The sequence below is a fragment of the Prunus persica genome, chromosome G4 (assembly GCF_000346465.2).
Source record: "Prunus persica cultivar Lovell chromosome G4, Prunus_persica_NCBIv2, whole genome shotgun sequence".
In the NCBI taxonomy this organism is placed as follows: domain Eukaryota; kingdom Viridiplantae; phylum Streptophyta; class Magnoliopsida; order Rosales; family Rosaceae; genus Prunus; species Prunus persica.
Genome location: NC_034012.1, coordinates 19000139 through 19142468, shown reverse-complemented (window position 1 = coordinate 19142468; position 142330 = coordinate 19000139). Strand labels below are relative to the sequence as shown.

Below are 142330 nucleotides of genomic sequence, written 5' to 3'. Positions count from 1 at the left end.
CCTTTTTTCACTTCAATGCCCTTGCCACAACCTCTCTTTGGCACAAATGGCAAGGTCATCCTTCAACTCACGTCCTCCATCAAATCTTATCTACCAATAATCTTTATGTTCCTCTTGAAACCCTAGACCTTCATCTTGCTTCTACAACCCTTTTCTCCCAACCGTCCCATCTTCACCCCCTCCCCTCAGCTCCCACTTGACCCTCTGCCTTATACACTTCCACCACACCCTCATCTTCATCCACAACAACTTGGAATGCTTATTCTTGAGGTACTAATAACCTTACAAATGGCTTGCGCAAATTTTCTCTGCGTCCTGAATACACTGGATCTAACAAAGTTAATGTTGCCAACACTGTACTCTTATCACTCATATTTTCATTTAAATCAAATTCTTCGCACACTCCACAAGCCACACACAACCTACTCTCAGTTCACAAATTTTCCAGTGACAACAATTGTTATCTAACTTGCACTCCTTTCTCAGGTATCATCAGGGATAATACTGCAGGGAAAATCCTATTTCAAGGCGCTACTGAAGGCAGTCTCTAACCCATTCATCTGTCCAAAAGCAATCCACTACTGTTTTGCTCCAACGACATTGCCACAGCCTCTCTCTGGCACAAACAACTAGGTCCATCAAATCCTATCTATCAATCAACTTTCTGTTCAATGTACCTTTTTGCCATTTTATCAATCTTCATGTAATTTCCATTTCCCTTTTCAATTAATACATTCGTATCTATGGGGTCCCCCTCATGTTTCTCATTGTGGTCACAAGTACTATGTGATTTTTGTTGATGACTGGCCCAGATTCTATCGGCTATATCCATTACATTGTAAATCTAACACTTTTAAAGATTTCAAAATTTCACAAATCAAGTTGCGAACCTTGTATTCTTTTGTTCTAATTCTAGACACTTCTTGTATATGACAATATATACCTTTTTCCTTTGTGTAAAGGAATGATAAGGAGAGAGATATTATATAAACCCTCACAGCAAACATCCGAATGCAGAAAACACGTTAAAAAAAGGAAATTAAAGGAAAGATTTCGTGGCTTCATTTGTAAATAAATCAAACGCGTAGATAGCTTTTAATTAGAAGTTATAATGTAAGTGAGTTATTAAATAGAGCTTTCAAAGTTGCAAGGATCTATTTTTATTTGACTAATAATTTCTATATAGAGATTCATGAACATGCTTCCGACAAAACACAGAGAGAGAGAGAGAGAGAGAGAGAGTAAAAGGAACCTACTTTTTTTAGCGTCTCCATGCAGAAATGGCGCCGCATAATGCTTCTCCCACATTCATCAAGAACAGAGAAGATATAATTCACATCCACTTCAGCATCTATGTTTTCTTTCAATTTTTTTTGACTAAAACCATGCATAATATCTATCGCCACATCATCAGAAATGCCATTTATTGCCATCCACAAAAATATCGCCTCTAGTTTCTCACGTATCTTCAGGTCAGCAGCAATTTTGAGAATGCCAACTTTCAAATTAGTGCCAACTACATGATCAGACAAAGAAAAAAAGAAGTGCCAAATATTTCAAGTTTCAAATGGTAAGGATTGTCTAAACTTCACTTTTTGACTTCATCGGGAAGATGTCTCCGGAGAGCACTAAAGTTTTCATGTCATCAACTGTGAGAGCAAAGGCTTCTACTTTTGTGGTATATCGGATGGTTTTGAACGAAACAGGTTGGTCATCAAAAGCTTTGGTTTTCATTGCCCAATCCAGAAGTTGTTCTCCAACAAACATACCTTTCTCAAGAGTTTCAAATGAATGAAATGCAGACTACCGTTTGGCAAAAAATAAAAATAAAAATAAAAACATACCTTTCTTAAGAGTATCGAATGAGGTTGATGAAGCTGCTTCTCCAGCATCCGTAATTGGCGCCTGCATAGAGCCTGCTATAATATAGAGCATCGCGTTAAGTGGCTTTCCCACTTCAACAACCTTGGCATTCTCCTCGAACACCTTTGGCTTGAGATAGTCGCAGATCCTTCCCAATTCACCATCGTTCATATGTTGAAGCTCCTTTACCTATATAGGTATATCAGAAAATCAGACTCTAATCATCGTCTAAGTTTCAAGTTTGATTAATTCGTTCTAAGATATTGAAGATTGATCTTTATCGTTGGTCTATATATCCATTATCCATCCACTACTACGTTTTTCAATTTGCGCGACGAATAAATCTTCGTCGCGCAAAATGCAATAAAGCGGTCGCGACGAATAAATCTTCGTTGCGCAAAATGCAATAAAGCTAAGGAAAAAAAGTTTCATCGCGCAAAAAATTGAAAACTTGCGCAACCAAAGTTTTCGAAGCGCAAAATCTCTTAGCGCGACAGATAGATGCCTTCGTCGCGCAAAGTGAGCGAAAAAAAACCCGGGTTTTTTGTTGGCGCCAAACACTTGCGCGGCGAGAGCAATCGTCGCGTAAGAAAACCTAGCGCGACGATGGGACACTTCGTCGCGTAAAGGTTAGGTTAATTGGCTGCGAAAACTCGTGCGACGACAGGTATCGTCGCAAAAGACAACTTAGCTCGACGAAACTTTTATCGTCGCGTAAGAAAATGAAGGATATTATTATTTTGGCGCCAAAATAATTGAGGGGGGATATTTTTTTTTGCGCGACGAATTAGATTTCGTCGCGTAAAGCAGATGTCGGTACATTCTTGCGCGACGAAACTTAAATGTTACGCGACGGAATTTTGTTTTTGCGCGACGATATCTAGAATTTGCGTGACGAAAGTTTTTGCGATGAAAATGTCTTGCGTCGCGCAAAAGTTTTTTTGTCGATAAGTTTTTGCGCGACGGAAAAACACGTTTTGTGCGACCGTAAAATGGTTTTTCGCGACGGCATTTTGTGCGACGAAATATATGTTTCGTCGTGCAAAGTCCTTCTTCTTCATATCAGAATTCTGCCATTGCAGAGGCAGAAAGCAAACAAATTTCCTTTCTGCCTCTGCCTCTCTCTCAACCTCTCTGCCGCTGCCTCTGCTGGAAATTCAGTACGTTGATTGGGTAAGTATTTTTTGTCGTTAGTTTATAAGTATTAATGTAAATTCGTACTAACGCTATTAATTTTGTTCTCGTTAGGGATATTTGTAATTAGCGATTTGTGGAGAACGATTGATAAGGTATTTTATTCGTTTTATATATTAAAAATGTTAAAGTTAGTTTGTTATGCGTATATTTTTTTTGTGAAGTTATATTTATATTATGTTGTTAAATTGTGCGTGACGTAGCACAATGTGTTGTGATGTACGAAGTTAATTGAAATTAACTTCGTACTTTTATTTGTATGTTTTGTAACATTTAGTTTCCCGTTCGAGATTAGTTGGATTTCATACATGGATGCGTAAAGCATGACTGCGGTCCAATTAGTTTTTGAATTGTCCCACTATTTGGACAGTTTGGTAATGCATAGTGTTGTCACGTAATCCACGGCTACAGGATTAGGTTTCGATTGTGGAGATTTTGGTGTCATCTCGGTACGTTCTTCGGGTGGTACGTAGGTATTTATACCTATGCCCACCTCAAGAACTGTATCGAGATGCTGCCGAAATTCATCCATGTCGAAATCTAATCTCATGTAGCCATAGGTTACGTGACAGGACTATGCATTCCCGAATGGGATAGGGCCCTTACCGGAGGCATAAGGTGACATTATAACTTCGTATGAAGTTGTTGTGATTGTTATGTTGTGATTGTGGTTTCAGGAATTATGAGCAGAAGGTGGATACAGAACCCGAATAGATGTGCAGACGAATACTTGGATGGGATCGAGGATTTTATTGAGTTTGCACGTAGACACAACCCGGGTGCAACTAGAATCCGATGTCCTTGTAGGAGGTGTAATAACACGTTGTGGGAGACAATTGAAAATGTTGGATTTCATTTAGTAAGGAATGGAATGATTGAGACATATAGCATTTGGAACCTTCATGGGGAACAATTAGACCATGCTTCGTTTTCAAATGCCACAAGAATGGACAGTGTTGAACCTATTGTGGATCCTAATGATCAAGTCATGGATATTATACAGGATGCTTTTCCATTTGCATCAACCAACATCAATCACGAAAGGGAAGTTGACGTGCCTACACCAATAGACAGCGCGGAGTTTGAACAATATGAAAAACTGTTAAAAAATGCCAACCAAGAGCAATACCCGGGGTGCGAGAGCTTTTCCGTTCTCACGGCCATTGTAGAGTTAATGCACGGAAAAATAAAGTATCGTATGTCGAACCTGTGTTTCGATTACTTTTTGGGGGTTTTCAATGAGTCGAGGTTCAAAATGACATCTCAGAATAGAATGACTAAGATCCCACAAAAAGTCATGCGTTATCTGCCCCTGAAACGTAGGTTGCAGCGATTGTATATGTCGACGCATACTGCCATAGACATGAAATGGCATAAGGAAAAACGGGTAGACGATGATGTGATGCGGCATCCTGCAGATGGGGAGGCATGGAAAGAGTTCGATCGAACGTTCCCCGAGTTTGCTGCTGATCCCCGAAATGTGAGATTGGGACTTGCCACTGACGGATTCAATCCATATGGGGTTCTAAACCAACACCACAGCACTTGGCCGATTTTCGTATTCCCATATAATTTGCCGCCTTGGAAATGCATGAAAAAAGAATACATGATGATGACTGTTTTGATAACTGAGGATCCTGGGAAGTCAATCCATGTTTACTTAAGGCCGCTGGTTGATGAGCTGAAGGATTTATGGACAAACGATGTTCGCACGTACGATAAATCAACTGGGAAGATGTTCACTTTGCAGGCAGCAGTTATGTGGACTGTGAATGATTTTTTAGCATATGCAATGGTTTCTGGGTGGAGCACAAAGGGTTATATGGCATGTTCTATATGCAAGGAAGATGTAACTTCTGGTTGGCATGCGGGAAAATTTTGTTACCTTGGTCATCGGAGATGGTTGCCATGGGACCACGAGTGGCGGGAAAAAGATAAAGAGTTCGACGGGAACACAGAGCATCGCCTCAGACCTAGAGAATGGTCCGGTGATGAGATCTTGGAACAGCTTAACCGTTTGGATTTTGCTCCGTTCGGAAAAACAGTTAGTCGGACCAGACCTTCTACACATATGAACTGGACTCATAAGCCTATGTTTTTCGAAACTCAAATTGAGGCACAATCTAGATGTGATGCATGTTGAGAAAAATGTATTTGACACATTGGTGGGCACGATTCTAGATATCGAGGGCAAGACAAAGGACACAATCAAAGCCCGTCTTGATTTGGAAAGAATGGGCATACGAAGGGGTTTATGGATGAACAGGGACAGTGATAAAGCTAGAAGGGATCTTGCATTCTTTTCTATGAAACCGAATGACAAAAAAGAGTTTCTAAAGTTTGTATCGTTTGTAAAGTTTCCTGATGGGTATGCTTCTAATATCGCACGTCGCGTGAATGTTGACGGGGGTAAATTTACTGGACTGAAGAGCCATGACTGCCATGTGTTTATGCAACGCCTACTTCCTGTGGGTATTCGACATCTATTGCCGGAAAATGTTGTGAAGCCAATCATATTGTTGTCCTGATTTTTTTCCCAACTGACGGCAAAAACATTGCGAAAGACAGACATGTTTCAGTTGCGCCATGACATTGTCCAAGTCCTATGCAAGTTTGAGATGATATTTCCTCCAGCTTTCTTCACAAGTATGATACACGTGATGGTTCACATGCCAGAAGTGGCATTGCTTGCTGGTCCTGTCAACTATCGCTGGATGTATCCAATAGAAAGGTATATAATCCTTATCGTTTGTGTATGCATCATTATCACAGACTTGCTAATTTGTATCATATCATTTTATTTTGACAGGCTTCTAGGAGAGCTGAAAAAAAGTGTACGCAACAGGGCGAAGCCCGAAGGATCAATTATAGAGGCCTGGGTTCAATATGAGTCGCTTACTTTCTGTGGAATGTATTTAAAAGATGTGGAGACGGCTTTCAATCATCCTCAGCGCAATAACGACGGAGGTATGAGAAAGGAAAAACTTTCTGTTTTTGCCCAAAGCGCACGACCCTTTGTTGATCCTGGACAAGGAGAGTCGTTTTCTAGAAATGATATGGAGGTAGCGCATTGGTTCGTACTGAACAATTGTGATGAGATAATGGCATACTTAGATGAGCATGAAGAGATGATGAAGCGAGAACATCCATCACATTTAGTTGCCCAGAAACACCGTGAATTGTTTCCACAATGGTTTTTGGATTCTGTAAGTTATAAGTGTTTTGTATTTGACAAATATAAATTGTAGTATTTAATTTTGTCAGACTAACATGTGAATGGTTTTGTATTATATTAGGTGAATAAGTTGAAATCATCGAATTTCCCTACTTACAGTGATGAGTTATATAACTTGGCGTTCGGCCCGATTCGCGCTGAATTGTTTTCGGGTTGTTATATTAACGGCGTCAAATTTTTGGGGGCTGCACAAGATGACAAGTTGTGTACGCAAAACAGCGGTGTCCTTGTCCCAAGTGGAGGCCACTACTACAAAAAGTGAAAAAGACGACCAGAAAACAACGACGGTCTAAGTGAAAACTGTCGTGGTTTTTAAAAAGACGACGGTTCTAAAAACACCGTCGTGTAATACCACCTTAGACAACTAAAAAATGGAGATTCAAATGGCTGTTCAAAAACAACGACGTACCTAATTAAACAACCGACGTCTATTTGAAACAGATTTCCGCAGTGTAAAATCAAAGCCAACAAAGAACGGCAGAAGTTATGAATCGACCGACGTAGAAAGTAAAGACGACGATTTCAATAAAAGCCGCCGTTGTTACTCATAAAATAACACGACGAGGTTTTCGTATAAGACGCCGTATAATTACAAACAAATCCACGGCTTTAAAATACAAAATATCGCCGTATTAAATTAATGTACAACGACGGAAAATATAAATATATCGACGTCATTCTCGTATAGTTCTACGACGTTATCTTTAAATCGTACTATAAAATTTAACGTCGTATTTATTCATTTTATACGTCGTACCTTTAATTTAAACCGTCGTCTTAATAAGAATTTTTGTTAACAATTTTTTCCTTTATTTTCTTATCCTACGTCGGTAGATCTACTTAATGACAAGAATTGAAATCTGTCATCCAAAAAAGAAACTTTACATATTCCAGAACATTAATTTCCTTCATTTTAAATTTCCTCCGGAAAAAAAACTCTATTTATAACGCACTGTAATTGAAAAATAAACTGAAAGGTCACGGGAAAAAAATTTCTATTCATAATTTAAAAATTCAAATCCACGTTGGTTATATTAAACCTAACGACGTTAAATGAAAAGATTCCACGTCGCAAAACAAATATTGCGTCGTGTTAGTTTAGGAGTTTCTTTAACAGTTTGGTCCTTTATCTTTCTGCAGGACTTGTATAGTTCAAAGCATTGACTTGTATAGTTCAAAGTATAGTTCAAAGCACTGATTCGATTGCTCATGCTTTATCGCATTCTGAAGCCATTTCTATTCTTTATCGCATTCTTGAAACCCATCTTCTTCTTCTGAAGCTCTACGGATAAAGGAAGAGGCTATCACAAATCTGACGGATCTTCTTAGCCAAGAAAATCAAGCAGAGGATCAGGCACATCTGATCTTCAGATTTCCCTGAGAAGCGAACTTTCCTTCGACAGCGAGTGGAGGCCAGGCTTGCATCTCTTTTGATGGAAAGCAAGGAGTATTCAGAAGCACTAAGTGTCCTATCAGGCTTGATCAAGGAAGTGAGAAGGCTAGTTGACAAGCTTCTTCTTGTGGACATAGATTTGATGCGAGTAAGCTCAATTTCTCTTTGAGAAAGACATCCAAATTATTGTCTTTGAGATGTGAGAGACAGTGTCTCTGAGAGAGGAAGAACTTGGAACCCTAAATGTAAACCGAAAATGAATGAAAGCGACAAATTTATAGAATAAAATTTTAAAACCAACGGCGGTCCTTACAAAAAAACCGCCGTTTAAATTGTAAAATCAACGTCGGTTTGACCGACGTATATTACAGAAATCCACGTCGGTACATTAATAAAACCGACGTGTTAAATGATCTACCATGACGCGACTTATTACTTATGTACTTTAATTTTTGAGTTTACTACGACGGTACCTACAACACTACTGTCGTACTTATTTACCACGTCCGAAGTTAAATGTACCGTCGTATTTTGTAATTTATACGTCGTAGTTATATGTAACCGCCGTATTATTTTTTTGAAATGGTTTTATATGTAAGCAACTTTTCGTCTACCTGACTTACACATGCACTGTTTCCAAACCCGATTAAAAATTTCAATCTCCCAGAGAAAACTTTTAGACTTTTTTCCTTGTCAGAGCACTGTCAGAGTATCTCATCGTCTTCCTCTCGTCTTCTTCATCGTCTCTGAACTTAAACATCGATAGTCTTCCTCTTGCTTTCATTGCACGCAAAAGGTAAGCTTTCATTTTCACTATTTTGGTTGCTGTTTTGCATGCTCATACGTTTTTTGTTTGAAAAATCTTTTTACCTTTTTTCTGGCCAAAATGATTTTACTTCTTTCCAAGTTCGATAAAATATACAGACAAAGAGGGAAAGTTTCCAACTTTGAAGACAACTACCTCAACTAAATAAGACGACGGTAGCTTCTTATTTACGTGGTTAAATATGTAGACCACGACGGTTCGTCAGTCGTTCTAGCGTCGTCTGAAAATTGACAAAGTTGTTTTTAAAATTATAGTCTTTTTTTTATTTGCTTGTTTAATTGCAGGTTTGATTTCTCTGAACAATGGTTTTTGTTTTTCCCTAATTTGATAAAATATAAAGAAAAAGAAAGTAGGGTTGGTATCTAATATAGACGACAGTATCTTATTGTTTTACGTCGTGTGAATGTTAATACCACGACGTCATATTAAAATACCGTCGTCTATATAAGATTCCAAAACTTTCTTTCTTGGCCTTGTATTTTATCAAATTAGAAAACAAAAACCATGGTTCAGAAAAATCAAATCTGCAATCAAACATTCACAGAGAAAGAAAGAAGGGTTTTGGATCCTTATATAGACGACGGTATATTACTACTGACGTCGTGTGAACATCAATACCACGACGTTATATAAATATTTCGTCGTTTATAGTTAATTATCACGTCGTTTATAGTTAATTATTTCGTCATTGTTTAATTACCTTGGTTTTAAACATTTATTACGTCTGAGATTATTTCATTGCGTCGTTTAAAATCATATCATACGTCGTATTTTATTAATAACCGTCGTTTGTGTTCTTAATCTTTTCCTGAAATATTTTCACTTGCAGTTTTGTCTGTAAAAATGGTTTCTCACCAAGACCAAAGTAAGGATTCTGGCTCCAAGAAAAATGGAGGTAAGGAGCTTGGAATGGTACCTCCTCAAGTGAAGTCTTCGAAGAAGATGAAGTCTTCGAAGAAGATGAAGTTTGCTTCATCATCTGCTGATACAGAACCAACCAGCACGACAACAATCTCTGATGATTCAAAGTCTGGTCGAGGTATGAGCACAATGCCTCGTGTTGTGAAGAGAAAACTTCAGAAACTGAGGCCAATTGTTGAGTACAATAAAAGGGGGAAAGGAATTGGCCAAGCACATAGTGAGATGCAGTCCTACATTGGTGTGTTGGCACGCTCCAGAGTTCCACTTGTGGACATGAAATGGGCTCAAATCCCCAAGGATATAAAGGAGCAGATTTGGGAAGCAGTTGACATTGCTTTTGTGGTAGGTCAAGGGGGCAAGAACTCTGTCTTAGCTTCTGCTGCCAAGAAATGGAAGGATTTCAAGTCTACACTAACGAGGCATTATATCCTTCCATACACCAATGACAGGGAGAGATTAAGCCAACCCCCTGAAACATATAAATTCATAGAGAAAGCACAATGGGATGCCTTTGTATCTTCAAGGTTATCCAAAGATTTTGAGTCTGTGCATTCTCAACATGCACAGATTAGGGAGAAACTCGAGTACAATCATCGATTGTCTCGAAAAGGATATGCTGGTTTGGAGGATCAATTGGAGGAAACCATGCCTGGGGTAGAAATTGATCGATCTACCTTATGGAAGAGAGCTAGACAGGACAAACATGGTAACATCCCTGATCCAAAGGTGGCAGAGAAAGTAAAATTAATTGTAAGAGCCTACTCACTCTGTTTTAAATTTTTATTAAACTGTCAATAATTCTTATTACGTCTTATGTTATATTTTGCGTCGTGTGAATGATATTACCACGTCGACATTTTTTAAAAAACGTCGTTAAAGGTCTAAATCAGGAATCACAACTCTGTTTTCTGTAATTATAGCATAAGATGTCGGTGGTTCATTTTTGCGTCGTTTGTATTAAATTACTACGTCGAAATGTTTTAAACAACGTCGTTAAAGGTGTGAATATTGAATCATCCCTCTGTTATCTGTAAATAAAGCATAAGACGTCGGTGGTTTATTCATTTCGTCGTTTTAAAAAACTAACCACGTCGGTATAACTACCGTCGTGATAAATTATAATAACGTCGATTTATATGTTATTGCGTCGTGTGAAATTATATAATACGTCGTTTGTATATAAATAACCGTCGTGTGTTTTTTGTTCTTACTTTTTTATATATCTTTGTTTTAGGATGAATTGCAAAAACAAGTCTCGGAAGGCAAAGTCACTGTTTCTGGCAGCAATGATGTGCTGACCATGGCTTTGGGCCCCGAGCATCCAGGCAGAGTGAGAGGAGTAGGTGCTGGGATCTCACCAAGGCAATATTTCAATTTACCCAAACCACAGAGAGTGAGCTTTGACGACCGTTTGAAGGACAGTTTAAGAGTTCTCCTTCAAGAAGAGACTAAAAAGATGGAAGCTAAGGCAAGGGAAGAGGCTTTAAGGATGGAGGCTAGAACGAAACAATTGGTAGAGGCTGAGAGAGAGCATTTCCTGAGTCAGCTTTCCCAATTAATTCTCAATTTTGATCCAAGCATGCTTAAACCCAGAATTAGCCAAAGTCCCAAAAATCCAATGTCTGACAAAGCAAGCTGCTCTGGAGGTGATGTGAGATCCCTACATTTTGAGGATGATACTGCCAAAAATGGGAAACATCAGGAAGAAAAGGTAACATATTTGAACTTTGAATTCTCTGTTTTTTTAAAAACCATTAGACGTCGTTATTATTAATAAAACCGTCGTTTGAAATACATACCACGACGATTTTAAAAATAAACCCTCGTTTGTATTTCAATACCACGTCGTATTTAGTTTACTTGTTTTACACGCCATTAAACGTCGTTATTTTTAAAACTTTGTGGTTTTTAGACGACGGTGTTAGTCATTCCCGACGTCATAGATGAAGAGAAGAAAGAAAAAAAACAAGATGAAAAGGAGAAAGAAGATGACGACCAGGTATGTTCACATAACTTTGCCTTTTTTATTTGTTTTTCAAAATTTCAGACGTCGATATTTTTCTTTAAACCGTCGTTTGTTTACAACTTAGACGGCGGAATTTTTTTCTAAGACGTAATAAATTATTCACCACGACGGTTTTTTCACCGTCGTTTAAATTCTTTTCAGACGACGTTTTATTCCTTAAACCGTCGTTTTTATTGAATTACCACGTCATTTTTTTTATTTCTTTAAACAGGTTATTAAAGTTGTTGATTATTCAAATATGGAGGCGCCATCTTCTTTAAAATCCCTTTGTCGTTATGTGGAAACGACACTCGTGCCTGAGGATAAGACCCTGCACTTTACAATTGATAAGGAGGTGTTTGGTCTAGAGCGCGATACCTTCCTCCTGCCTGAAGATATTACACAATTTGCAGGCATGGAGGAAATAGGAGCTACTGTCATTGCTGTATATATGAGGTTTGTCATTCTAAAATAATACGTCGTTGGTTTATTTATTGCGTCGTCTTAACTAACTAACCACGTCGTTAGTATGTACCGTCGTGATAAATATATTATAACGTCGTTGTCTATTTCAGTACGTCGTGTGAAATTTTATAATACGTCGTTTTGTTATACATAACCGTCGTGTGTTTTTTTGTGCTGACTTGTTTATATTATTTTATATATTTAGGTACTTACACGATGTTTTGAAACAAGCAAATATGTGCAGCATGGTTGGCTTTATCGACCCTGCTACAGTTAGTGCCAGCTCTGGGACAATAGCTGACAGATCACGACTGGTAGCAGCTCGACTTCAGAGGACTGACGGTGAACAGATTTTCATGATGCCTTACAATCCAGGGTTAGTCTCCTTAACAGGATTTTGTTTTTATGATTTTCAATAAATGACAGCGTATAAACTAACCACGTCGGTGTTTTATTTTATTGAGTCGTTTGAAACTACTAACCACGTCGGTAGTTATTTATCGTCGTGATAAATATATAATGTCGTCGATTGCTACTTTATTTCGTCGTGTGAAATATTATAATACGTCGTTTTTGTAAATAACCGTCGTTTTTATATTAATTTTGTGCAGCCGTCATTGGATCTTGCTGATTGTAAGAGCAAAGAGGAAAACCGTCTATTTTCTGGATCCTCTGCCAGGAAATCGTGTGGTCGATGAAGAGGCCAAAAACATCGTGAACAGTGCTATAAAAATTTATAATTCTCACATAGCCAGATCAGGCCGTAAGGCAGTAATTTGGAAAACTCTGTCAGGCACACCAAAGCAACCCAGCAGTGTCGAATGCGGGTATTATGTGATGCGCTTCATGAGGGACATCATCATGGATCCTTCCTTGGGGTTTGAGAAGAAGGTAAGAAGAAATTACCTTCATACATTTTACGTCGTTTTTTGTATTATCAACGACGGTCATGTAAAATTACCGTCGTTGAATAGATATACTACGTCGGTTATGGTCGTCTGTGATTGAATTTCCTTTTATTTATAAACCCTAATAGTCATTGTTTATGCAGTATGCCAAGGGAAAACAGGAAGAGCCATACCCCCAAGAAGCAATTGATGAAGTCCGGAATGAATGGGCATAGTTTGTTTGCCTTCACCTGGAATAGGGGAATTATTGAACACTTGATATTTATGTATAATGTACAAATTTTGTCTATAATATATAATGTAAAAATTTGTTGAGGTTTTCTTAAATTAAAAAAAAAACAAACATACAAATTGCGTAACCGACGTGTAATACTTTTCCAACGACGTAATAAAGTCAAAAGCCGTCCTTTTTTGTTGTTTCGTTTTAAACAAATTCGACGTAAAAGGATATTTAGACGACGTTCTTTGAACAATTGAGTCGTTTATGGTTTACAACGTCTTCAATTTCTTAAGGGTTCAGGGTAGTACTTTGTAACGACAGCGGTTAGGTCGTGGAATATATATTTTACGTCGGATAGTTAAATATCAGCCATGGTTTCTCATTTAAACGACGTCATTTTAACAACTTAGTCGTCTATTACAATTTTCAACGTCTACAATTTATTAACACCGACGTGGTTTGTTGTTGTGATAAGAATATTTTATTATTTTTATATCAAAATATTCAAAATAAATTTAAAATAAATCAGAAAAATGCAAAGTCAACTCCAATGAAGTCATTGATATATTTTCTTCCCCCTAAACCTTGAAAAAATTCATTTTGAATAACAAAAATTTAAAATGACCATCCAAAACAAAATTGTTTTGATGAGTCATAAAATCACTTCTAGTTTTATGGTTTAGGGTTTAGAGTCTAGGGTTTAGAGATTAGGGTTGTTATTTATTGGGGTTTATTTTTAAAGTATAATTTTTGGGTAGTTTAGGGTATATATTAGGCTGTAAAACCATAAACCCTTTTATAAACTTAATTTTTAAAATTATATAATTTAGTTTTAAGGGTTTGGGGTATTAATTGTTAACGACGGTGGTTGAGTCGTGGAATACATATGTTACGTCGTGCAGTAAAATATCCGACATGGTTTCTACTTTAAACGACGTCATTTTAATATGTAAGTCGTCTATTATAATTTACAACGTTTTCAATTTCTTAACCCCGACGTGGTTTTTCAGTCGTCTTTATATCAAAATATTCAAAATAAATTTAAAATTAATCCGAAAAATGAAGCGTCAAAATAAACGGCGTTACGTTCAGTGTTTCCGTCGTGGAATATTACATTTACGTCGGTTCTTGTAGAACTTTCGCCATGGTTTTTCTTTCGACGTTTTAAAGAGCGCGCGCTCTAAAAATTTTCGCGCGCCCTAAATTTTTTTATATTTGGCTCTTATTCTTATACTTCTAACCCTGAACCCTAAAATTTTCAGATTTCGCGCAACATAACATTTCGCTCTCTCACTTCTGCTCTAATTAAAAGTTGCACTCTCCAGGCTCCGTCGAATCTGTGAGCTCGTCCAACCTGTAAGTACAAACCTTATCTTCCCCTTGTAAATTCATTGAATGATATTAGGTTGTTTTGTTAAAGGGTTTTAGGTATATGCTTTGCGATCTGTTAATAATGTGCTTATAGGTATGGGTTCATGGATTTTCTGTTTAATAGGTTCATGGATTACATTATCTCTTATGTTGAATTGGGAATGGATTTAATTTTGTCGGATCTTTTAATTAATTTTGTCGGATCTTTTAATCACCCTATGTTATGTTGAATTGGGAATGGATTTATTGTTTTCATGCTTGGTTTCATGTATATGTTGGTTTCTTGCTTGGTTTCATATATATGTTGTGTTCTTAATGGGTTTTGGGTTCTTGAAAATAAACTGAGACACGACGCCTTTTTAGGCATACGACGACGATTACACGACGGTTTATGAAAAAACCGTCGTTGTATTACTTATACACGACGGTTTTTTCATAAACCGTCGTTTGTATTACTTATATTAGACGACGTCTGTTGAAAATCCGTCGTCTATATATGCCAAATACGTCTGTTTTTGTTTAAAACCCGTCGTCTCTGTTGTGTATTACTTGCTATTAGATCTTTGTATAATCTGCTATAGTGATGGTCATTGCCTGTATTTTCACTTTATTATAGATAATAGGTTATAGTGTCGGAGATGGATAAGTCATGGATGCACTCGGATAGAAGATCGAAGGCATATGAGTTTGGGGTGGAAGCATTTTTGAACTTTGCTGTAGAAAATCTTCTAACTACAACACATATCCGTTGTCCATGTGTTAAATGTGTTAATTTGAAGTTGTTTGGGGTTGGAATTATAAGGGATCACTTATACTTTAATGGAATTGACCAAAGCTATAAGAATTGGACATTTCACGGAGAACCTTGGGAAGCAACTACTAATGCTAGTAGAAATGTTGAAGAAGATGATGGCCATAGTAGGTACAGTTTTGTGTCTGAAGAAATTGATATGGATGATAATGATTTTGGTGATTTTGGTTCCGATCCGTATGAGTTTGTCAATGTGATTGGGGATGGAGATCAACCAGTGTACCCTGGTTGTAGAAAGTACACGAAGTTATCGGCATTAGTGAAGTTGTATAATTTGAAGGCAAAACATGGGATGAGTGATGTCTGTTTTACAGAATTATTGATACTTCAAGGCGATTTGCTTCCAGAAGGAAATACAATACCAACCTCTATGTATGAGGCTAAAAAGACTTTGTGTGCATTGGGGCTGAGTTATGAGAAAATGCACGCATGCCCCAATGATTGCATCTTGTATAGGAAGGAGTATGAGGATTCAACTAATTGTCCTACTTGTGGTATCTCAAGGTGGAAGGAAGGCAAAGATTCAATCTTGAAAGAGGGTGTGCCAACGAAGGTGCTGTGGTATTTTCCTCCAATTCCAAGGTTTAAAAGGATGTTTCAATCACATGAGACAGCTAAGAGTTTGACTTGGCATGCTGCTAGAAAATCAATTGACGGTCAGATGTCTCATCCGGCGGATTCCCCGTCTTGGAAACTTCTTGATGATAAATGGCCTGAGTTTGGTAATGAGCCGAGAAACTTGAGATTGGCTCTTTCATCTGATGGATTCAATCCCCACAGTTCTCTAAGTAGCAGATATAGTTGTTGGCCGGTTATCTTAGTTACATATAATCTCCCTCCATGGCTGTGCATGAAACGAAAGTTCATGATGTTAACCTTATTGATTTCCGGTCCTAAACAACCCGGAAATGATATAGACGTCTACTTGGAGCCTTTGATTGATGATTTAAAATCTTTGTGGGATGGGATTAGAGGAGTGTATGATGCACATAATGGAGAATACTTTACACTCAGAGCTGCATTAATGTGGACAATTAATGATTTCCCCGCCTATGGAAACTTATCTGGTTGTGTTGTTAAAGGATATAAAGCTTGTCCAATATGCGGCGATGATACACCTAGTCACAGGTTGAAAAATGGCCACAAAATTTGTTACATTGGGCATAGAAAATGGTTACCAATCAATCATCCATATAGGAGGCAACGTGCAGCTTTTAATGGGAAACCTGAATATGGCATACCTCCCGAGCCATTAACCGGAGAAGAAGTGCTGCATATGGTTGAAAATGGTGACAGAGTTTGTTGGAAGAAGAAATCAATATTCTTTGATCTCGAGTATTGGAAATACCTTCCTGTGAGGCATGCCCTAGATGTTATGCACATTGAGAAGAATGTTTGTGATAGTATCATTGGTACATTGCTGGAGATCCCTGGAAAAAATAAAGATGGGATTGCTGCTCGATTAGATTTATTGAACATGGGGGTCAAAACTGATTTGCAACCCGAGTATGGAGAAAGACGTACTCGTTTGCCTCCTGGGCCTTGGAATTTGTCAAGAGCAGAGAAGAGAGAGGTTTGCAATTCTTTCTATGGTATGAAGGTCCCTGAAGGTTATTCTTCAAATATTAAAAATCTTGTATCTTTACAAGATTCAAGACTTCTTGGCCTTAAATCACATGATTGTCATACCTTAATGCAACAATTGCTCCCTGTGGCAATTCGTTCTGTTTTGGAGAAGCCTGCAAGGTATGCAATAACTCGTTTGTGCTTCTTCTTCAATGCTATATGTGCAAAGACTGTTGATGTTTCCAAGCTAGATAAGTTGGAAGAAGATGTAGTAGTTACTCTGTGTTTGCTTGAGAAGTACTTTCCCCCTTCATTCTTTGATATCATGGTTCATCTAGTAGTACATCTTGTCAGAGAACTTCGTCTATGTGGGCCAGTATATTTTAGGTGGATGTATCCGTTTGAAAGATATATGAAAGTTCTGAAGGGGTATGTTCAGAATCGTACTCGTCCCGAAGGTTGCATTGCTGAGCGGTATATAGCTGAAGAAGCGGTAGAGTTTTGTACTCAGCATTTATCTGATGTTAGTACAGTTGGAGTGCCTTCAAGTCAAAAGATGGGAGTTTCAAAGCCATTATCAGGTTGCACAGTGAGCGTAGTTGATCAGGACCTGTTGAATCAAGCACATCTATATGTCTTGGAGAATACGCAGGAAGTCCTACCTTATATCGAGTACGTATGAGTTTTATTCTTTAAGTTTCCATTTTAAATTATTTCTTATGTTTATCTTCTATATTTGGGACCGTAATGCTTGAATTTTTCGTGTCATGTAGGCAACATATGATCCACATCAAGACTGCTTATCCAAAATTTAGAAAGAGAACAAAGTGGCTGCAGGATAAGCACAATAGCACTTTCATTCAATGGCTATGCTTCAAGGTATATGTTGTTGAATAACATATTTCTCTTTTAATTTTCTTCTTATTTATATGTTAGATTGAATTAAGATATGATTAATTTGCAGGTTCAAAGTGAACTTGAGGAAGACAATCATGGCGTATCAGAAAATTTAAGGTGGCTAGCAGCTGGTCCAAACATGTCAGTGCCATTATATAGGAGCTATCTTATTAAAGGTATTAAATTCAATATCAAGGCACAAGATGATGTGCGGACAACTCAAAATAGTGGAGTTTATTTACTTGCACATACCATGCAAGTTGCTAGTGCCAAGGATAAAAACCCAATTCTCTCAAATATGGGTTTCTATGGTGTCATTCAAGAAATTTGGGACCTTGACTACCAAAAGTTTACAATCCCAGTCTTTAGGTGTGATTGGATAGATAGTTCTGGTCTTGTAGTCGACGAACTTGGATTTACCCTTGTAGATTTGAGTAAAATTGGACATAGGAATGACCAATTTGTTTTGGCTTCTCAAGTCAAACAAATATTTTTTGTTGACGACCCGATGCATCGTGGTTGGTCGGTAGTGTTATCAATGCCTAATAGAGAATATAATGATGTTATTGGTGATGAAGTCTTAGGTGATGTGATAATTGAGTGTGAGCCATTTACTAGAGGGATGCCAAATGTTGACACATTTGATGAACTGGTGGGTGAGTTAGGTGGTCAAAATATTCGAGATGGGTGTGAAGATATATGGATTGAATGATGCTTATGTAATTGGCAGTGTATGACATTAATTTTGTAATATATTGTAATGTGATTTCTTCACTTTCTACGTTCAAATAAAACACGACGTTATTGTGAACCAGTTATTCAGCATATTTACCGACGTCTTAAAGCAACGTAACAATGAAGAACCACGACGCTATTGTGAAGCAATTATTCAGGATATCACGTCGGGGAAGGATTAAGAACCGCCATGTAATTCAAAATAACACGACTCCAATCCCATAATACCGACGTCTAAAAAACGAGATATATAATCTGAACGTTAAAAAATACGACGTCATCATAAATTTTCCACGTCGCAAGTTCTTTTATAAACGAAGAGGAACGAAATGAATTCCGACGGTAATTCATTATAACCGCCGTCTAATAACAATTAAACGACGTTATTTGTAATACGGCTCTCATCATAATCAACGCCGTCTATATGTTCTGTAATACGGCTCTCATTTATTTGGAACCGACGTTGTTTAGAAGTTCAACGTCGTCTATATTATTAAGTGCGTCGTGAGTAATGAATACATATAAATACAACGTCGACTATATAAATGCCACCGACGTCGTTTCGCATTTCAACGTCAACTATATAAATACATACGTCGTAAATAATGACACTGACAACTATTTCCACGTCATCTTTTTTAGAAAAATCGAAGTGGAAAATTTATTTCACGACGGTTGTTTGTAAATAAGAGACGTAGTAGATTTCAATAACGTCGTCTTCTCATGTATTTAAAGACGTTATATTTTTTCTTGTCGTAAAAATTATATTTAACGGCGTAGTGTTTTAGTTGTCGTGTCATATTTTTCCCTTTTAACGACGGTGATTTGTTTGAGTTGGTCGTCTATTCTCATCCTCGACTATTTTTTAGAACTTTAGCAGACTTAACATGTCTGTTTTTATTTGTTTTCGACGTTGTTTTATTTAACAACGTCTAATATTTATCGTCGTTGTTTGTTTCTGAAAATAGGACGTATAAATTTTGTAATACGACTCTCATATATTTGTAACCGACGTTGTTTCGTTGTTCAACGTCTACTCTATAAATACATACGTCGTAAATAATGACACTGACAACTATTTCCACGTCATCTTTTATAGAAAAATCGAAGTGGAAAATTTATTTTACGACGGCTGTTTTTATATAGGCGACGTAGTAGGTATCAATAACGTCGTCTTCTAATGTATTTAAAGACGTCATATTTTTTATTGTCGTGAAAATGATATTTAACGTCGTCTTATTTTAATTTTCGTCGTTGTATGTCTATCTTGCGGCCTTGTTCTGTTAATATGTGTCATATTTTTCCTTTTTAACGACGGTTTGTTTAGAGAGTTGGTCGTCTATTCTCATCCTCGACTGCTTTTTTAGATCTTTTTGCAGTACAAAGACGTCGTTTTGTATTTGTTGATGACGTTGTATATTTTAATAACGACGGTGATTTAGCGTCGTGGTTTATGAGGGAAAAGATGACGGTGGATTCCACGACCATTGAAAAACCGAATACACGACGGTGATTTACCGTCGTCTTTTTGCTTTTTTGTAGTTGTGGGCGAAAGTACGAACATTGATTTCTATGGCAAACTCACAACTGTCGTTCAATTGCTTTACAAAGATCGATACCAAGTGTTCATGTTTAAGTGTCGATAGTTTGATAGCAACCCAAACAGGCCGGGAAGTGTTAAAATCAACCATGGCTTACTATCTGTGAACATTAACAGAACTTGGTATGATGACGACCCTTACATTTTGGCAAACATGGCAACACAAATTATGTATCTAGATGACCCTAAAGCCGGGAGCAGTTGAAAAGTTGTTCAGAAGATGGATCATAGGAACGTGTATGCTATACCAGAACTAGACCCAACTGACAGCGACGTCGACAATGTGGCTGACCAACGTTTAGAATCTTCAATGGAAAATGATGCGGAAACACTTCGAGATACACATGTTATACAAGAACCGTTTCAAATACAAGGAGTGTCTTTAATCGAAATACCGATTCAGTCAATTACAATTGACCTCGGGGATCTTCCAAGGTTCAATGTTGCAGTGGGCCCGAGCAACGAAGATGATGGAGTTATAGAGGAGGAGGAGGAGGATTGGGGGACCGAAAGTGATGATAGCGACGATAACGAAAGTTATTATAGTTCAGATGATGAATAATTAAATTTTTTGTAATTTTATTATGCTAGTGTACAGACTTTGTGTAATACAAAAGTTTGAATATATGTAGTTGTTATATCCAAACCTTATATATGTGGACAACTGAAACATTATTAAAATAAATTTAGTTATAAAACATTGGTAAATCAATATATCCAAACCTTTTTAATATTAATTTTTAAATTTTTTTTTTTGACAAAACACGTTTACAAAATGAAAATGATAAAACATTTGTTATAAAACATTGATAAATAAATATATCCAAACCATTTTCATACAAAGTTTGAAAATTATTGACACCAAACATTTTTCAAAAATGAAAATCCTTGCGCGACGAAGTACACCTCGTCACGCAAAGTTTGCACGACCCAGAATACAGTCGTCGCGTAAAGTTAAAACATTGCGCGACAAATTATCATCCGTCACGCGATGGAATTTTGCGCGACGACAGGTTTACTCTCGTCGCGCAAATATATATTCTTTTATAATATATTTTATATACACATATATATTCGAAATTGACGATCGAGTTAGTTCATTGTATTCATATAGGGTCATGGAGTGTAGCTGTAAAAAATCATCAAAATCGGAGTTAAAATAACCGTTAAATCATGACTTTTCATTTATAACCGTTCAAAAGTTTTGTCTCGATACTTGATCTCTGAATATTTTTTTTTTCCGATTTTTGGGGTCTGAGATCTCGAAGTATAAACAAACACGTTTGACGGCTGGATTATTGAAACTACTTTCGTAGAATGCGTATGCCATCAAAACCATATATTCACCAACAATGAATAGTTTACTTATACTTTCGTTAAATATAACATAAGATTATGTGGTATCACCCTAGTGTAAACATCTTAAATTGAAGATCAAATTCAGTAATTGTATTCATATAGGGTCAAGAAAAGTAGCTGTAAAAAATCATAAAAATCGGAGTTAAAATAACCGTTAAATCATGACTTTTCATTTGGAACAGTCGAAAAGTTTTGTACCGTTACTTGATCTCTTAACGTTTGTTTTGTCAGATTTTCGGCGTATACGATCTCGAAGTATAAAAAAACAAGTTTGCCGGTTGGATCATTAAAACTAGTTTCGGGTTTAGGGTTTCCGCGGTTTAGGGTTTAGGGTTTAGGGTTTGCGCGACGAATAAGTTTCATTGGTCGCACAAAGCCTGCAAAGAACAGTCTTGCGCGATGAATCTAGGCTTCTTCGTCGCGCAATCTCAGCCAGCCCTTTCACCCTCTTCCTCCTTGGACACTTAGTCAACAAATTTTGCGAGTTTACAGAAAGCAGATTTGCTCGACGCTGTCGATATTCGTCGCGCAATATGTCTGCCAATAAAACCTAAACTCCAAATTTTGGTGGAATTACAACATTGCGCGACTAAGCAGTTTCTTTGGTCGCACAAGCCCGCAGAGAACAGTCTTGCGCGACGAACATAGGATTCGTCGTCGCGCAATCTCAGCTAGCCCTTTCACCCTTTTCCTACTTGGACACTTAGTAAAAAAATTTTGCGAGTTTACAGAAAGCAGATTTGCGCGACACTGCCGGTATTCGTCGCGCAATATGTCTGCAAATAAACCCTAAACCCCAAATTTTGGCGAATTACAACTTTGCGCGACGAATATGGGCAGCGTCGCGCAAAATTTTGGCGGATTGACAACATTGCGCGACGAAATAAGATACTGTGCGTCGCGCAAAGTTTTCAATCTTTCCCCAATATTTTGGCGGATTGACAACATTGCTCGACGAAAGACGATACTGTGCGTCGAGCAAAAACTACCCTGATACCAAATTTTGGGGATTAACAATATTGCGCGACGGAAGTTATACTTATGTCGTCGCGCAAGTGTCAATTAAAATATTTTGCGCAACGCTTTTGTTTGTTCGTCACGCAAAATCGAATAAAATTGCAGAAACGACGCGATAGCCTTCTTCTTCCCCAGATTCGTTTTTCTGCCGTAACTCTCTCTCTCTCTCTCCGCCGTCAACTCAGCCCCCTACGCCAGTGGATTTTGGACGGCGCCGCCACAACGGTGGTACCCCGGAGGTTCCCCGCCGTCACCGTCGAGCCAGCCGCCCTAATTTCCTCGGTTTTCACCGAATCTGCGCCGCCGTCGTTCTCTCTCCTTCGGCGACCAAATCCGACACCTGAGGTATGGTTTCTGTCCTATTTTTGATGCTTTAGCTGATGGTTAGGTAGGATTTATGTAATTGTTGCAATAGGGCAGTGGATTTGAAACCCTAAGTTTCGGCCGGTTTTTGAATTTCAATTCAGGCCAATTCAGGCCATTTTTCGGGGTAGGTCCGAGAACAAAAGTAGCTCCAATTGATGTTTTGAACCTAGGGTAGGAACCTTGGCCCTTAGTTTTTAGAAATTTCCGGCGATTGGTATCGCTTTGGACACCCACGTGCTGTCGGCACGTGTGGTGGCGCGTAGGTTACTGTAGCAGTCCTGCATTGGGTCCCAGTGCAATCCCCTAGTTGTCACGAGCGCGTAGGTGTTTTCGGATTGGAATTTGGTTACCGTTTGAGTCTCGAACGGATTTTGCCTATTATGCGATTTCCCGGTTTGTTATGTTCAGACCGTTGGATCGAACTCAAACTCACGTATGGTGTACCTTGTATTTCTAGGATCGTCTAGGATTCGACGGATCGTGGATCGGAGTCCCGGATACTCCGAACTCGCAAACCCTAGGTCAAGAATCTTAAGAAAATTGTATGTGCTTTCAAATATTCGTATATTTTATTAATTTGTATGTGTATTAATGAAATTGTGCAGATGTCAGACCTGATTAGATGTCGTAGGGCGGTGACGACTACGCAGAGTTCGGAGCCCTCGGCTCAGCCGACATCTGCTGCCACTGCGCCAGCACTGATGGACCACTTGGCAGTTGGTCCCGCGGGGTCCCAGGCGCTTGCTTCATCAGCTTCATCAGTGGCACAGCCTGTTAGCGCCAGGCGGCGTCATCGGCCCGCCAGCACCACCGACACCACATCCACTGATGCGTCGGGGTCACAGCCAGGTATAGATTTCCTTAAACTCCAGTTATTTATATTTTTGTTTATATTTTTGTTTTTATTTTTGTTTTTGTTTTTGTTTTTGTTTTTATTTGTGTGTGTGTATTTTATAGTTAAATTTCTTATTTATTTAACATTAATGTCATCTTTCTTTGCAGCCAAGAAGAACACCCGAGGGCAGTGTCGGCAGTTGAAGACGGCGAAGGTCACCCGGGTGACCAACAGTCGTATCAACATCGAATACGACGAGCGACATCGGGCTGCACCGATGGCGGAGTTGCATAGCTCCTTGGCCCACGACATTGGTCATGTCATTCGGAGCCATTGCCCGATGAAATGGAAGTCTTGGAAAGTGATGCCTGACGAGACCAAGGCGGAGGTTTGCGGCCAGTTGTCGGTATGTAGGCCTTTTAATTCTTTTTCTTTCAAATTTTATATTTCTATTATTTAAATGTATGTAATTAATTTATTGCAGACGAACTACAACTTGGAGGACCTGGACGACGAGTCGTTGGCGTACGTCAACAGACTCTTCTCTGAGAGGTACAAACAGTGGAAGAGCGACTTGCACCACTATTTTGAGGCGTTTGATGATCCAGAAGTCGCTCTTCAGGAGGGTTGCCCGAAGGAGCTTAAGGGGCGGGAGGATAGTTGGGCGTGGCTCTGCACTCATTTTCAGGCGCCCGCTTTTGTGGTAATTTGTAATATGAATTTCAAATTTATTATATTTTTCTTACTAATGTTTTTTTTAATGTTTTATATTTAATTTCAATTTCAACTAATACGTTTTATTTTTTGTATAACAGAATAAAGCCAAAGTCAATAAGGGCAATAGGAAGAAGAAGACTCTTCTCCATCGTTCGGGTTCCAGGCCCTTCTCCTATAGGATGGATGCACGGCGGCAGGTAATAATAAAATAATTTTTATTTAATTTTAAATATTTAATTATTCTTAATTTATTTTTTCGTACTAATATTTTTCTTCTCTTGTTCAATTTAGGGGGGTCCCAAATTCCCAGAGATCGACGTCTTTGGCGACGTTTATGTTCGACCTGGGAATGAGTTGGCCGAGTCCCTTCATGTAAGTATTATTTAATTTTAATTCTTATGTTACGCATTCAAGTTTAAAGGTTATTATATGAATGTTTTAATTTATATTTTATGTTATGCTAAACAGACGACGATGGTGGAGAGGAGCCAGTTGGTTCTTCAGGAGTCCGCCTCCCAGCTTCCTCCCGATACTCCGATCGAGTCTGTGGATCCTCCACAGGATGCTGGGTTTCAGATCTTGACGGAGACATTGGATCAGACTCTCGGGAGGAGACCGGGGACATATTGTCGAGGGATGGGGAATGCCAGGCGGAGGGAACCCAGACCCCGTTCATCAGCGCAGTCAAACAGTCAGGTTACTGCTTTGACAGCACAGGTGGCCACTCTTCAGAGTCAGATGTCGGTCATTCTGCAGTCCCTCGCACAGTCCGGCATGCCAGTCCCGCATTTTGATGCGCCGACCTCCGAGCCCATCCATCCCGAGCATCCCCACCATACGACGGCCCCTGTAGACCCACAGACCTCTGAACCGCATGTGCCAGACGACAATGTAGATTTTGGAATATTATTTGATTAGTTTTTTTATTTTCATAATTATTTTTTAAATATTTCTCTTGCAGCATACATTTATTTTATATAATAAATATGTTCTTTACAATTCTTTTTTATTTATTGGAATTTCATTTTATTACCCAAAAAAAAAAAACCAAATTTATTTTTTTATAAAATAAAATAAAAAGTAATATTAAAATTAAATAATAATTATATATATTAATTTTGCGCGACGAAATCTTTCTCGTCGCGCAAATTTATATATTACGAAATAAAAATGTTTCATTTTTTTAAAATACATATAATTTATTCTTGCGCGACGAATATTTTCGTCGCTCAAAAAGGATTTGCGCGACAACAGTTTTTCGTCGCGCAAAATGTGTTGACACGAATTGCGCGACAAAGATCTCTTTGTGCCGCAAATATCTACGACACGTATCCTGCGAAGAACATTTTCGTCACGCAAAAACGTATGCACGACAACATTGTTTCGTCGCGCAATACGTGTAGACACGAATTGCGCGACGAAGAACTCTTGGTGCCGCAAATGTGTACGAGACGTATTGCGCGACGAATATTATTCGCCGCGCATCGTTATGGCGACGAACCCTCTTTCGTCGCGCATAAGTTTGTGCGACGAACTATTGCGTTGTCTCTGAACCTTTTGTGTAACGAAGGGTAACCGTCGCACAAATTTACGTGACGAGTGATACAATCGGTCGCGCAAAGTCTTTCTTCACGATCTTTGCGCGACAGATTACGCGCGACGAATTTTCTGTCGCGCTTGAGTTTGTGCGACCAAATTTAACTCTGCACGACGAAATTGTCTTCGTCGCACAAATCGTAAAATGTAGTAGTGATCACAGCATACTGAGTGTTTTTATTGATTTTTTTCTTCCCATAATACCATCGTCTTCAAATATATCGTTTGCTATAGGCTCAACCATACAAACAAACACCAACTAAAACCCAAATAAACTAAAAATAAATATGGTTTGTGGATGAGCTCCACCACAATTTTAAGAAGTCAATCTTTGTTCTTTAGAGAGTGAACATGGTGCCTAATCACATACTACTGTCGAGATTTACATTTCTTCCTTGAAAAACCTCCCCCTCTCTCAGTTAATCCCATATTCGATGCCCGCACCAAACACGTTGAAATTGACTACCATTATATCCGACAACTTGTCACTAGTAACTCTATTTCCATCAGCCATGTTTCCTCTCCTTATCAAATTGCTGACATCTTCACCAAGAGCTTACCTAAAGGCCAATTTCAACACTTGATTTCCAAACTTATCATTGTCTCAACACAACTCTACTTCAGAGGGTATGTTAAGAAACAAAACAATCAAATCATCCAATGGCTAGAAAGAGAACAAAAAAATTACTTAAGGGCACTCAACAAACTTGCACCCGAACCAGCAAGTAGCCAGCTCACACAGTACCTATGTGGAAGGGATATGGATGAGGCAAGGCTTATTCTTCCTTGTATTCTTTTGTTCTAATTCTATAGATTTCTTATATATATATAGGAAAATATATACGTTTTTCCTTTGTGTAAATGAATGACAGTGAGAGAGATATTATTCTTGTAACAAACCCTAGCAGCAAACATCTGAATATAGAAAACAAGTGGGGAAAAAAAGGGTTAGCAATTAAAAGAGAGATTCAATGGCATCATTTGTAGAGCTTTCAAGTTCATTCATGGCATTTTGATTCAAAAATTTAATTTGACTTAGAGTTGTAATTGTTGGAAAATTGGCTCACCTAAAATAAGCAAGTTTCGGAGAAAGCAACCGGTCTCCAGGTAGGCTTGATCGGTCGTTTCGAAGCATAATGTGAAACTTGGAAATCACCAGAAAGCGATCGGTCTGTCTTGCTGTTTTGATTTTCCATGCATTTTTAGACTCCTTTTCCTGTGCTATGCTTTCTACCTAATTGCAAGGACTTCCTAATTCATTTCTGAGTTCTAGGAAGGTTGGCAATCTGTTAAAAAGCTAGGATGGCACTTTATGGTTGTTTGTTGACTTGTTTCAAAGGTTTTCCACTCTTTGGTTCTAGATAAGGTGGTTGAAGGTGCAGCCATTGGTGACTTGCTTTTTGGTTCTCCTAACTCTAAGTCTATGTAGGGTGGCTGAAGGGTGAATGTGAGCAAGAAGAAGCTTCCTCCTAGGTCCAAGGGCTTGTCTATAAAAGGGAAATGGATACAAGACAACAAGTGTGGCTGGAAACTAGAGTGAGAAGAGAGAAAACTAAGTGTGAGAGAGTTTCACAAGAGTATCAAGGTGTTGATCTAGGGGTGTGAGAGAAACAGATTGTGAGGGTAGTGTTCTAAGGGGGTTTTCCATTGGTAAACCAAAGTTGTAACCTATCTTCATTAGTGAAATTTCTCAAGGGGATCACCAAAGAGGATGTAGGCAATTGCTAAACCTCTGTAAATACTTGTGTCATTTGTGCTGGGTTATTTTCAATGTGTGTGTGAGTGTTTGACACAATCATTATTGTGTTTATCCAAAGTCCATCAACAACAAGATCCTAAATGAGCTATTTGCACAACAGTAATATTATTGGGTTATTATATATAGAGCTTTCAATGATCTATTTTTATATGACTCTAAAGAGTTTTCTATATAGAGATCCATGAACACATTTTGGACCCCCAAAAAAAAAAATAGAAAAAGGAACCTACTTTTTTCAAGGTCTCCATGCAGAAATGGCGCCGCATAATGCTTTTTCCATATTCTTCAAGAACAAAGAACATATAATTCACATCCACTTCAGCATGAATGTTTTCTTTCAATTTACCTTGACTAAAACCATGTATAATATCTATCGCCACATCATCAGAAATGCCATTTATTGCCATCCACCAAAATATCGCCTCTAGTTTCTCACGTATCTTCCGGTCAGCAGCAATTTTGAAAATGCCAACTGTTTCAAATTAGCACAAACTACATGATCAAAATAAGAAGAAGAAAAAAAAATGAGAAGAAGTGCCAAATATTTCAAGTTTCAAAAGGTAAAGATTGTCTAAGCTTCACCTTTTGACTTCATCGGAAAGATGTGTCCGGAGAGCACTAAAGTTTCCAAGTCATCAACTGTGAGAGCAAAGGCTTCTACTTTTTTGGAGCATCAGATAGTTTTGAATGAAACAGGTTGGTCATCGAAAGTTTTGGTTTTCCCTGCCCAATCCAGAAGTTGTTCTCCAACAAACATACCTTTATCAAGAGTTTCAAATGAGGTTGAGGGACTCACCTCTGTAGCAACCCTAATTGGCTTGTACGCCAGCATTGAGCCTGCTGTAATAATGAGCATCGAGTTAAGTGGCTGTCCCGCTTCAATCACCATCTCATTCTCCTTGAAGATCTTTGGCTTGAGACAACCGCTGATCATTCTCAACGCTACATCGTTCATATGTTGAAGCTCCTTTACCTATATATATATATCAGAAAATTTAATCCTAATCCTCACATAAATTTCAATTTTGATTAAGTCCTTATAAAAGACTAAACATCGCTATAATCCAATTCAGTTTTAAGGCCCTTTTTTTCCCCTGCATTTATGAAATTTTGTGAGAGAATTTCTATAGATGGAACCATACAAACTAACACCAACTATCTTTTGGTTTTAGTGGTATTTGTCCTACTAGGTTGTAGGATTTCAAGTTTGGTTTGTTGTGAGTGTTTGTCATGGGACCTGGCCTGGGTTCCTAATTAGTTAGGCTACTCCCCATTGCCAATTGATTGTGCGGTGAAATCTCAACTTCCTTCCACACCACACCACAATGTGCTACTTCCTAAACTGGCCGACTTTACCAACCCTTTCTTTAAATCCTTTTTTTTCACCCCAGCTCCTACCATTTCTTCTTATCATCCTCCAGTGACAACTCAACATGTCTAACCTCTTCCCCATTAAGCTTCAAAAAGACAATTACATGCTCTAGAAAGAGCTCACCTTATCCTTCAAACCTATGATATGATAGGTCTCCTTGATGGCAGAGAACCATGTCCACCCTCAGTTCCTCCTTGATGCCGATGGTCATCCCACCATGCAAGAGAACCCATCCTTTACCCATGGATCAAGAAGGATTGCATGTGTTGCATTCGGATTCATGCTTCTTTATCTAAGACCATTCGCGCCTACATTGTAGGCTCATGAACAGCTAGAGGGTTGGCTCAACTAGAAAAAAAGTTTCGTCAATTTGACAACATCTCACCCTTTGCTGCAACTCAAATCTCCGCTTCAGACCATCAAGAAAGGACCTCTCCCCATGCTCAACTATCTTCAGAACATCAAACACCTTGCAGACAGCTTGGTTGCAACTAATGCTCCTCTTGATGACTCAGATTTTATTTTTCATGCCCTACATGGCCTTCCTTTTGACTATGATGCTTTTGCTACTTCTAGTTAGACTACGTCTAGATCCCATCTCAATAAAGGAGATTCTTGGCCTTATTTTAAGTGAAGAAATTGTTGTTGAACATCGTTTTTCTTCTGAAACCAGCTCAGACTCTACCACTGAGTACTAAATATTGGAATGATTATAGTTTTTACTTATCCTATTTTTATTAACACATAGTATTGAATTATTTCAATTCCTTATTTCCCCTACATTTACTGATACATAAGGAATTAAAAATCCTGTGAGTTCTATGTTAAAATCCATAATTGTTAGGTTTTGTTTAGCTAATGTTTTTAGCTTTCCTTGATAAACATATAATCTCATACGTATGATCAAGCTCAAAGAATTTAGGCTAGTTTAAGTTAGTGCTAATTTGACTACTATGGCTCAGATCAACTTCATAATTGTCCAATGCAACCAATCTCAATGAAGGTAATATTTTTATGTCTACATTGCATGCATTATAGTGTTCTCCTATACGCATCACTAGTTTTCATGTAAGTAATTCCTTTTAATCAAGGCACGTGATTGCTTATTATAAATCCAATCATTGGCTGCCAAGTGTCCTTTTGACTTGCCAAAAAGGTTGGAGCTGATATGGACTCATCGACTCTCTCATTTTACATTTTTAATATGGGTTTCTATAGAGAGAGAGAGAGAGAGAGAGAGAGAGAGAGAGAGAGAGAGAGAGAGTTCTAGTGAGAGATTGTGCATAAATTAGGTTTTGCTTTTTGGGAGAAGAGTTCATGGGTTCTTGAATTCCTTTTGGGGCTTTCATTGGTATTTCATTTCTCAAACTTTTGTTTAGTGATATGAAGTTTTTATCTCTTTAGTTTGTCTAAGAGTGTTCATGGCATGGAAATGGGTTTTCAAGATTTCATTTTGAAAGCTACTTCTTTTTTAGAAAATCTAACCATAGGTTTGCACATCTAAGTTTCAATCTCTCATCTCTTCTATTTGCACCATTTTGGAAAACTTAGGTTTCTCTTTGGGTTGTCTGAGAGTATTCATGGCTTATGGAATTGAGGTTTTCAAATAGCTTTTGAAATTTGCTTCTATTTTTGAAATCAACTTCACCTATTGAGAATTTTTTTAGAGTAATTTTACTTTGCATTCTTTACTTGGTGAAGTCTACGTTTTTCATTGTGAGATTTTGAAAATGGTTTTTTGAAATCTGTTGTACTACTTTTAAAATCTTCATTTTGAAGAAATTGACCATTTCATCTCAAAATCTATATTTCATTGTTTTGTTCGATCAGGAGCTGAGTTGCGATGCCATGAGGTGAAGAAGCTGATGGACTAGTTGCCATTTACATGAAGGACTAGTTGCCATTTCCATGAAGGACTAGCTGCCATTTTCATGAAGGACAAGCTACTGGCTCAATTAAGTTTGGAGAAGAATGTTGCATAGGGTAGTAATGCTCATTTCCTAAATAGACCTAGGATTGTCGAGCTTGTGATTACTTTTTCTGTAAGAATCTACTTGTGATTGATGAGTCCTTCTGAGTACCTAGGTTGTCACATAATTTATCTTCTAGACTTGCACGGGAATGAGATTTGTTTGTTGAATGTGTGTGTTGTTTGATGTGTGATCTTAGGTCTGGGACTAGTTGTTGGTTAGTCATACATTTGATTGGATTATTTTGTTGGTCTAATTTGTGGTCAGCTAGATTATCCTTTAATTTTACCCCTTACACCTATGTACCAATTTCAATAATCTAATAACCTTAAAATCAAGAATGGATCAACTAGGGGAGAGTAGTTGACCCAATTCTAATTCCTTAATTGCCCTAACTAAGTTCTATGATTTATGACTTTCTCCATTCCTAATAAATAAACAATACCTATATAAAGATTCATGAACATACTTCTAAAAATAATAAAATGAAATAAAAGCAAAAAGAAAAAAGGACCTACTTTTTTCAACATCTCCCAGCAAATACTGCGGTGCATAATTACTTTCGCAAACTCATCAACAACAGAGAAGATATAATTTACATCCGCTTCAGCATCTAGGGTCATTATAATCCTCCCAGGAAGGTAAAACTACCTCGGAAGACTCACGATCAACTAAGGATCAACCTACCCAAACTTGGTCAAACCGACCGACGGGGCTCGTGACCTCCAAATTCCGATCTGAAAGTTCCTATGGGTTCTACAAGGTTTAGGACACATGTCCTGCAAGTTTGGTCCCGATCGAACGGTTGGATCGCTCACGATCCCACGATCGGAAGGTTATTGTAAAACACAAACTTTAAGTTATTAAATCGGAACATCCGGGACTCCGATCCACACTCCGTAAATTCCTACATGATCCTATGAATGTCTAGATTGGCATATATTAAATTCAAGACTATCCAGCAGTTCAAACCTATTGAACCCGGATAATGCACAATATGCGATATCCGTTCTAGACTCAAACGGTATACAAATTGAAATCCGAGCACACCTACGCACTCCAGACAACAAGGCGATCGCATCGGGACACAATGCCCTTTTTCTACAGTGTCCACGCGCCGGTAGCGCGTGGGTGTCCAAAGCGATTAGACATCGCTGGAAATTCTCAAAATCACGGCTCAAGGTTCCTACCCTATGTATAACACCTTATTTGGAACCACTTTTGTTCTTGGACCTACCCCAAAAAATGACCGGAAGTGGCCGAAAATGCAAATCCAAAATCGGCAGAATTTCAATTTGAAAATCAAACTACCTAAGCTCAACATTGATGAAATCCTACCCCAACCATCAGCTAGAGCATGAAAAATAGTCGAAAATCCATACCTTGATTGCCTGGAATGGTGGCCGGAGGCGTCCGAAACGATTGAAGAAAAAACAGCTCGAAATCCGGCTGGATTTTTAGCAAAATTCGGAGGTTGCGCAAACTGTTAGCGGTGGAGATTGGGTGGGTTAGGACGGTGAGGCCTCACCGGTCATTTCAAGACCGGACCCAGCTCCGGTGGTGGACCACGGCGGCGGCGACGGCTCCAAGAGCCGCTCGGCTGTTCAAAAATCGGGAAGGGGAGGGGTTCTGCGCTAGCCCAGCTAGGAGAGAGAGAGCGAGAGAGAATGTGTGTGTTTTCAGGTTTTTTTTATTAAAAACCCATTTTGAAATATTTACGGTTTTGCCACTTGTGATGTTTTGCTCGTAACTTCTTCGTTACAACTCCGATTTAAGCCCACTACGTGTCTACGGATTCATCTCAGTACGATCTACATAACCATACCACCCGTTGCCCCAAAATCTTTCCATATAAGAAATGACCAAATTACCCCTACTTGGAGGGTAAATTCATAATTTCAATTAAATAATTTAAATTGGTAATTAAATTTGGACTCGGGGTGTTACATTAAGGAGCTATTAGGGGTCCGTTGGCATTCAAAGACACAAGTTGTGGGTGTTTGAGTTCGTCTCATTATCTATCCTCTCTCATTTCGACGTATTCTACGCTTTGCTCATCCATACATCTACACAAACCCGGGAAGTTCTCACACCCTCTCTCTCTCTCTCTCTCTCTCTCTCTCTCTCTCTCTCTCTCTCTCTAAATGAATTTGCATGACTTATGTTTCTTTGTTTTTAACATTGAGGACAATGTTTGTTTTAAGTTGTGGGTGATTGAGTTCTTTGGTTTCATAATGTATGCAGCAGTCCTCTGTCTTTGTTTCAAATTCTGTCCTTTTCCGCTGCTGTTTTTGTATTTTGGCCCACGATGCGTTCTTTGTTTTTTCAATCTGAATTCAACCATATGAAGAATGTGAACTTTGGGCAAGTATTTTGTGAGATACATGTCATTCTTTGCGCCTGGGTCAGAACTGCAGCTTTGTTGATTGATTTTCAATCCCTTTCAACTTTTGGTTTTTATTTAATTAGTTTTTATTCTATTGTTTTGTTTTGTTTTCAGTTTTTTTCTTTTAAATAAAATAAAATCAAAAATCAAAAAAATGTCATAAAAACCTAAAAATATTTTCTTTAACTTTGAGTCTAAGTTTTTATTTGTTTGTAGTAGTCACTTCCCAATTCTATGATGAGATTGAATTTTTTTGACAATTAACTTGTAAGGAATTGTGAGCATGACATTAATTCTTTACATTATCCTTGTGTTTGCCTTAGTTTTTTTTTTTATTAAACTTGGTAAATATTTTTGCACATAGCCATATTAATATGAGGCTAATGTAGACTTGTACAACCCTTATTATGTGAGCTTTTGAGCCTATACCTTTCTTCCTTGAGTGTTATATACTATTCTTTAGTTTTCTCGTCTACAAGTCGTTGTGATCTCATTATTCTTTGTTTTGGTCAAGTACTTGAGGATGTTTAAATTGTTTGCTAGAACTACTTTCATTATCTATTTGAGGCATATTTCATGAACCACATGGATATCCTAGGAAGTGATATAGGCCTTGTTTCGTTCGTTTGAGCCTTTCCAGCCAACCTATATCAATTTTATCCCTAGTCAACCCCTTGTGCCTTTTATGTAAGCCTTTATCATTCTTTACCCAATTCTCCTCCTAAACCTTTTGCATTTTTATCCTACACCCTTCTCAGGAGTTTTGTAGAGCACTTTCATGGCTAAGGGAGAATTGCACAAATTGTTCAATCATGTGTATATGATACTATTTCACAAACAAAAAAAAAGTCTGATTCCGAAGCCTTTTCAACTCGAATTTTTAAGCCCGAGGAGTGTTTTACACTTAATACCCTAAAGCTATCTAGCTTGGGAGTTATTGGCCTAACACTTGTTACATGGGTTGATTAGAAAGCTAATGGAGTTAGAAAAAAATGTGAAAGAAAAAAAAAATTCAAGATAGTATCAAGATAAAATTGTGTGCTAAAGTGCAAGATGTTATAATTTCATGGAAAGCTTTACTTAGCCCTTAGACTTCGTTTGTTCATCTATGTCTCTTTCTTGTTTCACCCATCACCCTAAGCCCTATTACAACCTTAGTGACAGTCCTACTTGATCCAAGGAGAAGTGTGGTTCCTCATGTGGAGAATAGGTGTGGAAGGACTACGGTCAGATGGTTTAAATGTTTTCAAGTATGCGATATCTTTCCATGAGATCTTTTATTCATGTCTTGTGCTTTTATTTCAATTATGTGAGTACATCGTATTGATTTGATTCTTCTCACATATATGAGTGACACTACGTTGTCAAATTTCGAGTGCTTTCATTGGAGTGAACATCCTTGGTGAGAATTGAAGTTAAAGCTTGTTCTTATTTGGTTATTTAACTTTTGTGAAGCATACGTCGTGGTTATATTAATGTTGGCTATTTCACAAACAACACTCCAAGTTGTTCAATTAAAGTTTGGTTAACCCTTTGATAATGTCTTGAGTTAATGTTGCTTATTTCTTATTTCTTGGAAGTTAGTTAACTATTGGTAATTATCTCTGAGATCAATATTGGGAATTTAATTGTTTGTTTGTTTTGAGTCTTTGTTCTTTTGTTTTTACTTTTCGTTTTGTTTTGCTCGAGGACTAGCAAAATCTAAGTTGTGGGTATTTGATAAGTCCATAAATATACTCACTTATGTACTCTTTTTACTTAGGTTTTATAGGAGAATTAGATTTAAAAAGGGCTTATTACTTTACTTCTAATTTTCAGCTTTTCTGCGCTCTTAGAAGGTTTTTAAGGGAAAATCAACTTTTCAGAGGAATTTTAGCACAAGAGGAGATGAAAGCTAACATCTTGAAGTTCAATCTATGATTTTTCTAGAATTTTCTACCGAGCCAATTGGTACAGTATTACAAGTAAAGTTAGCCCACATGCAGACAGGACAGTTTCGTACATGTTACGTGTATGTGAAGAAACGGAAGCCTTCCCGAATTTTTCAAGTATGTGTTATATATGGTTGAAAATATAAGACATTTATCTTTCCAAAATATATTTTTAATGATTTTTCTACAAGGCCGAGAATCCCCAAATCGTGTGACAATTGGGCTGAGCTGTATTTTCCTATGGAGTTAGGAATTGTGATTTTTACTTTCCTATTTGGATTCCTTGTTTACCAAGACTTCTTGGACGACTTTTCAGTCAATTTTAGGGTTTAGAACTCTGATATAAGTGATATAAAAGGCCAGCCAAGGCTCCGATACAGAGGATTCACATCCTAAGGAGATCAACCGTGCAAGAGGAGAAAGCTGCCAACGAGTTCTTTCTGTTCCTTTCTTCTTTTAATTTTCAGTTCTTATGTATTTATTTTTGAGTTCATCCAAGAACATGAGTAACTAATTTTTTGTTAGTTAGGGCTTAATCTTGAAGCCCTAAACATGATTTCAATTATATAAACAAGTTTGAATGGATTTTTCAGTTTCTACAAGAGTGATGATTTCGGTTTCTCTATGTTATGTGAATTCTGATATTTTGTTTCTTTGAGTAGCTAACTTCGAAGCATGTATTGGAATTAAATTGTTGTAGAACATAGGTCAATTGCCATATTAAATGTGTTCTTGTTTGCAACGAATAATTGGGTTAAGAACTAGTTATGAGAAATCGATTCTTGAATTCCTAATAACAAATGCCATGTTTTAGGGTTTTTGTGACATTCATATTCTCTTTGATCTTAATGGATTCTTAATTGTTAATTTGAGTAAATGCCATACTAGATTTCAATTAAGAATACACGTATTGATGTAAATGCCATACACTTTACATATCATACAACTCGAGTCAAATGTCATGATCCTGTTGTGAGTGTCGTCATCATATGCTTGCTAGAAATTGATTATCTTTTGTTGTTTATGGATTGATTGATTGTTTGGAGGTATATAGTGAGTCCTAGCTATTGTTCTTGACTGATTTTAAACCAATTTGTCTTAAACTCTAATTTAAATTCTGTTTTCTTTTCTTTTCCTTGTTTTATTTTATTCACAAAATCAAATCAAAACCCCCCTTGGTGTTGGTGTGTGTGTGTGGAAGTCCTTGTGTCTTAATTTTCATTGCGTGACATTGACAAACATCTCTTTAGATTACAATCTCTGTGGGAATGACCCTTGCTTGCCTACTATACTATCATTTGATTTGTGCACTTGCAAGGTTTTAATATTGTTGTTAAAAATTACCAACAAGTTTTTGGGATAGTGAGTCCTAGCTATTGTTCTTGACTGATTTTAAACCAATTTCTCTTAAACTCTAATTTAAATTTTGTTTTCTTTTGTTTTCCTTGTTTTGTTTTATTCACAAAACCAAATCAAAACCCCTCTTGGTGTTGGTGTGTGTGTGGAAGTCCTTGTGTTTTAGTTTTCGTTGCGTGACATTGACAAACATCTCTTTAGATTATAATATCTGTGGGAATGACCCTTGCTTGCCTACTATACTATCATTTGATTTGTGCACTTGCAAGGTTTTAATATTGTTGTTAAAAATTACCAACAAGGGGTTGGATTGTAACATCCCACATCGACCAACGGAGAGGGAGTGATATGCTTTATATGTACATGCCCACCTCCATCTAGCACGAGGCATTTTGGGAGCTCATTGGCTTTGGAGTCATGGGAACTCCGAAGTTAAGCGAGTTGGGGCTAGAGCAATCTCAGGATGGGTGACCCACTAGGAAGTTGCTCGTGAGTTCCCAGAAATAAAACGGTGAGGGCAGAGAGGGGGGCCCAAAGCAGACAATATCGTGTTACGGCAGAGCTGATCTTGGGATGTGACAGTATGTGATAGAATGTTTTGATTTGTCTATGAACAAAGTTGAGTTTTTATCATTGCTTTGTATTTTTATAATTCAAAATGATAATTTTGGAGCTTTAAATAGAAGAGAATATCTCAGGAATTTTCTGTGTTTTTATTTTAATATTTTTTATTATAAATTTTATAAGTAAAATCATAGAGAAATAATATGAAATATAATAGATTAACACGTGGCAGTTCTTAAAAGCTCTCCTCAGCATTTTTGACATTTGGCTGTATAAGATGGTGAAAGGTGTCCTTTTTCTTTTTATTTATTGTCTTTTATCTTAAACAATTCATAAGAAATTAAATAAAAATAAGAAAAATAAACCAAAAATTGCTATAGACTCCTTATGACATAACCTTCGATTATGGAGATCTAAAATCATGATTCCACATATCTGAATTAATGGAAATCATTGGATCAAAAAAATAAGAGTGTATGTGATAGAATGTTTTGATTTGTCTATGAACAAAGTTGAGTTTTTATTTTTATTGTGTACTATTCTCTAAAGAAATGCTTAATTTTGTATTGTTCTCCAAAGAAATGTTTTATTTAGTATTGTCATACTTAGAAAATATTTTCAGATGTTCGATCGGAAATATTATTTTTATATTTTTGACAAATTATGCTCCATTTATGAGAATTTTGAGTATATACTACGCTACTTTTTTTTTTCTTTTTTTATTATTTATAAATATTCATAATTGCATAGTTCCGATGACACCTTTGCCTATTTTGCATAGTTTTGTGTTGTCGTAAATAACATTTTCCGAAGATGTACTTTCATCAAAAATATGTTTTTTCGATGGATTGTATTATCAAGAATGTCATTTTTCAGATGAACTGACATTGTCGGAAATACATGGGTTAGTCGAAAATAATGTTTCCAATTACATTTCTTTGTGGTAAAACATTGTTAGAAAAAACAAAAGTTCATCATTTAAGAAAACATTTCCGACAAAGCTTCCCAATTATTTGCGACAACGTTAGCATATCGCAAATACAAAAATGTCGTCGTTTTGAAAATTTATTTTTGACAAAGTTAAAGTATTTACGACGCCCATTACCCGTTGGGAAAACCTTTTTTTTTTTTTTTTCCTTCCTGATGGCTCATCGAAAATGGACCTTTTTCGATGATTGCTTTTTTGATGCCTTCCGACGAACATTTGCGCTCTGAAAAATATTAATGAATATTTCCAATGCTGTTTGGCCCTCGGAAAAAGTTTTTTATTTTTTATTTTTTAGTGTATATGCATGTTGTTTTATGAACTTTGTTGGATATTTATAGACAAATTTTATGAAGATTTGTTTGATCGAAAAAGAAAAAGAGAAAAGAAACCTAGCCATTATAGCTGTTGCAAGCTAGCCAATTGTATCCACTCATGTATAGTATATTCACAATTACTGGCGAACCCAAGAATTTTTCAATGGAGGTGCAATTTTGAAAGGCTAAAAGCTTTAAAAAAAATTGACAACCAAATAGCCTTATAAATCAAACAATACCAATGTCATTCATATGTCGAAAACGAAACTCGCTCGACGGTTGATGAAGAAGCAAAAAAAAAGGGCAGCATGTTTCATCTTTTTTTTCTTTCTAGATTAACTATGAATTACATTCGAACTTACTTTGGAAACTTGATCGGTATAATATTTTCTTCCTTGTCACAAGACTTGATCGATGAATCAGTTTCTATAAAAGACTAGGAGTTCTCTAATGAATAAAAAAAGAAAATAAATAGATTGGCGGTGGAGATGTAGAAAAAAGATGAATTTAATGATCTTTTTTTTTTTTGTAAGGATTTGTTTTGGTGGGAACATAAAGAATCTCTCAAAAAAGTGAGACTTTCTTTTTCTTTTTTTAATCTCTTGGTCCAAAACAACGTCATTTCGGGCTAGGAGTAAAAACAAAACATAAGTGCACACTATGCACAAAGCACTGCACATCAAAGGAAAGAAGTCTATTAGGCCTTTTGTCGAACAGATGGAGTGCACAACCAAACTAAGCGGAGGGGCAACTTTCAGGCATCTGAAACGCTTTCTACGGCGAGGGGATGTGTAGCTATATCTTCTTGCGCCTATGTAGGTCCACAGTGTCCACAATCCCACATATAAAGGAGTTCAATTTTCCTGTTTCCATTTCTCATGTTCCCACCTGTTTCCTTCTTACTTTGTTGACATGTGTCCTCTAACTTAACAGAAGGTGAACTCTGTTAAGTGTCCTCACTTAACATGCCACAAAACACTGTTAACTTTGAATCAAATTATTTATAAATAAAAAAACTCAAAATTGAAGTAAAAGATAAAACGCAGCAGCCACCCACTGGACCTCAACTGCCACCCACCACAACCTCCCCACCCCAGTGGCGACAATCCCTTTTTATTTTTATAGATGCAATCATGGAGGCGTTGTTGTCTTTGGATTGCATTGATTTGGGAATAGCCGGGCCATGAAGAATATTGTGGGACATGCGAAGAACAACTTCCTTCAAGTTTCAATCCTCACTCACACATGAAAAAACAAGAGTTTTCTTTGACTTAAAGAATCGGATATCCCTCCACCCCGGGAATGTCAAGGCAGAGGACGTGGTGAGGGTCTGGATCTGGTGTGGCGGTGCACAGAGAGAGAGAGAGAGAGAGAGAGAGGGCATGTTTGTTGCAATGAATGGACCATAAAAGATGAAGGCATAGTTGTGGATTTGGATATGCTGCCATCGCTGCCTGGGACGGAGAAGATGAAGTGGCCGTGCTTTTGAATAAATTTATTTTAACATTTAATATTTTGTTAGTAAAAATGAAACTTACCTTCTGTTAAGTTAGAGGACACATGTCAACAAAGTAAGAAGGAAACAGGTTGGGAACAGGAGAAATGGAAACAGGAAAATTGAACTCCATATAAAGCATGAAAACTTTTGAATGATTTGCGTTTTTTTAATCTTTTTTTTTTTTTTTGGCAATAGTATTGAATTATCATTTGTTGTTAGTGGGATATAGCTCAGTTAGTTGAGCTCTTTCACCTTCATTCATGTGATTAGAGATTCGAAATCTCTATGCACCCAATGAATATTTGTAAAATCGCTTCTACTCAGAAACCAAAAAAAAAAAAAAATCATTTTGTTATTTAGTTCTGCAAGTAGTCCATAAATGGATGAAGCGGATTTTACGTGTTGCTGACCATTGGTTACCGTTATGGCTGCAAGTGGTGGAGGCTGCATGAGAACAGGATCTCTTAACCACCAATAAACGTCACCCTAACGGTTGCCTTTTCTGGTTATACGTATTTTCCTCCAAGTCCAACTTGGTAGAGAGAGGAAGGGAAAGAAAGAGAAAATCTTTAGACAGAGAAAGAGAGAGGCAGTGTTGTATTTGCATTTTTGAAGGGTAATACTTTGTTTAATATCCACACAATCAAAAAGCCTCCAAAAACTATTTAAGCATGGCCTCCAATTCAGTCAATTATATAAGACTGTCCGTTTTGTTTTTCTTCTTTTTTCTTCTTGTCCACTACCTGTTCGTTGATTTGCCCGAGAGAGAGACACAAACAGAGGGACAGAGAAAAAATAAAGAGAGAGAGAGGGTCGTTGAGAGGACCGTGGGTGGGGGAGGATTCTTTGATGAAGAATCTGTTGAACTAATGTGAATAATTCACAATTCTCAAGTTCATCACCTTCTTCATCAAAATCTCTGTTATCTTTCACTTCACCGCCTCCTGATCTCCTTCTGTCTTTACCTTTAATTTGGACTCATTTCTTTTATTTAATTGATCATTTGGGTGTTGCGTTTCACCTAATTTTGTTTCAATCTCAACTACCCAGATCTGCTTTGCAGCTCATTATTATTTTCTCCAGATTTTCTTCGCCTTTGCTCCGAAAGAGAATCATAGATTTTGGAGATATGGGTCTCTGCATCTAGACTTATCTTAATCTTTTATTTTTCTTGGGAGCTCCAGGTGTCAGAAAGCCCATATCAGATCTGAGTGCCCCACCCCCATTAGCTTCTTGGGTTTAGTCTTTTTATCTCTCTTTCATCCTCTCCTTGATTGACAGCTGTTGAAGCTGTCTGTACGGCTGGGGTCCTTATAGTTTAAAGGAAGGAAAGTTAAGCATTTTCATGTTTGATTGAAGGAGAGAGAGGCAGGGAGCAAAGTATTTGGCTTCCTTTTGGTTCTAGATTGGCTTGAAGGTGAGCTCCCACCAAAGTTGGTTTTTTTCTTTCGGTAAGAGGGTGTCTACAGTCATCACCAATTATAGTTTGATTACTTTTTTGGAAGAGGAGGCCCACCGTTGGGTTTTGGTGGGCTTCGTCGGAACCAATAAAAACCCATCAGTTGAAAGGGGTTATTAAAGATCCCACTTTTGCTTTTACAATTTTTAGGAGAGAGGGTGAGGAGGAGGAACAATTGAAAGTGAAGACAATTCAAGTTTTGCTCCATTTAGCATTTTACCATTGCTTTTCCATAATTGGTCCCTCATCATTTATGCCAAACTTGAATTTGACCCTTAAGAGGAGAATTCCCCTTTTGTAATGCTACTTTACTTGTTCATTACTTGCCTCTCCTTTCTCTTTTTCAAGACTCTTCCTCTCAAGCCTCTCCCACCATGGGCTTGTGAGATGCGCTTGTTGTCCCCCTGGTTTTGGAAAGAATTATCATTCTTTACCATATCCAAGTTGACAAAGAAGAGCTTTTCAATTTTCTTTCTTTCTCCATTTCCTTCCAAAATGTCCCTCAAGAGGAAGCCTCTGTCTCTTTCTGCTAAAGTTGAGAATGTTGAAGAAGAAGACACATCAGAGCTGTCTGTGTTGGACTTGCCAGAACTGGTCTTGGAATGCATACTCGAGAGGCTTCCTCCCGACGCGCTTTTTCGAATGACGGGGGTTTGTACTTCTTTGAGGGAGAGATGCAGGAGCGATCACCTTTGGGAGAAGCACATGAAACAGAAATGGGGCAGTGTTATTGGCCCTGCTGCCTACAGGGAGTGGCAGTGGCATATTGCTTCCAAAACCGATTTGGTTGATGTCAAGCAGGGCAAGCAAAAGGGTCTCATGAGAATTCTATCTCTTGGTTGGCCTTTCTCATGGATTAGATCCAGGGTTGATGATCATAGCCAGCAGAGGTGTTCTTTGCCAGCTGATTCCGTCATGTCTTGGTACCTTGCTCTTGAGACTGGCAGGTTCTGGTTCCCAGCTCAAGTATATAACCGCGAGGTAATCTATCTATGAGTTTGCAATATTTATTAAAAACTGTTGATTCTGTTCTGTTCCCTAAATTACATGTTATATATGTTTTTTTTTTCTTGTATTGCAGAATGGACATGTTGGATTTATGTTGTCATGCTATGATGCTGAAATTAGCTATGATCCTCGCACTGACACCTTCCAAGCCAGGTAGTTGGACAGTTGGTCTCCCTCTATGTTTATAACTGTTTCTTATTGCTTATGTATGTTGTTGGGATTTTGCATTTATGACTGTTTCTTATTGCTTATGGTAAGTCGATGTGGATGATCTAACTTGAGGTGGGTTTTCTGTTCAGGTACCCACCACATGGAAGGCGAGCAGTTGCAATTGAAAACGGTGTGCCTTGGGAAAGGCTTAGAGCACCACCAATCGAGACTCCCGCTCATGATCTTCATATGTCTGACTGTTTGAATGAGTTACAGCCTGGTGATCATATTGAGATACAGTGGAGAAGAAACAAAGAATTTCCTTATGGTTTGTTATTCGTCCAACTTCCCTTTCAAATTATTCTAAATCCCATTACTGCTCATTTAAGTAATCTAGAGTTCCTTTTGGTTTGTTACTTTAGGAAGAAACTTGAAGATTAAATGCTTCTGCAATGTCTACAAATATGTTTTTCCAACGTTTCCTTAAAAAAAAAAATTAAAATAAAGGCAGTTCAACCTAATTTGTATATAGAAGGTCTATTGAATTTTGCTTGGTGGCATCTAATACTTGGCAATTGGAACTTGAACAGTATATAACTGATACTATATACAGATACGACTTTTGGTTCGATTTGCTTGTTCAACCTAATTGAAAGACATTAGATTCGTTTAATATGCAGAAACTTAAATAAAAGGTGAAATTAATTAATTTCCCATTGTCCATTGCTTGATAGGATTTTCTGTATGTATTGCAGGTTGGTGGTATGGTGTTGTGGGTCACCTAGAATCATGTGATGGACATGAAAATTACTGCCTTTGTCATAATAGTGGTGAGTTGAATTCATTCCTTTCCAACCCTCAAAGTAGGATCTTATGCTCTGTAGGATTGACTAGTATGTGATTGCGAAAAGAGATTTTGCTGTTGGAGAATCTAACAACTGATTTTGGCTGGAAAATATTATTATGCTAAGATTCCAACAATAATTTTTTTTTTCTTTCACCATTGTCTCAGCAATTAGATAAAGCATTTTAGGGCAGAAAGTTCATAAAGAATTGAGGTTCTTGCAAGAAGCCATTGATATCTCTAAGTTGTGGATAATAAGAATGCAAAGTTAGCTTTCACAGAATAGACACTACTAGTCTTCGCCTCCTCCCTTTTCTGATACCCAATATTTTAATAGGTGGACCAGTTTTTGTGCTGTTTGATTTGTCCCCGAGACATATCATTGTCATTATGTTATAATTTCCACCAACATTGTGATAAATTTGTCTGGGAAGAATATTTATGGCCAACCACAATGAAAGAACTCAATCTTCCCTGGAGTCTCTGTTTTTTGCAAAGTTGGGAATCTTAATGCTTTGTGGGGCTGCCATGCTCATCCTTCTTTGGCTTTCCAATTTTTTTTAATCTCTCCATCACACCCCACCAGCCAAGCAATATTGTAAGAGATTTGTGTCCTCTTCTCACCACAAACAGACATTCACATTTATATATGATAATCAATCATGATAATGACGACGTTGGTCATCATATATAGTCATATAATAATAATATTAATAATAAGAATTTCAAACTACTTTATGAATGACAGAAAGTAGCACTGTAATTATTTGTTTCCGCAGGGTTTCAATTCATTTTGTTTCCTAAACCAAATATTTTGGAGTGCTTGGAGAACCCATTAAATTGGTTTTGCTAAACACAGCAATTGGAAAATTGTTTGATTATAGATTTACAGAAACAATTACAGATCCTGAAATATTTCTTTTATAGATTTTTATCACTGCTTTGAGTTCGGATGAAATGAGCAATATACAAGACGGAAAGTTTTTCTTGAGCTCTTAGATTGGAAACTATTGCATTAAAAATTAACACGGTGATCATCTGTGATTGTTAAACAGACACTGTGGTGCTGGAGTTCAACCAGTACACGCATGGATCACGGTGGAGATGCACAAACATCAGCAGAAGAGACCATCGAGAGGAGGGAAATGAGGCAGATGGGTTTTACGGGGGCATAAGGAAGCTTAGAACCAAGGAAGAGATTTCCACATGGAAGAGACTTTGGCCAACTGAAGTCTTGGAATAATGGTACCTGCCTAATTTTTTTGTTGTGATATCATCATCAACAATCAATCCAATTCTTAATCCACTTGCATAACCGAAACAAGTGGATGCCTTAAGCTGGAAGTTTGCTTCAGATTCAATGGACCGCATGGATGTGGAGGCCATGATGTTTAGCTATACCCATTTTATTTTACTATTTTTTTTCGTGGCAGGTTTCTCGGCTATTTTATGGGATTCTGGTCCTTGTACATGCCTCCAATTATTGTACAATAACTTATCCCACGATATGTAAAATTTTAGTTGATAATTTTCATTTGGTGGTTATAGAAAGTGTTAATTCAGTTGCAGTTTCTTACATTTCTTCGCAATATCTCTACTATAATAAGCCCACATAGCCCCCGACTGTGTTAAACAGGATAACACTTTTTTGCTAGCTCCGACCAATCATGGTATGCTAAGTCAAGTGGAAATGTTATTACGCATGAAATACTGCCATTGGCCATATATAGCAAAACAATGAGATACATGTTCCACACATTTGTTTCTCCCTTGATTATCTAATGCCCAATATAGCATTAGTATTATAAATGGGAGCTGATTTCCCCACTCCCGTTTTCTCCATTTACACTCCCTTTTATTTTTTCAATATTTTTCATTAATTTGGTTCTTTTTTGTTCATTCCCTTTCCTATTTTACCCTTACTGACATGACAAGTGAGACACCCAGATATAAGTGGAAAAAATGAGAGTGGAGAAATCAACTCCCTTATAAATGAACATCCCATGTTTGCACTGGGGGTTTTAGAGGAAAAAAAAAAAAAAAAAAAAACACCCATAGCTGCTAGTTGGAGTGTCCTCTTCCTATATACTCTCGAGGCATTATAAACTCAAAGGTTAATTGTTTTATTAGTTCCTGAACTTAGACCCGATTTGCATTTGAGTACCTTAATTTTCAAAATGGTTCCCGTAGTTCTTCAACTTCAGTTTCGTTAGGACAAATGGTCCTGCCGTTAATTTTGTTAACTTTTCTGTTAACTGCAGGGGCATAAATGGTATTTTTATATCTGTTGGGGCCTTTTTTGTCCGAAGGCTCATCCGGGCTTTGTTGATTCTTAGATCGCCATAGAGTGATGAATGAAGACTTCGTTGCCCCTTTGTCTGAGTTAGCGAGAAATAGGCCCAAAGTATCCCGAGAGAGAAGCAAGTCCTGGGAGAGTACTTTGTTCTTCTTCCATGGCTACGTGTTTTGTTTTGATGTTTTCGGCAGCTCGACGAAGAATTGAAGATGACTTGCTGATGTTGGTATGAGATTATGTGAGCTTGGCATGAGAGCTTGGAGTGTGAGAGCTAAAGACCCACAAGTTTAGCAAATGAGAATGCATGTGCTTGGCTTGGTGTTGGATATGTTTGAGTTTGGTGTTGATAATTTGTTGTGTGTGGCTATGACTATGGGGATTTAAGAGCTTCAAGAGAAGGAGGATCGAAGGAAAAGCTTGAGGTTTGAAGGCTATGGTGTTTAAAGCTTGGAAGGAAGGAAAAGCTTGGAGCTAGGTGATGCTTTATGAGGGTTGATTGCTGCTAGGATGCTTGCAGCAGCCGAGTGAGGAAGTGTTGGCTGAAGAAAAATTGGTGCCTTTTGCTTGAGCTATGAGTGCCAATTTATAGAGGGTGAGGGTTTTCCTTTATTTCCAATAGGTAAAGGGAGGTATTGGAACCAACCTATTTCTAATGGTTAAAAGGGAGCATTAGGGCATGCTATTTTCCAGCAGGTAAAGCTAGGTACCATAAACTGATTATTTCCTATTGGTAAAAGGAAGCACTGGAAACTGCTTGTTTCCAGTGGGTAATAGGAAGTGCTGGAAAAGGCTTGTTTCCAACGGGTAAAGCTAGGTATTTGAAAAATGACTATTTCCTATGGGTAAAAGGAAGTGCTTAAAAAATGTCTCATTTGCTCACCCACATTGGAGAACTCTAAGTAATGGGCTTGGACTTTGGTGCTCCCAAATAGCTAGCCCAAAGTCTCCATTATCCAAGAGCTTCCGTGGACCTTGTAGACCTCCGTAACGTTTCACACCACAATCCCTCATGCAAGCCCCGTAAACCACATAACTTGGGTTCATGTGAGCTTGATAGGTGATTGGTATGGGAAAAATGTATTATTAGTTTGGCATGGCATGTACACTATTTCTATATTTATTTAATGAATTAAATCCAAATTACAGCTTGGATTAACGCATGACTGACATTATATGTTATATTAGGCTTTGAATGTCTTTGGGCTTCCCGTAACTTTTTTGGGCCTCAACATTAGCCCCCTTGATTATTGGGGCTATGAAGTGGCAGCGAGATGGGCCCAATAATCAATTTCAGCCCAAAATAATTGGCAGTGGCATGGCATGGCTGGTTCTTCAATATGCATGAAACATCCGTGCTTGCTTGCTTGGTTTTTATGTGTATATTTGGTATTGGCATGTATGCTTGATGTTGACATGTATTCTTACTATTTGATTTGGATGCTTGGTATTGGCATGTACGCTTGATCTTGGGCTTATATATGCTTGGTATTGGCTTGTACGCTTGGCTTTGGCTTGTATACTTGGTATTGGCTTGGATGCTTGGCATTGGCGTATATGCGTGGCATTGGCTTGTATGCTTGGCATTGGCTTGTATGCTTGGCTTTGGCTAGTACGCTTGGTATTGGCTTGGATGCTTGGCATTGGCGTGTACGCTTGGCATTGGCGTGTATGCTTAGTATTGGCTTGTACGCTAAGCTTTGGCATGTACGCTTGGCATTGGCCTATATGCTTAGTATTGGCTTGTACGCTAAGCTTTGGCTTGTATGCTTGGATGCTGGGCATTGGCTAAAGTGTCGTGGTTTAATATAGCGTTTGGGCTATTTAGCATGGTGGATGTGCTTTAGTGTTTGGGTTTTGTCATTTATGTTGGGGCTTTTTTGTTCTAGCAGCTACAGATGGGCCTGGTCTGCTGTAAAGAGCAAGTGGGTGGAGTTGAATCAAGATATAGCTTGGTCTAGCATGAGGGCTTTGGTAGATTAGAAGATGAAAATATAATGGGAGATGCTTAAGGATTTGAGCATGATAGTGTCTGCAGTAGCTTGAAAGCGGTATAAGTGTTGGCAAATAAGCATTGCAATGTGGAGGCCTTAAGTCACTTGGACTAGATCTTAGTTTTGGAGTCCACTGCGCTGCCTTCCAGTACTCAGATCTAGGGCTCCTCTTTCAAATTTGGTGGCATGATGGTTCACTCTTCTGGCAGCATGACTATAGGGCTTGTGTTATCTTCCAGGAGCATTTCATACAACGCATCATTATCTTCCACGTCTTTCTTGGCTTGAATCTTGGTTACTGCAAGCATATTTTGGTTGTTGTGTTGCATAGTGACTTTACTCTTTTTCTTGATAGCTTGACATCACTTCAAAAATTTTGATTGCTTGGTAAAAGAAACTTCATCTTGACAGTGTTTAGGTTCTTCCGGTACCTTCATAGTATTTTCCTTCTATTTGCCACGAACTGAGATGTTTTTCTTCTTGAGTAAAGAATAGTGCTTGGATTTCTTGAATAAGGCTTGAGGCTTGGTGATGATTGATTATGGAATTGTGGCAATTGAGACATCACAATGGCCTTTTGGTTTGACTCTTAAACTTGGTCATTAGAATTGTCAGGGCATAGAAAGTGCTTGAGGCGCTGGGGCATATCACTTATGGTGACTTAGGTATTGTTTGTTGCAGCTGTTGTAAGCATGTTTTTAGGAACCAAAAGCTTGGGCTTGGCTATTGAAGCTTGAGCTTTGCATGTGATCACTGCAGCAAATGTGTTGGGTTACAACAGCTTGAGTTCTTGCAAGTGGTGGCAAACTTGGAGGTCATAGTGACATAATTGGAATTTCAAGGAGATTTTTGATCTTGGGATAGTGGTTTTGGTAATAATGGATTTTAAGCTCATTTGTGGTTTTGGAGTTGCTGCTGATGGTGATTGCAATAAGTGAAATCTTGAGTTGCATGGTTTTGGAGATGGATTGTTTCTTCTTGGCATGATTTCTCTTGAGACCAGCTCCTCTACATCCAGTACATGAGAGCATAAAAGAAACAGCCTCTATGTCTTCACACATGTTGGTGGATATGAATATCTTGTCCAACAGCTCAGATTCTTTATCCAAGTAGGAGACAACTAAAATAGGGGGTCCCTTGCTATTGTGATGGCTTGTTGATTTGACAATTTTGCCTGGTATGTTATGGCATGTTATCTATTTGATATTTTGCTCGATTAAAATGCTAGGCCTGTAAATAAAATACTTGGCATGGTTTTGCTTGCCTAATATGTTTTGCTTGCCTAATATGTTTTGCATGCCCATGTGGGTTGACCCACAAACAAATGTATTGATATAGAGTGTATTGAAGGAGCTTGTGGGAGTATGGAAAAGCTGCTCTCGGAGATATTAGGAGCTGTGTGCATTGCCTCCTTGGATATTTTTTTTAATATTGGTTTTAGCTTGCTTGTGTAGACATAGGACCGAGGCACTAGTCTTGGAAAGAGCATGAGTTGTTTGCTGTTTGGAGGTTGGGTCCTTTACACTTGACTGATATAATGCTGCATGACCAAAGCATACGATGATTACAAAAATAATATAAGCATTGTAGCTTGCAAATGACTAACATAGTTGACATAAGCATGCCGAGCATGTATTGTTCTAGTCCTGAGCATGCATAGTTGGCATCTACATTACAATGTGTAACATGGATTGATCAACACAAAGGTGGATCAATACGAAATGATAAGAAGTACAAGATAAGTGAATAGTGCATGGAATAAGGCCCTGAGAAATTTTGCTGGAGATGCAAAATTAAAAAGGTAGATTAATACATATTAAATATGGATTACTCCACTTGAAGGATGGATCAATCCATTTGAATGATATATTAATCCAGATTAACAGTGCAAATGAATTAAGCTTGGATTGCAAAGATGAAGCTCTTTAAAAAAAAAAGATATATATGATTAAGACTTGGTTAAAGTAATAACCAAAATATGTGATAATGTGTTTTTGACAGTGTGTAACTTCTACAAACTTTATGGAGCAAATAATCACATGCTCCACATAAATAATATAACCCATAGCCATAAGTAGGCTAATAGAATAGCATGTGTTAGTCAAAAAGGTGGTGTGACTTATTTGACTCACACACTAAACAAGATAATGATACAATATAATAATGCAAGTGACAAGTAAAATAATAGTAGTGGATCAATAAATAATAAGAAAATGATGCAAGCTGGTGCACCATATAATGCATCAGAGTATAATAATAACTAATCAATCAATCTTTTTGACTTGGGTAGACCAACCCACGTGCTTTTGTCTATGCTTAAGACAATTCAATGAAACATAAATGTTATGAATATATTAAAACAGTAAACAAATATATATGATATATTGAGATTAATGAGACAACAAAATCTTATCTTGGTGAAGCCATTCGCAGAGATGAGGCTGAGAGCATTGAGCAAGTGTTCCTTCTCCCTTTCTCATCGTGTTTGCACAACTCTAGAGAGGTGAGGGCTGCTACGAAGGTGACTTACGGCGATGGCTAGATTTGCTGATGATGTTTCACGGTGGAAGGTGAACGACGGGGCTAGCCTCAATAGTTGACGATGGTGGTCAACGGCTTGCATGTTGGCTAAAGCCCCCAGGCTGTGAATGGATGTTGAGCTCAACCTTCTTCTGCTCAAGTTTTTATTTCTCTTCTCTACTTTGTATGCTCTGTTTCTCTCAAGTTTGAAAACTTTTTCTTTGATTTTGGCATCAAATTTTCTTGGCATGAAGCCCCTAAGTCAATTGAATTTGAGGACGGTTGTGGAGTTTGCTTTGGTGTCTCCGGTACCTCAGTGGCACGAATGCTTGATTTGCCTCAACCCCAGGGGTCATTTCACAAAATTTCATTTAGCTTGAGAACATAGATCTAAGAAACAGAGAAAGAGATAATGTTACCAACATTTTTTTTTTTGGGTTGCTCTACAGAGCTAAGAAAAAAGAAACAAAGGAGAAAACACTCTTATCTTTGGTATATTGCATCGACGTGACTTAAATCTTATGTGGAGAAGCCATTGTAAGAGTAATAGCCTAGTCCCCAGCAGAGTCACCATTTATGTTGGGGTCTTTTTCGTCCGAAGGCTCATTCGGGCTTTGTTGATTCTTGGATTGCCATAGAGTGATGAATGAAGACTTCGTTGCCCCTTTGTCTGAGCTAGCGAGAACTAGGCCCAAAATATCCCGAGGGAGAAGCAAGTCCTGGGAGAGTACTTTGTTCTTCTTCTAGCAGCTGCGTGTTTTGTGTTGATGTTTTCGGCAGCTCGACGAAGAGTTGAAGATGACTTGCTGATGTTGGTATGAGATTATGTGAGCTTGGCATGAAAGCTTGGAGTGTGGGAGCTAAAGACCCACAAGTTTAGCAAATGAGAATGCATGTGCTTGGCTTGGTGTTAGATATGTTTGAGTTTGGTGTTGATAATTTGTTGTGTGTGGCTATGGCTATGGGGATCTAAGAGTTTCAAGAGGAGGAGGATGGAAGGAAAAGCTTGAGGTTTGAAGGCTATGATGTTTAAAGCTTGGAAGGAAGGAAAAACTTGGAGCTAGGTGATGCTTTATGGGGGTTAGTGGCTGCTGGGATGCTTGCAGCAGCCGAGTGAGGGAGTGTTGGTTGAAAAAAAATTGGTGCCTTTTGCTTGAGCCATGAATGCCAATTTATAGAGGGTGAGAGTTTTCCTTTATTTCCAATAGGTAAAGGGAGGTACTGAAACCAACCTATTTCTAATGGTTAAAAAGGAGCACTAGGTCATGCTATTTTCTAGCAGGTAAAGCTAGGTACCATAAATTGATTATTTCCTATTGGTAAAAGGAAGCACTGGAAACTACTTGTTTCCAGTGGGTAATAGGAAGTGCTGGAAAAGGCTTATTTCCAACCGGTAAAGCTAGGTATTTGGAAAATGACTATTTCCTATGGGTAAAGGGAAGTGCTTGAAAAATGTACAATTTGCTCACCAACATTGGAGAACTCTAAGTAATGGGCTTGGACTTTGGTGCTCCCAAGTAGCTAGCCCAAAGTCTCCATTATCCAAGAGCTTCCGTGGGCCTTGTGGACCTCCGTAACCTTCCACACCACAATCCCTCGTGCAAGCCCCGTAAACCACATGACTTGGGTTCATGTGAGCTTGATAGGTGATTGGCATGGGAAAAATGTATTATTAGTTTGACATGACATGTACACTATTTCTATATTTATTTAATGAATTAAATCCAAATTACAGCTTGGATTAACACATGACTGACATTATATGTTATATTGGGCTTTAAATGTCTTTGGGTTTCCCGTAACTTTTTTGGGCCTCAACAATATCAAAATTGATTAAAATATGAATAAAATTTTTAAAAAAAACTCTGTCTCCCCCCTCCATCCCGATTTCTACTCCCTAAAACTTAATTTTTCTTTTTTTTTTTGTTGATTTTTTATTTGATTTTCTTTTATTGTTATTTTAAAGATATGATTTTCTTTTATTGTTATTTTACGCACACCCGCATCTTCTCTCTTTATTCCCAATATCCTTTTCAAACATTTTCGATTTTCAATTATTAATTATTTTATTTTATTTAACAAAATACCAAGCAACTCTCCCTCTCTTGTGGTGAGGATGTATGTTTCTTGAGGAAGAGAAAAGAAAGTATTCCTTTTCCCATTTAGCCTTTTAGTTCAGCCTTTACTACTTTGAGATCAGTATCTTACCCACAGATATACCGCAAAGCTGTGCGAATCAATATAGACCCACCTTGGAAAACCCAACTCTTAACTACACGATAGAACCCTTCGGGCATTGAGAGTTGGGTTGGGTCGGGTCAACATTTGAAAACAAAAGGTAAAGTTAAAGCAGGAATGACAAAAAATTCGTAATATTTTTTGATGAATTTTTTAAAATTATGATTATTTTTTAGTGACCTTTGGACATGGAGTTGACAAGGTTTGGATTGGGATTGTGGCCAAAAGCACGAATTGAGCGACCAAGTCCAAGTTGGGAGGTCCCAAATACCGACTTTTGGTAACTGGAGTGCATTTCATGTGTGGTGATGTGAAACTTATGAATGAAATAATGCTAAAATTATGAAAGAGTAATTGTGGTGAGAATTTTCTGTGTATTCTTCTCCTTGTAGAAGGCCATATTTATAATACAATATTCCTTGAAGGCCAAGTAAGGTAAGTAATAACTTCTAATACTATTTAGAGTAGGAAATCAATCCCAATCTATGCATGAGTTAATATGGGAAACCTTGGTGTGCAAGGAAAGTCAACTAACACTCCAACAAACAATAGTGCCAAAAAAAAAAAAAAAAAAAAAAAACATAAAACACTTCCAAGTTGTTTTAAAAAATAAAGGTGATTTTGAAAACTAGATTTCACTTTTTTAAAATTTGAAAACTAGATTTCACTTTTTTTTAATTTGAAAACGAAATCTAATACCAAACATGTTTTCAGTTTTCACAAAAAATTAAAATGAAAACTAAAAATTAAAATTGAAATGGTTATCAAACAACCCATAAATTAACTAGTGTAAGATAATCAGATTGCTGAAAGATAATGAGTGTTGTGTGTGTTGATGCTTTTTTTCAGAGGGTTAACTTAGATAAATGAGGGTTAAATCTTCAGCAGGGGAGAAGGTTGTGGACCTTCGGTATGGAGGGATCTTGCAAAAGGAAACAAGGAAGAAGGGATCGTCAAGCTTCGGACACCGGTGTGGTACCTGCCGAAGGCTCTCCATTGCTTAAGTCAGCGAGTATATGTGGTAATTTTGGCAGAGTAACAGTAAAGGTGAAAAGTATTTACTCCTTTTTCTTTGGGCACTGTTCCTTGAAAATGGGAGTTTTGCACAAAATTTCGATGTGGGACTTTGTGCAAACTATTGTGGAGGTGACACGTGTTCATGGAAACTAGGTTCTGTAGTTGGGAGCATCAGCAAGTGGTTACCACTTCGGAAGGAGGTCTTCCTTTGGTAAGTTGAGAAGGTTATGATGTCACTCGCCCTCTAAGGGTTTGTCTGAATGCTCGTGGGAAGCATATAAAAAGCGTTCTTAATCTGCAGTTCCAGGACCATCACAACTTTTATGTAATATTTCAAAATCGATTGGGTGTGTATGATGAATTCTGGTATGAGGAGAAGGGAAGAGGTATGATCTGTTTCTCCATTCCTTTATAGATCTGCCATGGCCTCCCTCCCTCTCCGAATCTGCCATGGCCTCACTTCCCAAATCTGACCACGGTTATATTGATTCTGGCCATCTGCCATATTTTTGTTGGTATGATCCGTTTTCCTCATTTTTATTAGTTTGAGCCATCTTCCACATCAAGCAATATTCGACTTCGCTTGAAATCGAGGAGTTCACACAACCCTTCAATGCTGCAACAGTTTCGCAATATTGATACTGACCAAGGAATTCTCTTCTCATTTATATATCGGTGTCGTGGCCATGTACATGTACCGATTTTGCACCATTCACAAACACCTCACCATGCATTCTTGCTGAGTGAGGCAATCTTCCTAAAGCAAGGGAAACACACAATGGTTAGCACTCAAGCATTCAAAGATAAGAAAAGCTTCATGGGATTGGTAAAAATATGTCACACCCCGAAAGCCAAATTCAATGTGCGTAATAATAAGGGCATACAAGTTGGGGAGGAAGGAGGCCATGGTAGTAGATCCGAGAAGGAAGGGAGGCGTGGAGCAGAATTTATTTATTTAAAACTAAATAATTAAGTTAATTCTGACAAAAAAATGGTTAAAACTTAATTAATAAAAAAAATGATGTGGCATATGACATAAATTGTTATGTCATGTGCCACATAAGTTGGTATCATTAAATTGGTATTTAAGTTGATGCCCGTATCACACCTCTGTAAGTCGATGTGGTAATTCAACTACAGAATTTGCCAAACCTTGTGCCTTTATATCACACTTCTAGGCCTATAGAGGATGTCATACCACCCAAGCTTTATTGCCGACTTGATTATCCTATGTGACCCATATGGCTCAATAAATGTGAAAATATGTCTCGATTTTCTTGTTAAATATGATTCGTAAAACACTGTTATCAATCTAATTCCCAAGAACTTTTATTGTACACTTATTTGATCACTCGTACCTCGATTTGACATTTACCACTACCACCACCCATCACCTCTACCACCAACTCCACCTCTACTTCCACCTCCACCTATACCACCACAACCACTACAAACCACCACCACATGCACTAACATCACTTCCCCCACCACCCACCACCTTCACCACCACCACCAACTCAACCTCCACCTATACCACCACCACCACCACCACATAGTTACCACGTAACACTTTCGACATATCATGTATGTTTTAGTCATTATCAACAGTTACTAGTTTTATATCAAAATTTACCAAACGGTTTTGACATAGCTGTTTATACTAACAACACTTTAAAAATATTGTTTTAACAAGCATGGAACTACTTTACAGCTCATTATTTCCAAAACACAACAAAAACATCTTTTTTTAAAAATGACAACAATCCCAAACTAGCCCTTATTATTGATGAATATCTTTTGTATGACAAAGTGCACCACTTAACATATGCAATCCCAAAAAGGGTCCAAAAACATGAAAATAAAACCAAAGAGCCACTTAACAAAGTTACAGTGGTTAGAAACACAAGCACACCAAATCGATTGACAAAACAACTTATTCATGCAGAGACGTCAACTACTTGTTTTCCAAAGTTAAGACCCTTAAAAAGTCCAACCAGCGCTCTTGGACCACTCTCAAGGCCTTCAACTATGTCTTCCACATAAACAATCTTTCCTTGCCTAATGTAAGGCAGCATAAACTCCACGAATTTCGGATGGAGGTGATAGTGATCTCTTACCGAAAATCGATGGAGGCGGATACGTTTGTACACAAGGTGCATCAAATTTGTTACCCTTTCTGCTTGATCAAGATTGTACTGTGAGACCATTCCACATACAGCAATGCGGCCATGGACTCTCATGTTGAGGAGCACTGCGTCTAGCGTTTTGCCTCCAACATTCTCAAAGTAAATATCAATGCCTTCAGGGAAATACCTGACAAGTGTATGGTAATTACAAAGAAAATTTATTCTTCACTCAAGAAAGCTCAAGCTTCAAAGCATCATATACAACATATAAGGATCATCATTTGGCCCGCGGCCCCGAAGTGGGTAGTCCGAGGCCTGATGGGCCAAAGTCCGGCCTAACAGGATGGTTAGGCCCGCCCCCTTATGCTTTTTTTTTTTTTTTTTTTTTTGTTTACACATATTATAAATTAAGTTAATTTTTTCAATGTTGTCTAAAATTTTGTAACAAACAAGCAATATATGCACCATATCTCTTAGTGCCCCTTTTTTGTCAAGTTCAAATTTAATGGTTCAATAAAGAATTTGAAAGCTTATTCTGGGTTTATTAATTTTAAAGGCACAAGTTGCTTTAATTTTCATGATGTCAATCCTAATTTGGGATATAAGTTAATTAAGGCACAAATTGCACATTATAAGATTCATTTTTAGGTATAATATTTTTTAAATATATTGGTTATTGGTCTAGGTTTAGTAAAAAAGTTTGGCCATTATATTTTTGTTTTCTTAAATTATGTAGTAATCTATACTATTGTTTAAAAGAATACTCTATATCCATCACTTTTGAAAAAATGAAATGTGTAACAAAAAGATTTAAAAGACTTTCTAAAACAAAAAGTCTGGCCCATTTAGGCCCATGAGGGCTCGACTCGAACCCAAAATTTTTGAGTTGGCCCAGTCGAATAACGAACCCTGACAACACACAAATTCTTTATAATCGTTTTTTTCCTTTCTTTTCTTACTAAAGGAAACTAGTATAACATAATAAATATGTATTTTACGAAAAATAATAGGGAGATCACATTTATAGATTGCTTTGTATACCACCTGTCAAATAACAACTTGTCTAATAGAGTTGAAACTCATTGTATTCATGGTACGCTAGGGTTTATAAATCTAATCTCTCTATCATTACTCATATGTACCTTTTGAAAGCCGCATTCAAGTCAGTCTCTTCTTTATAGTTAAAAGCCTCATCAAATCCAAGCTCATTCTTCAATAGATCAACCTAACAAGATGAATCCATAAAGGAAAGGAATGAATCACTTTTCATCTGAATAAAATACTCCTCTAAAGTCCCCTGTTAACAAAGCATGAAACATTTCCTGCGTGACACTGGTCAAAATTATAAATTTAGCACACGCAAAGAAAATGGTTAAGTCAGAGTTTACAAAAACAACTAAAAGACCCAATTCAACAACACAAACAGAAGCCCCAACCCAAACCAACACCAAAGTTGGCCCAAATAACAACGGCAAAATACAACCCAAACAAGAAAAAATGGTGTAGATAATATTAATTTGAAGTTCAAAGATTTCTCAAGTTCGTACCTTTTCCTTACTGCCAGCACTTCCAACAACATAACAACCCATTAATTTTGCAAATTGTCCAACAAGCTGACCAACAGCACCAGCTGCTGCTGAAATGAAGACATGTTCTCCTTTCTTAGGAGAACAAATTTCATAGAAACCAACATAAGCGGTCAAACCAGGCATACCTGAAATGAAATTACAAAAAATACACTTACGTATCTAAACCAACACATATCATCATGATCTAAAATAGGTTTGACTTGTTACCAAGAATTCCAGTATAATAGGATAGAGGTACATCAGTGTGCTGGATTTTGATCAGGCCTTCGGGTTCAGGGATTCGGCTGTACTCTTCCCAATAGGTAGTCCCCCAAACTAAGTCACCTGCCTTCAAATCTGGGTGCCCAGAGACTCCATACCCATATATTGGCTGCACGTTTACACCAACAAAATTAAATTAATCATATGATCAAACTTGTATTTTGCAATACATTTTTTTTTTTAAGGTAACAATGTCTAACAATTAATATATATTTGAGCATAACATTTGGTATATATGTTTACAAAAATTGAAAGGGAAAGATATATCTCAACCAATAACGCAATGACACGTGAAATAACTTTTCCACGTATCATTGTGTTATTGGTTGAGAATAACAAAACAGTGTTATTTCCGTTACAATTACAGAGCCAAGATACATATAATATAATATGATTAGCGTAACTGCTTACATAAATCAGAGGCCTTTAGCTTTTACACCAAATGCACGTAAGTGCTTACGTGCTGCTTTTTTGTTTTGTTTTGTTTAGTCAATGCACTCTTCATTGTATTTATTTATGTCAAATTATGTATTAGAGAGAGAAGTTGTAGACCAGTAAGTATGTAGCGATAAAGAAAACTTCGAATTGGCAACTACAAGGAATCTTGCTTCGGGTCTATTTTTCTTTAATCAACTAGTGCAAGGTGCCCAACAGCATTCAAGTTAATTACCTAAAGCTCAAAGCTCAAGAATAAGAAACAAAAATGCATCTTGAATCAATGCATATTTAACATTTATACATCTCCAATCGAAATGTTAAAATATCATAGTAAATTTTTAACGGGTAAAATTTGACATGAGAAAATGCTCCAACCAAAATGTCAAAATACCATAATAAATTTTTAACGGGTAAAATTTGGCATGAGAAAATGCTCCAACCAAAAAGTTCATGCGAGTGTTGAAATCCTTTTGTTTCTTGAACCAAATTTTTACTATTTAATGTGTGCTTCCGATTATAATAAAATTGTGAATTAAATTGATAGAATATTGAATTCTATGTCAAATGCCACATCAGCCATCAAAATAAAATTTAATCTTGTAAATTTAACGTCTTCCGGACATAATCTTACAACAGTTCATATAACATAAACACCCATCGAAGTGGACGAGTTTGAACAAACTAAACTAATTGAACGGCCAGGATCAAGGGAGCCGAAATAGGCTGCCAACGCCACAAGCTTATTCTTCCTATAAATCGTATAATTCACTTTTCATTTGTCCTTAGTACTGGAGGGCAAACTTTTGGATTTCAATACTTCTACAAGCAGTTCATATTTTTCCACTCTACAAACAACTTGTAGGCTGAACCACACCCTCAGTTGTTCCATCTGCATGGCTACATGAAGACTCAGCTGCTTGGTTCTTGTAAGTAAGCTTCACATCCTCCAATTTGATCTCGCTGCAAGGGTGCTTGGGACTGCAATCAAATTTTACTGCAACTTCTGTTGCTGATGTACCGTGTATGTCTTCGTATGTCACATCGCTAATTTGAACTCCGGAAACCTATTGAAAAACAAAATTGACAAAAGAAAAAAAAAACAATACGAAGTCAGATTTCCAGCTTTTGATAAAACAGAAGGTGAACAAGTATTATAGCATGGGAATTCGGCTTAATGGGATTCAATGCTTTTTTGGCTAAGCTACGATGAAGTCATTTTGATAAAAATGGTATTGGAAAAGAGGGGAATTAAATCTAGGACTTCGAATACCAGAGTAAATGTTGTTAACCACTTGAGCTACAACCCTCAATTCCATTAATAAGTTACAAAGGTTACAATGAGCAAGGCTCGATCTTTGTAAGTAGTAGGAGAGCAAGCCCATGGAGGAAGGAGTTATTGGATTTGCTTTGGGCCTAAAATTATTGGCTCTTCTAGGTGGAAGCCCAAGAAAGCTTTTGATATGTTTCGAACTTAGACAGTTATAATTTGGTGATGCCAACGTTTTTATCAATGTGAAGAAGAGAAAATTGAGTTGTAATATTAAACTTTGGGAACTGATTTTTAGAGCATGAATGATATCTTACCTGACCAGGGCACCCTTTGTTGTCGGGGCAATAATGTTGATCTATGACAATAGGATTTTCGACATTGACCATTGTAGCATGTTGGAAAAGAATATTTCTAGCAAACCCAGTGCTTGGCCTCCCCCATGACTTGATTCTTAGACCATTCTGAGTACCACTAAAGGTAACCGTTTTAACTGTTACATTTTGTACACCGGCCTCTTCTTGCTCCTTGCCTAGACTTCCAATGCTGAACCATCAAGTAAAGCAATGTTAAATTTACAACTAGAACATCCACCCAAAAGAAAGATATACTTTTTGTAGGCAATGAATCTCTACTAGCAATCAATTAATCTCCACTTTATTGAAAGATGTCCTAAGTTCAAATGTCATTAAGCAATGAAGAAAAAAGATATACATTATAACATATATTATGAAATAGTATGCATTTAGCTAGTTTAATCAATCATGGATAAATATATAATTTTGATGTCGTACCTAATTCCATGGCCAGGTCCACAAGCAACGCCTTCTATCCACAAATTTGAGGTTCCGGGGCCAATTGAGACACAATCGTCACCGGTTGCAATCTTGGAGTTGAGGATTGTGACACCAGATGACATTTGGACATGAATGCCATCGGTGTTAGGGCTATTACCGGAAGCAGAAACCCTGACACCTTGCATTTGCACATTTTGGCAGTCGTTGATGACTATATGGAACATTTGGCTGTTTAGGGATGCCAATCCACTCACCACGATGTTGTTTGAGTCGGAAAAACCCAAAGTCTGCACATATTACGAAATTACTTGATCAAGCTAAACTTGTGGTACAATTTATCATGTCCATTTGATTACGTTCTGTGGAGTTTGAACTTATTTTATAAACCCTCAATTCAATTGGTAGCAAATAATAAAGCAAATTGTACGTACGTTGACCTTTAAAATTCTCACTAATAATGAAGCACAAAATAATGGTGTCATGAATTTGATATTTAATGGTGTCATGAATATGATATTTAAAGTAGTGAATTAATTACCGTTGCTCCGCTGGGACAACTCTCGCCATGAGAGGCCTTGCAAGCCCACAAGGCCGTGCCTTGGCCGTCAAGAATTCCACCTGATATGGTAACCCCGTTTACATGGTGAAAGAAAATCCAGTTAGCTGCATTACCGATGACCCGGTAATCCGACGGGGCCACAAGGGTTCCGGCAATGCGGAAGGTGATGGCATTGTTCTTGCAAGGCCCACTGAACACCACATCGCGAAGAAAGAACGTTCCTGCCGGCACATAAATGACACCGGGATTCATCGAGGCACAAGCTTTAGCCCATGCAGAGAGGAAGGCTTTTGTGGAGTCAGTCTTGCCATCTGCTTTGGCTCCTAAACTGGCCACATTGTATGTGACTGGAGTGGCTATGGCTGAGTTGATCATGAACACAAAGATAAGTGAGAGAGAAAAGAGGCTTCTACGGTTCGCCATTTGCGGATGAGAGAGAGAGAGAGAGAGAGAGAGAGAGAGAGAGAGGTTAATGAGTTGAAGGAGTGAGGAGTGGTGGTGGGAAAGTTGAATGGTTTGAGGGGTTATTTATAGCTTTGAACGAAATGAACTTGGGTGGATGATGAGTTGAACTACGCCAATTAAAAAGGGAAACGGCGCCGTAATGACCTTACGTAGGCTAATACTATGTGTAGCAGGAAGAGGATATCTACGGCTTTGCTTGCCTTGATTTATTTTCAGATGTACTTTACCAAAATGCCCTTGCGTGTTTTGGTACTTGAAAACATGACCCCCTCATTCTTTGCATCTTATTTTACGGTGCTATTGCTATATAGTGTTATGGCCTTCTCTTGCTTGAATGGCAAGTCTCTCTCTCTCTCTCTCTCTCTCTTCTTAGTTTCTCATGTCTGATGTCCTGCCATGTTAATCCTTACGTGATTGCTTCCATAGTGAAACATTGAAACATCTATGTTGTTGGCATCACATGTCGGGAAAATATTGAAATCAGTGAAAACCTCCAACAAGCATGTAAATTCTAGGAGTATGGTATTTACTTTAGACAAATTACAAATTCTAATCACAAGAAGCAAACCTCAAATTAAGTATGGTATTTACTCTAATTCGCATCCGATTAACTCAATTAAAAGTCTAGATGGTGATCAAGCATCAAGGTAATCAACTAAGGTACTAAGCACAGTGATTAAGAATCTAACATCAAACTGCAATCAATAGATAGGTAAAATAAGAAAACTAGATTATCATACTAGGCATACATCATGCCCTAGCAAAATAAAATTAGTTACACATAATCATAGAATTTGACATAAACAAAAACATAAGGAAGAAACAATAAAACTTAGCCAATTGTGGTACTCTTCCGGCGTCTCCAATTTCTCCTAGTCTTTGCGTCTTCCCAAAGGAGTTGTCTCATGCTTAAATAAAATGCCACACGTCTATTCCTACCTTAGCTGGCCTTTTACAACAGCCCAAAAATAAAGAAACAGCTAATTAAAACTTAAATCCAAAATGGGTAAGTAATTGACTCATCTTCCTACTTGGACTAGGATAACACGTTAGTTACTTTGCACCCACGTTTGGAATCATTCCTCCTCCGAGAAAATTCTGAAAAAATATGTAAATTGTAGGTCTTTATCTTATCTTTCCAGTCATATATTGCACGCCTTGAGAAAATAGCAGAATAGTCTTCAAATAAGGTTGTAATGGGGCTTAGAGTGACGGGTGAAACAAGAAAAAGATATGGATGAACAAATTCTAAGGAATTCATAGAGCTTTCCATGAAAATTATAACATCTTGCACTTTGAGCACGCAACTTCATATTGATACTGTCTTGAAATTTATTTATTTTTCACAATTTTTTTTTCTAACTCTTCATTAGCTTTCTAATCAACCCATGCAGCGAGTGTTAGGCCAATGACTCCCAAGCTACATAGCTTTACGAAATTAAATGTAAAACACTCATAGGGCTCAATAACTCGAGTTGAAAAGGGTTTGAAATTAGGTTTTTTTTTTGGAAATAGTATCCTTTACTTTCCACATGATTGTTGTGCAATTCTCCCTTAACAACGAAAATACTGTACAAAACTCCTTAGAAGGGTAACATATGATAGATTAAGGTGAGGAAAAAAGGGTAAAGAACGAAAAAAAAGGCTTACATAAAAGGCACAAGGTGATTAACAAGGGATAAAAGTGATACGGGTTGGCTAGAAGGGCTCAAATGAAAGAAACAAAGGTCTATATCACTTCCTAGAATCCATGTGGTTCATGAAGTATGCCTCAAATAGATAATGAAAGTAGTTCTAGCGAACAATTCAAACATCCTCAAGCCCCATTAAGGTGAGGAAAAAAAAGGGTAAAGAACGAAAAAAAAGGCTTACATTTCCCTTAAATATATAATGAAAGTAGATTCGTTTAATATGCAGAAACTTAAATAAAAGGTGAAATTAATTAATTTCCCATTGTCCATTGCTTGATAGGATTTTCTGTATATATTGCAGGTTGGTGGTATGGAGTTGTGGGTCACCTAGAATCATGTGATGGAAATGAAAATTATTGCCTTGGTCATAATAGTGGTGAGTTGAATTCATTCCTTTCCACCCCTCAAAGTAGGATCTTATGCTCTGTAGGATTGACTAGTATGTGATTGCGAAAAGAGATTGTGCTGTTGGAGAATCTAACAACTGATTTTGGCTGGAAAATATTATTATGCTAAGATTCCAACAACAATTTTTTTTCTTTCACCATTGTCTGAGCTATTAGATAAAGCATTTTAGGGCAGAAAGTTCATAAAGAATTGAGGTTCTTGCAAGAAGCCATTGATATATCTAAGTTGTGGATAATAAGAAAGCAAAGTTAGCTTTCACAGAATAGACACTACTAGTCTTGGCCTCCTCCATAGCTGCCAGTTGGAGTGTCCTCTTCCTATATACTCTCGAGCATTATAAACTCAGGGGTTAATTGTTTTATTAATCCCTGAACTTAGACCCGATTTGTATTTGAGTACCTCAATTTTCAAAATGGTTCCCGTAGTTCTTCAACTTCAGTTTCGTTAGGACAAATGGTCCGGCTGTTAACTTTTCTGTTAACTGCAGGGGAAAAATGGTATTTTTATATCTGTTGGGGTCTTTTTCGTCCGAAGGCTCATCCGGGCTTTGTTGATTCTTGGATCGCCATAGAGTGATGAATGAAGACTTCGTTGCCCCTTTGTCTGAGTTAGCGAGAACTAGGCCCAAAGTATCCCGAGGGAGAAGCAAGTCTCGGGAGAGTACTTTGTTCTTCTTCCATCGGCTGCGTGTTTTGCGTTGATGTTTTCGGCAGCTCGACGAAGAGTTGAAGATGACTTGCTGATGTTGGTATGAGATTATATGAGCTTGGCATGAGAGCTTGGAGTGTGGGAGCTAAAGACCCACAAGTTTAGCAAATGAGAATGCATGTGCTTGGCTTGGTGTTGGATATGTTTGAGTTTGGTGTTGATAATTTGTTGTGTGTGGCTATGGCTATGGGGATTTAAGAGTTTCAAGAGAAAGATGATGGAAGGAAAAGCTTGAGGTTTGAAGGCTATGGTGTTTAAAGCTTGGAAGGAAGGAAAAGCTTGGAGCTAGGTGATGCTTTATGGGGGTTGGTGGCTGCTGGGATGCTTGCAGCAGCTGAGTTAGGGAGTGTTGGCTGAAGAAAAATTGGTGCCTTTTACTTGAGCCATGAGTGCCAATTTATAGAGAGTGAGGGTTTTCCTTTATTTCCAATAGGTAAAGGGAGGTACTGGAACCAACCTATTTCTAATGGTTAAAAGGGAGCACTAGGGCATACTATTTTCCAGCAGGTAAAGCTAGTACCATAAACAGATTATTTCCTATTGGTAAAAGGAAGTAATAGAAACTGCTTATTTCCAGTGGGTAATAGGAAGTGCTGGAAAAGGCTTGTTTCCAACGGGTAAAGCTAGATATTTGGAAAATGACTATTTCCTATGGATAAAAGGAAGTGCTTAAAAAATGTCTCATTTGCTCACCCACATTAGAGAACTCTAAGTAATGGGCTTGGACTTTGGTGCTCCCAAGTAGCTAGCCCAAAGTCTCCATTATTCAAGAGCTTCCATGAACCTTGTGGACCTCCGTAACCTTCCACACCACAATCCCTCTTGCAAGCCCCATAAACCACATGACTTGGGTTCATGTGAGCTTGATAGGTGATTGGCATGGAAAAAATGTATTATTATTTTGGTATGGCATGTACACTATTTCTATATTTATTTAATGAATTAAATCCAAATTACAGCTTGGATTAACGCATGAGTGACATTATAGGTTATATTAGGCTTTGAATGTCTTTGAGCTTCCCGTAACTTTTTTGGGCCTCAACATTAGCCCCCTTGATTATTGGGGCTATGAAGTGGCAGTGAGATGGGCCCAATAATCTATTTCAGCCCAAAATAATTGGCAGTGGCATGACATGGCTGGTTCTTCAATATGCATGAAACATCCGTGCTTGCTTCCTTGGTTTTTACGTGTATATTTGGTGTTGGCATGTATGCTTGATGTTGACATGTATTCTTAGTATTTGATTTGGATGCTTGGCATTGGCATGTACGCTTGATCTTGGGCTCATATATGCTTGGTATTGGCTTGTACGCTTGGCTTTGGCTTGTATGCTTGGTATTGGCTTAGATGCTTGGCATTGGCGTATACGCGTAGCATTGGCATGTATGCTTGGTATTGACTTGTATGCTTGGCTTTGTCTTGTACGCTTGGTATTGGCTTGGATGCTTGGCATTGGTGTGTATGCTTGGCATTGGCATGTATGCTTAGTATTGGCTTGTACGCTAAGCTTTGGCTTGTATGCTTGGATGCTGGGCATTGGCTTGTACGCTTGGTATTGGCTAAAGTGTCGTGGTTTAATATAGCTTTTGGGCTATTTAGCATGGTGGATGTGCTTTAGTGTTTCGGTTTTGTCATTTACGTTGGGGCTTTTTTGTTCCGGCAGCTACAGATGGGCCTGGGCTGCTGTAAAGAGCAAGTGGGTGGAGTTGAATCAAGATATAGCTTGGTCAATCATGAGGGCTTTGGTAGATTAGAAGATGAAAATACAATGGGAGATGCTTAAGGATTTGAGCATGATAGTGTCTGCAGTAGCTTGAAAGCGGTATAGGTGTTGGCAAATAAGCATTGCAATATGGAGGCCTTAAGTCACTTGGACTAGATCTTAGTTTTGGAGTCCACTGCGCTGCCTTCCAGTACTCAGATATGGGGCTCCTCTTTCAAATTTAGTGGCATGATGGTTCACTCTTCCGGCAGCATGACTATAGGGCTTGTGTTATCTTCCAGGAGCATTTCATACAACGCATCATTATCTTCCACATTTTGCTTGGCTTGAATCTTGGTTACTACAAGCATATTTTGGTTGTTGTGTTGCATAGTGACTTTACTCTTTTTCTTGATAGCTTGACATCACTTCAAAAATTTTGATTGCTTGGTAAAGGAAACTTCATCTTGACAGTGTTTAGGTTCTTCCGGTACCTTCGTAGTATTTTCCTTCTATTTGCCACGAACTGAGATGTTTTCCTTCTTGAGTAAAGAATAGTGCTTGGATTTCTTGAATAAGGCTTGAGGCTTGATGATGATTGATTATGGAATTGTGGCAATTGAGACATCCCAATGGCCTTTTGGTTTGACTCTAAAACTTGATCATTAGAATTGTCAGGGCATAGAAAGTGCTTGAGACGCTGGGGCATATCACTTATGGTGACTTAGGTATTGTTTGTTGCAGCTGTCGTAAGCATGTTTTTAGGAACCAAAAGCTTGGGCTTGGCTATTGAAGCTTGAGCTTTGCATGTGGTCACTTTCGTTCGAAGGCTCATCCGGGCTTTGTTGATTCTTGGGTCGCCATAGAGTGATGAATGAAGACTTCGTTGTTCCTTTATCTGAGTTAGCGAGAACTAGGCCCAAAGTGTCCCAAGGGAAAAGCAAGTCCCGGGAGAGTACTTTGTTCTTCTTCCAACGGCTGCATGTTTTGTGTTGATGTTTTCGGCAGCTCGACGAAGAGTTGAAGATGACTTGCTGATGTTGGTATGAGATTATGTGAGCTTAGCATGAGAGCTTGGAGTGTAGGAGCTAAAGACCCACAAGTTTAGCAAATGAGAATGCATGTGCTTGGCTTGGTGTTGGATATGTTTGAGTTTGGTGTTGATAATTTGTTGTGTGTGGCTATGGCTATGGGGATTTAAGAGTTTCAAGAGAAGGAGGATGGAAGGAAAAGCTTGAGGTTTAAAGGCTATGGTGTTTAAAGCTTGGAAGGAAGGAAAAGCTTGGAGCTAGGTGATGCTTTATGGGGGTTGGTGGCTGCTGGGATGCTTGCAGTAGCCGAGTGAGGAAGTATTGGCTGAAGAAAAATTGGTGCCTTTTGCTTGAGCCATGAGTGCCAATTTATAGAGGGTGAGGGTTTTCCTTTATTTCCAATAGGTAAAGGGAGGTATTGGAACCAACCTATTTCTAATGGTTAAAAGGGAGGACTAGGACATGCTATTTTCCAATAGGTAAAGCTAGGTATCATAAACAGATTTTTTCCTATTGGTAAAAGGAAGCACTGGAAACTGCTTGTTTCCAATGGGTAATAGGAAGTGCTGGAAAATGCTTGTTTCCAACGGGTAAAGCTTGGTATTTGGAAAATGACTATTTCCTATAGGTAAAAGGCAGTGCTTGAAAAATGTCTCATTTGCTCACCCACATTGGAGAACTCTAAGTAATGGGCTTGGACTTTGGTGCTCTCAAGTAGCTAGCCCAAAGTCTCTGTTATCCAAGAGCTTCCGTGGGCCTTGTGGACCTCCGTAACCTTCCACACCACAATCCCTCATGCAAGCCCGTAAATCACATGACTTGGGTTCATGTGAGCTTGATAGGTGATTAGCATGGGGAAAATGTATTATTAGTTTAGCATGACATGTACACTATTTTATATTTATTTAATGAATTAAATCCGAATTACAGCTTGGATTAACGCATGACTGAGAATATATGTTATATTGGGCTTTAAATGTCTTTGGGCTTCCCGTAACTTTTTTGGGCCTCAACAATATCAAAATTGATTAAAATACGAATAAAAAATTTTTAAAAAAAAACCTCTCTCTCCCCCCTCCATCCCGATTTCTACTCCCCAAAACTTAATTATTTTTTTATTTTTTTATTTTTGATTTAATTTTCTTTTATTGTTATTTTACTCACACCCGCATCTTCTCTCTTTATTCCCAATATCCTTTTCAAACATTTTCTATTTTCAATTATTAATTATTTTATTTTATTTAACAAAATACCAAGCAACTCTCCCTCTCTTGTGGTGAGGATGTATGTTTCTTGAGGAAGAGAAAAGAAAGTATTCATTTTCCCATTTAGCCTTTTAGTTCAGCCTTTACTACTTTGAGAACAGTATCTTACCCACAGATATACCGCAAAGTTGTTCGAATCAATATAGACCTACCTTGGAAAACCCAACTCTTAACTACACGAAAGAACCCTTCGAGCATTGAGAGTTGGGTTGGGACGGGTCAACATTTGAAAACAAAAGGTAAAGTTAAAGCAGGAATGACAAAAAATTCGTAATATTTTTTGGTGAATTTTTTAAAATTATGATTATTTTTTAGTGACCTTTGGACATGGAGTTGACGAGGTTTGGATTGGGATTGTGGCCAAAAGCACGAATTGAGCGACCAAGTCCAAGTTGGGAGGTCCCAAATACCGACTTTTGGTAACCGGAGTGCATTTCATGTGTGGTGATGTGAAACTTATGAATGAAATAATGCTAAAATTACGAAAGAGTAATTGTGGTGAGAATTTTCTGTGTATTCTTCTCCTTGTAGAAGGCCATATTTATAATACAATATTCCTTGAAGGCTAAGTAAGGTAATTAATAACTTCTAATACTATTTAGAGTAGGAAATCAATTCCAATCTATGCATGAGTTAATATGGGAAACCTTGGTGTGCAAAGAAAGTCAACTAACACTCCAACAAACAATAGTGCACAAAAAAAAAAAAAAAAAAAAAAAAAACATAAAAAAAAAACATAAAACACTTCCAAGTTGTTTTTTAAAAAAAAGGTGATTTTGAAAACTAGATTTCACTTTTTTTTTAATTTGAAAACGAAATCTAATACCAAACATGTTTTCAGTTTTCAAAAAAAATGAAAATGAAAACTAAAAATTAAAATTGAAATTGTTATCAAACAACCCATAAATTAACTAGTATAAGATAATCAGATTGTTGAAAGATAATGAGTGCTGCGCGTGTTGATGCTCTTTTTCGGAGGGTTAACTTAGATAAAGGAGTGTTAAATCTTCAGCAAGGGAGAAGGTTGTGGACCTTCGGTATGGAGGGATCTTGCATAAGAAAACAAGGAAGAAGGGATCGTCAAGCTTCGGACACTGGTGTGGTACCTGCCGAAGACTCTCCAATACTTAAGTCAGCGAGTATATGTGGTAATTTTGGCAGAGTAACAGTAAATGTGAAAAGTAGTTACCCCTTTTCCTTAGGTACTGTTCCCTGAAAATGGGAGTTTTGCACAAAGTTTCAATGTCGGACTTTGTGCAAACTATTGTGGAGGTGACACGTGTCCATGGAAACTTGGTTCTGTAGTTGGGAGCATCGGCAAGTGGTTACCACTTCGGAAGGAGTTCTTTCTTTGGTAAGTTGAGAAGGTAATGATGTCACTCGTCCTCTAAGGGTTTGTCTGACTGCTTGTGGGAAGCATATAAAAAACGTTCTGAATCTGCAGTTCCAGCGCCATCACAACTTTTATGTAATATTTCAAAATCGATTGGGTGTGTATGATGAGTTGTGGTATGAGGAGAAGGGAAGAGGTGTGATCTGTTTCTCCATTCCTTTATAGATCTGCCATGGCCTCCCTCCCTCTCCGAATCTGCCATGGCCTCACTTCCCAAATCTGACCACGGTTATATTGATTCTGGCCATCTGCCATATTTTTGTTGGTATGATCCGTTTTCCTCATTTTTATTAGTTTGAGCCATCTTCCACATCAAGCAATATTCGACTTCGCTTGAAATCGAGGAGTTCACACAACCCTTCAATGCTGCAACAGTTTCGCAATATTGATACTGACCAAGGAATTCTCTTCTCATTTATATATCGGTGTCGTGGCCATGTACATGTACCGATTTTGCACCATTCACAAACACCTCACCATGCATTCTTGCTGAGTGAGGCAATCTTCCTAAAGCAAGGGAAACACACAATGGTTAGCACTCAAGCATTCAAAGATAAGAAAAGCTTCATGGGATTGGTAAAAATATGTCACACCCCGAAAGCCAAATTCAATGTGCGTAATAATAAGGGCATACAAGTTGGGGAGGAAGGAGGCCATGGTAGTAGATCCGAGAAGGAAGGGAGGCGTGGAGCAGAATTTATTTATTTAAAACTAAATAATTAAGTTAATTCTGACAAAAAATTGTTAAAACTTAACTAATAAAAAAAATGATGTGGCATATGACATAAATTGTCATGTCATATGCCACATAGGTTGGTATCATTAAATTAGTATTTAAGTTGGTGCCCGTAGCACGCCTCACCACCACCTCCACCTCCACCACCACCACCAACTCAACCTCCACCTATACCACCACCGCCACCACCACCATATGGTTACCACGTAACACTTTCGACATATCATGTATGTTTTAGTCATTATCAACAGTTACTAGTTTTATATCAAAATTTACCAAACGGTTTTGACATAACTTTTTATACTAACAACACTTTAAAAATATTGTTTAACACGCATGGAACTACTTTACAGCTTATTATTTCCAAAACACAACAGAAGCATCTTTTTTTAAAAGTGACAACAATCCTGAATTAGCCCTTATTATTGATGAATATCTTCTGTATGACAAAGTGCACCACTTAACATATGCAATCCCAAAAAGGATCCAAAAACATAAAAATAAAACCAAAGAGCCACTTAACAAAGTTATAGTGGTTAGAAACACAAGCACACCAAATCGATTGACAAAACAACTTATTCATGCAGAGACGTCAACTACTTGTTTTCCAAAGTTAAGACCCTTAAAAAGTCCAACCAGCGCTCTTGGACCACTCTCAAGGCCTTCAACTATGTCTTCCACATAAACAATCTTTCCTTGCCTAATGTAAGGCAGCATAAACTCCACGAATTTCGGATGGATGTGATAGTGATCTCTTACCGAAAATCCATGGAGGCGGATACGTTTTTACACAAGGTGCATCAAATTTGTTACCCCTTCTGCTTGATCAAGATTGTACTGTGAGATCATTCCACATACAGCAATGCGGCCATGGACTCTCATGTTGAGGAGCACTGCGTCTAGCGTTTTGCCTCCAACATTCTCAAAGTAAATATCAATGCCTTCAGGGAAATACCTGGCAAGTGTATGGTAATTACAAAGAAAATTTATCCTTCACTCAAGAAAGCTCAAGCTTCAAAGCATCATATACAACATATAGGGATCATCATTTGGCCCGCGGCTCCGAAGTGGGTAGTCCGAGGCTTGATGGGTCAAAGTCCAGCCTAGCAAGATGGTTAGGCCCGCTCGGCCCGCCCGCTTATGCTTTTCATTTTTTTAAGATTAATTGATGCATTCCCTAACCTCATTTTATACTTAATCAAAATAATGTAATATGTATGATAAACTAATAAACTTTTTATTTTGTTTACACATGTTATAAATTAAGTTAATTTTTTCAATGTTGTCTAAAATTTTGTAACAAACAAGCAATATATGCACTATATCTCTTAGTGCCCCTTTTTTGTCAAGTTCAAATTTAACGGTTCAATAAAGAATTTGAAAGCTTATTCTGGGTTTATTAATTTTAAAGGCACAAATTGCTTTAATTTTCATGATGTCAATCCTAATTTGGGATATAAGTTAATTAAGGCACAAATTGCACATCATAAGATTCATTTTTAGGTATAATATTTTTTAAATATATTGGTTATTGGTCTAGGTTTAGTAAAAAAGTTTGGCTATTATATTTTTGTTTTCTTAAATTATGTAGTAATCTATACTATTGTTTAAGAGAATACTCTATATCCATCACTTTTGAAAAAACGAAATGTGTAACAAAAAGATTGAAAAGACTTTTTAACAAAAAGTCTGGCCCATTTCGGCCCATGAGGGCTCGGCTCGAACCCAAAATTTTTGAGTTGGCCCAGCCCAATGATGAACCCTAACAACACACAAATTCTTAATAATAGTTTTTTTCCTTTCTTTTCTTACTAAAGGAAACTAGTATAACATAATAAATATGTATTTTACGGAAAATGATAGGGAGATCACATTTGTAGACTGCTTTGTATACCACCTGTCAACTAACCAATTGTCTAATAGATTTAAGACTCATTATATTCATGGTCCGCTAGGGTTTATAAATGTAATCTCTCTATCATTACTCATATGCACCTTTTGAAAGCCGCATTCAAGTCAGCCTCTTCTTTATAGTTAAAAGCCTCATCAAATCCAAGCTCATTCTTCAATAGATCAACCTAACAAGATGAATCCATAAAGGAAAGGAATGAATCACTTTTCATCTAAATAAAATACTCATCGAAAGCCCCCTGTTAACAAAGCATGAAACATTTTCCTGCATGACACTGGTCAAAATTATAAATTTGGCACACGCAAAGAAAATGGTTAAGGTGGTGTTTGGCAGCGTTTAATTTTCTTAAAAAGCAGCTTTAATAAAAAAATTTCATGAGTTGGGTGTTTGGAAAACATCAGGAATCCTGCTTTTTTTTAAAATCGCAGTCAATGATCGCTGTTTTTTCGAAGCCGTCTCTACCAAGCTTTTAAAAGCTGCTTCAAAAAAAATTTAACCGGTTGTTTTAATGAACTTTTAACTTTCCCGTAATACCCTCACTTATTTTACAAATTGACGGTCTTTTGCCCCTTTTTTCTTCTCCATTCTGTGAACTCTATTTCCTTCATTTCCTTCTCTACTCTCTGACGCTGCTGGAACTCTCATTGTGGACATCAAAAAATTAATTGCTAAGAAGGTTGCCCATTCATCAATAACTTAATTACAATTATGGTTTTTTGGTTTTCTACTTCTCAAACTTTCTGCATCTAGAGTTTTCTCTGTTAAATTGGGGGTTTTTCTATTTGTCGCAGGTTTGAGGAAGAAGAGAGAAAACCCGAGTCGAAGGAAGAGAGAGAGTGATGAGTTTCATGTTCCACCTGAGTTTGTTGTTCTTGTTTTTGGTTTTGGGTGGAAAGATCCTGTTGCAGTAGTCCCAACTTTGGGGGGGCTTCAACTACCCCCACTACAGCACTGTAAATCAGCTCAAATCTCCATGGCTGCAACCCAGAAATCTGTATTTTCACCATGGCTACTTTCTCCACTATGTTATCTCCCATTGCAAGAACACCAAAACATAAACCCAACATACAATTTTTCCCCTTTTCAGTCTCACCTACCCAAAAGTACTAAAACTAATTGGGGGAAACATGAGATATTTTTGGTTAGACGAAGGAATGAAGAAAAAAAACTTGTAAATGGTAGAAAGAGAAAAATTGAAGTGGAGAGATGGGCTGTGTTGGGTTTCCAATTGGTGTCGTTGGGTTAGCATTCAATACATAACAAAAGGCATTTACTTTTTTGAGAAGAGAGGAACACGTGTATAGTATAAATAAAAAAAGAAAAAAAAATTATGTAGTGAAGTTTTTTTTAAGTAGAAAAAGAATGAAGAAAAAATCAAATAGTTCCATCATCATGTCCTTTTTAGTCATTGTACGTATTAAAAGCACTTTTTTTTGGTCATTTACCAAACATTTGGATTACTCACAGCACTTTTTCAAATATAGTTTACCAAAAGCATAACTAATTTTTTTTACAGCTGAGTATTCTAGCAGCACAGCGGAAGTAGTTTTTTTTAAAAGTACAGCAATACCAAACTAGACTTAAATCAGAGTTTACAAAAACAACTAAAAGACCCAATTCAACAACACAAACAGGGGAGCTTCTATAGTGAGTGGGAAGTTATAAGGGGTGTTTTTGAGGGGCATGTAAGAGCCGTTGGATTTCATCCAACGGTGAGTTTTTAAAAGAGGGTGCATGTAGAATCGGGTTGAAATCTAACCCGTTAGAAACCCAACTTCAGTTGTTCCCCTCTTTCCCTCTCTGTGAAAAACTGAAGAACACAATCCTTTCTTTTTGAATGTAAAGCAAACCCACAATTAGAAGGATCCAAATCTCCCAAACCTTATAGTCACTCGACTGTCATTAGCTCGTTGGGAGGCCTGCGATCTATGGTATCCTGGGTATTACGAAGAATGGCTCTTACCTAGCTGTTGCCCTGTTTTGATTCTATGGCTCAAGTGAAAACCCCTTCTCTTTTTCATTCAGCTGACAAGATTCCAGATGAAAGCAAAGTAGCATATCTGTTTTTGTAGCTAGAAGCCGCAGCAGCAGTTGTTCCTCGATTTTGGTAGAGATGGAGTCTCAAATACCAAAGAGTCTTCTGTAATGTCCACCACATTCTTTCAAGCTGACTGACTTCAGAGCTCCCGATTGATTTTGAGAGGTAAGTTCACTTGCTGGATTGATTTTATTGGGTTAGGTTTATCTTTTGTGAGGGTGGGAAATTCGTCATTTGTGGCATCAATAATGTGTCATTTCCTTATGAATATTCAATATTCTTAGTTCATTGTTGTTGGTCGGGGTGGAAAATTATGAAATGTAGGTAAAAGAACCTAAACTTAGGCTTAATGACATTAGGAGTAAGCAGTTGGAGAGGATATTGGGTGAAGTTCTGTAATTGGTGGTTTGAATTACATTTGTGTTCTTAGTTGAACATGTTGGTTCTAATGTTATTTTGACCAGATTATTTCACAAGAGATGACGTAACTTTTATGAAATTTTGCTTGCGTTTTGTGTAATCGGAAGTTAGGCTATGCGTATTTTGTGTCAATTTGGGCAATGTTTTGTGTAAGTGGAATGCATTGATATGTTGTGATGCAGTAATGACTGATTAATGAATGAATAATTGCTATGCAGTAATATAGAAGTGGATCAATAATATACGTAGATAAAATGTCTGGGGGCTCAGAGAGTGATGAATGTGCAACAGCTAATGGGAGGGTTTATATTCCTGAAGTAAGAAATGAGGAAACACCAGCAGTTGGGATGAAGTTTGACTCGCTTGACCTCGTTTACAATTTCTATAATAGATATGCATTCTTTGCTGGCTTTGGTATTCGACTTCATTCTAGCTTTTGGGGGAAAAATAAGAAAGAGATTTTGAGGAAAGAATTTGTATGTTGCAAACAAGGTGCATACAGGAAGGATGAAACTCGGGAGAGAAAAAGACAACGGGGAATAAGTAGATGCAATTGCAAAGCTAAGATTGTGGTTGTGAAGACAAATGGGAGCAAGAAGTATACCATATCTCTTTTTGCAGAGGGACACAATCATAAGATGACACCCTCAGAAAGAATGCATTTATTGAGATCACACCGTCATATTTCAGATTCTACAAAGTACTCACAAAACAGTTGGGTTCAGTTAATATTCCCATTCATCATAAGGTAAGTATTTTCAAGGTGCAATCCGGAGGAATGGATAAAATCGGTTTTATCAAAAAAGATATCTACAATCTTGAATGTAGTGTGAATGGGAAGCTGAGGAACCACGATGTTGAACTAGTGACCGAGTATTTTATGGCTGAACAGAAAAAAAATGAGGCTTTTTATTTCAAGATTGAGGGAGATGGGCATGACAGGTTTAGTCGATGTTTTTGGGCAGATGCAACTTCTAGACGGGCGTATGGGTTTTATGGAGATGTTGTTGTATTCGATACCACATTCAACACGAATCGATACGACTTGACATTTGCACCAATGTTGGGAGTTAATAACCATGGTCAAACAATTGTCTTAGCATGTGCATTTTTGAGCAAGGAAACGACTGAGTCGTTTGTTTGGATGTTTGAGGAGTTTAAGAAAGCCATGCCAGGTGGGGAACCTAAAACGATCATTACAGATCAAGATGCGGCAATGGCCATAGCGATTTCAATAGCCTTCCCGAGTACATTTCATCGACTTTGCATATGGCACATCACATCAAAGTTCTCTGTTAAGTTACCACGTGACGCTTATAAGGAGTATTGGCGTGAATTTCAGAAAGCCATATGGGATACTGACAATAAGGATGAGTTTGATGCAAAATGGAATATTGTGGTTACAAAGGCTGGTTTGACCGACCATCCATGGCTAAGTTCAATGTTTGATTTAAGGGAATCTTGGGTTCCAGCCTACGCACGACAATTTTTTGCCGCTGGAATGTCAAGCAGCCAAAGAGCGGAAGGTTCTCATGGTTTTTTCAAGCAATACATATCAAGGAGAAATTCGTTGATGGATTTCATAATACGATTTGAGAGGGCACTTTCTCATCAACGTGAAAAAGAGTTAGTTGCTGATCACGTAGATGCATTTGAAGTGGCTCAATGTCTTCTACCGATGCCAATGAACAAACAAATGGCTACCTTGTACACAAGGACAATGTTTCAAAAGTTTGAGCAAGAACTAATACAAAGTACAGCATGTTTCCTAGAGCTCAAAACAGAGGATGCTTGTAAAGTTGTCTTTAACGTGAGCGAAAGGAAAAATTGGGAAACAAGAGTGGCAGAAGTCGTATATGTCAAAGATTCTGACCACGCATCGTGTAGCTGCAAAAGATTTGAATTTGTTGGAATTATTTGCAAGCACATCCTAGCATTGTTCAGAAGGGACCAGATTGAATATATGCCCGATAAATATATTTTGAAGAGGTGGAAGAAAACTGCGAAATCTGGAATGGTGTCAGATGCAAATGGCAACGAAATTAAAGACTGTGCAGATCCTGGCCTTCTAATAAAGCGGAGTACAATGTCTCGACTTGCTTCAGATGTGGTTGAGGATGCATTAATGAGTGAAGAAGGATGTGAGCTACTGTCAGAGACTCTAAAAAGTTTGCAGGTGAAGTTAAAGTTGCTGAAGGATGGACTAAGTAATAACGAAGTTGGAGGGTCCAGCTCTCAAACACAATATATGAAAGACCCTAAGAGAGTGAGGTGCAAAGGAAGGTCGAAAGGAGTAACGGGAGCAAAGGAAAAGGCAATGAAGCGAGGGATTAGACACTGTCGGGAGTGTGGACACATTGGTCATGATAGAAGACAATGCCCAGCCTTGAACACACCGTAAGATGCTAACACTAGTTGTAATAACATCTAAAATATGAAAAGGTAAAATTTTTATGTGCTTGTGTTTGATGTTTATGCAGGACATCACCGTCGAACAATGACGAATCAACTCCAATACATCGTAGTGACCCATTATTCGACGATTTTGACAGGATGCACGGACCAACTAAATGATTTATATTTGTATTAGACGAAATGTGGTTGTTATGAAGATTAATGATCAGGTGAAGTTTTATAGATTCAGTTTTTGAATATTATTGTGTTTTTGTTCATGTCCACCGATGAGCTCTTACTATGTCCACTGGTAATTGAAATGAAAATTTCCTTGGTTTCATTCTTCCATGAAATTTGGAGACATGTTAATTTTACGTCTTCTCCCTATTTATAAATTTTCATAGACATTTGATCAAGTATGAAATTTGTAGTTATGTGAAGAAGCAATGACCTTTACCATGTAAAATGGGCAGTTTAGGGTGAATTATGTTTTAACAGAGATTCATTTTTCAAATCCTCAGGCTAATGCAGCATTTCCAGCAGCCAGCTGTTGTTTCCATTACCAGTAATCATTTCCAGCAGTAGCCACTTTTGACGACTGGTTATTAGGGGCACGATTTTGTACACTTTTGTAACTGAAGGATACTTGAAGCACTTTGTTGGAACAGAGCAAATAGAAAGCAGCGTGTAAAAATGAAACATAACATTGCAGCTAATTACATTTCGATACTTAGGTGAAAAATATTAAAGGGTACACTAACTTACATAAATACTCATAATTCCACACACAAAAGAACATTTGATTGCAAAACATATTATGTGCTCCCTCTTAGCAATACCACGATCTCCCCAACCAACTGAACAACGGTAGCCACAATCACTCGGTCGTACTCGTCAGCTTCTTCTTAGCAGGTCTCACATGCTTATGGCCACTCATATCCCTAGTCATATAGACGAAATAAATCTTCAGCAATATTTGGAATTTTATTATATAAAAATAAACCATAAACCATTCAGTAAACAATGTATAGCACATGTTATGTTACTTATGACTCACGTCTCAGTTTTTTTTGAACACATTAGTACGCCAGCTCTTTAATGTAAATGGACATGATAAGGAGCATTTACTGATTCCCGGCTTGCTGTGATATTGACTGCTTATTGAATAATATTTCCATATTTGCAAAATATAATGTTAGACATTATAACACATGATGACTTGCAATACATAGTCCCAATAATTATATATGAAGCAAATGAAACTGATATTTGTGTTATTTGAAATTAGATAATGACATTAAGGGAGTATATGTGCAATACCACGGTCACCCTCAACCAACTGAACAGCGGTAGCCGCAATCACTTAGTCGTATCGGTCGGCTTCTTCCGAGCAGCTTTGACGTGCTTATGCTCATTCATGTCACCCCCATCGTCTAGTATCTCTCTCACAGCATCAGGGGACACATAGTTCCAATCATAACTTGTATGAGTAGTTGCCGCAAATGCTCGAAATTTGTCGAATCCTTCGTTGAATGCCAACTCCAGTTCACTATGGTGCTCTTCGCATCGCATGTGGTTCAGCAAACAACCTTTCATTTCATCATTCATTACTGTATCCAACTCCTCAGCTTTCAGCTTCCTGCTATGACTCAGCTTCAAGTACTTGTTCTTTTGGGAGAACGCTTTGTTCACTCTAATGTTAAGATCAGCCAAAATTGCCTCGTCTTCAACACATTTCTCGTGCCATGAATTGATCAGTCTGGAATTATAATCCAGCTTGCCACTGACTGCATGTATTGCCTCTAATGGATCATCGGAGTCCCCCTCACTCCCAAATGATGTTGAAAAAGGAAGGGGTCGGCGAGTACAATGTGGAAATAGAACCTGCGACTCCAATTTGTCATCTTCGATTGTGTTGTTGGCGCCTGAAGAGGTTGACATGCTTGAATAATCCTCTTTGTTTTGGGAGGATGAGGATTGCATATGCAATTTCGTTTGAGAAAGGGAACATAGGTTTATAGACCAACATACCAAAGCTTGTGTGTAGTCAACATATGTACTTTTTTTATGGAATTTTTTAAAAATAGGTGTCAGGTTTTGCTTTTCAAGCATGTCAACCTCACACTCTCCTGACACCACTGATAGTGGTTGAAAGAAACTCAATGGAAGTGACATCTACTTAGTTAACTCAACCAAACTAGTTAGGATTCAACTTAGATTGTATCAGACCAAAAATTAATTTATACATTCTCAACCAAATATTTTTTGGCGGGAACCCTTTTCTTGGTATTACTATCACCCCTTTCATATAAATTCTCCTTCCACACAAAACTCACTCCTCCACCGAATCTGTCTCCATCTACTGATACTCTCTCAAGCAAACAAACTCATTCCCCCCAAAGAATGGATTTACTAACCAAGTTTGATGTGAGCATAATAAACACCCCTCCAAACAAAGACCGCCTTCGACACGCAAGTGAGTCACCAGACAAGCAATGTCACATTCCTAGACAGAATGACCATTTTGTTGGAAGTTTTGAGTCTGAAAGAGTTGTTGCTTTTTGGAAGGAGAGGCATCTTCAACTTGGTGATGAAATCCAAAGGGCAAGGGCACGTTTGGAATTTGTTGAAGGCCAAATTGAAGATGACAAAAGGCAGGCCAATCTGGATAGGGTGAAGTTGCAGCGCATGAAGCGTAGACACAAACGACTTCGGAGTGTAGCTGTTCAAAAATACAAGAACTCATCTAATGCAGTGGAGTCAAAGAAGCGTGTGATGCAAGCTGGATTCGACTACTTCCGATCCTATGCAAAACTCGTCGTACCTGGGTTTGATTGATCATCTATTACCGTTTCCGACGTCACCAAATATACTCAGCAAGGGAAGTAACCATTTTGGTTCTCGTGTTTGAGCAGAGGCAAATCAGTGGAATTGGAATTTTCTTTACACTCTGCTTCAAAGCTATTTTGATGCTAACTACTATGGAAGATTTAAACCTTAATATTTTGATGTCTTTAATTACGAAAACACAAGATGCAAAGAGCCCATCTACTTCAGTCATATGTTGCTGCCATGTCCATTTGTTTTTGATCACGTATCAGATTTGGACATGGTTGCATCATATGCAATGTTGCCTTTATTTATTATATGTTAGGACAAGGTTTATGGAAAAGCTTTTGTGAGTGCGTTTGTGACAAGGTTATGGAATTATTATGTACCATTTATATATTGTTTTTTCTACTGGTTCATCTCCTACTATTTCTTGCTTTCTTTATATTTTATGTTTGTGGAATCCCTCTCAAAGTTAACATATACTGTGAAAAAAATGCAGACTGATTATATAATCACTCATATAGACTAGGACAAATATTCAGTAAGGGTTTTAAAATTGCTTCACTTGTGTGAGGTTATTGAGAAAAAGTATGCCATTATTTTATGTGATTGGACATGATTGAAAATATATTACTGATTCCCAATGCGGCGTCATATGGACAACTTATTGAATACCTCTGACGTGTTAATAACTCTAGGTGCAGTTGCATGTGGACAACTTATTGAATACCTCTGACGTGTTGAAAACTGTAGGTGCACTTGCATGTGGACAACTTATTGAATACGAACTGACGTCTTGAAAGCTCTAGGCGTAGTTGCAATGATGGCTTCAAAGCATGTGCAATTATTATTTATGTACATTATTATAACAAAACATATTATTGTATATAGTGAAACTAAATATTGTATTATTACAAATTATATATCGAATATTATCCGAAATATACGTGTTACACGTGAATTAGGGTTAAGAGGAAAGTGAGTTATGTACAAATAATTTTCATTTTCTCATTTTCCGGGCATTTTTTGGATTTTCGTAGAATTTATTACCTATGTCCACAGATTGTTGCACTAAAAAAGCCAAAATAATAGCAAGAGGACACCTGGCGCGATCTCAGCCCGTCACTTATGACTACTTGCACAAGTGTACGTCAGTCAATATGGCCACATCCTCCCTTTTTACCCTAAATTATTATTTTATTACTTTTCCTTACAAAAATCAGAACTAATTACACAAAAATTAAAAAAATTATCCGAAAATTGCTACGAACTCATTCACACTCCATCTCCCTTGCTGAATTCTCCGATTCATTGTTACGCATTTTTAAAAATAATTCCGAACATCAACGGGAGATGCTTGTTGAAGTAGGTTATTCAAGTTTAAGTTAACAAACATCAATACTTAGGGTTAAGAGGAAAGTGAGTTATGTAAAACAATTTGGATTATTTCATTGCGAGACGAATGATTTATAGGTTCTCCTAGTTTTATGACGTCACAAGTAGGCCGGAGTAATTTTGGGGGCATTTTTAGGATTTTCCTACTATTTATTACTTAGTTTCAAAGATTTTTTAACAAAAGAATCCAAAATTGAAAAGAAGATGACACCTGGCGCGATCTCAGCCCGGCACTTTTGACTACTTGCACAAGTGTACGTCAGTCAACATGGCCACATCCTCCCATTTTACCCTAAATTATTATTTTATTACTTTGTCTTACAAAATTCATAACTAAATACACAAAAATTCAAAATTATTTCCGAAAATTGCTACGAACTCATTGACACTCCATCTCCCTTGCTGAATTCTCCGATTCATTGTTACGCATTTTAGACAATTATTCCCAACATTAACGGGAGATGCTTGTTGAAGTAGGTTATTGAAGTTCAAGTTAACAAACATCAATACTTAGGGTAAAGAGGGAAGTGAGTTATGTAAAACATTTTGGATTATTTCATTGCGAGACGGATGATTTATAGGTTCTCCTAGTTTTATGACGTCACAAGGAGGCGCGGGTAATTTTCCCAACCTAGAATAGGAATTTCCTACTATTTTTTACCTATTTTCAAGGATTTTTCCACTAAAATAGCCAACCCTAATTCCAAGAAGACACCTGGCGCGATCTCAGCCCCTCACTTATGAGTACTTGCACAAGTGTACGTCAGTCAACATGGCCACATCATCCCATTTTACCCTAAATTATTATTTAATTACTTTTTTTCTTGGAAAATTCAGAACTAAATACACAAAAATTAGAAAAACGATCCGAACATTTCAACGAACTTATTGAGATTTCATCTTCCTACTGAATTCCCTGTTTCATGGTTATGCTACATTAGTATTTTATTATTATTAATCCACAATTATTATAATTATTATGATATTACTTTTTAGGCTGTCCATTTGTTAATTATATTTAGTCCAACTTGTTTAAAACAATTTTATTTTCCGTGCGAATAGGCCATTTGTAGTGCTCATCGGTTTCTCTGTTCTTCAATTTGTTAATTTTTTTATTTTTTAGGTTGAAGGGATGTTTTCAAACATAATATGGAAATATACAAGTCATCCATTGTACTCCTTCCACACAAACAAATTATTCAACGTCATTCACTGTTCAACTTTTGCTTAAGAAACGTGTAACCAAATCCTGTCGAATATGCTAAGTGGGAAAATGTCATTCCCAAGCATTGGTGAAAAGACACCTATTTACTCCATGCATGACTTTTCGTTTACCAAATATGAATATTGGGGTGGGTGAGCAAAATATCTGTGTCAGTAAAATGTCATTCGTAGCCGTCTATGATGTAAGTAATAATTCCGCTATATAATAAATATTATACATTTATATATAAAACGGTTTATGACAAAATACCAACATTTAAACAACATTTAAACAACATTTGTACAACGTAGCCAGCCAACCTAGAAGTGAAGAGAAGTAAGTCCACAATGCATCAAAACCGTAAATTCGTACTAAAACTAATGCAAAAATACATGATTCCCTCGCACAACATACTCACGCATCAGTTTGAACCAAAAAATACTCTCACGGTGCCATTTGCATCGATTGCAACAAGTCTAGAAGGCAGGATTTATCTTGTCTTCACTAGGCCAGCCTTGAATAACAAAATACCATTCATTGTTGTTACAAGTGCTGCAGCGATTGAACTTAATCTTCCCATAGTCAAATATATCTACGATATGTCTTGCAACTCTTGGTCCGGTTAATCTTCGTGTCAAAGCATCCCTGGTTCCTTTCATATCAATGTTGTTACGTTGATTCAAAGAACACAAGAATTGTAATGCATCCTCTTTTGACTGACCAATTCCGGATATACCAAGTAGTCCAACTACATATGCCGCTTCCATATGGCCTGCCGTGGCTGCAATGCGCATCCCATACAACGCTTCCACCTTACTGGCCCTGAAAAAAATATCGAATGCTTCTCTAAATATCGACTCAGGGTTATCGCAAGCCCTGCATTGTTGCAAGAAATGCTGGACCGCAGGTCTGGCACGGTACCAGCTAGGATGGTGTGGGTACTTTGCCATTGAAATGGTGTTCCACACTTGTGGACTGTTTGCCAAAGTTTGGAACAATGGGCACACAGATGCCATACGGAAGAGATCTTCCGATGATTCGGTTGCCACGTATAACATCACTTGAAACCAAGCGGACTCCGGGATGAAGGCTTCGGGCATATCGAAATGGAGATGCTTCCTTCTCTTTCCTCCGACTGTAGTGAAGTGTTTCGAATTCATTGAAAAGTTTTTGGAATGGAACGATTTGAGGAGTGGCAGAGGGGATAAATGAGAATATTTGGGGTACACGTTTTGTTTTAGCCTCTGTTTATAGTGTTTTGAAAAGGTGTTTCCAGTTGGGGTTTTTCCAAGTTGACCATTTTTAAAGAAACTGAACCCAAGTGAATTAAAACTGAAGACAAAAGAAGGGAAAACGTCATAACGGTGCATACAGAGTCAGACAGTCAAAAAGTTCATTAAATGGCTATTTGCATAGCCATTTGTGGGATTATCCCACTATCAAATTCATTGATACAAATGTGATGGATTACTGAGTAGTGACAGAAGGTCCCATCATATACTTTTTCATTTTCCCACACCCAACTACCCCTAGTAATGTTATTCAAATGGAACCAATAATGACGGATTCTTATCCAACTAGTTGCCTTAATGAAATATATATAAAATAATAAATTTGAAGCAGTGTCCCCTCATTTTTCAGAAAATATATTTGGTAGTGAAGTAGTTTATATTGCTTTTCGGGCTAAAAGATGTCGCAATGCCGACGGTACGGGTGTCGAGATCGTGACCAACCCACCAAATGATCCCAAAAAAAAGAAATATAACTCGATTTGGGCAGAGATGAGAGAGAGCTGAGTGACAAGTTTAGGGTTATGAGTGAAGGGGTATGAATGACAACGATGAGTGAGAAGGTATGAGTCCGAAGAGGTTTCAGTGAGAAGATCTGAGTGAGAAGAGGTACAACTGAGAAGATTCAACATGTCTTCGTCTTCATCTCCTGCTCAAACAAAGAGGTGTCAGTATTGTGGAGCTACAATGGTGCTTCGGGTTTCAAAATCTGACAAAAATCGAGGGAAGCCATTCTGGAAGTGTCTAACCTCCTATGTAAGTTTTAATTTCAATAATATGTATGTGGGTCAAAATAAACCCATGTCTAACTCTAACAGAATTATATTCCATATATGATGCCTGCAATTAGGGAGCCACCAGTTGCAATGGATTCGAATGGGTTGATGTAACCTCCGCTGAAGCAGAACATCAAGATGACACGTATGATGCTAGAGTGCTGAACATGCTGAAGTCCATTAAGGACTTGGTATTAGTTTTATTAGTTGTATCAATTGTCATTTTATTTGTTCTTTTAAGGATCATTTAACTGCATGGTTTCAAAGATTGTGAAAGTTCTTCCGCACAAGACATGTTGCACGCACCACCAATGAGACCCTAAACCCATTTTGTAATATTTGTTAACTGCATGTATTTCGCATGTTATAGAACCGATATTGAATGTTTATTGAAGGTTTATTGATAGTTTGCTGCATGTATATGGAATATCCTTGACCCAATATTGGATGTTTATTGGGGCCACAAGTATCACTGAAGTAAGAATGAAGGGGGGAAACGGACGTTATTCTTTCTTTTAGTAGGAAGAACAACTGTTAAGTTTAATATCCTATTCAATACGACTTCCTTATGGTTGGTGTACTTGGGGACTGAAGTATATTGCATCATTATTGTGGGCAAGGGCATGTCTATTGTGTGTGTTAAGGGAGTATTGTGTGTATATTGCATGTGTATTGTGTGTATATTGCATGTCTATTGTGTGTATATTGCATGTCTACTGTGTGTATATTGCATGTCTACTGTGTGTATGTCTGTATATGGCAGGCCAATTTTGTGTATATTGTTTGTCTGTTGTGTCTGTATTGCTTGTCCAAACGCAAGTGAATTGTTGTTCATTTTGTGTATATTGTAATTGTTTCTACTTTTATGCTACTGAGCTGCCGAAAACCTTTCGCATGTTTACACACCTATTATGATGCAACTCATTGCGAATAATGGTGGCTTGCATCAACAATGACATATCACTTTGCAATGGTGTAATACACTTAAAAAGCCATCTTCAAATCCCAATTAACATATGCAGTCTTAAAATTCCAATTCAATGCAGTTTGGTTAACAAACATGTAAATGTCATGAAGGAGTTAGCGGTAGAATTCGAAAAGGACACGTACGTCTCTATTGTGTATTTACATTAGTTTGAGAATGGACATTCCCAAAACCTTCTCATGTACCATTTGTCATCTTCAACCAATATCATGGGAAGTAAGCATCTCCCCTTGTTATCTCCGCAGCCAATTTCAACCGAAAAAAAGGCATGTTGTGCGAGGTGCAAATAGCTAACGAAAGCTGAGCGCTGATAAGCTCAATGTACTTTAACACAAACATGCCACAATCGCCTCTGAAGCAAAACAAGAACTCGATCAATTCAACTAATGACATTCTAACGTAATTGACAATTGAAAGTAATAAAATTAAATTGCAAGTTGTGCTTACTCATTAGACTGTTGTGGAACATCCACACGCTCTATTGGCCACGGACACCACCAATCTCGCATGCAATTGTTTGCATAAACACCTTCTTCATAAAAGTCGATGGTGTTGAGAAGATTTGGAAGCATAATTGATAGCGGGGCGAGTTCTTCCTTTACGATGTCATCTGGAATTAGTGAAACCTTTGAATCGTACACTTTGATTTCACACAATACCAGATCAATCATTACAGCCACCCAATGCTTGTACTTCGTCAACATAACTGGGGTATACACCGTATAGACGTTCTGCCAATCCATCCCACACGGAGGAACCTTCCCATTTACAACGTTTAGTAAACTTTTTCTGATTTTCCACCCAAGCTGCTGTTTTTTTCTTTTATTATCCGCAAAGCAAGTTCGAATGTGATTCTGTGAAATACAAAACAATCAATGGTTAAACACCTCCACTATTGTCTGTATGGAAAATGTGTAATTATTAACGGCACTTGGTCAAGGCCGATGACATACCATAAAAAAAACATCTGTCGTTGTCCAGTCCGCTATTTCTACTTCCTCAAACTGTTGTTGTCGCTTCCGGATGAGATACAACCCCAACTCAATGTGCTGCAACATGTTGTTCTTGTCAATCTCATAATCTATATACATTAAAACAAATGCATAATCAATTACACTTACATCTCCTTTCAGCCAACCATCAGCTTTCACGAGGGAAGCGAAGAATTCAATCTCAGCTTCCACGTTGCCAAATTGCATCACTAAACTATGAATATAAAACAGTTTTAGAACACTGTATATTAAAAATTATATACAGTCGTGCTTCTATCTTATAATTGCAAGGGACTTACTTTGGGTCCTGGCGCCATTCCCAACAAAGTTTCAGCAAATTCACCAGATCATCATGCGGAATCGCCTTCATTGGGTCTAACATCTTCAGTCCGGTTGTCTGTGCCCCAGTTTTTGGAACCAATTCAATGCCTTCAATGATCTTCCACATAGGAATGATCCTCTTCCTTTTCCGTAATTGGACCCCTTGTGCCACAGCTTTACCTTTATCATTCAACCACACGTTCAACTGAGATAGCACAGCTGTAGGTTGATCCAAATCAATGTCCCCGACAGTAAACTCAAGCAGTGTCCCCTCCGTGCTCTCGCCAATGTCATCCCCAAGCAACATAACTTCATTATCTTCTTTCTCACATTGGTTTCTTTGCACTTCCTTTTCCTCACTTCTTTGTGTTTTCACTTCCTTGCCCTCCCTTTTTTTCCTTTGCAGTTTCTCTCCCTTACTGCTTTTTCTTTTCACTTCCTCTCCCTCACTGCTCTGTCTTTGGGCTTCCTCTCCTTTGCTACTTTTTACTTGCACTTGCTCTCCTTCACTTCTTTTCCTTTGCCCTTCCTCTACCTCACTTGGTATTCCTTGCACTTCACCCCCTTCAATCCCCTCCTCTTCCTTTTCCTCTCCTTCAATCCCCTCCTCTTCCTTTTCCTCTCCCTCATTTCTATTACTTGGCCCTTCACCCCCTTCAATCCCTTCATCTTCCTTTTCCTCTCCCTCATTTCTGTTACTTGGCCCTTCATCCCATTGAATGTCATCCAATTCCCGATATCCCCTAAATAGATGTGAGACGACACAACGCTTCGTCCTCTGTTTCAGTAAAGCTAGGTCCCTCCTTACTTCCTGCTCAAACTGAGGACCTAAACATTGGTCCAACAGTTTTTCCATCCGTATGACCTTTAAGTGAAGGACGTCTTTTTCCCGCTTTACTTGAAACAACTCGGACCTCAACAAGCTTACCACCTTGTTCAACTGATCAAGATCACCACATAAAGAAGGAATTGACTCTGCCGAGACAACAGCAGGGCGATCCTGTGGCCAACTCCAATATGGCTGTCTCATCAGGGCGATCCTGTGGCCAACTCCAATATGGCTGTCTCATTTCCTCTTCACTCGGACATAGCGCCCGCAACTGAACTGACTGTTTCAGAATACAAACCACAGTCATATTAAATCATTCTACTTCAAAATTTCATTCAATCTTATCAATAGTTCCAAGGGCTGCAAACCAAACCTCTTTGCTCTGGAAAAAATAATTGTTCAACTTTCTCATCTCTGGAACAGACGTAGTAGTTCTCCATCGCAAAATACGCGGGACAGCGGTCGGATCAACAACCTTGCAGTAATTCAGGTCCGCCATTCTAGGAATTAATTCATATACCCAAATCTACACAATTCACAGGACAAAAGTCATTATTTATGTTTTAAAGAAAAACAAAACATAACTCACATGAACATTATTACCATGTACCTGGAAAGCATACGTGAAACCTTTAAAACTCCAGCCACTCCTTTGCGCTTCACCATGCTTATCCTTCCTGCCCTTCTCATTTCTCCGGCTTGTTCCCGTTACCTTACTTTTCCCCTTCCCTCTTCCCTCTTCATTTTGCAAGCTTTTCACATACTTTGTTGGTGCAGAAAATAGACTGTCTTGGGTTTTGTCAAAGGACACCGAACCCCACGGATACCTGTTGAACGCATCCAAGTCCTCTACAAGGGTCAGGTAATTTAGATTGATGTTCAAATGTTTGTCCCTTCCCAAAACCACTAACTCAGCAAAGTAAACAAGAGCTAGCTTGTAGATGTCATCTTCCTCTGTGCACCCCATAAATGCTTCTTCTAAAGCATTGCATGTAATTCCTTCGTCTATAAAATATCTTTTCTGAAGTCTGATTACATCACTCTCTCCACTGGAAACTTCAGGCACTTCCCCAAAACGAAGCCCTGTGATCAAACAGAAATCCTGACGAGTGAACTGAGCAACGTCACACCCTAATAAGAAACTCAGTCCATCCAAGTCTTTCACACCCTGCCCCGCTACTCTACGCAACACAGCCCCATGCACAATCTGCCCGCTAAACTGAATCTTATCTATATTCAGAAGATGGCCAAAGCATGATGTCTTGAATTGTTCTAATTGTTCCGCACTCAACTTCGCTCGAATTGCAGCTAGAGATGAATTTGCATGTGAGCAGTTGTTCACCCGTGACGAATATGCCTCTGCCTCTGGCCATACCAGCTCCACGTTGGATCCCATTTCCTCAAATACAATGTGAAATAACGTGAACACATATACTGCCACGTATTTGCACAATCACAACTAGTCAACCAGGCACATTACAAATTTTACAAAGTACATGAGCATACGGATTACTGATCATAGGCTTTAACATCATCAAAGCAATATGACAAATTTTGTGCAAATACCTGTTAATGCAATGATTATGTGAATTACAAACAATTTCACGTGTTTTATTTATGGATCCATACTCGTGTGAGTGCAATGTAGGCAAGTTCTGCACTTCACACACATGACAATTATTGTCATCTCATACACAACACAAAATAAATAAATAAGAAATATAGTGGAAGGAAGCAAAGCAAAGCATCTACTCTGCTATCTGCTTGCTAAGCAATTGCCACATCCTTCTTTCTTTCTAGCTTTTTCTTCAGTCACCCACAATCGTCATAGATCAACCTTCATTTCAAATGCTTTGCACTTTTATTCATGAGTTTATTATTATCTGTTCTCATTTCTCATAGGCAAATTTAGTAACAAATGAAATCATATTTATTTCACAAAATATATAAATTCTAGGGCCAGAGAGGTACTCTTCACTCTGCACTGCTTCAAATGTGGAAGGTTTTGAGCGCCTCCTCCAATTTAACACCATTATCTTATTCATATCATTACTAACATGTTATTGACATGTTATTGAGATGTTATTGACATGTGATTGACTCTATTTTCATTCGTTTTTTAACATATACCCAAGCAAAAATTAACATGCAATTGAAGCACAAATAAGAGATGCCAAATCCAACAACATTGATGGTACAAATTGGGGAAAACCATTACTCTAACCCTAAACTCAAATTCCTTAAATTACTCATCAAATGCTTTGCACTTCTATTCATGAGTTTATTATTATCTGTTCAAATGTTTCTCAGGCAAATTTAGTAACAAAGGAAATCATATTTACTTCATAAAATATATATATATATATATATATATATATTCTACCGCCTCTTCTTAATCTGCACTATGCACTGCTTCAAATGTGGAAGGTTTTGAGGGCCTCCTCCAATTCAACACCATTATCTTATTCATATCATTATTGACATGTTATTCACTTGTTATTGACTTGATTTTCATTCTTTTTTTAACATATACCTAAGCAAAAATTAACATGCAACTCAAGCACAACGAAGAGATGCCAAATCCAACAAAATTTATGCTACAAATTGAGGAAAACCATTACTCTAACCCTAAACTCAAATTCCATAAATTACTCACCAAATGCTGGTTATTGCAAGGTGTCTGTGTGGGGTCTTTCTGTTTCTTTGCTCCACAAATGGAACCTACCACTTCCAACGATTATAGCTTCTCCCCTTCCCCTTCCACTGCTTCGCCCCTTCATTGATTTGGAATCCACACCTTTGCCCCTTCTACTCCAAATAAATACTTTTTCAGGGTCTGGAGAACGGAGTGGCGAATCGTTGCCTTCAACTGTCGTTAGCCGTTGCCTTCATTGGGTATCTCAGACCTCTGGGTTTTAGAGAGATGAGTTCTTTCTGTTCAAACTTCGAACTTGCCTCTTCTTCTTCTTTTTCGAACGTGTTTCCCTCTTCTTCTTCTTTTTGGACGTGCTGGATATTCAATTCGGGTTTGGGTTCCTCACCTACCCAATTGTGAAACTTTATCTCAATTCTCCCCAGCCCTTGGATTGATCTGATGGCTATAAAGTGAACCCCTTATAACTTACCCCTTATAACTTTCCACTCATTGTAGTCCCAGCGCACAAACAGAGGCCCCAAACCAAACCAACACCAAAGTTGGCCCAAATAACAACAGCAAAATACAACCCAAACAAGAAAAAATGGTGTAGATAATATTAATTTGAAGTTCAAAGATTTCTCAAGTTCGTACCTTTTCCTTACTGCCAGCACTTCCAACAACATAACAACCCATTAATTTTGCAAATTGTCCAACAAGCTGACCAACAGCACCAGCTGCTGCTGAAATGAAGACATGTTCTCCTTTCTTAGGAGAACAAATTTCATAGAAACCAACATAAGCGGTCAAACCAGGCATACCTGAAATGAAATTACAAAAAATACACTTACGTATCTAAACCAACACATATCATCATGATCTAAAATAGGTTTGACTTGTTACCAAGAATTCCAGTATAATAGGATAGAGGTACATCAGTGTGCTGGATTTTGATCAGGCCTTCGGGTTCAGGGATTCGGCTGTACTCTTCCCAATAGGTAGTCCCCCAAACTAAGTCACCTGCCTTCAAATCTGGGTGCCCAGAGTCCAAAACTTTAGCCACTCCATACCCGTATATTGGCTGCACGTTTACACCAACAAAATTAAATTAATCATATGATCAAACTTGTATTTGATTCCCTCCTCCCAATGTTGCCATCAACAAAAAAACAAGCATTACTAGAAGAATAATTGGTAATAATTAATATTTGTGGCATAGGATGTGGTAACAAAAACAACTATCAGCTCCTACTACTTAATAATCACAGTTATTCGTGCTCATTGCGCGCTGATAGACATTAACAGTGCTTTTAGCCACCTCATCTTGTCATTAATATTTGTGCAGAGTTACCTCTTGTATATTCCAATTTTGCAATAAATTGTTTTTTTTAAGGGAACAATGTTTAACAATTAATATATATTTGAGCATAACATTTGGTATATATGTTTACAGAAATTGAAAGGAAAAGATATATGATGGGTTTTGCTTACAGAACCAGGCGTATAGGAGGAAGTGGATTGGCTGCTGAGGCCTTCGATTCTTTCCATAAATAGTCGTTGGTAGGGATCGCAGGACAAGTAAAGATTCTTCACTAGAACTAGTTTCTTTGAAGAACCCTCATGCTCGGGGGCCTCAGAAAGCTTCAACTTGATAGTAGCAGTGCTATTCACGTACAAGTCTGACTCTTTGGGAAAGCCAGTGACATACTCCCTCGGTATCACCTGCTTGTTACTCACTTCTGCCATTCCGCTCTCTCTCTCTCTCTCTCTCTAGCAGTGGCGGGCATTCTGCTAGAAAGAACAATGGCTTTCCTTAATATTGATACTAAAAAACCATATTTTACTACGACATTGACTATCAAATTCACATTTTATTTTATTATTATTTATTTGAAAATGTTCGGGGAAGGAAATTGAACTCAGGTGCAAAAGAACTAGCATACTATCTTAACTGACTGACTTTACTCCATATGCAATTTTTATTTTATTATTGAAGTGTTCAATATAAGAGGGGCTTAATTGATATTTTCTTCTTCTTCTTTTTTCTTTCACTATATTTTTTTCACTATGATTGACCAATTGAGTTTTATAATAGTATAATAGGATATGCAGGAGAAAGACTTTCATGTAATGGGGATAGCACTGTTTGCTATCCCCAGCTAATAACGCAATGACATGTTAAATAACTTTTTCACGTATCATTGTATTATTGATTGGGGATAACAAAACAATATTATTCCTGTTACAATTGCAGAACTAAGATACATATAATATAATATGATTACCGTAACTGCTTACATAAATCAGAGGCCTTTAGCTTTTACACCAAATGCACGTAATTGCTTACGTGCTGCTTTTTTTGTTTTTTTTTCTGTTTAGTCAATGCACTCTTCACTGTATTTATTTATGTCAAATTATGTATTAGAGAGAGAACTTGTAGACCAGTAAGTATGTAGCGATAAAGAAAACTTCGAATTGGCAACTACAAGGAATCTTGCTTCGGGTCTATTTTTCTTTAATCAACTAGTGCAAGGTGCCCAACAACATTTAAAGTTAATTACCTAAAGCTCAAAGCTTAAGAAACAAAAATGCATCTTGAATGCATTTTTAAGATTTATACATCTCCAACCGAAATGCTAAAATACCATAGTAAATTTTTAACGGGTCAAATTTGACATGAAAAAAATACTCCAACCGAAATGTTAAAATATCATAATAAATTTTTAACGGGTAAAATTTGACATGAGAAAATGCTCCAACCAAAAAGTTCATGCGAGACTTCAAATCCTTTTGTTTCTTGAACCAAATTTTTACTATTTAATGTGTGCTTCGATTATAATAAAATTGTGAATTAAATTGATAGAATATTGAATCCTATGTCAAATGCCACATTAGCCATCAACATAAAATTTAATCTTATAAATTTAACGTATCCCGAACATAATCTTACAACAATTCATAACATAAACACCCATCGAAGTGGACGAGTTTGAACAAACTAAACTAATTGAACGGCCAGGCTCAAGGGAAGCCCAAGTAGGCTGCCAACAACACAAGCTCATTCTTCCTATATAAATCGTATAATTCACTTTTCATTTGTCCTTAGTACTGGAGGGCAAACTTTTGGATTTCAATACTTCTACAAGCAGTTCATATTTTTCCACTCTACAAACAACTTGTAGGCTGAACCACACCCTCAGTTGTTCCATCTGCATGGCTACATGAAGACTCAGCTGCTTGGTTCTTGTAAGTAAGCTTCACATCCTCCAATTTGATCTCGCTGCAAGGGTGCTTGGGACTGCAATCAAATTTTACTGCAACTTCTGTTGCTGATGTACCGTGTATGTCTTCGTATGTCACATCGCTAATTTGAACTCCGGAAACCTATCGAAAAACAAAATTGACAAAAGAAAAAAAACAATAGGAAGTCAGATTTCCAGCTTTTGATAAAACAGAAGGTGAACAAGCATTATAGCATGGTAATTCGGCTTAATGGGAAGTTTAATGCTTTTTTGGCTAAGCTACGATGAAGTCATTTTGATAAAAATGGTATTGGAAAAGAGGGGAATTAAATCTAGAACTTCGAATACATGAGTAAATATTGTTAACCACTTAAGCTACAACCCTCAATCTCATTGCACATACAATGAAATTAATAAGTTACAAAGGTTACAATGGGCAAGGCTCGACCTTTGTAAGTAGTAGGAGAGCAAGCCCATGGAAGAAGGAGTTATTGGATTTGCTTTGGGTCTAAAATTATTGGCTCTTCTAGGTGGAAGCCCAAGAAAGCTTTTGATATGTTTCGAAATTAGACAGTTATAATTTGGCGATGCCAACGTTTTTATCAAAAACGTTACACTATGAAAGTGAAGAAGAGAAAATTTAGTTGTAATATTAAACTCTGGGAATTGACCGTTAGAGCAAGAATGATATCTTACCTGACCAGGGCACCCTTTGTTGTCGGGGCAATAATGTTGATCTATGACAATAGGATTTTCGACATTGACCATTGTAGCATGTTGGAAAAGAATATTTCTAGCAAACCCAGTGCTTGGCCTCCCCCATGACTTGATTCTTAGACCATTCTGAGTACCAGTAAAGGTAACCGTTTTAACTGTTACATTTTGTACACCGGCCTCTTCTTGCTCCTTGCCTAGACTTCCAATGCTGAACCATCAAATAAAGCAATGTTAAATTTACAACTAGAACATCCACCCAAAAGAAAGATATACTTTTTGTAGGCAATGAATCTCTACTAGCAACCAATTAATCTCCACTTTATTGAAAGATGTCCTAAGTTCAAATGTCATTAAGCAACGAAGAAAAAAGATATACATTATAACATATATTATGAAATAGTATGCATTTAGCTAGTTTGATCAATCATGGATAAATATATAATTTTGATGTCGTACCTAATTCCATGGCCAGGTCCACAAGCAACGCCTTCTATCCACAAATTTGAGGTTCCGGGGCCAATTGAGACACAATCGTCACCGGTTGCAATCTTGGAGTTGAGGATTGTGACACCAGATGACATTTGGACATGAATGCCATCGGTGTTAGGGCTGTTCCCGGAAGCAGAAACCCTGACACCTTGCATTTGCACATTTTGGCAGTCGTTGATGACTATGTGGAACATTTGGCTGTTTAGGGATGCCAATCCACTCACCACGATGTTGTTTGAGTCGGAAAAACCCAAAGTCTGCACATATATACACGAAATTACTTGATCAAGCTAAGCTTGTGGTACAATTTATCATGTCCATTTGATTACGTTCTGTAGAGTTTAAACTTATTTTATAAACCCTCAATTCAATTGGTAGCAAATAATAAAGCAAATTGTACGTACGTTGACCTTTAAAATTCTCACTAATAATGAAGCACAAAATAATGGTGTCATGAATTTGATATTTAATGGTGTCATGAATATGATATTTAAAGTAGTGAATTAATTACCGTTGCTCCGCTGGGACAACTCTCGCCATGAGAGGCCTTGCAAGCCCACAAGGCCGTGCCTTGGCCGTCAAGAATTCCACCTGATATGGTAACCCCGTTTACATGGTGAAAGAAAATCCAGTTAGCTGCATTACCGATGACCCGGTAATCCGACGGGGCCACAAGGGTTCCGGCAATGCGGAAGGTGATGGCATTGTTCTTGCAAGGCCCACTGAACACCACATCGCGAAGAAAGAACGTTCCTGCCGGCACATAAATGACACCGGGATTCATCGAGGCACAAGCTTTAGCCCATGCAAAGAGGAAGGCTTTTGTGGAGTCAGTCTTGCCATCTGCTTTGGCTCCTAAACTGGCCACATTGTATGTGACTGGAGTGGCTATGGCTGAGTTGATCATGAACACAAAGATAAGTGAGAGAGAAAAGAGGCTTCTACGGTTCGCCATTTGCGGATGAAAATGAGAGAGAGAGAGAGAGAGAGAGAGGTTAATGAGTTGAAGGAGAGAGAGAGAGAGAGGTTAATGAGTTGAAGGAGTGAGGAGTGGTGGTGGGAAAGTTGAATGGTTTGAGGGGTTATTTATAGCTTTGAACGAAATGAACTTGGGTGGATGATGAGTTGAACTACGCCAATTAAAAAGGGAAACGGCGCCGTAATGACCTTACGTAGGCTAATACTATGTGTAGCAGGAAGAGGATATCTACGGCTTTGCTTGCTTGATTTATTTTCAGATGTACTTTACCAAATTGCCCTTGCGTGTTTTGGTACTTGAAAACACGACCCCCACCCTCATTCTTTGCATCTTATTTTACGGTGCTATTGCTACATAGTGTTATGGCCTTCTCTTGCTTGAACCGCAAGTCTCTCTCTCTCTCTCTCTCTCTCTCTCTCTCTCTTCTTAGTTTCTCATGTCTGATGTCCTGCCATGTTAATCCTTACGTGATTGCTTCCATGTTGAAACATTGAAACATTGAAACATCTATGTTGTTGGCATCCCATGTCGGGAAAATATTGAAACATCTATATTGTTGGCATCCCATGTTATAAATCTCTATTATTGGATCCCCAAAAATGGAATCTCCTCTGTCACTGTTATAAAAGATGAAAATATCAGACATGCATGCGCGCGCATATAACATGGGCCCTCCAACTCGAGGCAATAGTTCTTGATACAAAAACACTTGGTTTGAGTAATTGGTTGGGTTAGTACATGAGTGCTCAGTTAGGCTAAGTTCGGTTTATATTTGACTCAGTTAAAGATTCTAAACAACTGTACTGTTTATTATGTTTGAATTTGCATCTTCTTTCTTCTATTTTGGGACATTTTTGTGTTTGTACGAAATATCGAGATACATCAAAACTATCCTAAAATATTGATGATACATCGCTGATATAGGAGAAGAAATCGCCTCACCTCCTAATTTCCGTGTCGACACTAGATAAAAGGTGGGACATTTTGGCCCAAAAGTTGGAGAATTTTTTATATGTTCCGAGTAAACCACGTGGCTGGTGTACTATCCAATAAACATAGGACATGTGGAATTGTTGTCTAATTTACTGCATTTCTTTTTATAACATGTGGCGGGCTGCATTGCAAATATTTCATATATCTTTCGTTTATTGGATGGTACACCAACCACGTAGTGTATCCGAAATATCCAAAAATTATTCCAAAAATTGAGTTGTCGCCCGAAATTTCCAGACTTGCCGTATTATATGCACGTTTTATCCTGTTTCCCACTCCTATTTTTCCATGTTAAACATACGACCTACTTTGCATGCCCTTTTGCAAAACTTGGTGCAATAGTAAAACTGGTCATTTAATCTAAACACACCATGCGCATGCACATGTGCATATGTTGCAATTGATCCAATATTCAATTAGTTTTGTACCAACAGATTTTTATTCAATGAATGCGTCAGCGTTATTAAGAATTCGTGAATACGAACAGATTTTTATTCATTTGGTTGCTTCAATTGAACGTATTGGCGCTAACAGTGGAAGACAACCATGAAAATTTCTGGCCATTTTGTCACCTACTTGTATCGTACCATATTTCCTCCTTTCATTATTCCTTATTACAAACATATACATATGTATATATATTTTATATAGTGCAGCTATTATTGTCTGCTTTTCATCCAGATACGTACCATACGGAAGTGGCAGAGTCATAATTTCACATTAGAGGGGGCCCTTCATAAATCTTCTCTTCTCTTCATAATTATCATGAATTTCATATTTTAAATTAGTTAAATACTAGCTAGTATCATCATCAACACTATTAAAGACTTCAAATTTGATAATTTATATTCCAAAAGAGAAAAGAAATTATAAAAAAAAAAAAAAAAAAAGGTTCATAAAGCGCAATATTAAGGTACCCAACTCATACATAAAAAAATGAGGAAAATAAAAAATTCACAAAGCTTTAAACAAAAGAGAAAGAGAACGGAAGGTTAAAACTTTAGGAGTTTTTAGTGCAAATATCATAAACTAACCTAGAAGATTTAAGGGAGATGAGTAAAAGAGAGATCAAGAAATTTTATGGTTAATTTGTAGACAAAAAGAACCTAATATATTATTTTTATTGTAAAATAAATATCCTAAAACTAATATAATATATTATAATATTATATATCATATATATTATACAAATAAATAAATAAAAATTGGAGTGGGGGCCTGGGACCACACTGGTCCTATGCTGGCTCCGCCACTGCTATACAGGCATCCGCCAACTAATAATAATGCCGGTCAATTACAATTTTATTGAGAATTCATGATTAGAAAAAAAAAAAGAAGAAAAAAAAAAGAGGAAGCTAGACTAACATCCTTCAATAAGATCTAATTTTTATTTATTTATTTATTTTATAAAAATCAAGATTTTGATTAAATTTTAACTCTTGTCCTTAAACTTTGTATCGAACTTTTTTTATTTATATTATGTGATAAGTAAGCTAATTTTAAACATATAATTCTTATTCCTAAATTGCCTTTTTCATTTCTTTATGATCAGAAATTATAGAGCAGTATCCTAGCATGACTTACATGGTAATACGAACTAATAGTTTTCTCAAACCTACAAGACATTAAACTGAAATATATTATTAACATCATATCAGGGTTTGAGCCTCATGCTCAAGATTTTGATAGAAGTAAGATATGTCATTAGAATAATGCTATTCTTACCACATTTATATATATCATATTTTCATACCACCTTATGTGACAGATGAGGTGGACCAAGGGCGGAGCTATTCATATGCCTGAGATGGCCTGGGCATCCCTTACTATCTTCTCACCTCTTTGACTGTATGAAGAGTATAGTATAGATTGCACAAAATATCCTTTCTTTGATAGAGGCAATTTGATCATCATTAGCGATTCTTTCGGAATCACCTGGTTTGCCTTAGGTAGGTGCTGGAAGTAGTCCTTTAGTTTCTTCTCTACCTTCATATTCTTTTCCAGCACTTGTTGTGGCTTCTTCTCGTCTATCATATGGCTTGTCATTTCTCAAAGTTCTAATGGACTTGACGTGTTCAACATTTCGAGCATTAATTTCGGGTTGGCTTGGGAATGTGCCTTGCGCCCTCTCATGCACAATAGTAGCGAGTTGACCTACTTGAATTTCTAACTTAGTGATGGACGCTTGCATAATGTTATGATTTTGTTGAGAAGTCTGTACAAACTAAGCAATTAAGTCCTCCAACGCTGGTTTCTTAGGCTAGCTTGAAGGCTACATTTGCTGCCGGAAGGGATGGCTAGAACTAGCTTGTTTTTATTGGTTGCTCCCTGAAAAATTTGGGTGGTTACGCCACCCTGGATAATAGGCGTTCGAATATGGATCATTCTGAGGTTGCTGAAACGAATTAACTTGGAGAACTTGCGTAGAACCTTGCGTAGTAAATGGACGAATTTCCATTGAATGAGTAGGGTCAGAACAATGGTGCAAACTTGTTGTGGGGAAGGTGGAATAACAGCACACATAAGAGTTTCAAGTTTTTTCTCAAGGCTTGAAATTTAAGTAGCAAACGTAGTGTTGGTGTTGACTTCATGAACTCCTGCCTTCTTTGTCTGCTCACTGCCCCATTGTTGATTATTATTAGCAAGCAAATCAAATTGATCAAACGCTTCTTAAAGTCTCTTCTCCATCAATGCACCTCCACATGCAGAGTCAACCATTCGTTTGTTTGCAGTCGTAAGTCCTTCATAAAATAAGTGCATCTGTATCCAATCAATAATGCCATGATGAGGGCATTTTTGCAGCAACTCTCTAAATCTCTCCCAAGCTTCATAGAATGGCTCATGCTCTCCTTGAGTAAAATGCATTATATCTCTTCTAAGCTAATTCATTTTTGGCACAGGGAAGAATTTCTAGAGAAATTTTTGAGCTAATCCCTCCAATGAATTAATGGATTCAGCTAGTAGTGAGTGAAGCCAAGCTTTGGCTCTATCCTTTAATGAAAACGGGAACAATTTCAGCCTAACTACTTCTTCAGAGACATTTAGGATCTTGATGGTACCATAAATGTCAAAAAATTCCCGAATATACATGTTAGGATCTTCGCTCGACTTGCCACAGAAAGATGGTAACAAGTGAATCATTCCGGATTTGAGTTCAAATGAATTTGCTTCGACTTTTGGTACTACAATACATGATGGAGTATTGGATGGAGTACTCCTTCAGAGCTCGAGCAGGTGGTGCTCGTTCCATTGCTTCCTCTTGCTCTAATTGTTGTTCCCCAACGTTCTTGTCACTCTTCTCGTTTATATTTTCAACGAGACCTTTGTCTTCTTGATGCTCAACTGTTCTCTCAATCTTAGGATCAAACAATATGAGGTCTTGACCTTGAGAGAGTCTACTAGTCATACACTAAGCCGAACCTATACACAAGACAAACAAGAAACACAAATCAATTCCAATTTAAATTTTCAAGTAAAATTTAAAAAAAAACGAAATAAATAAAATAAAACTAAGAAAACAAAAATGAACTTTTTTTTATAAAAAAAAAAAAAAAAAAAAAAAAAACTGAAAAGCTAAATTTAGATTGAACTAAATCGTATTTGATGAAGCCAATCCCCGGCAACGGCGCCAAAAACTTGTTGTGAATTTTAGACAACCTGAAAAAAGGAGATTATAAAGATTAGTCTAAACACAAATTATACTCGCAAGTGTACCAGGTCAATCGTAATATAGTATGGAAAATATGAGGTCATTCCCACGAGGATTGAGTTCAACTTCCAATTAGTCTAACCTAATTTACTTCACAAAATACTTTAACTACTCTAATTATATAAACAAGAAATTAAACATGTAGCATACTCACGTAAACACAAAAGGGGTTTTTGAAAGAATGATTTAATTTACAACATTAAAAGACAAAACAAGTAGAAAGTCATGAAACACAAGGGTGAGAAATTCAAATTGATAAAAGCACTAGGACAATGAATTCACCACTAGTAATCCGATCTAGCCTCTTATTCACCTACCTATTAACTAACCATTTGATGTCGCCGCCTAGTTTTCATTTTTCATGAATTACCTATGGTATTTAGGCTAACTCGTATATTCCTACATGCAATTCGCCTATGTTATTTAGGTCAAATATCAACACATAGAAACTCACTAAGACCAGTGAAAACCTCCAACAAGCATGTAAACCCTAGGAGTATGGTATTTACCCTAAACGAATTACAAATCTTAATCACAAGAAGCAAGCCACAAATTAAGTACGGTATTTACTCTAATTTGCATCCAATTAACTCAATTAAAAGTCTAGATGATGATCAATCATCAAGATAATCAACTAAGGTATTAAGCACAATGATTAAGAATCCAACATCAAATGGCAATCAATAGATAGGTAAAATAAGAAAAATAAATTATCATACTAGGGCTACATCATGCCCTAGCAAAAGAAAATTAGTTACACATAATCATAGAATTCGATATAAACAAAAGCATAAAGAAGAAACAATAAAACTTAGCCAATTGTGGTACTCTTCCGGCTTCTCCAATTTCTCCTAGTCTTTGGGTCCTCCCAAAGGAGTTGTTTCTCATGCTTAAATAAAACACCACACGTCTATTCCTACCCTAGCTGGCCTTTTACAACAACCCAAAAATAAATAAAAACCTAATTAAAACATAAATCCAAAATGGGTAAGTAATTGACTCCTTTTCCTACTTTCACTAGGATAACACGTTAGTTATTTTGCACGCACGTTTGGAATCATTCCTCCTCCAAGAAAATTTGGAAAAAATATGTAAATTGTAGGTCATTGTCTTATCTTTCCAGCCATATATTGCACATCTTGACGAAAAATCATAAAAGTCTTCAAATAATCATTCTTCCACAGTAGCACAGTTTTGATGGGATTGCATCTTATGCTGATTTAACTTCAAAGACTGCTCTCATTGGATGCTCCGAAAATTCTAGAAAAATTCCACAATCATCTTCAAGATCTTATGTAACATTCCACATCGACCAACGGAGAGGGGGTGATATGCCTTATATGTACATGCCCACCTTCATCTAGCACGAGGCTTTTTGGGAGCTCATTGACTTCGGAGTCATGGGAACTCCGAAGTTAAGCGAGTTGGGGCTAGAGCAATCCCAGGATGGGTGATCCACTGGGAAGTTGCTCGTGAGTTCCTAGAAACAAAACCATGAGGGCAGAGAGGGGGGCTCAAAGCGGACAATATCGTGCTACGGCGGAGCCGATCCCGGGATGTGACTATTTGGTATCAGAGTCACTCTGCCGTGTGGTGTGAGTGTGGCAATGAAGACGTCGGGCCTCTAATAGGGGTGGATTGTAACATCTCACATCGACCAACGGAGAGGGGGTGATACGTCTTATATGTACGTGCCCGCCTCCATCTAACACGAGGCCTTTTGGGAGCTCCCTGACTTCGGAGTCATGGGAACTCCAAAGTTAAGCGAGTTGGGGCTAGAGCAATCCCATGATGGGTGACCCACTGGGAAGTTGCTCGTGAGTTCTCAGAAACCAAACCGTGAGGGTAGAGAGGGGGGGCCCAAAGTGGACAATATCGTGCTACGACGGAGCCAATCCCGAGATGTGACATCTTAGCTTTCATCTCTATCTGGTCTTGTACTAAAACTCCACCAAAAAGTCATTTTTCCGTTGAAAACCAATTACTTGCTCCAAAAAGCTGAAAATTGAGAAAATGAAGTCATAAGTCATTTGTAAATCAAATTCTCCTACAAAAACTAAGTATAAAGAGTACATAAATGTTTAAATTTATGGACTTATCAATTTTGTGAGCATTGTTAAGCTGATGTGTACACAAACTGATATTGATTGTTTGATGGGGTTGCTTCCCCTCAATGATAGGCACGTTTATCAAGTGGAGTTATCTGTTTCAATATATGTTCTCAAAGGCAATGATTTTTTTGGCTATTTTGATTGTTCAAAGTTTTGTCTTCTAAGTCTGTCATTACTGAGGCCTTTAAGTCCTGGATGAAAACAGAATAAGGCATTACTCAGTTTATTGCTTGCTACATTTGACTAATGGTGACTGCAGTATATTTGTGGTGGTAGGACCTTGTGTAATGCGGTAAAGAATCTGATTGATAGATATGTTACAACGTCTTGTGATAGCTAGTATAAATCGTCATAAGACACGGTTGCATTGAATTCAAAGGTGCCAGAGTAGTACTTACTGCGCATTAAGAATGCTAGAGATGACCTTAAAGCTTCTGGTCTGAAGATTTCCTATGAGGATGTGATTATTGCTCACTTCCCTTGCATGGCTTGCCTAAGTACGAAGTATGACATGATCTGTTACTGTCACTTGAGACTCCAGTTGCGCTGAAAGAATTTCGTTATCAGCTGTCGGCTGCAGAGAAAACTGTTGAACAAAAGGCTTTGTGATCTCTTACACACTCCCTGTCTGCCATGATAATAGTGAAGAATCTTCTTCTTGGAAGATTCATGTTGGTCCTGGTTCTTTCAACAAGCTCATTCATCTATTGCCCCATTGATCTCTGGTTCCAACAGTGATTTCTCAGTCAAATCTTGGATCTCAAGATTGCTATGGTTTTGTTGGTACAAGATTTTTCAATAGACATGGCTCTAGTGTTAGAATATGCAGACCATTATCTTGCATATTAATTCAATCAAACATGTAATAGGTTTCAAAGAAAATGCAGAGAGTTTTAGAGAATAGAGAGAGAGCTTGGAGAAGAAGCTGGCTATATGAATTAGCTCAGCACAAAAATCATGCAGATATTGTGACTCTGACAAAACCGTTAGAGAAGAAATATTCCCTATTACATCACTCAATCTTAGCCATTTAATCATTACCCTATGAGATAATGACAAGTGGCATAAGCTATTACATTCTCTACTGTACACTTGGACTATGATCCAACGCAGCCTTTCTAACCAAAATAGAACCTTCCTATTTGCATTTCAGCAGCCACACTTATACACCAACACTCCCTTATAAGTGTTGTGCTGAAATAACTCCTAGAGCTTTCCTCAAATACTCAAATCTATCTCTTGCTAAAGACTTGGTGAAAATGTCAGCAAGCTGCTCTTCAGTTTTGCAATATAGCAAATCGATCTCACCATTTTGAAGAGCATCTCTTATGAAGTGAAACCTGCGGTTGATGTGTCTGGTTTTGTGATGATGAACATGATTCTTTGATATAGCAATAGCTGAAGTGTTGTCACACAACAACTGAGTTGGTTCTACCTGTTCCTCTCCAAAATCTGATAACACAAACCTCAGCCACATAGCTTGTGCAGTAGCTTCTGCTGCACTCATGTACTCAGCTTATGCTGTTGACAGAGCAACACTGCTTTGCTTGATTGAGACCCAAGAAAATACACCTGACCCCAAGTTGAATGCATAGCCTGATGTGCTCCTCATGTCATCTTCACTTCCACTCCAATCACTGTCACAGTAACCTATTAGCACTGCTCCTTTTCCCTTCTCATAAGCAATTCCATAGCTTATAGTGCCTTGAATATATCTCAACACTCTCTTTGCTGTTCCCATGTGCTTCTTGGTTGGATTATGCATGAATCTAGCCAAGAGGCTTGCTGCAAACATGATATCTGGTCTGGTTGCAGTCAGGTAGAGCAAGCTTCCCACCATTTGCCTATACAAAGTCTCATCTGCTAGTTCACTTCCATCCACTTTTGACAACTTTTCATTCACTGCCAGTGGTGTTGCAACAGACTTGCAATCCTTAAGTCCAAACTTGTCAAGTAAGGTCTTTGCATACTTCTTCTGGTGTAGGAAGATGCAAGTATCAGTTTGCAGGACTCCAAGACCAAGGAAGTGATGAAGCAGTCCTAGGTCAGTCATTTCATATTGTCTCATCATATCATTCTTGAATGCAGCCATCATTTCTTCTGAACTTCCTGTGTAGATAATATCATCTACATATAGGGACACAATGAGATTACCACTTGTAGACATCTTAGTGTACAATGTAGCTTCACTTGGACTTCTATAAAAACCAGTTTTGATGAAATAGGAATTTATCTCTTCATACCAAGCTCTTGGAGCTTGTTTCAAACCATATAAGGCCTTTTTCAGCTTATACACCTTATCTTCACTTCCTTGTATCACAAAGCCAGATGGTTGATCCACATACACTTCTTCATTTAGCACTCCATTAAGAAATGCTGACTTTACATCCAGCTGAAACAATCTCCAGTTTCTCTGTGCAGCTACAGCCACCAAGGTTCTTACAGTATCAAGCCAAGCCACTGGTGCAAAGGTCTCATTGAAGTCTATTCCAGGCTTTTGAGAATATCCCTTTGCAGCCGAGCCTTATTCTTCTGCACAGATCCATCTAGGTTCAGTTTAGTCTTATAGACCCATTTGATTCCAATGATTGGTTTATCAAATGGTCTATCCACAAGCTCCCATGTATTGTTCTTTTCAATCATGGTGATTTCATCTTCCATTGCTTTCTTCCAAGAGTCATCCTTTGCTGCCTCTTCAAAACTTTCTGGTTCTATAATGCACATGTTGCATTTTTCATAAATTTCTGCAATGCTCTTGTACTTGAGAGGAGTATGATCAACATCCTGTGATCCTGTGACCCTTTCTAGGTCACTGGTTTCAGTGTTTAAGCTAGGCATCTCATTCACTTCCAATTGTTCTTCAAATTCACAAGAACTCCCTTCTGCTCCTTATTCTTCTTCTCTGATTTCAGTGAGCTGAATGTTCACACTAGTTTCCTTCTTTGCATTCCAATCCCAACACTCATTTTCACTAAATATCACATCTCTTGAAACAATTACTTTTCCAGTTTCAATATTGTACAGCCTGTATCCTTTCTCACAGCTGCCATACCCCAGAAAAATACACCTCTTGCTTGCCAAATCTAGTTTCTGTCTTTGCTGTTTTGGTACATGAGCATAACACAATGAACCAAATACCTTTAGATGCTTAACTCCTGGTTTCCTCCCACTATAAGCCTCAAATGGTGTCCTTTTACTCAAGGCTTTAGTTGCACTAGTAAAAAAAACCCCTTGCGCGACGAAAAACTATTCGTCGCTCAAAGTCATTTTGCGCGACGAAACTCAAAACTTCGTCGCTCAAAGTCTTGCGCGACCAAATTTTGCGCGACGAAAAACAATTTGTAGCGCAAAGTCACTTCGCGCGACAAACTTTTGCGCGACGACAATACATCGTCGCTCAAAGTCTTGCGCGACCAAATTTTGCGCGACGAAAAAAAATTCGTCACACAAAGTAACTTTGCGCGACAACAATATATCGTCGCTCAAAGTGACTTTGCGCGACGAAACAATAAACTTCGTCGCGCAAAGTCCTTATAAAAATAAAATATATATATTTTAAAATCTTTGCATGACGTAATCCAAACATTTCGTCGCCAAAACTAATTTATTTTTGTTTTTTATTTTGTATGCATTACACTTAAGAAATTAAACAGTATATATATTTATTAAGTAGCTTTAAATTTATTATTTTAGATCGGATCGGATTTTTGTTAGAAAAATATATTATTGTTGTTTAGATTGGGTTTTTGTTAGAAAATATATATTTTAAATTGACGATCGAATTAGTTCATTGTATTCATATAGGGTCAAGGAGTGTAGCTGTAAAAAATAATCAAAATCGGAGTTAAAATAACCATTAAATCGTGATTTTTTATTATAACCGTCGAAAAGTTTTGTCCCATTACTTGATCTCTGAATGTTTATTTTTTCCGATTTTTGGCGTATATGATCTCGAAGTATAAACAAACAAGTTTGACGGTTGGATCGTTGAAACTAGTTTTGGTGAATGCATATGCCATCAAAACAATATATTCACTAACAATTAAGAGTTTATTTATACGTTCGTTAAATATAACATAAGATTTTGTGGTATCCACTAGTGTAAATATTTTAAATTGAAGATCAAATTCAGTCATTGTATTCATATAGGGTCAAGGAGTGTAGCTGTAAAAAATCATCAAAATCGGAGTTAAAATAACCGTTAAATCGTGATTTTTCATTATAACCGTCGAAAAGTTTTGTCCCATTACTTGATCTCTGAATGTTTATTTTTTCCGATTTTTGGCGTATATGATCTCGAAGTATAAACAAACAAGTTTGACGGTTGGATCGTTGAAACTAGTTTTGGTGAATGCATATGCTATCAAAACAATATATTCACTAACAATTAAGAGGTTATTTATACGTTCGTTAGATATAACATAAGATTTTGTGGTATCCACTAGTGTAAATATTTTAAATTGAAGATCAAATTCAGTCATTGTATTCATATATGGTCAAGGAGTGTAGCTGTAAAAAAAAATCATCAAAATCGGAGTTAAAATAACCGTTAAATCGTAATTTTTCATTTATAACCATCGAAAAGTTTTGTCCCGTTACTAGATCTCTGAATGTTTGTTTTTTGCGATTTTTGGGGTATACGATCTTGAAGTATATACAAATAAGTCTGACGGTTGGATCGTTGAATGGGGTGTGTATATATATTTATTTATTAAGTAGCTTTAAATTTATTTATTTTGTACGTATAACACTTAAGAAATTGAATAGTATATATATTTATTAAGCAGCTTTAACCTTATTTATATTTGAAATTGTAAAATAAAATTATTTTATTTTTATTATTCATAACAATTATTTTTATAAATATTGTGTTATGAACCAATTTTTCGTCTCTCAAAAGTTTGCACAACCAACAGTTTGTCGCGCAAAACTCTAAAAATTTGGACGGGTACCAAAAATGGGATGCGGGATTTTAAAAAAAAAAAAAAAAATTTTAGACTTTGCGCGACCAATATTTTTTGTCGCTCAAAACTTTGCGCGACCAATATATATTTTTCGTCTCGCAAAAATTTGGGCGGGTACCAAAAATCGGACATGTGAATTTTTTTAGACTTTGCGCGACCAGTATGTATTTTTCGTCGCGCAAAAATTTAAAAATTTTGGCGGGTACCAAAAATGGGACGCGGGGATTTTTATTTTTTTAAATAATTTTTTTAGACTTTGCGCGACCAATATGTATTTTTCGTCGCGCAAAAATTTAAAAATTTTGGCGGGTATCAAAAATGGGACGCGGGGATTTTTATTTTTTTTAAATAATTTTTTTAGACTTTGCGCGACCAATATTCCTATATTCGTCGCGCAAAAATTTAAAAATTTTGGCGGATACCAAAAATGGGACGCGGGGATTTTTATTTTTTTTAAATAATTTTTTTAGACTTTGCGCGACCAATATTCCTATATTCGTCGCTCAAAAATTTAAAAATTTTGGTAGATGCCAAAAATGGGACGCGGGGATTTTTATTTTTTTTAAAATAATTTTGTTAGACTTTGCGCGACCAATATTCCTATATTCGTCGCGCAAAAATTTAAAAATTTTGGCGGGTACCAAAAATGGGACGCGGGGATTTTTATTTTTTTTAAATAATTTTTTTAGACTTTGCGCGACCAATATGTTTCGTTGCGCAAAACTTTGCGCGACCAATACGTTTCGTCGCGCAAAAGTTTGCGCAATCAATATTCCAATATTTTTCGTCGCGCAAACCTTTGCGCGACCAACAATATTTTTCGTCGCGCAAAGTGATACAATTTTTAAAACCGAAATAACTCCTCCACCATTTTCTCAATGCCTTTCTCTACTCTTACCTCTCCTTTCTCTTTCCCTCTCCCCAAATCCCACCATTCTCTCACTCACTCCTCTCACTTAATCTCTCATCTCTCTCTTCACTATCTCTCACTCTCTCATCTCTCTCACTCACTCTCTCATCTCTCTATCACTATCTTCTCTAATTCTCTCACACTCACTTCTCCCTCTCATTCTCATTCACTCTCAATCTTGCCAAAAGGTATATTCTCTCCAAATTTTAAATTTTTTTCATTAATATGTGTTTTTGGAGTTAATTTTGAGTTTGTGTGGGTTTTGGGGTTGAGTAAAGGGGAGGGATTGGAGTTTGGGTTGGATTTGTGGTATAACAATTTTAGGGGAGATTATGCCTTTTTTTTTTCTTTTTTTTTTTTTGTGGTTATTTAACCATATTTGTTTTTTTTCTAGGGAATCATCGAGACTTTGACGGCTAAAGTTGAGGATTAGGAAGCTATCAAAACATATCCTCCGCCACTACCACCACAATACGCTTGTATTAGGATTTTATTATTGTACTTTGTTAATTTATGTGTACATTTTGAATATTATATATATATATATATTTATTGGATAATTTAATCACTATTTTTCATATGTAATTTTATTTTGAATATGTCAATTTAAATTAAAGTAATTAAAAAAATCATACAATTAAATTAAATTTAAAAAGTAAAAATTAATATCAATTTAAATTAAAGTAATTTTAAAAAGAAATCATACAATTAAATTAAATTTAAAAAGTAAAAATTTGAAAAAATTCATATAAATAAATTCATATTAAAGAAATAATAAAACAAAAAGTCAAAAACCTTGCACGACAAAATATTTCGTAGCGCAAACTATTAAATTAGTTTATTTTAAATTAAAAAAATTTAAAACAAAAAATATTTCGTCGCGCAAATATTTGCGCGACGTTAATATTCGTCGCGCAAAACTCAAAAAATTTGGGCAGGTACCAAAAATTGGACGCGGAAATTTTTTATTTTTTTTAAATTTTTTTTAAACTTTGCGCAACCAATGTATTTCGTCGTGCACAACTTTGCGTTACCAATATTTTTCGTCGCGCAAAGTCACTTTGAGTGACCAATCTTTTCGTCGCGCAAAGTCGCTTTGCGCGACCAATATTTTTTCGTCGCGCAAAGTCACTTTGCGTGACCAATGAAAAAACTTCGTCGCGCAAAGTCTTTCTTCACGATCTTTGCGCGACGAAGTTTCTGTCGCGCTGAAATTTGTGCGACTACAATGTATTTTGCGCGACGAAATTCTCTTCGTCGCGCAAAGTGTAAAATGTAGTAGTGTTGGACACCTATTCAAAATATACACAGATATGTTGACTGCCTCAGCCCAGAAGTCAAATGAAATTTTCTTCTCCAACAGCAAACACTTGGCCATTTCTACTATAGTTCTATTCTTCCTCTCTGCCACACCATTTTGCTGTGGTGTGTATGGAGTTGTAAGCTGCCTTTCAATGCCTGCATTATCACAGAACCTGTCAAACTCCACTGAAGTGTATTCTCCCCCTCTGTCACTTCTCAATTTTTTTAGTTTGTAACCACTTTGCAATTCCACAGTGGCTTTGAATTTCTTAAACACATTTAGAGCTTCTGACTTGTGCCTTAAGAAATAAACCCAACACATCCTTGTGCAATCGTCAATGAAAGTGAGAAAAAACCTATTTTCAGCTTTGGTAACTGTCTGCATAGGACCACAGATGTCACTGTGAATAAGTTCTAGTGGAGTTGATGCTCTAGTGGTAGCTTCTCTTGGAAATGCTTCTCTACTCTGCTTACCTAGAACACAACCCTCACAAACCTCTTTAACTTCTTTAATTTCTGGCAGCCCTACTACCATATCTTGCTCTTTCAACAGTTTCAGACTACTCATATTGAGATTTCCAAATATTCTATGCCAGAGGTCAGTGGAATGGTCTACACCTGCTCTATAAGCTAAGTGCATTTCAGCCTGCAATTTCAAAGGAAAGCTTCTATTTCCTTTCATCTGAACTTTTGCCACCAGATTTGTATGAGAGCTGTCATTGTAGATTTCCACCTTGTGATCTCCAAATACCAAATAGTAGCCATGCTCTATCATCTGTCCCACACGGAGTAAGTTCTCTTTCAGTCCAGGTACAAGCATTATTTCTTTGATATGTCTCTTGCCTACTTTGGTTTCAACCACAAGAGTGCCTTTTCCAGTTACCTCTACAAGCTGTCCAGTTCCCATTTCAACCTTGGCAGTCACATTTCTGTCAATATCCACCAGCAAATCCTCTTTTCCTGTCATGTGATTACTACACCCACTGTCCAAATACCAGATCTCTTCATCCCTTGTTACACCAGCACCACTTGCATTGCTAGCATAGAACATTGTTGGTGTAGCTTCCACTTGAGTAGCATAGTTGACCTGCTGTGGTGTTTTCTTGCTGTAGCAGTCTTTTGCAATGTGGCCAAGCTTATCACAGTTATAACACTTTGGCTTGCCCTCGAATCGACATTCACCAAAATGTAGCTTACCACAGTGCTTGCAGGGAGTTTTAGTGCCTTCACTTGCCTTGTTATCCCACTTCTTGCCTTTGGATTTCCAATTCTTATTTTGCTTGCTGTTCTGTTCTCCAGTTTTAGTCTGTTTGGCATCTACACTAAGGCTCGCAAATATGCCTTCTCTGTTCTGTTTTCAGAATGCCTATCTAAACGCAACTCAAAGCTCTTTAGTGAGGCTACAACCTCCTGCACCTCAATCTCTTTCAGATCTCTAGAGTGTTCAATAACTGAACAGATAGAGTCATAGGTAGATGGCAGACTAATAAGCAGTTTTTGAACAATTCTCTCCCTAGGCAATTCCTCCCCATAACTTCTCATTTGATTTATCAAATCAAATAGTTTAGTAACATAGGCAGTTAAGGATTCATCATCCTTCGTTCTTGTATATTCAAATTCTCTTTTAAGACCTTGCGATTTAACACTCCTTACCTGCTTATCTCCATGGAATTCTTGCTGCAGAATACTCCAGGCACCTTTTGATGTTTCTTCATGAGAGATTCGTGGGAATATCTCTTCTGAAACTGCTCCTTGAATCAATCCAAGAGCCTTAGTATCCTTCATGAGTACCTCAGCAACCATGCCTTTCTCACTTGATTCTTCTGTCTCCTTTTTCTTATCATCAGATTCATCTGACTTCTTCAGATCCGTACCATCAAATCCTTTTATTACCAAATCCCACAGTCCATGAGATTTGAAGATGGTCTTCATCCTTATGCTCCAGAAATCGTAGTTCTCACCATTGAAAATTGGTGCTCTCAATTCACCACCACTTGACCCAGCCATGTTAGACTCAGATCTGCAGAACTCAAGCTCAGTTGCAACTTCAATAGCTTAGCACAGAAAAAACGCCCAGTATTACTTGATCAAACCTGGCTCTGAGGCCATGTTAGAATATGCAGACCATTATCTTGCATATTAATTCAATCAAACATGTAATAGGTTTCAAAGAAAATGCAGAGAGTTTTAGAGAATAGAGAGAGAGCTTGGAGAAGAAGCTGGCTATATGAATTAGCTCAGCACCAAAATCATGCATATATTGTGACCCTGACAAAACCGTTAGAGAAGAAATATTCCCTATTACATCACTCAATCTTAGCCATTTAATCATTACCCTATGAGATAATGACAAGTGGCATAAGCTATTACATTCTCTGCTGTACACTTTTACTATGAGCCAACGCAGCCTTTCTAACCAAAATAGAACCTTCCTATTCTAATTGCATTTCAGCAGCCACACTTATACACCAACAGTTTTGTTGGTACAAGATTTTTCGATAGTCATGGCTCTAGTGGTTATAATAGTGCATGGTAAAAACTATACTAATCTATATAATTTTGATTGTGCGCAGGAAATATGGAAATAAGGGTTATGCTTATAACAAGGAGATACAATGTCGAATTTGTAACAAAATACTGTGATGGGAAAATGTTATATAGAAGAATGGTTCCTTGCACTTTCAAATATAGAGGGTCTTTTCAATGAGACTGGGGATTGGAAAACCGGCATCGCATGCATACCCCGCCATAGTTCTTGGAAGAGGTTTTAGTCATAGTTCCGATGAGAATAGAAGCGAGTCGCTTCCGACTTGGCTTGTAGTCGTAGTTCTCGGAAGAGGTTTTAGAGAACAGAACAAGTTATATATATTTTTTAGGAAGAAGGTCAATTTCATTTGTTCCTTGCACTTCGATACGGTTTATCCTTTTATTTAATCATATCATAAAAAGCTAGAAATGAAAAATAGAAATGCATCTTCATACTCCATGATACAAACACCCATCGAATTCGAGGGGTTTGGAGAAATTAGCTGATTACAAGACCAGGCTCAAAGGAAGACCAATAATGTGCTTCCAACGCCACAGGATAAAGCAATGACTTCAATTTCATTGACCTAACACTAAAATTTCCCTATAATTTCGTACAATTCTACTTCTTTTTGTCCATTGTTCTAGAGACAAAATTTTAAATTTCCTTCTATGTGATTCACGATGATTCAGACTTAATACAAAAATTTGTATTTGCCCTCTACAAACAACTTGTAGGTTGAACCATGCCCGCAGCTGTTCCACCTGCATGGCTACATGTAGCTACAGCAACTTGGTTCTTATAAGTAAGTTTCACATTCTCCAATCTGATCTTGCTGCAAGGGTACTTGGAACTACAGTCAAATTTAACTGCAACTTCTGTTGCCGATGAACCGTGGATGTCTTGGTATGTCACATCGCTAATTCGAACTCCAGAAACCTGCTTGAACGAACACAAAAATTATCGAATGAGAGCAAGTGGTTATGAATGCTTTTGGTACGTTCTAAAATTAGACATGTATAATCATTTGATGGCTATATTTGTCGAAGAAAATGGCGTTGTGTTGATATCTTACCTGACCAGGACACCCTTTTTTTTCAGGGCAATAGTTTTGGTCGATAACAATGGGATTTTGGACATTGATCATTACGGCATGTTGAAAAAGAATGTTCCTAGCAAACCCAGTGCTCGGCCTCCCCCAAGACTTGATCCTTAAACCGTTTTGGGTACCAGTAAAAGTAACCGTTTTAACTGTTACATTTTGCACACCAGCCTCTTGTTGATCCTTGCCTAGACTCCCAATGCTGAACCACCAACCAAAACAAATGTTACATTCACAAATATATAAAGCCCACAAACGAATATGTACATTCTGTGAAGTATATATATATATATATATATATATATATATATATATATATTATTGCATACTAGGCAGCTTGTTAGTTTTATCAATCATAGATGCATATTTTGACTTCATACCTTATTCCATGACCGGGTCCACATGCAACATTTTCGATCCACAAATTTGAGGTTCCGGGGCCAATTGAGACACAATCATCACCAGTTGCAATCTTGGAGTTGAGGATGGTAACACCGGATGACATTTGAACGTGAATCCCGTCGGTGTTGGGGCTATTGCTGGACGCCGAAACCCTAACACCATCCATTTTCACATTGTGGCAGCCGTTGACGACTATGTGGAACATTTGGCTGTTGAGGGATATTAAGCCACTCACCTTAATGTTGTTGGAGTTGGAAAAACCCAATGTCTGCACAAACATACTTCATCAGGCTCTTGATTACATATATCATGTGTCTTTAATAACTTTACGAAATCTGAGCTTGCTTATATCTCTAAACCCGTGATGCAAGCAATTAACAAAGATAACCCAAATGGTCCCTGCGTTGACCTTTAAAATTATTACTAATATATATTATATAAGGCCTATAAGCACATGCATGGGAAGCATATTATATTCATTATCTTAATCAGAGAGATAATGGTTTGCATGTCATCAATAAGTTGATAAGTAATATAGTTAAATACCGTTGCTCCGCTGGGACAACTCTTGCCCGAAGCCTTGCAAGCCCACAAGGCGGTGCCTTGGCCGTCAAGAATTCCACCCGATATTGTAACCCCGTTAACATGTTGAAAGAAAATCCAGTTATCGGCATTTCCAATGACCCCGTAATTGGACGGGGCCACGAGGGTTCCAGCAATGCGGAAGGTGATGGCGTTGTTCTTGCATGGCCCGCTGAATACCACATTGCGAAGTAAGAACCTCCCTGCCGGAACGTAAATGACAACGGGCTTCACAGAGGCACAAGCTTTGGCCCATGCAGAGAGGAAGGCTTTGGTGGAGTCAGTCTTGCCATTTGCTTTGGCTCCTAAGCTGGCCACATTGTATGTAACCGCAGTGGCCAAGGCTGAGTTGATCATGAACACAAAGGCTAGTGAGAGAACAATTAGGCTTCTAGGGTTTGCCATTTGCACACAACTTCGGGTTTTTCCAATGATTTTGTGATGAAATTGTAAGAGATATATGGAGATGAAGAGGGAAATGAGTTGGAGTGGAGAGAAATGTGGTTGTGAGGAAGTTGAAACGGTTTGAGGGGGTATTTATGAGTTTCAAATAATGTAATGAGGTTGCAAATTAAAATGACAAAAGCAAGAAAGTGGCGCCGAAATGACCTTTTTCATTATTATTTTGAAGCTCTCTTTTACGAAAATGACCTTACGTAACTTGCCACGTAGATTGTACAAATAATATTAGCAAAACATGACATGACCTCCCATCCTCATTCTTTGAATCATGTTTTAGGGTACGGTGCTAATCCTAATTTTATGTGTTTCGTTTCCTTGAACCACAAGTTAATCCGTCGCCTTTAGTTTGGTGTTCACATGCACCCCTCTTTAGTCTCTTTAAAATGGGACTAGTAGGTACCAATAGGGTGTTAGTTGGATTGGTCCAGGTTTTTGGTGTGCTCCCAACAGGTCCTAAGTTCAAGTCATGGTACGTGTGTGTGTTTTGGGGGAGTCTTTGTCTTTGACGTCATTTAGTTAGTTACTGTTAATTCAGACATAATTTGTCTTTGACGTCTCTGAAGATTCTAATAAAGTATAGCCTAACGAACTGCTTCTTACGTCGTACCTGTATTGCACTATTTTCTTGTGCAAAGTGTGGGCTAGCGCATAAGATGCAAGAAAAACTGGTTGTTTGATTTGAACACACCACATCTTCTACATTGATCCACATGATTATAGCATCGGTGTTCCATTATATATATAATTTATACCCATTAATATTTCGTTACTTAACAATTCGTGGTTTGAAAATATCAATACATAATGCTTTGCTTTTTGGGGGATGGGAGGAGGGCGTAGTGGTTATCTAGTAAAGACACAGTGGTTTTCCTTTCGATTTTTGACAATTTAGTAAACAATTTAATGAAAATCGGCTCCATTTTCTTTTTGCTTTCAGATTACTCCAATTCATACTCACTCCGATTTATGTTCACTCCGATTTATGTTAACTTCGATTTCAAGTTTATAAACATACTACTAATTCAGCATTTTTTCGCATGCCGGCTTTCATTAGTTTAGGGCATGATTTGGGGCTTTTCAAGGTCAGAACTTTGTTGGTTAATAATATGGATGTATTAAATAATTAGTCAAGCAGAACACGCCAAATGTGAGCCCCCATTATTCTGGCTCAAAGACATGTTATGATACAAATAATTATTGGATAAACTGTTTAATATATTTGATCAAACAATTTTTTAAAGAGCAGCACATTCTATTTGACAAATGCTTGTATATATAATTGACTTGAGCCGAATTATTATGCTTAAAATATGTTGATTTCAACGAAATAATTATTCTCTCTACAGTTTAGATCTAAAGGTTCAATCCCTTTCCAAAAATTTTAGTACTCTCGTATTACATCATATGAGGGTCGAGAGTTAAGTTTCGCACATGACTCTCAAAATCTCATAGCCGACCCACCCATAATTGATATATATGTATATGATCAGGAAAATTAAGAAGATCAGCTACGCAATTGTCATATGAACAAGTAGCTATCAATGTCAAAATTCAACATGCAAATCCCATGTGCATTGTGGTGTCGGCGTGAAATGATTGCTATAGTTGTTGTTGAAAAATGTACTATATGTTTTGTTGGTGTATATGTACGGTGTACTATTAAGATAAGGAATTTAATTTTCTCTTTAATTTATTTTCAATTCAATTATTGCCTCGTTGCCTTTTTGAAGATGAGATATAATCACAAGGAAGAGATATTGAGTAATTTATACTAGTGCATCTGCATCTGCTCCGTTTAAGCTGGGATTCTCACATGACCATCGATAATACATTTTGTTTTGTCTTGGCCTGAAGTTTTTTTTAGCATATGAATATGTCTCGTCCTTACTAACGAGGTGTTAGTTGGATTGGTCCATATTTTTGGTGTGCTTCCAATTAGTTCTAGTTTCACGCTCCCGTGATATCCGTGTGTGAGAATATCTCCCTTCCCCCTTCCTATCTTTGGCACCAAAAACAAAATAATAATATGTCTCCTCTTTCATATGTATGCAGAATTTTCCCAATTAGTATGCACATATACAGATACAACATATATCGGTGTTTTTGGGATGCACATGTATTTATGCTATGCAACAATATTAGTCATGAATGCAGGTTGCTTGTTTCAGGGATTCCCTGTTTCGCGCAAGTTTAGCCATGTGATTGGGGTTGACCGTTATGTATATATGCACACCATCAGATCAGTATGGGATTTGTACATATCGTGAAAAATAAAAAGAAAAGAGTTATAACAGAAGTTTGTTAACGTGTCATGGTAGTCAATGGGTTTATATCAAAAAATTGAAATTACGTTGGTTTTTTCTAACATTGGGTCTATATATACCTAATTTCCTAAAAAGAAAAAAGAAAAAAATTTCTTAAGACTATCCCACAATTCAATTTAGGGAGATTCACTATTATATCAAATATAAGAGCCTAAATTATAAAAAAAAAAATCCTATATGAAATGAAACTTTACAAACACACCCAAAACCCATTTACAACATAACAAAAAAGCTTTTAACTTCTTTCAAATTACAAAACTGCTATTAATTTCTTAAAACAAATCCAATCCCAAAACCTCATTAAAAAAACATAAAACACTCAATAGGACATCAAAGTAATTTAATAATCAAAATTAATGTCAATGGGGCTAGTTGTCATTTTTTGGGTTTTTTTTAGTTTGTTTATAGAAATTAAATGGTGTAGGGTCTATCTATATTATTAGTGCTAAGAATAGGTATATGACTAAATATCTCTTCAATTTAGTGATGGAGACAGTTCATATTTTAGGTTCTTCTTCAAAGGTCATTCTTGTAGAAAATGGTTCAAATAGAAAACTGTTTTATCATTTAAATGGCTAAACCATTAAATTTATAGTTTATCCCATTTTTTGCTTGGATTATCTTTGAAATATAATCTCCAACTAGACCCTTCTAATCATTGGATTACACTTCACAAATAAGATGCCGTTGTTTTCTTAAATAATATAATCCTCTTCTATTGAGGGATATCCCTGTAGGGTCCATCATGAATTTTACAGTAATTGACGTTTTTCCCAAATAAGTCGTCCAATAATATACGAACTGTCTATGTTTTAAGTCATCATTCAAAAATCATCCTTGCATAAAAATTACACAAATTGAAAACCATTAAGTCGGAGACATCAGGGGGTTTCGCTAGGCAACAGGAAAAAATGGGGTTTATTGTATGGATTAAAGCTTTTCAAGGAAAATGAAAGAGTGAGTTGTGCTACAAGTGAAGAAGGGTAAAATCCCGGAATATATTATTAAAGTACTGTTTCTCTCATGATATTGTGATCAGAAAAATAAATGAAAAAGTAAGGAATTAACTATGGTTATACTTATAAGCATGAGTCAAGTCTTGAGAAAAGTGACAAAGATACACATTAAATTAAAATGGTAAGCAAAAATGCTCCCAACAATAATATGACTTAGTACAATTTATGATACAAATACCCATCGACTGATTGCAAGACCAGGCTCAGAGGAAACCCAATGTGGGCTGCCAACGCCACAGGACCAAACAATTACTTCATTAATTGACCTACGTAATTCACTAAAAATCTTGCTATAATATTTTTGTACAAACAAAATATAAATTTGTTTGCATTTTTCGTGCCTACAAACAACTTGTAGGTTGCACCGTCCCATGAGATGTTCCAGCTGCATGGCTACATGAAGCTTCAGCTGCTTGATTCTTGTAAGTGAGCTTCACATCCTTCATTTTGATATTGCTACATGGGTACTTGGAACTACAATCGAACTTAACTGCAACTTCTGTTGCCGATGTACCATGGATGTCTTGGTATGTCACATCGCTGATTTTAACTCCAGAGACCTGTTTATAAAAAAAAAATTAAACAACTATCTGCTGGGCATAAAAGAAAATAATATTTAGTTGTAATCGAATTTACCTGACCAGGGCAGCCTTTGTTGTCCGGGCAATAATTTTGATCGATAACAATCGGATTTTGGACATTGAGCATTACAGCATGTTGGAAAAGAATGTCCTTAGCAAATCCAGTGCTAGGCCTCCCCCACGATTTGATCCTCAAACCATTTTGAGTATTGAAAAAGGTAATCGATTTAACTGTTACATTTTGCACACCAGCCTCTTCTTGGTCCTTTCCTAGACTCCCAATGCTGAAACACCAACCAAAACAATGTTAATTTAACATAAAGAACATATAATTCAATCATTCATGCATATAATTTTGCCATCCTCTACCTGATTCCATGGCCGGGTCCACATTTAATGTTTTCGATCCACAAATCTGAAGTACCGGGACCGATTGAGACACAGTCGTCACCCGTTGCGATCTTCGAGTTGAGAATCGTGACGCTGGATGACATCTGGACGTGAATGCCATCAGTGTTGGGGCTCTGCCCGGAGGCAGAAACTTTAACACTTTGCATTTTCACATTATGGCAGCCGTTGATGACTATGTGGAACATTTGGCTGTTTAGGGATATCACGCCACTAACCTTGATGTCGTTGGAGTTAGAAAAACTCAATGTCTGCGCATGTGATGTAGCACACAAAATCAATTCTTAAGCATGCTCATTATATAAGGCTAAATGCACATGCATTAACTTGATAGTTAAACTAGTTAATTAATTACCGTTGCTCCACTGGGGCAACTCTTGCCTGCTGCCTTGCAAGCCCACAAGTCGGTGCCTTTGCCATCAAGAATTCCACCAGATATAGTAACCCCCTCCACATCCTCAAAGGAAATCCAGTTATCGGCATTTCCAATGACCCGGTAATCGGATGGGGCTACAAGAGTGCCGGCAATGCGGAAGGTGATTGCGTTATTTTTGCAAGGCCCGGCGAACACTACATTGTGCAGCAAGAACCTCCCCCTCGGCACGTAAATGACAGCCGGCTCCGCCGAGGCACAAGCTTTGGCCCATGCAGAAATGAAGGCTTTGGTTGACTCAGTCTTCCCATCTCCTTTGCCTCCTAAACTGGCCACATTGTATGGGGCTTTAGCGGCTAAGGCTGAGTTAATCATGAAGACAAAAGCAAGTGAGAGAACAATGAGGCTTGTGGAGTTTGCCATTTGAACACTAGGACTTGGTTTTTTCCGAATTTTTTTGTGATAAAAGTGAGAGAGAAAGAGAGATATAGAGATAGAGGTTAATGAGTTGGAGATTGACGATGCGATTGTTTGTATTTATAGGCTTGAAATCTAATGAATTTGTTAATGAAAATGACAAAGCAAGCAAAGGGCGCCGAAATTAGTTTACTTAGGTTGCTACTTATATTACATGAGGAAGGGATATAATATGCTTTTCATTATTTCTTGTACGTACAGGTAGGTTGTTGCTTATAGTTAACCCTCACATGGCTTCCAATATTCATTGTATGTGCACCTTATTTTAAATGTACGGTTCTTTTGCTAGCTATATTGTTATGCCCTTCTCTTCCTTGGTACTCAAGTTAATCCATTACCTTAAATATTATGTGTTCACACCTCTCTCTCTTTATTATTATTATTTTTGTTACATTAGGAGGAAAGACAACCCTGGGGTTTCGATCATGAGTGCCAAGCAGGAAAGAAGGGGGAGGGTCACAGCCACTATAGTAACCCCGCATTGGCCATCTCTCTTCTCTTTCAAATCTTCCATTATCCCATATATTATATATATATATATGTTGAAACTTTTTATGTTCCTTCTTTTTTTTGTTAATATTATTTTGATATACAAGAGAGATTTGAAGAAGAGAGAATTGAACCTAGAATCTCGGATGTAAGGGTAAATACTCTTAACCACTTGAGTCACAATCACATTGCCTTCCTCCAAGAAAGCATAGAATGAGTTGGTACAAAATTAATTCCCCTTGTAAAAAACAGTAAAAGAAAACCCAAGTAAAAAAAAAAAAAAAAGGTTGGGAGTTGATGCAATAACGGACCAAACAGAAGAAATGGTATTCAGTAAGTCCAAATATGAGGATAATTAATGCATTTTTATAAGAATATGCATTCCTGCTTTTGTAAGTAGCGACCGCATAAAGCTAGTCTGGAGGAAGCTTTGAATTAACATCAATAGAATATGCTCTCTCAAAAAAATAATAAATAAATAAACAATAGAATGAGCAGATTCATTCGCAATGGCTTGAAAGGTGTTGCTATATATAGACTACTATTTGTTTTTGTTGATATGTACGTTGTACTCTATTTGTCAAGACCCACTCTCAGATTTCCGTTTGGATAAACTCGAGAGAAGTGAGCCCACTACTTAAACTATCCTTAATCCCTACTTGGACAAACAAGGAGGGATCTATCGATAATCTAGCAGAGTCTTCTCTGTAATAGGCACTAAACGCAAATTTTTACATGTTAAGATCACAATCGCATAGCATTAGTGTACCAACTATGTGCTGTACAGTATCTTTTTGTTTTTTTAAAAAAAAGACTTTTTCTATTTAGAGATGCGATAATGTATTAAATTCACACATACTATACTAATACTAGTGTGCCGTACAGTTCTTAGTGTGCTACCATAGCATCGTATATTACTCATCTAATTAGTTAACAAGTACTGAATGAATTCCAGTTTCTGAGACCACAAAAAATAATAATTATAATATAATAAAGGGAGATTCACTATTATACCCAATATGGGAGCCCAAATTATAAAAATACCCTATATAAAATGGACTTTAGAAACACACCCAAAGCCCATTTACAACATAACAAAAAAGCTTTTAACTTCTTATAAATTACAAAACTGCCATCAATTTCTTAAAACAAGCCCAACCCCAAAATCTCATAAAAATACCCAAAGCACTCAATAGGCCATCAAAGTAATTTAATAATCAATATTAAATTCAATAAGGCCAGCTATCATTTTTTGGGTTTTTTTTGGGTTTGTTTATAGGAATTCAATTGTGTAGGGTTTATTTATAATATTAGTGCTAGAAATGGGTATATCACTAAATATCTCTATAATAAACAAGTACTACTCAGATAACTAAAGCAAGCACCAGTCGCAGTTCTTCTAACTTGACTATCAAGTATAAAATGGGTTTGGTCCATATCCATGTCAAAATTATGAACCGAAAGTGTATAACTTTGTGTTATGACAAACAGTATTTTTCAAGCCATTTTATCTTGCAAACAAAGGAAAAAAAAAACAAGCACAGTTAACTGTACTTAACGAAAACTAATTGTTTGGGCTTTCCATGATTAGGGACAAGCTTAGTTCACGGCATGGCTATTTCAACTGCTCAAAGGGAAATTTTACTTCAATTAATAGTGATGACCTTAATTCTAACTCAACTAATAAGATATTATTCAAAGCAACATATTGTTTGAATTATGGTTAATTAAACAAAAGAGGCTTCTTACCCACTCCTCTATTACTAGTCAAACATGCATGCATGCATGCATGGACTCAACTTAATAATTATAACTATACAAGATACCATTGAAATAAGGGTTAATTGTTTTATTAGTTACTTAATTTTGACTGGATTTGCATTTGAGTATTTCAATTTCCAAAATGGTACTCGTGGTCCTTTAACTTGAGTTTCGTTTGGACAACTAGTCCCACCGTTACTTATGTCAATTTTTTCGTTAAAATTAAGGGTAGATGGGTCTTTTAGGTTTGTTTTACTATCCCCCTTCTGCAACTTGCCTTCCCTCTGAAATAGACCTTGGAGAGCTTGCCGCAAAAAACCTAAAGAACCAAAAATTGCAATCCACTTCTGCAACTCGCATATTGGTTGAGTAAAAGTTGGAATCGTCAAGATTGGAAGCTTGGAGAGCAGATTACTTGCCTGCTTCGACTCCTTTCCTGGCCTAGCCGCCGACCCGTCCGCCACTCCTATGGTCTGGGCATCATGGCAGATGAAGTGAGCGTCTTCGCCCAGGGGTTTTTCCTGGTTCTCTTTGAAACTGAAAGTTAGAAGACCATAACCACCATGGTTGTAGGTTGTAGGCTCTAGTGGTGGTTCCAGTGTTCCTTTCAATTGATAACTTTTTGTATTGTTTTAGGTTAGTAGGAGAAGCCAACACACATGCGACGACAATTTCTTATAATGAATTATGGATTTAGAGGCACTTTTATTCCAAACCAGTAATTGTAATATGTGGAAAGGTAATATGGGGTCTGTGTTTGCTTCTTTAATGGGCTAATCAAGTGACTAAAACCGTTGAACAAATGCTTAAAAACATTTCCCCACAATGGTAATTCCCCGTAAGAAACACCCACACACATACTTCTCTCTCTGTCTTTCTATTTTGCTGCATTTGGTTTGAAATGCTGAGGCTTGAACTGGTTTTGTGAAGTTGTTGCAGTGTTGGATCTGGTTCTTTTAACCAGGTCTCAAATGGGTTTGTGAGTTTTCTTAAATTTGGTCTCTGAGTTTGAAGGCTTCCTGCTAAATTTTCAATTTTTAGTGTTGGCTATGTTCTTATGTGCTTATACCTGAAATGGTTTTTGAGCATTTCAGTGCTGAGATCTAATTTCTGCAGATTTACTGGTCACAGTGAGGTTCAAGATTCTGTGAGTTGGATTTGGTAACCTACTTTTGTACTTCATAACAGTTCAGTTAAGACTGAGAGGTTAAAGCAAAAATGGCTCCAAGCTTGGATTTTTCCAGGTGGTGGTGGGTAAAGGGCAATACAAGTAAGGGAAATCAAGTGGTGGTGACCATGGAGAACTCCAATTACTCTGTGCTGGAGATAAAAGTCTTTTTGGTCCCTCAAAACCAACTTGAAAAGATCCATCTACCCCTAAATTTAACCAAAAAATTGACAGAAGTAACGGTGGGACTAGTTGTCCAAGCGAAATTAAAGTTAAAGGACCGCGGGTACCATTTTGGAAATTGAGGTACTCAAATGCAAATCCGGTCAAAGTTGGGGGACTAATAAAACGATTAACCCTTGAAATAAATTTCTTTTTTTTTTCACATTTCGTAATAAATGTTGACAGCGTCTTTTCTAGGTAAACTGATTCACCATAATATTGATTAGGGTTTTTATCAGAAATGGTCAGATTCGTGAAATTATCATTTTTGGTCCTTTATGTTTTTTTGTGACATGGTTGGTCCTTAACGCTACTAAGTGTAACATCACAAATGGTTCTTGAGATTCCGTAAAAAAATCTATTAAATTGCTGACGTGGCACATATGTAGAGCCCACACATCTAATGATATAAAGACACGTGGCCTTATATATAAAACATAATAAATTCAATATATTTTAAAACTTAAAATCCATAATAAATAAAAAGTTTTAAATTTTGAAAAATCATTATTAAAAAAAACCGGAGGTAGAGAGAGAGAAAAGGGAAGTGAGAGAAAGGGAGAGAGGAGAAGAGGGGGGAGCGAGAGGTAGAGAGGTAAGGCTCGGAGGTGTGGAGTGGGTAGTACGGGTTGTGGGCGTGGGCGTTGGGTCACGTGTAAGGCTCAGAGATGTGGGGTGGGTGGTTGTGGGCGAGGCTAGGGTGGGTTGTGGGTGTGGGAGAAATAAAACATAAGGAGAGGGAGAACGCATAGGGGAAAGAGAGAGAGAGGGAAAGGGGAGGGGGAAGGGTAGGGATGCTACAAGTTTTTTTTTTTTTTCTAAAAAATATATATATTTTTAATGTTTTATGAATTTTACTTTTTAAAATATTTAAAATATATTATATTTTATATTTAAAGCCACGTTGCTTTTTATCATTAATTGAATGTGTCGGCTCTACATATGTGCCACATCATCAATTTAACAGAATTTTTTACGGAGGGACAATTTGATGTACATGGAGTAACATTAAGGACCAGCCATATCACAAAAACAAAAACATAAAGGACTAAATATGATAATTTCGTAAAACTCAAGAACCATTTGTAATAAAAAGAAGCAAATACCCTGAATTTCCATAATTTAAATTAAAAGACTTGAATGACCTTCCATCAAAGAAACGTTTGAGCTGCTAGAACACTGGGGTGGTGCTAGTGAAAGAATCTTTGATGCTTAAGACTTCAAATAAAATTCAAAGGTTTTAATTTCAGGTTAATCGTTTTATTAGTCCCTGAACTTAGACCCGATTTGCATTTAAGTCCCTCAATTTCCAAAATCGTTCACATGGTCCTTTAACTTCACTTTCATTAGGACAAATGGTCCTGCCGTCAATTTTGTTAACTTTTTCTGTTAAATGGAGGGGCAAAATGGTATTTTCATATTAAAACCAAAAAAATGCAGGGGCCCATGTTTGTGGGGTGGATGGTCGCCAGAGGTGGCCGGAGCTGGGAGAAATTGCCAGCCAAAGTGGTCGGCCTAGTGTGTGATGCGAGAGAGGTGAGAGAGAGAGAGAGAGAGAGAGAGAGAGAGAGAGAGAGAGAGAGAGTCAGGCGAGTAGAGAGAAGCGCCTGCGAGGAAGAAGGAGCGCTAGGGTATTTCTAGGGTTTTTGAACAAATTCCAGAAGAGCTTATTTATTATAGTGTCCCCTGAAACTTTGGTCAAATCTCACTTTACCCCTCAAAGTTAAAGTGGCCCACTTAACCTCCTTTATCGTGATTTTGTGTTTCAATTTACCCCTCACCGTATCTCTATTAATAACTCTGTTAGTTTTGATGATATGGCAAGGTTATTTTAGGCTTTTTTACCACAAGTGATGATGTGCCATGTGAATATGCCACTTTTTTTGGTTTAAATTGAATAAAATATAAAATAATGTAATTACTTGTTTAATTAAAAATATATATAAATAAAATGGAAAAATTAATAAATAAATTTTTTTCTTCTCTATGCTTTAAAAATAAAATATAAATAAATAAAACCCTACCCAAATCCAACTCTTCCCAGCAACACCAGCTGAGGTGACTTCCTTAGCCCTTCTCCGCTCCTCTATGCTTCTTCCTTCCAATTTCCAAAACATGAAAAAGAATATAAACAACAAGAAGAACAACAACTTTAGCTACTACTTCCTTCTTTTTCAAGTCTTCAACTTTTTTCATAAAAAAATATAGTTTTTATTTTATTTTATGAAATAATCAAATGTCTGGAATTTACATGGTTTCTGGCATGTAGATTTTTCTTTTTAGAGTATCAAATATATATGGGGCCCTATTTTCTCTTCCCTTTCTTAGCTTTTATATATCTAACACAAAATTACATAAACAAAAAGCACAAACAACAACCATACTGTTTGGATTATAAATGAAAAAAACTTAATTAAGAAACTTAATTCAAAACATCTACACTAGCAGAGCAAGACAAGAATCTCTCGAAAATTCTAAACATAGAAGCAAATGACAATTCCTTCACTTTCTTGAGAGCCAAACACTTGTTACTCCTCTTGCGCCTTCCTTTGGCCTTCCTCTTCTTGTTGTTGGCCATTTTCTCTTTCACTCCACCAAAGCATTTCTGGGTTTTCTCAGGCACCGTCTCCAATCTAATCATCTCCAAATCCCAACCTTCAATCCTCAAATTCAAACCCAAAATTCCCTCATTGTATACCTAAATTGAAACATTTTTACTTTAAATCAAATGGACAGACCTAAATCACTAGCTTTTTAAACAATAATTCAAAACAAAAGTTAGAAAACCCTCTGGATCAAGCACTCTGGCTCCGTTTCATGTATCCACGCCCACGACGACAACTCTGTTGTCCCCAGCGTCGAGGGGTTTATGTTCACTGGGGCTGCAGACGAGACGGTCAAAGTGTGGAAGAGGAAGCAGATTACTTTTAAAGAAAGAGAGTGCGGTGACAACACTCACCGTCAACGTCTCAAGCTCGATCATGTAGTGCGGGTCCTCTGATGGTATGGTTGGTGGGGATGGGGGTGTGGTTATAATTGATGTTACGGTGGTTGGTTGCAGAGAGAGGAGAAATGAGGAAGGATAAGGCCATTCTTTGGGGGATAGAGATTGATCTTTGGGGAGAGTTGGATCTAGGTAGGTTTTTGTCTTAAAGCATAGAGAAAAAAGATTTTTATTTATTAATTTTTCCATTTTTCTATATATTTTTTAATTGAATAAGTAATTACATTATTTTAATATTTTATTATATATTTAAATCAATTTAAACAAAAAAAAGTGGGACATTCACATGGCACATCATCACTTGTGGTAAAAAGACTAAAATAGTCATGCCATGTCATAAAAATTGACAGAGTTATTAATGGAGACAACAGTGAGGGGTAAAGAGGAACACAAAATAATGGTCAAGGAGGTTAAGTGGGTTACTTTAACTTTGAGGGGGTTGTTGAGGCCCAAAAAACATCCAAGGCTGGGCCCAAATATATTTTCGGCCCAGTACAACACCAAGCGGAAAATTCTTATTTAAGCAACATACCACACTATAAGCTTAAGTGGGCCCAAGCCACTCGAATGCCTGGGCTTGCTGAGGGGGTTGTGGTATGGATGGTTACGAGCATTCACGAGACCCATTGATGGGCCAAGAAGTGGAAGTTTTGTGTTGCTTAGGAGCACCAAAACTCGAGCCCATTTCTTGAGCCCAAACATATGGGTAAGTCTGAGAGAGAATGAGTGGCCCAATAGCTTAGGAAAATATCCAATGGCTTGCAAACACTTGGAAAAATCTCACATCAGCCAAAATATCCAGCATCTTGATCAAATAGGCTGTTTCCAGCAACTTGAGCAAACTCACAGGCCGTTGGAAACAAGATACCAATAGCCCAACCTAGTATCGTGGAAAATATCCAGCATATCTGTCAAAACCATCAAAACCAAGCAAACCCATGTGTCGATCACCTTTTGACTAGCGCCAATACCCATTCTTTCCTCTTCAAGCTTTGGTGAGAAAACAAGAAGCAAAAGTGGGTGGCTCCTCACCCACATGGAGAAGTCCAGCTACCTGAGGACCTTGGAACTCCAAAAAGCTTCATGCCTACATGCTCAGGCTAGGGAAGTTTCACCAAGTAAGATGGAATGGAAGAAAGTGAAGGAAAAGGGGAGAGGGTGGTTTGATAAAATTAAGGTTTTCAGTGCCTATAAAAGGAGCCACTTCCTACCCAGCAAAAACAACTCACCTTGGTTGCTGCAAGCCTCCCAGCAACCATGAGAATTCATTGAAGGCAAGCATCTCCTCTGGAACCCTTCAATTTCATGCTTTTTTCTTCCATCTTCCTCCTTTCTCTCTCTCAAAACCCACATCTAGAGAGCAAGCATCATGTCTCATCCCTGAAACCCCTGCAATTTTCGAGCCTTACTCCTCCATCTCTTTCCATTTTCTCTTCTGTCGTGCAACCCAAGAGCTTGACGAAGCTTTCGTCAAGCTGCTGGAAATATGCTAAAGCCACCCATGCTTCCATCTTCTTCCTCTCTTTCCATAAACACACATCCATAGAGCAATCTTCATCTCTTATTCCTGAAACCCCTGCAATTTCGAGCCATATTCCGCCATCTCCTCCCATCTTCTTCTGGAAATCGCAGCTCTTTCTCTCTCTCATGCTAAACTCATGAATGCTCAGCTCCCATACCACAAGCTTCTCATGCTAAGCGAAGAATTTATCTGTAAGCGATTGTTGGTTTCATTAGTGAAGAAGATCAAGGTGTTTCCTAAGGCTCAGCTACCATTTCGAAACACTCTTAGGGTCTGATCCTTGAACTCAGACTCAAGGGGCAATTTCACCCATTTCGCTCTTTATAGCTGCCCAGGCCCATCAGTAGCTGCTGGAATGAAAAAGCCCCTACAGGGATAAAGTGAGATTTGACCGAAGTTTTAGGGGGCACTACAGTAAATAAGCCTTCCAGAAATTCCCTATATGTCTTTTTCGTTTCTAGACCTTTACGCTCTCGTTACAACTCGAAATTAAGCATGCCACCTGTCTACAAACTCGTATCGATGAGCTCTACGCAATGGTGCCTCTCAATTCCCTAAATTTCTTTTCAAAAAAAGTGACTAAAGTGCCCCTACTTCAAGGACAAAAATGTAATTTCACAATTAAATAAGTAAATAAAATAATTACAAAAGGGTCGGAGTGTTACAGAGAGGGAGGGACAGAAAAAAACATGGACAAAGGATCTGAACACATTTGGAATAGCCTTTCGGTGGGGCGCGAGCTTCTTTTTAGAGGAGCAAGATGGCAAGTTATGCATGGCAATTGAATTAATATGTGGTCTGATACTTTGGCTACCTCAAAATGACCCTAGGTACCTTAGGCCTACTTGCCCTGTGCCTCAACATGCTCTAATTGTTGTTGCTGATCTGATGGATAGACATAGTCACACTTGGGACCTCTCTAAAATCAATGCGTTTATTTCGCAGCTGGATGTCCAAGCAATCATGGCAATTCCTATCAGCAATTTTGATATCCCTGACAGACTTATTTGGCCATACACTATGAATGGGAGATAATCAAATCAGGATATTACTACCTCATGGGGTATAAAAAGTATCAGGTTGTGATGAAGGCAAGCTCTTCCCATGTGATTGATTCTAAAGTCTGGCTTCGCATTCATAATTGCCAAACGCTCCCCAAAATCAAATTTTTTTCTACGGTGCGCAGTCAATGGTTTCCTTCCCACTTTTGAGGTCCTTTTCAGGCGCAAGCTCTGCCAGTCTCTTATTTGCCTTTTTTCCATGGACAATCTGAATCCGCTGAGCATACAAGCTTCCTTCGCCCTTGGGCTGCCAGAGTGTGGTTTGCCACTTGTATTGCTTACAGACCTCTGCCTCTCAAGCTTTCACTTCGTTAGATAGGTGGATTAATGATCTTTGGTTGTGTGAGACCTTTAATTCGGAGGAGAGAAATGATGGATTATAACTCATTTTGCCTTTACTAGCTCAGCTATTTGGAAAACGCGTTATAATTTGGTGTATGACAGATCAAATTTCTGCTCACCATCGCCAGAGCTCACGGCCTCATTGGCCGACAGAAGTGTTGTGGAATTCCTATCACATATGAGACTGAAAGATGATAGAAACCATTTCAACTCTCCACCTTTGGACAGTCATCTGTGGGTCAATCCTCTGTTGGGGACTGTCAAAATTAACTGTGTCAATGCGTGGGACAAAGTTACGAATGCAGGCTCTGCAGGGGTAGTGATAAAGGATCATACTGGTAGTCTGCTTGATGGCAGTGCGCATTGTTTTCAGTCATCACCAGTTGTGCAGGCTCAGTGTCATGCGATCCGAAGTGGATTAGAGCTGGTCCATGTAAGAGGTTTCACTAATGTTATTGTGGAAACTGATTCCAAGGTTTGTTTTGCTGCTGTCCAGGGAGATATTTCTGTCTCAAATTGGACTCTTTACCCTCTATGACATTAGAATGCTAAAAGCTCCATTCTCCTCTCTCTGGTGGACATGGACTCCTCGACATGCCACCATGCAACTGACTGGGTGGCTCCTCAAGCAAGAAGGGGGTTGTGCGCTGAGGCTTGGGTCATTCGACCTCCAATCGCCCTGGTCTTCATACTTTCACGGGATGGTTTACCTTGCCACCGAACTTGACGCTTTCTAAGCTTTCTTCTTTCAGTTTTTTTTTCCTGTTGTTTGGTTTACTGTTTTGTGACTGGCCTCTCTGGTTGGTCTTTGTTGTTTGTAGCCCTTTACTGATGTGTTATTCTTTTTAATATAATACTCCTTTTACCCACACACACACACACACACACACACACACAAAAAAAAAAAACTTTAAATTTAAAGCTCTGGAAAATTCCTCTTGAACTCTAAAGGCAAGGATGGCCTTGAGTGCTTATCTGAAGACAAACACTATCTTGTCTTGTAGTTGTGATTTTTCATACTACAATAGAGAGGCTTAAGAAATTAAAAAAAGAAATTGTATGTGACGAGAATAATACTATCTTGTTATTTTCATTTAATCGTGTTGCACCATATAGAATAAAATCCTTGTACGTGGCAGACGTGATTAATTTGTGATACATACAAGTCTTTTAAGAAAAATTAGGATTGAAATGAATTGGAATTTGGAAGTTTGTGCTTTTTTCCACGTTATCAATAAACTTTCTCGTGCTTGGAACATTACAGAATCTTTTTCCAAATCTTACCAACAGAGCAGGATTGAAAAAGTGATAGCCGATTGACTAGTGTCCTCAACTTTTTGGTAAAAGCCAAGCCTAGAGACTGGTGCGTGTCTTTGGGTTTAGCATTTGAATTGCTGCCTACCATTGCGTTTCAGCAAGTGCATTAGTTCGGAGATAACGAGTAAAAAAGAAGTCTTGTGTCTATCCATCCATTGGGATATGAACATGAGAGAGGTAGTTTGCAGAGAGTACGTGACTACCTTATCACTATTGAGTTTCTAAAAGTTCAAAAACAAAAGAAATAGAAAAACAAAAACAAAAAATTCAGACAACCTCTGCTATATAAACATAAAGCCACATATTTTACACCCATCAGTTTTCATCATCTATTTAGAAGTCTCTAATTCTTTGGTGATCTTTTTGGCTATAAAATTAGAAAGGAAGAACTCTCTAATTCTTCACCTCATACATACATCAAGCGGCCAAAGTCTAAACAGAGAAAGAAAAGTCAGGTAAGTTTTTCTTTAATTTTTAGTTTGACAGCAGAATTTATGACCAAAAGGAAGATAAAAATATTGATTTCATATTTGTTTTATCAATTTCAGTGGGTCATATTTGGAGTGATCATGTTTACCATTTCAAAGGGATTTGCTGTTATATCTGCAACTAAGAACCTCCAACGACCGTTCAGAAAAGATATATTTGCATCAGGACGCACAAGATTTTTGGAATGGGTGGTTTCGGAAAATCAGGTATTTACTTTCAACCTTTATTTTATTGGGAAATAGCCCTAAATGCCACCATTTTTATAATTGTAACTGAAAATACCACCCTTTTTAAAAAAATTTGGAACTATAACCTATAAATATATATTTATTGCCCCCTTATTGCACACATATCACTTTTGCTGAAATTTTATTCTCTCTGTTTTGCTGAAGTTCTCTCTCGGCTCTCTCTCTTGGCTCTGCTCTGTTTCTCTTCACTCTCCCGTGGCTTTGCTCTGACTCTCTCATCTCTCGTCGCTCAGCTCCGACTCTCTCTTCTCTCTTCCTCTCCCAGCGACAGGTACTGTTCATCGGCATTTTCTTACAGTTTAAGGGTTTCTCTGAAGTTGGTTTAGGGTTTATGCATTTCTCTGAAATTGGTTGAGGGGTTTGTTCGAAATTGGTTGAAGGTTTAGGGGTTTCTCTGAAATTAGTTTAGGGGTTTGTTCGAAATTGGTTGAAGGTTTAGGGGTTTCTCTGAAATTGGTTTAGGGGTTTCATCGAAATTGGTTTTGGGGTTTCTCTGAAATGATCTTAGTATGATGATTCCTTGTTTCAAACAGTGAATGGGTTTGTTCTTTGTGGACTGATGCTTGCACTGCTGTTGTGTTGCTGTTGCTATTGCTGTCGTATTGTGTTTTTTTGCTAGTGTATTGCTAATGTAGTGATGTTGTGTTGGCATTTTAGTGCTGTTGTATTTTTAGTTTTATTATGGTTTTATTATGGTTTTTGTAGCAGTTATTGATTGGCATTTGGTGGCTTAGTATGAATCTTTATGACCATTGCATTTAACCTTCTTACAAGTCTAATTGGTATCTATTTTGTTTGTTGAAGATGATATCTAAAGTGTAAGACAATTAACCTGTGTATATCATTTTGAACTTGTAAACTCCCAACCATATCATACTTTTTGTTTGAGAATAATGCTTGTTAATTCGACATATTTTTTTTATAACTCTTTTTACTAAGTTTAGGGCTTGCATATTGGATATGGATGAGTTTTCTTTAGAACCATATGTGGTGTAATATGAGTTCTTTAAAAGTTTGCTGTTTTGTGCTTGATCATTGTGTGCTTAAAAGAAAGCGGGAAATGAGTGAAGATGGGAACCTACCACCAGCAGGTGTGGTTTAGAGAAATGGGGACATTGATTTTGCTATAAGCTAACTGTTTAAGCTTTTGCTTTTCTTGTTTGTGTATGGATACTTAGAGAACTCTGTTTCTGAGGAGAACTTATAATTTTGTAATTGTACATGTCTTACAAACATTTTATACAGTTTTGATGGTTTATTTATGAATTTATCTTTGATATTTTGTTAAGAAAAAACTGAAGGGATGGTGCCAATTTCTTTCATTTGAAAGGAGGGCCATAGTAGAGTCAGTATTGTGGTTGCCACTAATTCATAGGATGTTCCATTACATTATACCTTGAAGTGAATCAATTGTTTCCCGATGTCTTGTTGTTTTTTAAAACTCTTTCTAGTCAGATAGATTTGTATCGTTAGTCTTGAATTGTTCTCAATTAGGCTTGTGCTACCGCACATTCCCATTCTAGCTGAAGCTGTCTCATGATTAGATGGTGTGATTATATGGTGTGTTGAGATGTGTGTTTAGATATTATATTATGCAGGAGTGGTAGAGTACTGGGTGTCCTGAAACTTGGCTTTGAGCCATTAAATTAGGAGGTCAGTTGTAAATAGCTGGGGTTTTGTTTATGATATGTATTTTTTGTTTTTTTTTCACTTCATATCCTATAATAGGCTGTTGATAAGTGGTGATTGTTTATTGCTTGTTATTGTCTAGATTGCAACCGACTGAAATTTTATTTATAATATTGGCATGCAGGGAAATATGGTTGGTCAAATGAAGTTGATGATTGCAGAGGAACAAAAGTTCCAAGGGAAAGCATTGTCGCTATCCCATACGAAGACCGCAATCACTACGATAAAGGAGAAATTCACTGAACAGCAGCTGCAAATGTTTGAACAGAGTTGTTTTGGCCATCTCCTACGGATTGAGGACCTCAAGTGGACTTCTCCAATTGTCCACGGCTTGCTGCTCAGGAAAGCTGATCCCAAGACAGTTTCCCAATTGAATGGGATCAAATTCATTGTTGGCAATAAGGTCATCCAATTCACGGCGCAACAATTTTGCATCGTGACAGGGCTAAGGTTTGGAAACCTTCCCTTTATTCCGATTCCCACTAATGAGAACTGCTCATTGAAACGGAAGTACTTTGCCAACGATAAAACTGTGAACCTGTTGGAATTAGAAAAGGCCTTCCTCGAATGCGATGATGTGGACGATGTATTGAAGCTCGGATTCGTATACTTTGCTGTGTTTGTGCTGTTGGGCAGTGAAAAACATGTCCACATTGACATGCGATATTTGAAGTTGGCGGAAGACCTTGAAGACTTTGGGAAGTATCCATGGGGTGCTGTGTGTTATGCGAAGACAAATGCGTCACTGCTGAGGGCACTTTGTGCAGATTACCAGCGAGTGAAAGTGCCCACAAAAACTGCAAAAACAAAAAAATCTGGAAAGAAACCAACAACAACGGAAACTGGTAGACCAAGAGAGTACCACCTTAAAGGTTTTGCCTATGCACTTCAGGTGAGCAAATGTCCATTGATGTTGAAGTTAAATTGCATTTGTTTACAATGACTGACCTTTTATTCCTCAAACCAGATTTGGGCGTATGAGGTATTTCCAGCGTTGGCTGCACTACATTTGGTGGTGCACGAAGATAATGCGTACATCCCTCGTTTACTACATTGGAGGAGCAATAGTTCGCCGCGTTTTTATGAGCTAATGAGCCAAGTATTCGAGAACCGTGAGGTTAGTTTAGTTTTTAATGATAATGTTAGGGATATGAAAATATAATATAATTAGTTTACTGATATGTATATTGTACGTGTAAATTGCAGGTTGATGTGCAGCTTCTCCGGCCATCTGTAATGGACAAGCAGCAGCCGTATTGGACTTGGGGTGACAGTGCTGACGACACTGAAGAACTTGTTGACTTGTTGGGCGATGACGCTGAACAAAAAACTGGCACTTCTGCCTCTGTAGAAGAAAAAGATGAGGACATTGACGAAACTGCTAGCCTTCCGTCGTCTTCTAAGGCAAGCATTAATTTTGTTTCCAAGATATACGTCATAATACAATAGGAAAAAAGCTGCTGTATTGTTGCAATATAATTTGGAAATATTGTAACACTTGCGTTATAATTGAATGCAGGGTACAGTCGCGTCCACTGAGTTACGTACTTTGAAGCGTGACTTTCAAAGGACAAAGGATGAATTGGCCAAAGTTGCCATATCAAATCGAGCGCTTTGCAACAGAGTGCATCAGTTGGAAGACATGGTACGGAAGGAGTCATTGAAAGTTGAAAGAGAGTTCGAAAAAAATAAAAAGTGTGTGGAGGATTTCCGCAACACCCTGGCTTCAATGGAGCATTATTTTAAGGTGGAGATAGAGCAACTGAAAATACGAAATCGTGGGGTGAATGAAGGTGGGGAAGGACATGAGGACCTCGGTAGTCCTCATATGAATGAAGGAGCAGCCGATGACTTCTCGCCTCCACATGAGTATGTTAGTCCGCCTACAGAACCGGTAGTAATGGAAACACAAGTCCCCGCTGATGGAGCCGAACCTTCCGCAGCCATGGTAGTCGAAGAGGCAGCAATGACTGCTTCAGTTGCTGACTTAGAAGTGCATGAAGCAGCTGAGCAGGCACAATCCGAGAAGCTGCCTACCCCGGAAGATGTGGCCGGGTGTGACGAAATCTGCCAAAGAGTGTTGTTTTTGTTGGAAGATTGGAAAAAGACTCAGAGTATGCCATCGGGAGGTCCAATGAATCCTCCAAGTCTACCCACAGTTAGTATGGCTGGTGATGAAGAAGGGAGTTCGAGTGTTGAAAAAAAGGAAGTGGAAGGTAAAGGGTGCAGACAGAAGCGCCCGGCGCAGACATTGTTGAGCCCATTTACTGATCCTTTGAGGAAGAAGAGGACGATGAGTGTGTCGGCCGCAATTGCAACCCCGCCATGTTTTGATCCAACAAAACCCGTGCCCATTGAAGATGTGAAGGCAGTAATAGAGTTTTGCACTGCCTGGAAAAACGATATCAGGTTAGGATTCTTTACCTTTGAAATCCAATCTTCATCCTATTCTAGTATGTAGTCATAGACTAATGACAAAATGTAGAGTTTGCTTTAATATACTTATGTATTTTTGTCGGAATTATGAGATGAGTACAAAAGTAATCGTTGCAAGTTTGCCTTTTGTAGTGCGGAGGTGCAGCTGGAATCATTTTCAGTGGACGCAGATTTTTTCTACAAACTTATCGATGACACGGAATGGGTTAGCTCAAGGGTAAGAATACACAAAGCTCTACTTTATTACAATAATTCAATTGTTTTCCCACATTTTTTAATTGTAGAGTTGTATGAAATTGTGCTCATAGTATATATGTCAACTTTCAGCACCTGGACATGGCAACCTTTCTTATCCGGAAAAGGCAACTCTCTCATCTGTTGGTATTTGGAACTGACTGGACAACGGCAGATTATTGCTTGCAGGTAAACATGTTACCATGTTACATTCACTGGTTCATTTGCTTTCGGTTGTGATTTTCTAATATGCCTCCATTTCAATTTATGCAGCAATTTCTAGAGCCGTTGAAACCGACTACGAAGAAACGTGGAGCGAAGAAGGCAGCTGCTTCAAACACCGTTGACCTTCCATCTAACAAGCTCAAGAATATACATCACTATGTGCACGGTACGTGGCAGCACGGGTATGGCCAAGCTTGGACAAAAGTCCGGAAGGTCTATTTTCCATATAATCTTCGAGGGTCCCACTGGGTTGCAATCGAAATTGATTTCGTCAGACATACTGCAACTGTGTATGACTCCTATGTTGCGTATACCAAATCTTCGAGGCTGGTTACACTGCTGCACCCTATTAGCGATACGCTAGCACGAGTGCTGTACGAGATGCACTTTTATGAAGATTCTGAGGTTGAAGAGGTTAAGCAAAAGGGGCTGCAGATGTCGAGGTTTACGCCATTCTCAGTTTGCAGCATTGCAGGTGTTCCACAACAACGGGATGGGTAAGCTTTGTCAATTTAGTGTAGTTTATCCAAATTTTACATAATTGCAGTTCTAATTTCCCAACTTATTGGCCTGACAGTACGTCTTGCGGAATCATGACCGTCAAATTCATCGAGCATCTTAGTGCTGGGATTTCGGTGGATAAAGTTGACCCTTTGAAGATCAAATATTACCGACTGAAGCTTGCAATTGAGGGTTTAAGGGGGGAGGCATATTTATGAGGTAAATGTCTTAATGTCCGTGAATTCACCTCACTATGGACTTATGACTTGGGAATTCACTTTGCTCATAACTTATGTCAGGAACTCCTTCATATGAACATGCAGACGTAGATGCTTTGGTGGGGGTACTTCATATGGTCATCATGCCTTTTTGCTAGAGCTAGTTGGTTTAGATATTATGGTGAGGTGTAATATTGTACAATCTAGAAGCAGTGGCTAATTGCCTTACATGGCACACACACTGTTTCGATTTTGAAGGTTAACTATTTTGTACACCTCCATATATGAATATAGTTGCTCTTTATGGATGCTTTTGTAGCCATTGTTCACATTTTTTGTCTGTGGTTTTGGGAATCTGTTACTGGACTTACTGAAGCATACAACTCTGTTAACATTTCTCCATTTAGTTTTGACTTAGTTCGTTGTAAATAATTGATGCTCTTACTTTCATTAGTTTGATATGATTTCTTCTAATATGTGATATATTTTTCTTCCCTTCATAATTGGACATAAGATAGGCATCTTAATGCTGGAATGGACTGTTATGTTTCCGTAAACTACTTAATACTGATCTGCCTATGCTGAACTCCCCATTTTCCTTGCACAGAGATTCATATTTTTTCAAATTTGTTAGAAATTTATCATTTTGTAAAAACTCTGGTTTGTTAGAGTGAATGGTAATATGAGCATGATAGCTGTGGATGAGTTTTTCTACTGTTGGTGAAAGCCAGTCCCTCCCTTCCTTTGTCCTTCTTGATCTTACAAGGGCAAGCAAGCTGATGCGGGTTACAAGATTTGATACCTATCTTAAAAATTGTGAAGATGATATGAGAAACATTGCTAACAGATTCTTGGTCCTGTCTATTTCAGTGAGTGGCAGAAATTCTTATGATTACTCTTAATTAGTTTTAGGTGATGGGGGTTACAAGATTTGATACCTATCTTAAACATTGTTTTATGCTTGTTTTGGGTAAATGATTCTTCAGTACCTGTCTATCGTTGAGCAACCTTCCTATCAGTCAAACATATTCTCCAGATGTCAAACGTGAGCTGTTGATGCTTTCTTTACCTGCAATTTTGGGTCATGCCATTGATCCCTTAGCACAGCTAATGGAGACTGCTTACATTGGTAGATTGGGTATGTTTTCACTCCTTTAAATGAGTTGAACGACTAATATTTGTATAATGCATTGAACTTTGGAGCTTTTATTCAATGTTTTTGGCTTTTTTGTTTTTCCATAGGTTCTGTGGAGTTGGCTTCAGCTGGTATTTCAATGAACATCTTCAATTATATATCAAAGCTATTTAATATCCCTCTCCTCAGTGTTGCTACATCTTTTGTTGCTGAAGATCTTGCAAAGAGTGAAAGTATAGTTTCTACTTCAGGTGAAGTTTAACTTTTTTTAATTACTTTCTCATCTCTGTTGGACATCAATTTTGGTTAGGGTTCATGTCTAAATTAGAGCATAGGTGACTTAAAATTTCTCCATTTGTAATCTAAATTCGGCTAATCATTGTACAGAAAATGGTTGGCTAGGAGACATTACTAATGGTAAACCCGAACGTACTGATGGAGTAACTGAGAGAAAGCAGCTATCTTCAGTGTCTACAGCTTTACTATTATCAGTAGGGATTGGGATTTTTGAGGCCGTAGCCTTGTCTTTGGGATCTGGATTGTTTCTGAATATGATGGCCATATCAATGGTAGGTTCCCTGATCTAAAATTACAGCTCATACTGATTTTTTATCTGCCTGTTGTTATCTTTGTTTACATAAACATACAAACATATGTTTTCTGTGTGTACTGTGTACATACATGTTTACATATTTATGTGAATAATTACTATACAATTTTGTAGGTCTAGTGTATGTGTGGTTACTTAACAGGTGATAGTATAACTTTCGTGTAATTTTATTAATTTCTGTGGGTCTGGGTGGGGGGAGCCATACGTTTTGTGTTTTTTCTTCTCTCAAGCTCTTGGCTTTGAATTTTAAGCAAGATTTTTCTTTTTTCTTGAATATCACAGGACTCACCTATGCGCATTCCTGCAGAACGGTTTCTTTCACTAAGACCATTTTCTTACAACCACACATGTACACACCTCTATGTGTGTGTGTGTGTGTGTGTGTGTGTGTGTGTGTGTGTGTTACTGGTCTGTTATTCTCGCATAATGTTTTTATAACTTTGTCCCCAACTAGTTGGTTTCTATTTGTATTTAGTTAAGCTTGAGTGGTCCATCTGGTTAATTGATGTATTTTGCTTTGTGCAGGTATTGGTAATCTCCTAGCTGCATTTTTATTACCCATCCTTATGTATTATTTTGGTTTGGGTGTAACTGGTGCAGCCCTTTCCACTGTTATATCTCAGTATGTGATTTTCAAAACAGTTTCTGTTAATATTCCTTTTTTGCTTTACTTCGCAAATGAACATATTTTGGAATTTCTGTTTTCAGATACACTGTCACCTTTTTAATGATCTGGTTTTTAAATAAGAGAGCTATACTATTGCCTCCAAAGGTGGGATCATTGCAATTTGGTGGACACATAAAATCTGCTCAGTTCCTTTTCTTTTTCTTTAAACTTTTACCCTCTCATATATCTGAAAATATAAGCCCTTTTTTTCAAGTCACTACTACAAAAAAGCAAAAAGACGACGGTAAATCACCGTCGTGTATTGGGTTTTTCAATGGTCGTGGAATCCACCGTCATCTTTTCCCTCATAAACCACGACGCTAAATAACCGTCATTGTTAAAATATACAACGTCATCAACAAATACAAAACGACGTCTTTGTACTGCAAAAAGATCTAAAAAAGCAGTCAAGGATGAGAATAGACGACCAACTCTCTAAAAAAACCGTCGTTAAAAAGGAAAAATATGACACATATTAAGAGAACAAGGCCGCAAGATAGACATACAACGACGAAAATAAAAATACGACGCCGTTAAATATCATTTTCACGACAATAAAAAATATGACGTCTTTAAATACATTAGAAGACGACGTTATTGATACCTACTACGTCGCATATATAAAAACAGCCGTCGTAAAATTAATTTTCCACTTCATTTTTCGATAAAAGATGACGTGGAAATAGTTGTCAGTGTCATTATTTACGACGTATGTATTTATAGAGTAGACGTTGAAAAACGAAACAACGTCGGTTCCAAATATATGAGAGTCGTATTACAAAATTTATACGTCCTATTTTCATAAACAAACAACGACGATAAATATTAGACGTTGTTAAATAAAACAACGTCGGGAAAAAATAAAAACAGACGTGTTTAGTCTGCTAAAGTTCTAGAAAATAGTCGAGGATGAGAATAGACGACCAACTCAAACAAATCACCGTCGTTAAAAAGGAAAAATATGACACATATTAAAAGAACAAGGCCGCAAGATATACATACAACGACGACAACTAAAATACTACGCCGTTAAATACAATTTACACGACAAGAAAAAATATGACGTCTTTAAATACATGAGAAGACGACGTTATTGAAATATACTACGTCTCTTATTTACAAACAACCGTCATGAAATAAATTTTCCACTTCGATTTTTCTAAAAAAGATGACGTGGAAATATTTGTCAGTGTCATTATTTACGACGTATGTATTTATATAGTTGACGTTGAAATGCGAAACAACGTCGGTGGCATTTATATAGTCGACGTTGTATTTATATGTATTCATTACTCACGACGCACTTAATAATATAGACGACGTTGAACTTCTAAACAACGTCGGTTCCAAATAAATGAGAGCCGTATTACAGAACATATAGACGGCGTAGATTATGATGAGAGCCGTATTACAAATAACGTCGTTTAATTGTTATTAGACGGCGGTTATAATGAATTTCCGTCGGAATTCATTTCGTTCCTCTTCGTTTATAAAAGAACTTGCGACGTGGAAAATGTATGATGACGTCGTATTTTTTAACGTTCAGATTATATATCTCGTTTTTTAGACGTCGGTATTATGGGATTGGAGTCGTGTTATTTTGAATTACATGGCGGTTCTTAATCCTTCCCCGACGTGATATCCTGAATAATTGCTTCACAATAGCGTCGTGGTTCTTCATTGTTACGTTGCTTTAAGACGTCGGTAAATATGCTGAATAACTGGTTCACAATAACGTCGTGTTTTATTTGAACGTAGAAAGTGAAGAAATCACATTACAATATATTACAAAATTAATGTCATACACTGCCAATTACATAAGCATCATTCAATCCATATATCTTCACACCCATCTCGAATATTTTGACCGCCTAACTCACCCACCAGTTCATCAAATGTGTCAACATTTGGCATCCCTCTAGGAAATGGCTCACACTCAATTATCACATCACCTAAGACTTCATCACCAATAACATCATTATATTCTCTATTAGGCATTGATAACACTACCGACCAACCACGATGCATCGGGTCGTCAACAAAAAATATTTGTTTGACTTGAGAAGCCAAAACAAATTGGTCATTCCTATGTCCAATTTTACTCAAATCTACAAGGGTAAATCCAAGTTCGTCGACTACAAGACCAGAACTATCTATCCAATCACACCTAAAGACTGGGATTGTAAACTTTTGGTAGTCAAGGTCCCAAATTTCTTGAATGACACCATAGAAACCCATATTTGAGAGAATTGGGTTTTTATCCTTGGCACTAGCAACTTGCATGGTATGTGCAAGTAAATAAACTCCACTATTTTGAGTTGTCCGCACATCATCTTGTGCCTTGATATTAAATTTAATACCTTTAATAAGATAGCTCCTATATAATGGCACTGACATGTTTGGACCAGCTGCTAGCCACCTTAAATTTTCTGATACGCCATGATTGTCTTCCTCAAGTTCACTTTGAACCTGCAAATTAATCATATCTTAATTCAATCTAACATATAAATAAGAAGAAAATTAAAAGAGAAATATGTTATTCAACAACATATACCTTGAAGCGTAGCCATTGAATGAAAGTGCTATTGTGCTTATCCTGCAGCCACTTTGTTCTCTTTCTAAATTTTGGATAAGCAGTCTTGATGTGGATCATATGTTGCCTACATGACACGAAAAATTCAAGCATTACTGTCCTAAATATAGAAGATAAACATAAGAAATAATTTAAAATGGAAACTGAAAGAATAAAGCTCATACGTACTCGATATAAGGTAGGACTTCCTCCGTATTCTCCAAGACATATAGATGTGCTTGATTCAACAGGTCCTGATCAACTACGCTCACTGTGCAACCTGATAATGGCTTTGAAAGTCCCATCTTTTGGCTTGAAGGCACTCCAACTGTACTAACATCAGATAAATGCTGAGTACAACACTCTACCGCTTCTTCAGCTATATACCGCTCAGCAATGCAACCTTCGGGACGAGTACGATTCTGAACATACCCCTTCAGCACTTTCATATATCTTTCAAACGGATACATCCACCTAAAATATACTGGCCCACATAGACGAACTTCTCTGACAAGATGTACTACTAGATGAACCATGATATCAAAGAATGAAGGGGGAAAGTACTTCTCAAGCAAACACAGAGTAACTACTACATCTTCTTCCAACTTATCTAGCTTGGAAACATCAACAGTCTTTGCACATATAGCATTGAAGAAGAAGCACAAACGAGTTATTGCATACCTTGCAGGCTTCTCCAAAACAGAACGAATTGCCACAGGGAGCAATTGTT

The 142330-nt window shown here is 37.6% G+C and overlaps 11 protein-coding genes and 4 long non-coding RNA genes across 18 annotated transcripts in view; 5 read left to right on the top strand and 10 right to left on the bottom strand.

Annotated features, from left to right (window-relative positions):
* LOC109948848 overlaps positions 1–753 on the top strand; it is a 2166-nt gene extending 1413 nt beyond the window's left edge. The window contains exons 1-2 of the long non-coding RNA XR_002271305.1: positions 1–270; positions 487–753. The exon at positions 1–270 is cut by the window's left edge and continues 1413 nt beyond it. This is a non-coding gene — a long non-coding RNA (uncharacterized LOC109948848). The remainder of the gene's footprint in view (positions 271–486) is intronic.
* LOC109948686 (putative cyclic nucleotide-gated ion channel 7) lies at positions 1582–2034 on the bottom strand. The gene is made up of 2 exons (XM_020562383.1): positions 1845–2034; positions 1582–1769 (listed from the first exon to the last, which is right to left on the bottom strand). Exons 1-2 carry the CDS (start codon positions 2032–2034, stop codon positions 1582–1584), a joined length of 378 nt encoding a protein of 125 aa, XP_020417972.1.
* On the bottom strand, positions 27748–32755 carry LOC109948883. Its single transcript, XR_002271336.1, has 3 exons — positions 32384–32755; positions 28242–28632; positions 27748–28131 (listed from the first exon to the last, which is right to left on the bottom strand). It is a non-coding gene; the product is annotated as an uncharacterized LOC109948883 (long non-coding RNA).
* LOC18781182 (F-box protein At2g26850) lies at positions 40390–45075 on the top strand. The gene is made up of 5 exons (XM_007212204.2): positions 40390–42478; positions 42579–42658; positions 42805–42983; positions 43411–43485; positions 44555–45075. The coding sequence occupies exons 1-5, from the start codon at positions 41798–41800 to the stop codon at positions 44740–44742; spliced, it is 1203 nt and encodes a 400-aa protein (XP_007212266.1). The 5' UTR covers positions 40390–41797; the 3' UTR covers positions 44743–45075.
* LOC18780620 (2-alkenal reductase (NADP(+)-dependent)) lies at positions 55304–91770 on the bottom strand. 2 transcript variants are annotated; one of them, XM_020561178.1, is made up of 5 exons: positions 91512–91770; positions 57484–57646; positions 57235–57401; positions 56830–56912; positions 55304–55874 (listed from the first exon to the last, which is right to left on the bottom strand). In XM_020561178.1, the coding sequence occupies exons 1-5, from the start codon at positions 91764–91766 to the stop codon at positions 55499–55501; spliced, it is 1044 nt and encodes a 347-aa protein (XP_020416767.1). In that variant the 5' UTR covers positions 91767–91770; the 3' UTR covers positions 55304–55498. The 2 variants fall into 2 exon arrangements, with proteins under 2 accessions (XP_020416767.1, XP_007214003.2); XM_007213941.2 differs by lacking the exons at positions 55304–55874; positions 56830–56912; positions 57235–57401; positions 57484–57646 and adding exons at positions 70424–70953; positions 71994–72076; positions 90675–90841; positions 90924–91101.
* LOC18779267 (polygalacturonase) lies at positions 58551–61092 on the bottom strand. The gene is made up of 4 exons (XM_007213822.2): positions 60578–61092; positions 60037–60326; positions 59560–59788; positions 58551–59039 (listed from the first exon to the last, which is right to left on the bottom strand). Exons 1-4 carry the CDS (start codon positions 61019–61021, stop codon positions 58821–58823), a joined length of 1182 nt encoding a protein of 393 aa, XP_007213884.1. The 5' UTR covers positions 61022–61092; the 3' UTR covers positions 58551–58820.
* Positions 76390–77101, top strand: LOC109948388. Its single transcript, XM_020561179.1, has 2 exons — positions 76390–76765; positions 76849–77101. The coding sequence occupies exons 1-2, from the start codon at positions 76455–76457 to the stop codon at positions 76940–76942; spliced, it is 405 nt and encodes a 134-aa protein (XP_020416768.1). The 5' UTR covers positions 76390–76454; the 3' UTR covers positions 76943–77101.
* Positions 87592–88085, bottom strand: LOC109948389. Its single transcript, XR_002271005.1, has 3 exons — positions 87996–88085; positions 87759–87911; positions 87592–87665 (listed from the first exon to the last, which is right to left on the bottom strand). It is a non-coding gene; the product is annotated as an uncharacterized LOC109948389 (long non-coding RNA).
* On the bottom strand, positions 92854–95511 carry LOC18781156 (polygalacturonase-like). The gene is made up of 4 exons (XM_007213818.2): positions 94980–95511; positions 94436–94725; positions 93959–94187; positions 92854–93404 (listed from the first exon to the last, which is right to left on the bottom strand). Exons 1-4 carry the CDS (start codon positions 95421–95423, stop codon positions 93186–93188), a joined length of 1182 nt encoding a protein of 393 aa, XP_007213880.1. The 5' UTR covers positions 95424–95511; the 3' UTR covers positions 92854–93185.
* On the bottom strand, positions 103777–105098 carry LOC109948685 (uncharacterized mitochondrial protein AtMg00810-like). The gene is made up of 2 exons (XM_020562382.1): positions 104784–105098; positions 103777–104673 (listed from the first exon to the last, which is right to left on the bottom strand). The coding sequence occupies exons 1-2, from the start codon at positions 105096–105098 to the stop codon at positions 103777–103779; spliced, it is 1212 nt and encodes a 403-aa protein (XP_020417971.1).
* On the bottom strand, positions 112396–114489 carry LOC18781402 (polygalacturonase-like). The gene is made up of 4 exons (XM_007214364.2): positions 114014–114489; positions 113446–113735; positions 113039–113267; positions 112396–112902 (listed from the first exon to the last, which is right to left on the bottom strand). The coding sequence occupies exons 1-4, from the start codon at positions 114452–114454 to the stop codon at positions 112684–112686; spliced, it is 1179 nt and encodes a 392-aa protein (XP_007214426.1). The 5' UTR covers positions 114455–114489; the 3' UTR covers positions 112396–112683.
* LOC18779321 (polygalacturonase-like) lies at positions 117954–119816 on the bottom strand. The gene is made up of 4 exons (XM_007214613.2): positions 119196–119816; positions 118802–119091; positions 118488–118716; positions 117954–118411 (listed from the first exon to the last, which is right to left on the bottom strand). Exons 1-4 carry the CDS (start codon positions 119634–119636, stop codon positions 118193–118195), a joined length of 1179 nt encoding a protein of 392 aa, XP_007214675.2. The 5' UTR covers positions 119637–119816; the 3' UTR covers positions 117954–118192.
* LOC18781408 lies at positions 125627–126652 on the bottom strand. Of its 2 annotated transcripts, none has more exons than XR_002271252.1 (2): positions 126290–126652; positions 125627–126212 (listed from the first exon to the last, which is right to left on the bottom strand). XR_002271252.1 is itself a non-coding variant. In XM_007212509.2 (2 exons), the coding sequence occupies exons 1-2, from the start codon at positions 126521–126523 to the stop codon at positions 125753–125755; spliced, it is 510 nt and encodes a 169-aa protein (XP_007212571.2). In that variant the 5' UTR covers positions 126524–126652; the 3' UTR covers positions 125627–125752. The 2 variants fall into 2 exon arrangements, 1 of the variants encoding a protein (XP_007212571.2); XM_007212509.2 differs by having other exon boundaries at positions 125627–126028.
* Positions 130658–131472, top strand: LOC109948959. The gene is made up of 3 exons (XR_002271439.1): positions 130658–131031; positions 131125–131271; positions 131458–131472. It is a non-coding gene; the product is annotated as an uncharacterized LOC109948959 (long non-coding RNA).
* Positions 131741–137104, top strand: LOC109948957. Of its 2 annotated transcripts, XM_020562962.1 has the most exons (9): positions 131741–133894; positions 133970–134119; positions 134209–134406; positions 134522–135411; positions 135571–135655; positions 135766–135861; positions 135946–136394; positions 136475–136617; positions 136698–137104. In XM_020562962.1, exons 1-8 carry the CDS (start codon positions 133121–133123, stop codon positions 136614–136616), a joined length of 2784 nt encoding a protein of 927 aa, XP_020418551.1. In that variant the 5' UTR covers positions 131741–133120; the 3' UTR covers position 136617; positions 136698–137104. The 2 variants fall into 2 exon arrangements, with proteins under 2 accessions (XP_020418551.1, XP_020418552.1); XM_020562963.1 differs by having other exon boundaries at positions 136475–137104.

What these genes read in the sequence shown, in the direction of transcription:
- LOC18781182 (XM_007212204.2), top strand. Translation starts at nt 41,798, where the DNA reads ATGCTACTTTACTTGTTCATTACTTGCCTCTCCTTTCTCTTTTTCAAG. An exon ending in CTCAAGTATATAACCGCGAG is followed by an intron (nt 42,479 to 42,578) that starts GTAATCTATCTA and finishes CTTGTATTGCAG; the next exon opens with AATGGACATGTTGGATTTAT. An exon ending in CTGCCTTTGTCATAATAGTG is followed by an intron (nt 43,486 to 44,554) that starts GTGAGTTGAATT and finishes ATTGTTAAACAG; the next exon opens with ACACTGTGGTGCTGGAGTTC.
- LOC18779321 (XM_007214613.2), bottom strand. Translation starts at nt 119,636, where the DNA reads ATGGCAAACTCCACAAGCCTCATTGTTCTCTCACTTGCTTTTGTCTTC. An exon ending in GGACCCGGCCATGGAATCAG is followed by an intron (nt 118,717 to 118,801) that starts GTAGAGGATGGC and finishes TTGGTGTTTCAG; the next exon opens with CATTGGGAGTCTAGGAAAGG. An exon ending in ACAAAGGCTGCCCTGGTCAG is followed by an intron (nt 118,412 to 118,487) that starts GTAAATTCGATT and finishes TTTTATAAACAG; the next exon opens with GTCTCTGGAGTTAAAATCAG.
- LOC109948388 (XM_020561179.1), top strand. Translation starts at nt 76,455, where the DNA reads ATGTCTCGACTTGCTTCAGATGTGGTTGAGGATGCATTAATGAGTGAA. An exon ending in TGCCCAGCCTTGAACACACC is followed by an intron (nt 76,766 to 76,848) that starts GTAAGATGCTAA and finishes ATGTTTATGCAG; the next exon opens with GACATCACCGTCGAACAATG.
- LOC18779267 (XM_007213822.2), bottom strand. Translation starts at nt 61,021, where the DNA reads ATGGCGAACCGTAGAAGCCTCTTTTCTCTCTCACTTATCTTTGTGTTC. An exon ending in GTTGTCCCAGCGGAGCAACG is followed by an intron (nt 60,327 to 60,577) that starts GTAATTAATTCA and finishes TAATATGTGCAG; the next exon opens with ACTTTGGGTTTTTCCGACTC. An exon ending in GGACCTGGCCATGGAATTAG is followed by an intron (nt 59,789 to 60,036) that starts GTACGACATCAA and finishes TTGATGGTTCAG; the next exon opens with CATTGGAAGTCTAGGCAAGG.
- LOC18781408 (XM_007212509.2), bottom strand. Translation starts at nt 126,523, where the DNA reads ATGGAAAAATTAATAAATAAAAATCTTTTTTCTCTATGCTTTAAGACA. An exon ending in TCGAGCTTGAGACGTTGACG is followed by an intron (nt 126,029 to 126,289) that starts GTGAGTGTTGTC and finishes GTTTCAATTTAG; the next exon opens with GTATACAATGAGGGAATTTT.
- LOC18781156 (XM_007213818.2), bottom strand. Translation starts at nt 95,423, where the DNA reads ATGGCGAACCGTAGAAGCCTCTTTTCTCTCTCACTTATCTTTGTGTTC. An exon ending in GGACCTGGCCATGGAATTAG is followed by an intron (nt 94,188 to 94,435) that starts GTACGACATCAA and finishes TTGATGGTTCAG; the next exon opens with CATTGGAAGTCTAGGCAAGG. An exon ending in ACAAAGGGTGCCCTGGTCAG is followed by an intron (nt 93,405 to 93,958) that starts GTAAGATATCAT and finishes GTTTTTCGATAG; the next exon opens with GTTTCCGGAGTTCAAATTAG.
- LOC109948685 (XM_020562382.1), bottom strand. Translation starts at nt 105,098, where the DNA reads ATGCCTAGCTTAAACACTGAAACCAGTGACCTAGAAAGGGTCACAGGA. An exon ending in GATCTGTGCAGAAGAATAAG is followed by an intron (nt 104,674 to 104,783) that starts GCTCGGCTGCAA and finishes GTAGCTGCACAG; the next exon opens with AGAAACTGGAGATTGTTTCA.
- LOC109948957 (XM_020562962.1), top strand. Translation starts at nt 133,121, where the DNA reads ATGCAGGGAAATATGGTTGGTCAAATGAAGTTGATGATTGCAGAGGAA. An exon ending in AAGTATTCGAGAACCGTGAG is followed by an intron (nt 134,120 to 134,208) that starts GTTAGTTTAGTT and finishes TGTAAATTGCAG; the next exon opens with GTTGATGTGCAGCTTCTCCG. An exon ending in GCCTTCCGTCGTCTTCTAAG is followed by an intron (nt 134,407 to 134,521) that starts GCAAGCATTAAT and finishes AATTGAATGCAG; the next exon opens with GGTACAGTCGCGTCCACTGA.
- LOC18780620 (XM_020561178.1), bottom strand. Translation starts at nt 91,766, where the DNA reads ATGGCAGAAGTGAGTAACAAGCAGGTGATACCGAGGGAGTATGTCACT. An exon ending in CTATTATACTGGAATTCTTG is followed by an intron (nt 57,402 to 57,483) that starts GTAACAAGTCAA and finishes ATTTCATTTCAG; the next exon opens with GTATGCCTGGTTTGACCGCT. An exon ending in TTGAATGCGGCTTTCAAAAG is followed by an intron (nt 55,875 to 56,829) that starts GTACATATGAGT and finishes TACACTTGTCAG; the next exon opens with GTATTTCCCTGAAGGCATTG.
- LOC109948686 (XM_020562383.1), bottom strand. Translation starts at nt 2,034, where the DNA reads ATGAACGATGGTGAATTGGGAAGGATCTGCGACTATCTCAAGCCAAAG. An exon ending in ATTCGATACTCTTAAGAAAG is followed by an intron (nt 1,770 to 1,844) that starts GTATGTTTTTAT and finishes CTCTTGAGAAAG; the next exon opens with GTATGTTTGTTGGAGAACAA.
- LOC18781402 (XM_007214364.2), bottom strand. Translation starts at nt 114,454, where the DNA reads ATGGCAAACCCTAGAAGCCTAATTGTTCTCTCACTAGCCTTTGTGTTC. An exon ending in GTTGTCCCAGCGGAGCAACG is followed by an intron (nt 113,736 to 114,013) that starts GTATTTAACTAT and finishes ATGTTTGTGCAG; the next exon opens with ACATTGGGTTTTTCCAACTC. An exon ending in GGACCCGGTCATGGAATAAG is followed by an intron (nt 113,268 to 113,445) that starts GTATGAAGTCAA and finishes TTGGTGGTTCAG; the next exon opens with CATTGGGAGTCTAGGCAAGG.